The 144179-nt window shown below is 38.3% G+C and overlaps 2 protein-coding genes across 2 annotated transcripts; one reads left to right on the top strand and one right to left on the bottom strand.

Annotated features, from left to right (window-relative positions):
- Window positions 1-66424: 66424 nt before the first annotated feature.
- Window positions 66425-113635, bottom strand: C10H14orf39 (chromosome 10 C14orf39 homolog). Its single transcript, XM_070378510.1, has 17 exons — window positions 113587-113635; window positions 113432-113488; window positions 112289-112415; window positions 103607-103696; window positions 98108-98295; window positions 97940-97982; window positions 96063-96183; window positions 94932-95023; window positions 94210-94343; window positions 93334-93410; window positions 87389-87474; window positions 87245-87303; window positions 84007-84068; window positions 82675-82838; window positions 80796-80949; window positions 76532-76589; window positions 66425-66624 (listed from the first exon to the last, which is right to left on the bottom strand). Exons 1-17 carry the CDS (start codon window positions 113633-113635, stop codon window positions 66425-66427), a joined length of 1761 nt encoding a protein of 586 aa, XP_070234611.1.
- A 26266-nt stretch (window positions 113636-139901) lies between these two features.
- Window positions 139902-141783, top strand: SIX6 (SIX homeobox 6). The gene is made up of 2 exons (XM_005890685.3): window positions 139902-140551; window positions 141615-141783. Exons 1-2 carry the CDS (start codon window positions 139980-139982, stop codon window positions 141781-141783), a joined length of 741 nt encoding a protein of 246 aa, XP_005890747.1. The 5' UTR covers window positions 139902-139979.
- The last annotated feature ends 2396 nt before the right edge of the window (window positions 141784-144179 follow it).

The following is a 144179-nucleotide window of genomic DNA, read 5'->3' as shown; positions in this document are numbered from 1 at the left end:
GCGACCCCATGAATCGCAGCACGCCAGGCCTCCCTGTTCATCACCATCTCCCGGAGTTCACTCAAACTCACGTCCATCGAGTTGGTGATGCCATCCAGCCATCTCATTCTCTGTCATCCCCTTCTCCTCCTGCCCCCAATCCCTCCCAGCATCAGAGTCTTTTCCAATGAGTCAACTCTTCGAGTGAGGTGGTCAAAGTACTGGAGTTTAAGCTTTAGCATCATTCCTTCCAAGGAACATCCAGGGCTGATCTCCTTTAGAATGGACTGGTTGGATCTCCTTGCAATCCAAGGGATTGCAAGAGTCTTCTACAACACCACAGTTCAAAAGCATCAATTCTTCGGTGCTCAGCTTTCTTCACAGTCCAGCTCTCACATCCGTACATGACTACTGGAAAAACCATAGCCTTAGACTAGATGGACTTTTGTTGGCAAAGCAATGTCTCTGCTTTTCAATATGCTATCTAGGTTGGTCATAACTTTTCTTCCAAGGAGTGAGCGTCTTTTAATTTCATGGCTGCAGTCACCATCTGCAGTGATTTTGGCCCAAGAAAATAAAGTCTGACACTGTTTCCACTCTTTCCCCATCTATTTCCTATGAAGTGATGGAACCAGATGCCATGATCTTCATTTTCTGAATGTTGAGCTTTAAGCCAACTTTTTCACTCTCCACTTTCACTTTCATCAAGAGGCTTTTTAGTTCCTCTTCACTTTCTGCCATAAGGGTGGTGGCATCTGCATATCTGAGGTTATTGATATTTCTCCCAGCAATCTTGATTCCAGCTTGTGCTTCTTCCAGCCCAGCGTTTCTCATGATGTACTCTGCATATGAGTTAAATAAGCAGGGTGACAATATACAGCCTTGACGTACTCCTTTTCCTATTTGGAACCAGTCTGTTGTTCCATGTCCAGTTCTAACTGTTGCTTCCTGACCTGCATATAGGTTTCTCAAGAGGCAGGTAAGGTGGTCTGGTATTCCCATCTCTTTCAGAATTTTCCACAGTTTATTGTGATCCACATAGTCAAAGGCTTTGGCATAGTCAATAAAGCAGAAATAGATGTTTTTCTGGAACTCTCTTGCTTTTTCGATGATCCAGCGGATGTTGGCAGGTAGTTCCTCTGCCTTTTCTAAAACCAGCTTGAACATCTGGAAGTTCACAGTTCATGTATTGCTGAAGCCTGGCTTGGAGAATTTTAAGCATCACTTTACTAGCGTGTGAGATGAGCGCAATTGTTCGGTAGTTTGAGTATTCTTTGGCATTACCTTTCTTTGGGACTGGAATGAAAACTGACCTTTTCCAGTCCTGCGGCCACTGCTGAGTTTTCCAAATTTGCTGGCATATTGAGTGCAGCACTTTCACAGCATCATCTTTCAGGATTTGAAATAGCTCCACTGGAATTCCATCACCTCCACTAGCTTTGTTCGTAGTGATGCTTTCTAAGGCCCACTTGACTTCACATTCCAGGATGTCTGGCTCTAGGTCAGTGATCACACCATCGTGATTATCTGGGTCATGAAGATCTTTGTTGTACAGTTCTTCTGTGTATTCTTGCCAAGTCTTCTTAATATCTTCTGCTTCTGTTAGGTCCATACCATGTCTGTCCTTTATCAAGCCCATCACAGCTCAGTCTTAGGAGCCAGCAAATCCAGGGAGACTTCCCTTTAGGCTGGCATCGCCCATGGTGCCACTGCCAGCAGCCGGTGCCAGCAGGACTGAAGATGTGCTATGCCCCTATTCCATTGTTCTCATAAAGAGAGGAGAATCTACTTTTACTTTTGACCATGTGGGGCTGTCTGACAGCCAGCTGGCCTGAGCTCCTGGATACCATGAAGCGAGGGGTACCCTCTTTCTTTTGCCACCTAGCCAGGACTCTGCTGCCCCCAGCTTCTAGATTTCCACAGAGGTGCTGCCGGAGGGTCACCTTATTCTCACTCCAGTCACTGCTGTCAGTACTGTTTCAGATATGGGCAAAGCAGGAAACCCTCCTTGGCAGGCAGAAGGGGCCGTGGCCATCCTGAGACTGACAGAACCTTAAGGTGGGGTCTGCTCCCTAAGGCCAGAGATCCAAGTCATCACTCAAGGAAAGTGAGAAGAATGTGTCTAAGTTGTGCTCAGCTTGAGGGGGGAGGGGAAGGCATTCATTCCACAGGCTGCTTGAGCCTTAAAGTGCCTTCCTGTGTGCAGAGCCACACGTTTCTTAGCACGAGCTGCAAACAGAGTTGACTCCTACCACATTTCCTGCGAGCATTTCCTGTGACTTGGTTTTGATTACAGCTGTGTATTTCCAAACGCAGTTGGACAAAGATACAATCTTCTTCACGTAAATCTGAATACAAATAGCTGATCTGTGGGGACTCCTGGTTCCATGGATGTTTTGTGCTCTCTCGCACCTCCCTCTGTTCCCTCCAGCTGTCTTGCCCTTTTCTCTTTCCTTCCTCAGGCCATTGACTAAGTAATTCTTGTGTGTGTGTGTGTGTGTGTGTGTGTGTGTTAGTTGCTCAGTCGTGTCCGACTCTTTGTGACCCCATGGACTGCAGCCCGCCAGGCTTCTCTGTCCATGGAATTCTCCAGGCAATACTGGAGTGGGTAGCCATTCCCTTCTCTTATTCTTCTTTTTATTCTGAATTGGGTGCCCTTCTTCTGTTCTCACATAAACCCTTCAACTTTCCTTTCTTATGATTATGCTTAATAGTATTGCTGCTTTGCTTGTCTCTCTCCCCTGGAAGATTTCATTCTGTGAAAGTGGACATTATAACTATAAAAGCCCAGTACCTGCCCGATGCTCAACAGAGAGGTCATCAGCACTTGCTGACTGAATGTAGGAATGAGGGTAGCGTAGCTCCATGGTCCAGAAACTAACTGTGCCATGAAATAAAGAGGAGAGAAATAGCTATTGGGTGGGATGTTTTCTTTTGGTCAAAGCCATGTTCAGATGAACAAAATGACTAAATTGTGGTCCAGCCAATCAGATGTTTTAGACCATTTTAGGCAATGATTTGACTCACTTCAGTGCAATAATATCAAGGACAGAGAAACTGATGATGTAATCTTATTCCCCAGAATAGAAGATCTATCAGTCATTCAGACATGGCAATGATCCTGCTGTGATATCCAACGCCTGACACAGGGGACTTGAACTTGGGAAACTCCCAGTTTGCAACTTTGAATTAATAGTAAAGCTCCCCTTCCACTGGGTTTCCCTGGGAGCTCCGTTGGTAAGGAATCCGCCTGCAATGTGGGAGACTTGGGTTTGATCCCTGGATTGGGAAGATCCCCTGGAGAAGAGCATGGCAACCCACTCCAGTATTCTGGCCTGAATAATCTCATGGACCATATAGTCCATGGAGTCGAAAAGAGTTGGACACTACTGAGTGACTTTCACTTCACTTTCCCTTCCAATAACTTTGCCAATAGCCAAGCTGTTTGAGCAGAGGCCAATAAAACCGGTACATTTGTAAAAAAAGCAGGGTAGAGCAAAGGGTGGCAGAGAGAAGAGCAGGAGGTGGAGCCACAGCTCCTTCATTCCACCTACCTGAGTCTCAAGTCTCTAGAAAGGTCTCTAGAAAGAGGAACAGATGGAGTGAGCTCTTCCTGCTCTGCCAGCACTGACATCCATCACCACTCTGAGCAAAGTCCACTCCAGGCCAGCATTTGGCAGCACTGGTCATTGTACCTGAGCTTTCTGGGACATGGGGCTGCACAGTGGTGAACAGTCTGTATCTCAGAGAACTGTGATCTGGGACCATTCTCTGGCATACATCTCAGTTTCCTCATTTGTAAAATGGACATGATGACAATAGTATCAACTTTATCAGGTTGCTATGATTAAATGAGAGAAGTGTTTACACATGAAGTACCCAGGCACACGGCACGCTCTCAATAAATGTTCCTCATTGTTGCTTAGTGACTGGACATGGTTAAACACTTATGTATTCTTGCACTGTGAGTACTTGTGTGTTTAAGTTAAAGCAACAAATAGGGCTTCTATCATTAACAGATCATTGGGAATTCTTCTTCAGTAGGAAGTGTGATCAACTCCCATTATTTCTGTTTCAAGGGAGGATTTGTGGAGGTCATATAATTGCACTGCATTCTGAACTATCTCATAAGCTGTGGTGTTTGATGGTGGAAACTCAAATACCTATACATTATTTCTTTTAAAGAAAGGAAACCATGGTGATTATTTATTTGTAGCATTACAATGCCCTATAAAAGTAAGAAATCTTTTTGAAACTCATTTTTAAGAAGGAATGTTTTTCTTTGTCAATATACCTAGACATCTTATATGAGTGCAAACTTCCTGGCATATTTTCTAGCATTTACTGCTACTGCTGCTAAGTCACTTCAGTCGTGTCCGACTCTGTGCGACCCCATAGATGGCAGCCCACTAGGCTCCCCTGTCCCTGGGATTCTCCAGGCAAGAACACTGGAGTGGGTTGCCATTTCCTTCTCCAATGCATGAAAGTGAAAAGTGAAAGTGAAGTCGCTCAGTTGTGTCCGACTCTTAGCGACCCCATGGACTGCAGGCTACCAGGCTCCTCCATCCATAGAATTCTTCAGGCACTGGAGTGGGGTGCCACTGCCTTCTCCAAGCATTTACTAGTAGGTTACAAATATTTCTTTGCACATTCTCTGGGTAACACCCAGGAAATGGAAATGAGCAACATCTGTACTTAGCAAAATTCAGTCTTTCAGATTTTTAAAACAAATTTATTACCAAAATTCAGTCTTCCAGATTTTCAAAACAAATCTATAGTTGAGTCAAATAAGCAGATTTACTTTTAGTAGTTCACAGAAGTAGAATGCAAGAAAAACACTGGCTTTCTTATAGGAAGATTTATTCTTTTACAATTAATTTATAAGTGGGTTATATCATAGTGAACAATTCAATCATTTTCTAGGTTTATTGACTTGTAAATTCAGTGAGTGAGACTTAATCATGATCTTGAGAAATCTTTGGAGGAAAAGTCAGGTATTTAGAAAAGGGGAGAAAAGGTTTTTCATTTCTTAGTTATGAAAGAGAGAAATCTTCATTCTTTGTTGTCTACATTCTTGCTTTGTTGTCTGTTATCTGTTAGTCACAGAAGCTGCCACCCATCTCATCTAAACTCTAGAGGGCTCCATGTTAACTGCCAGGAAAATCACAAAGAGAACAAACTTCATAATATTTATTCCTAATTATGTTTATTTTTGGCAGGGTCACAAAGAGACTCAAAGGCCCAGAATAAACTATATGTAACGGGAAAAGATCCTTTTTCTACTTCTTCAGTTGATAAAGCTAAGAGGCTCTTTCAGAGGTTTTCTAGTCCAGCATAGGCACCAAAGTGGATTGGGCAAACATTACAGTTTTTAAAGATGTTGCAAAGACTATGAAGCAAGTCAATTTGCCTGTTTTTTGTTGTTGTTAGATTAAAACTGTAATTTTTTTATATTTAGGTTTGACAAACCTATTTGCCATATAATTTTAAAATAAAACCAAGAAAGCATTTTCTAAGTCAAAACAGCATGGCAAGTCCCGGTTTTAAGCATTCCCCAGCCCCCTGCCTTCCTCCCAGGATACAGAAGCAGGTCAGGGAAATGCTAACCAGCTCTGTCACTGATAGCACTGGGTCACTCTCACAGATTCCTACCTGATGAGATTTTCTAATATTAGTATTTGCTATTCAGTTTTAGCAATAAAAATGATTATCAACAACATTATTGGAAATTTTGACTACTAATGAAATTGTAGTTAAAGCTATAGAGTAGAAGTCTATGTCAATTTTTATTTATTTATTTTTGTTTCCATAAAAGCAAAATATAAACATACTATTATTACAATTTCCAACGATTAATGGCATTATTATTTTTGTATTACAGCCAAAACAGTACAATTTTCAGTGGTTTTAATCAGTTACTCTGCTTCTACTCTCTTTCCATAGGGACATAGGGACTCCTTCTTAGAGACAAGCAGGTCCAGTTGGCCACCGGAGGAAGCACACAGTTAATTCAGATGTAGCCTTTGTCTCCAAGGCAGCCAGCCACTCACCTTACCCTTCTCGTGCCTCAACTCTGCGCTCCAGCACACTTGACTATTCAAGAGAGGCAACTTTTCCTGCCCACACCATCTCCGCGTGTTGAAATCCTAGCCATCTGCACTGTTAATAGGCACACAGTAAGCATTGGTACCCCCCTGTGCCTGCTATGTGCCAGGCAGTGCCCTCAGCACACCATCCGGCATCATCTGATGTACTCCGCACCACGACCCAGGAAGTGGGTGGGACCACTGTGCCTTTACAGATGGAAATCTAAAGCACAGAAAAGTAAAACGACTTGGCCCAGGTCACACCGCTGGTGTGTGGGATGGCACCAGGACCACGTCCAAACCGCTTGACCACCTGGCGCTTTACGCCTTTTTGGAGAGCAGCTTCAGCCACAAAGCTTTGCCTAATTTCCCAGGCATTTTGATAGCTTACTCTTTAGAACTGGCGACTGGGGACTATTTTATGTGCATCTCTGCACCCTTGCAGCACCTCCCACACGCTCGCTCACTTAAGGGGAGCTCACTCATTTAAGGGGAGCTCACTATGTATTGATACTTGCTGGAGGAAATTTACATGGAGAAGGATGCATCACAAAACGTCAGGTCCTGACAGTAAATTCAATGGAAGTTCAGAGAAGAAACGTGGAGCAGCTGCCCACGGCTTCCGGTAGGGGGCGGGGCTCCGCGGGGCTTGGGAGAGGAGGGCTGGTTTGCATTCATCTGTGACGCAATGGCAACCCACTCCAGTACTCTTGCCTGGAAAAATCCCATGGATGGAGGAGCCTGGTGGGCTGCAGTCCATGGGATCGCGAAGAGTCGGACACGACTGAGCGACTTCACTTTCACTTTTCACTTTCATGCACTGGAGAAGGAAATGGCAACCCACTCCAGTGTTCTTGCCTGGAGAATCCCAGGGACGGCGGAGCCTGGTGGGCTGCCGTCTGTGGGGTTGCACAGAGTCGGACACGACTGAAGCGACTTAGTAGTAGTAGTAGTGACGTTGTGTTCCTGCCATTCATCTATATTGTTGTGTGTTGCTTCAGTCCATTCATTTTCAGTATTGTATAATATTCTGTGGTATGATTAGTATCGGGCTTCCCTGATAGCTCAGTTGGTAAAGAATCCACCTGCAATGCCGGAGACCTGGGTTCGATCTCTGGGTTGGGAACATCCCCTGCAGAAGGGAAGGGCTACCCACTCCAGTATTCCGGCCTGGAGAATCCCATGGACTGTATAATCCATGGGCTTGCAAAGAGTCGACATGACTGGGCAGCTTTCACTTTCATGACTAGTATCACAGTTTGTTTTTCTATGGATGAACATTTAGTTGTTTCCAGGGTTTGTTTTTTTTTAACCATTATGGATTTTGCTGCTATGAATTTTCTCCTACATGTTTCCTGGTGCATATATATCATTTTCTTTTGTGCATAAATCTAATGGCCAGGTGATATAGCATGAATATCTTAAATTTTTTAAGATAAGGCCAAATTATTTTCCCAAGTGGTTATGAAAATCTACACTCCCACCAGCAGTGTATTGAAGTTCCGTTTCTCCACATATTTGCAAACACTTGCTTTGATAGTACTTTTAAATTTTTTGCCAACTCGGGGAGTATAAAATATTACCTCCAGGTTTTTCCTTGTGGTGTTTTGACTTTTCCGCCCATCTTTGCCTTCATGGTTTGTGCAGTTAGTGAGTTGTTTAAAAAATCGTTCCTCATGCCATCTTCATTTTCTAAGAGCTTTCTACCTTGGCCTTTCACCCTGAAGTCTCTAATCCAGCTGGAATTTCCATTATAGATATGTGTTTGGGAGTTCTCCCTCTCTTTTTTTCTATGCGCCTTTCATGTTTGCTAAACTGTTAGGAATTGTGTTCAAACTCTGAGGAATTTTTTATTCAATTTCGTTTATGCTGGTAGAACCATTCAGGTTTTCCATTTTTTCTTGAGTCAGTTTTATGATTTATACTCCTTTTAAAGAATTCTTCCATTTCTCCTGTTTTCAAATGTATTTGCGACAGTTCCTATAGCCTCATAACTAAAAAAAAATTTCTGCAGCATCAGTAGCTGTGCTTCCTTTTCAGTTCTGGTTTCGCTTCTGTGTGCCCACTGTCTTTCACTTGATCAGTCCTTACTGAAGTTCATAATTTACGTCTTTTCAAATAGCCGATTTAAGACTTTGTTGATTCTCCTTGTTTTCTATTTCATAATTTATACTCTTTATTATTATTTCCTTTCTCTTCTTTCTCAATTTATCCTGTTATTCTTTTTCTAACTTCTAACTTCATCCTTCCCTCATTTCTAATGTTGAGTACTAGAAACTATGCATATTTCTATAACTATCAATTTAGCTTTATCCCACAAGTTTTTATATGTAATATTTTGTTGTCATTCCATTCTCAATATTTTCCCATTTTCATTATAATTTGTGTTTGATTTACAAACTACTTAAGTGTTTCTTTGTCATATTCTTTGATTAATATTTAATTAATTTAAATTTTAAAAATCAGATTCCTTTGGGACATACTAGGTCTTAAGGCAGAAGGTTATAATACAGATTAAATGAGAAATTTCAGAGGAAGCCCTATGTTACAAAGGGAAGCTTATGTGATTGGTTGTATCTTAGGTGAAGGGCAGGTATGTAAAAAGCTGGTGCATAACAAAATTTGAGCATAGAAAGATCATAAGAAAAAAGAGAACACTCCCAAATACATTACCTAAAGATCAAATTCCCCTAAAGTTTTATGCCACTGTATGCAGTTATTCAAATTCCCTTTGCTTTTTCAAACTACAGTTATAACTTCAGCATATCTGATTCTCTTAAACCCTTCAAACATCTAAAATGCAGACTTATACATCACAGTCAAAAAGAACTTTATAAACTTGTGAGTTAGACTTAGCAATTTTTTGGTTCACATTCCTTCAACTAATTCAAATATCTGAAAAATGTAAGCCACGCCACACAATGTTAGCAGAATACTTGCAAAAGTGCAATGAATATTTTAAAAAATCCTCCCCTAAGACTTTACATTTTTTCATTCACTATTATTCAGTAGTACAGAACTGTCTTCTTAAATTTACGGCATCTCTTTGCTACTCAGAGTAGGATCAACAGACCAGAAGCATCAACATCACCTAAGAATTGGTTAGAAATGCAGACTCTCAGGCCCACCTGGAACATCCTACATCAGAATCTTTAACAAGATCCCCAGATGACTGATGTGTATGTCTAAAGTTTAAGAAGCACTGCTGTTCAATACTTAGTACTATAAATAATACAAGTGTGGGCAAAGGTAATTAGTGATCACTCTGTATTGTGGTAAGGACTATTGATCTGAGAAACTCAAAATACCTGGATGGACCTTCTAAGACTAACCAGGAGCTGCTAGAATGAGCTCTCTCTATGCTCAAATTTTGTTATGCACCAACCTTCTCTATACCTGCCCTTCACCTGAAATACAACCAATCACATAAGCTTCCTTTCCTTGCAACAATTGGGCTTCTTCTGAAATTCGTCATTTAATCTGTATCGTAACCTCCTGCCTTAAGACCTAGTGTGTCCCAAAGGAATCCTGGACACGTTACTCAGACTGCAATTGTGCAGCCGTCCCTTTTCATGATTTTAAAATATCTTAACTGACCTCCATTCCAAGGCAACTTATTGTCATGAAGGAGACAGGGAACAGGCTGTAAGGAGGAAATGGTGGTGGAGCCAGGCCTAATGGAGAGCTGGGGTCTGCCAGGAGACAGAGGGAAGTTCCAGGTGGCCTCCAGTGGGGAATCCCCCTTTCCTGTTTCCATACCTCCACAGCCTGAAAACACAGGTGAAAATGGGCAGGCAGAAAGGAAAGCAGAAGCAAGAACTAAGGCTCCTTTGTTTGAGGTCAGAATGTTTACTTGCCAGAGTCAGCCGGTGTTGACACCTGATTTTCTGTGTCAGGCGAGCACATTTAGCTGCTGCCTGATGAGAACCATTAAGTCAGTAACAGATTGTATTTCCATTCCAGTGCCCTTTTCACCAGTACACAAGAAGTCAGTCACATGGCAAGGTCATTAAACTGTTGGTCCAATTGATTGGTCTAATTATCCTCACCTAAGGAAGAAAAATCGGTCACTGGGAATGAAAAGGCACTGGCTGTGAAACAGTATTTCTGGATTATAATCTTGCACTGGACTCTGACCCCACTGTGAAGGTTGGACCAAACTTCTCGTAATTTCTCTGGACCACAGATTACTTATTCATTGAGCAGGGGGATTCGTTCCAAAATGATTAGTTTTCCAAGTCAGAATTGCAATCAAGATTTCTTGGCTCCAAGGCCTGGTACATCCTGGAGTGCTGTGCTTCTTCTAGAATCTTCCCATATTATTTGTTAGAGTACTTATGTGTGACCCAGGGCTGTTCTCACAACTCTGGACTAGAAAACAGGACTCTTGGATCTTTTGGCTCAGCACTGAAGTTCTAATCCCTGTCTTACCACTACCACCCTTAGAAATCAACAGGAAGTGTTCCTGGAGAACCCACCATTCAATGTAGGGAGACTGACTTCTAGTGAATGAATGATACGAATGGGAGCCATAGACCTTGCTGCTTGTGTAGGAATCTCTATTAACCACTGGCCTTGGAGAAATTAATTAGTCTCCTTATGCCTCAGCTTCTGCATCTATAAAATGAGGCTCGCAATAGAAAATATCTCACAGGGTTGGTGGTGAGGATTAAATGAGACAATATATATAAGGAGTGCCTGGCACAAAGTAAGCACTCAATTATTATAAACTATAGGTGGCACTAGTGATAAAAACCTTGCCTGCCAATGCAGGAGACATGAGTCGCAGGTTGGATCCCTGGGTCAGAAAGAGCCCCAGGAGGACGGCATGGCAACCCACTCCAGGATTCTTGACTGGAGAATTCCATGGACAGAGGAGCCTTGTGGGCTACAGTCCATAGGGTCGCAGAGTCAGACGACTGAAGGGACATGCACACGTGCATGTTTAAGGAAACACTTGAGCTGAAAATAAAATTTCATGTTAAATATTCATTTTGGTACATAGGTTATCTTAACATCTTTTCAAAGCATATTTTCTATGCATTCAGTTGAAGAAAAAAATTACTTTTTGGAATTGTGGTATATATGTCACACAACATGAAGACTTGCAAAATCATTGATCTGGGTTTTCTTTACCTGAACTCATTGGCGTGAGAAGAAAACAACTAGAACATGGTTGACAACTGACTCTGCCTTTTTCTTTTAACAACAGTAGGACTTTTAATCCTGGCATTCAGGGTAATACCTGCCAATCACCTTTTTCCTAATTAAATTTACCTGGACTTTACTTTAAAGAAAATAATTCGTTCAGCCAAAAGTGGTTGCATATTTATGCTACAATTAGTCAAGAACTCCACAAATGAATCCCTCCCTTGAGCCTCTGTAAAGAAAGGAGAACGCAGTTGAGACCCTACAAGATTTCAGAGCAATTAAGCCTAGAAATGCAGGTGTTTGAAACACCTGTTCCCCCTTCCGCCCACGTCGACTGCCCCGGCCAGCCCTCATCAGTAGGTTAAAATAATTAACTTACCCTATTGGGAGAAAAGCCCAAGAACTGCTAAGGGCAAGAAGTCTCCTTTTCTCCCCTTTCTCAGTTTAAAAGAGAAAAACAAAAAAGTTCTTGGGTGGTCTGCAAGTAGGAGGGGAAAAAAACTTTCCTCTTCTAAAAAAGAAAAGGCAAAATCAAGTGACAAGGAAGACATTGTCTCCCTGAAGCTGACTTAGTGGTTGCTTACATTCAGAATTCTGTGTTTGTTTTGTGAGAGTGACTACAGAGCCACTCAGAAGCACAAAAAAGCCAATTTTAAGGGATATTTATGTGAAGAAATAAAGCAACTGGCGAGAATGTGATTTTGCCTGACCTGCCTTTTGTGAATACCTACAAATTTATATTAAATTTCAACAAGAGTCCCTCACAAGGATAAATTGTGGAAATTTTACTGGGGTTTTTAAAACCAGAATAATAGTCCATAGCTAGGAAATCAAGAAATTGGTAGGAAAAAAAAAAAGAGTTCAATGTGGCAATTTTAATCATTTCCATTTTATGCTCTGTATATTTCCATTTTTTCCCCTTGAGGGCCATGAAGACTAATTTTGAATAACTATAATTCAGCATAACTAGAAGAGATCACGAAGGTAATTTTGTTGTTATGATTACTGGTACTTTCTCTGTTCAAAGCACAAATTTTGGAACTTTTCAGGATTTTATTGAAATAGGTTTTTTTGAAAGAGGGAAGGATGATACAGGTTGGGGGGTCTTCTGAAGTTGGAAACTGGATCAGTATACCTGCAAATATATTAAGGCATTTATATATTTACATTTTTCTTGAGATGACTTAAGGTGACTGCAGTTAGATTTTGGACTTTAAAAGCTTTGTGACGATGCCCACATGAAATACAGATTGCAGGCAGTATGATGTTATTTCAACCCCTAATTCTGACCAATATATTTCTTTATATAATTCCTTACAGTTTTAAAGGCATATTCCCATTTGAGATACGTAAAGCAGGTCTCATAACACCTGTCAGAGAGGAGGAGATTAAGGGGTTGGATATAACCAACTGTCACATTGAAAGGAAAGGAGAGCTGCTCTGGTTATGGAGGGAACCTTAGGCAGCTGGCCAAGAAGAAACGACAAAACTGTGACGGCTGCCTCAGGCTTTCTGATGGCAAATCCAACGCTGTTTCCACCACCACCCAGGCCTGGTGATTTCTTCTCCCTTATAGCAAGGTGCTTTCACCAACCAGGGCTGAGGCTGTTTTTTGTGGCGAGCTCCGGAGAGCAGCAGTATGTTCAAATGACCAGCAGGTGGCGGAGTAAACCCTGTTCCCAACTATTCCAGTGATGTTTACGTTATTTGAAAATTAACGACTGAAAAAAATGATCAGTATCAGTTCAAATAAATTCAGTATTCAAGGTTTCATTCAAATAGCAGCAACAATTGTATTTAATATAAAGATTTGAGTCCACTGTCAAGCTAAACTCGGCTATGATGCGTGTTGAGTTTTTTTGTTTGTTTGTTTGTTTGTTTAAGAAAGCTGGATTCCAAACCTTTTTTATTTATTTGGTGGCACCGTGCAGCATGTGGGATCTTAGTGCCCCGACCAGGGATAGAACCCGAGCTCCTCACAGTGGAAGCTCGGAGTCCTAACCACAGGATGGCCTTTTTTTTTTTTTTCCACTTAGCAGTGTAACACAATTAATTGCAAAGCCACTTTTTAAAATTCCAATTCCCTCTTTTTCTCTCACTGTGCTACTGAATTGCAGAGAAGTGCAAGAAATCTTTGTAAAACTGCACAGCTCTGCCCAGGTCCACGAGTGTCTTCCTTTAGCGCTCCCTGTGGAGCCCTGGCTCCCCAACTTCTCCTAGCCTGGAGCCCTGGGAGGCTAGCCCAGGGCAGCCACTGACAGGGTTTACCTGACACTCCTGGCTGTACCCTGAGCTGTTCCACAGGCAGGTGACTGACGAAGCCTCTCCTCTCCTAGAGCCCTTTTCTCCTTCACAGTGTCTTACTTCATAATGCTATGATTTAAAGGATTTGTAAACCTCAAGTCCCCAGACTCCTTTGTTAAATACTCTTCAGATGTTTTCACACATGCTTGTGTGTGTGAAATAATGCACCAATAATAATTAAAAGGCATTTCTACCCAAACATTCTCATCCATTTTTACTTAAACAAAATCATGTGTAAGTATGGTACCCATACACATTTTCCTTTTCATACATACATGCATCTGTCTTTGCATCTGTGTGTACATTTTTGCTAGAGAAGGAAATGGCAACCCACTCCAGTATTCTTACCTGGGAAATCCCACGGACAGAGAAGCCTGGTGGGCTACAATCCATAGGGAGGCAAAAGAGTCAGGCAAGAAGACTTAGCAACTAAACAACAATAACAACATACATTTTTGCATACCTTTGTATAAGCATCAAATCTCATTATAGTGAATTTCACTGGATTATCTAACTCCCCATATTGTCTCGGATTTTGATACTTCAAATATGTTTTAGACAAATGAGAGAAATGCAGTTATAAATAATAGGAACTAAGTGATACCATCTAGTTCCTATCGCTTATAACTTAGAAATGTGATGATATTTTATCTTCAGTTTAATTTTTGATATGAGATTTGCCATATGTACATAGGTATCAATTAGTGAATTGATTAAAGGAAAACACTGAGGATATATAGGTTAATATCTATTTATATGTGCTTTGTCTTTTTTCCAGAAAAAGATTTCAAAAGACAAGAGAGTTCATATAGAATCACTAGGGGTTTTCAATATTTTATTTTAAGGATGAAAAGACATGAGGCCAAGAATGGTTAAGGGCTTTGCTCAAAGGCATAAAGCTAACTAGAGATTGAATTGGGACTGAAACAGGAGGTGTCCACCAAATGTTTGTGAATTAAATAAGATGGAGAATAATTCAGTGAAACTTTTGTTGTTGTTCAGTCGCTCAGTCATGTCTGACTCTTTGAGACCCCCATAGACTACAGCACACCAGGCTTCTCAGTCCTTCACTATCTCCTGGAGTTTGCTCAAACTCATGACCATTGAGTCTATAATACTATCTAACCATCTTATCCTCTGCTGCCCTCTTTTCCTTTTGCCATTAATCATGCCTAGCATCAGGGGCTTTTCCATAGAGTAGGCTCTTTGCATCAGGTGGCCGAAGTATTGGAACTCCAGCTTCAGCGCCAGTCCTTCCAATGAATATTCAAGGTTGATTTCCTTTAGGACTGACTGGTTTGATCTCTTTGCAGTCCAAGGGACTCTCAAGAGTCTTCTCTAGCACCACAGTTCCAAAGCGTCTGTTATTTGGCATTCACCAAATAACAGTGGTGGTCCAGCTTCTTTGTGGTCCAGCTCTCATATCCATACATGACTCCTGGAAAAACCATAGTTTTGATTATAAGGATGCTTTTTTTTGTCATAGCTTTCCTTCCAAGGTGCAAGAGACTTTTAATTTCATGGCTGCAGTCACCAACTGCAGTGATTTTGGAACCCCCAAAAAGAAAATCTGTCACTGCTTCCATTTTTTTCCCCTTCTATTTGCCACGAAGTAATGGGACCAGACGCCAAGATCTTCGTTTTTTAAATGTTGAGTTTCAAGCCACTTTTTCATTCTCCTCTTTCACTTTCATCAAGAGGTTTTTTAGTTGCTTTTCATTTTCTGCCATTAGAGCAGTGTCATCTGCATAGCTGAGGTTGTTGATGTTTCTTCCAGCAATCTGGATTCCAGCTTGTGATTCATCCATCCCAGCATTTTGCATGATGTACTCTGCATAGAAGTTAAATAAGCAGAGTGACACTATACAGCCTTATTGTACTATTTTCTCAATTTTGATCCAGTCCGTTGTTCCATGTCTGATTCTAACTGTTGCCTCTTGACCTGCATACAGGTTTGTCAGGAGATAAGTAAGGCGGTCTGTTATTCCCATCTCTTTAAGATTTTTCCACGATTTGTTGTGGTCCATATAATCAAAAGCTTTAGTGGAGTCAATGAAGCAGAAATAGTTTTTTTTTCTGAAATTTCCTTGCTTTCTCCATAATCCAATGAGTGTCGGCAATTTGATCTCTGTTTCCTCTGCTTTTTCTAAACCGGGCTTGTATATCTGGAAGTTTTCAGTTCATGTACTTTAACAAGCCTAGCTTGAAGTATTTTGAGCATAATCTTGCTAGTATGTGAAGTGAGCACAATTGTATGGTAATTTGAACATTTTTTGGCATTGCCCTTCTTTAGGATTGGAATGAAAAGTCACCTTTTCCTGTCCTGTGGCCACTGCTGAATTTTCCAAATTTGCTAACATATTGAGTGCAGCACTTTCACAGCCTCGTCTTTTAGGATTTGAAATAGCTCATTGAATAATCTATTAAATGATAAAAATTAAATATATAATACAAATGTTAAATATAAAATAATAATCATTAAATAATATGGATAATAATTCAGTGAAACTTTTAAGTTGTGTTAATGAATAGGCAGACAGCTGTTAAAGGGGTCAAGAAAGTAGAATGGTTATGGAGAATGGTGGAAATGTGTATGTTGATGGGACATGGCATTCTACAGCTGGCATGCATAGTCACTGAGGGTGGCAGTGGTTTCTGGATGTTTTAAAGCATTCTCCTTGGGAACTTGAGAGCAATACCTTCTTCCCAAATCCAGGGCATTTAGAAGAGTGGAATAGGGAGGGTTCAATGAGAGCTGGGGAAAGAACCCCTGCATTTCATCTCCTTTGTGTACCAAAGAGACAATTCTAGAGGAGGACTAAAATCCAATAATTATTTCATTTCTAATACACATATTTTTAACACATTTAACTGCTAAGATTTAATAAAATGTATTAATAACTGACCCTTCTAGAATTAATACCTTTTGTGCATTGATATGTATTTCAGCTGACCAAAAAAGGAGTAAATGCCCGTAGTGTGTATTAGATGTCTATTTGCTCTCTAAGTCAACCTAGTCACCGAGTGAAGAATGGGACCAATTTAACATATCCCAAATCCTGTCATCACACTGTTTCTTTTTAAATGAATTCAAGGGAATCAGGCAGTACAAAAGAATCCACCAGGAATGGAAAAAGTGTGTTGATGGTGATTTCAGAAGTCATTTTACTGTACCCTGAAATTGAAAATTCCATTTCAGAGCCATGTTAAACTCCTTCTGAGCCCAGTTCCCCATTGACAAGTATATACATAAACACACATACGCGTGCACACACACACTCATTTTACAAGGACCCTGAGCTGTCCTATCCAGGATTTTTAAAATTTCATAACAACGTTAAACCTACATAAAATCTGCTTTAAGAAGTGCACTTTTTGTTTGCTTTTCCAACATGACGTGTTTATTTTATAGATTGGGTGGAGAGCTGGAAGATTTTTTCCCCCTGCCTCATCCTAAAAGCCTAAGGATCGATGCCAATTGCATACTTATATATCAAGGCAACTTTTCCAGCTGTGCTCCCACTGTTTTCTATTGTGCTCACTACCATGTCCTTGGTGTCATTTTTCTGATTTGAGTGAAACCTATGCAAGACATTAATTGTGTCTCATGACTGGTCTTTGCTCTTCTTTTCAATCCTGCTATGTATGAATGCTCCAAGAGAAATACAACTGATAAACAAAACAGCGGTGTATTGCTCTGTACACTGTTCAGAAGGCAAAGTATATGAACAATTTCTATCTGCCAGTGTATTTCATGGCAGAAAGACACTCTTAAAAAGCCTATTGTGGGCTCTTTTTAAAAAGTCTATTGTTCTATTTCTACCACAATACACTTCAGGCCTGAATATTGGGATATTTTAGCCAGAAGGGTAATAATTATGATTTCTTTCCATTAAATTATTGCAGGATTTTGTGCAGCACTGTCCAATACTAACAATAAAAAGTACTGCTACTGCAGAACTGGGGAAATTGTAAAACAGAAACATACAAATGTTGCTAGGATTGTTTCTGAATAATTTACTAAACAATATTTTGGCCCATGTTACTTACAATCTGGATTCAAAATGATCAAAGGAGCAAGTAGTAGAATTTAAATTGCACTGAAAGTATTTTCTATATCATGGCATTAAAATGCTATTTTTGAAATTTGATAAGTGGCACTTTAATATGGAGATCATAAGAGAGAAACTACTAAATAATGTAAATATAATTTATTCAGAGAATCTTTATAATCTTCAGAGGCAAACCATGAATATCAGGACCAAACCCTTCAATCATTCATTATATAGAAATACTTTAAAAGTTACTTTTTTTCGGTTCAGCCAGAGGATATCAAAGATTATTAGAAATAAGTCCATTAGCTATTAATATCAGGTCTGACTAAATAAGAGTTTATCAGAGGGCTATTTCTGGGATAAAATACATATTATATAGCAGAGCAAAGTTTTAAGAATTACAGAAAACATTAAATCAAAGAGAAAATTTTGGGGTTTCAATATAATCTTTTAAAATGTACATGTTTCCATATGTCCACATGATTGCTAATCTCATGATGTTGACTATTGAAAGTATAATACTTATTTTTGTGCACCAACATGAATTTATTTTAACAGTATATTTCTTGAGGTTTAAGCGTGTTTTCTGCAGTTTTGCTCACTGGAAAAATCAAAAATTTGGAGTGGAAATAAAAATTCATCCTCAAAGATTATGTCGTTAAGGGGGAAAAAAATCTCTTGACAACTACTAATAATTAATTCTAGTAACACATTTATAGTACAAGAAAAAGTGAATATTTTGGGAGACCGATGGCCTGAAATTATACTTTCTTGTATTGAAAAAGGTTAATTAGGAATTGAGCTCAAAGTTAATTTTTTGAAGGTCAGCTGCTATGCCATTGGGTCCTGTGACCTTGTCTCAAGTAATCACAGCATTAACATACAAGTTATAGCTTTCCTTTCACTTGGTGACATAATCTCTTTAATTGGTGTCGGGAAGCCTACATGTGAAAGAACCGTGGAAAACACCTAGAGACTATAATTTTACTCTTTCCATTCACAGGGCAAAGAAACAAGCCTTAAGAATGTACTGGAGACTCATTACAATCCCTCGGCTGTCAACACAAAGCCCTCACATTTCAACCAAAAGTTTTAGGAATGATCAATTCTGTTTAGTTCTAACTTCAGCTGGTGAACTATTAACCTTTTCAGAAAAACTGGTGAATGCTAAATGTCAGATAATCTTCTATGAGAAAGCTAAGAGAGAGGATAATGTGGTTTAACTGATTAGACACAAATGTGAGAAGGTAATATTTGCAAAGTTATTAAGCATACTCTCTGAAAGAAACTATTGGAGTAAGACTTCTTAATTCTTACATTTTCACAGACCCTGACATGATTCTGTTTCATAAATTCTCTGTGGTTCATCATGTAGACTTGATATGGCCCATTTTCATTTGAGACTTTAAATTCACCTTTTATAGGGAACTGATGGGCATTGTTGTGATGCTATTTTCCCCAGTGGATTCTGCCTGGTAAAGAATAAGGCTACGGTGGAGTGGCCCTTGAAATGCCCACTAAGAAACTTTTGCAAGGATATGTTTTGGATAAAGGAAGAAGGGAATGCTGAAGTTTGCTAAGCCCATTAGCATTAGTTTGGCCACTGCTCACTGTAGCAAAGGGTAAAAATTAACTCTTTCCATTCAAGAAACTAGTCCTGGTTCGGATGAGTGAGGAGATATTCAAAACTACTTATTTCTATTGGAAAAATGGAACATAGTACCATGGGAAAGCTATTTAATCTTAGAAGCCTCTCTGCTGAAATGTAATGATGGAAGGGCTGATTCCGAAGTCTGAGCCAGTTCTACCACTGCTGCTGCTGCTGCTGCTAAGTCGCTTCAGTCGTGTCCGACTCTGTGCGACCCCAGAGACGGCAGCCCACCAGGCTCCCCCGTCCCTGGGATTCTCCAGGCAAGAACACTGGAATGGGTTGCCATTTCCTTCTCCAAAGCATGAAAGTGAAAAGGGAAAGTGAAGTCGCTCAGTCGTGTCCGACTCTTAGCGACCCCATGGACTGCAGCCTAGCAGGCTCCTCTGTCCATGGGATTTTCCAGGCAAGAGTACTGGAGTGGGGTGCCATTGCCTTCTCCGAGTTCTACCACAGAATATACCAAGTACCCCATCAAGGAAGACTTACAACTTTGCTTATGGAGGGGTATGGGGTTTGCTGTTAATGTGACTCTTGTCCTTACAGCACTGTTTCAATTTTGTCACCCTTAATGATCTTTTTACCTCTCGAGTTCTGACATGCTTTTTAAAAATTTAGTTAACCATCCAAGCAAGAAATGCTGTGCCTGGACTGATCTGTGCTCGGCTTTGGGTGTCATCAGCAACGTGGCATATACGGGGATGTGACATCCAGCAGAGATACGAAATCATTGTTTAGAACTGGTTCATCTTTGGTTTTGATATGGACACTGGACTTGCCCTCTTGTGCCTTGCTTAGATAAAACTGAATCCTGACAGTGTGGGAAGAGAAAATGGGGGGGTGGCCGGGTAAAAAGTGCAGAGAGGTGCTCATGTCTACAGGCACCACAGTACTGCCTTCTGACAACTAACCTCTAGACAATCACTATACTGTGCAGTCACGTGTCTTTAATCGTGTCTCTGTGCAGTTAATAAACTGGTCTCTTTGGATTCGTTTTGTGTTGTACATTATCTTCCATTTTTCAGCCCAGATGCACAGTGTGCATACCCCATCAATTCAGTCCATTTACTGAGACAGTAAAAAAAATACCAGTGGGTTTTTTTTTTTTTTTTTTAATATATCATAGGGCATGGCAACTTTCACTTTCAAGGATGGAAAGTCGGAAAAGTAACCTATTTTATTACTCTAATCTAGTCACTGATGCAGTTGTATTAATCAGTATAATAATGATGCCCAAATGTCAAGTATTTTCTGCTTTGTGTTACTCTGTGCCAACCTGTGCAGCCTCAGTAATATCAAGGACTCACAACCTCACTCTTCCCTGAAAACTGAACTATTATTTTTCTCCTCAACCATTCAATAAAACCAACAATCCTCTTTTCCCATCAGAGTTTTCAGCAAAATTTGGACTCTGTCATCTAACTTAAACAGTAACTTAAAATTCCTTTATTACCTGAGAGCTTGCCTTAGGAAGAGGAAATAAAAATCATCTGTATAAAAATAACCTATACTGGAAAAGAATATATATATTCATACACACATATCCAAATCACTTTGCGGTATACCGAAACTAATCTAATACTAACCGAAACTAATACAATATTGTAAATCAATTATACTTCAAAAAAAAGTTACCTGTGTCACTGAGAATCTAATTATCCCTGAGCAGCATCTAACAGTCTTTCCTCACTGCTCTCAAGAGAAGCCCTTAGCCTGGCACACAGGCTGCATGTGGTCTGGTCCTTGCATACCGCTCCACTTCCCGCCTCCTCCATAGTGAACTTCTCTCAGTCGCTCAGAGCACCATGCTCTTTCTCTTTTTAGACTCTCTTCAGAGGTTTCTCTCTGCCAAGAACTTCTCTTTCACTTGGGCCGCACATCTAACCATACATCCCCAGACATTTCACTTCCCTACGTTCTGGGCCGCGTAACGCTCTAAGTGTTCCCTCACACCCTGTGCCAGACTTCATCCTGTTGCCCTTCCCACCATGCTGTAGTTGTGTGATAGTCCTCCATTTCTGTTGAGTGCTGGGATTCTGTAGGTTTCATCTTTGGATTCCCAGCATCTAGAACAGCGCCTGGCACAGGTAGGTGCCTTATAAATGTTTGTTGAATGCATTTTGCCATAACAGAATTTTGTTAATGTGTAGGGAAATCATTTAATTGTTGTGAAAGTCATTTATTTTGTATCGGGTTGTCACTTTTTCCATATATTGGCCAACATGATATAATAAAAAGTCTTTGAATCCAGACATATTATATTAATGCTTGCTAATAATTTGAAAATAATTTCAGTATCATTTCAAAATTAATAAATTTAATGCTCGAGTTTTAAAACAATTGTGACTATGCTGGATCAGTCTTCACAAAGATCCCAACATAATCTTTTTATAGGAAATCAACTTAAACCACACACAGGTCACTTTAATGGTGTCCTCTAGATTAAGGAAATGAGCTGTTCTCTCCTCTCCTTGTCTCTGAGCCAGGTTAAGATTTTAATAGGTGTTTCAACCCACATATTTGAAATGGTGACCGAGTTTTGACCAGCACTGTATGATCTTTTTCCAGAGGGCACAATCAAGAAATCAGAATCCTCTCTACCATTTTTGTCTAGTCGCACAAACGAATGCACATGCAAAGCCTCTGTGCCTTCAGCAAAGGGAGCATTTGTGACAGCAACTCTGAATAGAAGTTTTCCTGTTTACCTTCTTATCACTTGTTTAAGTTCTAAGGAGAAGGACCTGGCCATTTTGTTATAGAATGGGCGTTTTCAATGCAAAGAAAAAGAAATCACAGTTTTGAGTTTTTACAATGTTTGCCCCTTTTCCCAGCAGGGATGTGTTTTGAGTGCCAGGAGACAAAAAGTGTGGCCTCAACAAGCAGAATTTTAAAAAGAACATCATTTTCATTATGTAGTCAATCTCAATTACAAGCAAATGTTTTCTCTGTGGAGACTCTTCTCCTTTCAGGGCATTATGTGAGCCTCTTTTGTGGATTGAGAGAAAGGATCAGTGGTCAATAGGGAGCAGAGTGCTGTGTACAGTGGATTTTTGTATCCCTCCGTCTCCTACATAATGCGTTTTGTCAGGAGAACAGCCTGCCATCCTGAGCAGATTTGCTGAATTAAAGAGCACAGCGGGGATAGGAAACTTGTTGCTAGGTGACTGACCGCCGCTGCTTGGCGGGTCTGGGCCGAAGGTGACTCTCTGCTTTTCTTCCACTACTTAATCTTGCCTTTTAATCTGCATCTATAATTAACTCTGTTAATGCCACACATCCATTTGTTTCTTTTTTACTGCGCTTCAGGCAACCAATTTATCATTATTTAGTCTTTACACTCAAACAACAAACTATTTTTTCTCCATTAGCGTCATATGAAGGGAAGCATAGTGCAAAGAAGGTGTAGACTCAGTAGATATTGCCTGTGATTACTCACTTCCTCTGAGGATTTTCAGAGACATTTTTTGCTAATCTGAATGGAAAATATATCCTTGAAGAAACACTCCTGTTTTCCATTATCTCTACAGCTTGATTGTGCCTAATTAATGGAGATGTTCTTGGTGACTTTAAGTTCCTCTCAGTGGTGACACATAATCAACCATCAAAAATTGCTTTCTTTCTCAGAGATTTACATGATTATTTCACCTGAAGCAAATGTGCTGCCTGTAATGTCTTTGCAAGATGTGTTCTCTGTACTCATTGTCAGCCACAAAGGCTGGACTTGGATGCAGACTAGGCGTGCAAAGAAGTAGGGAATTGGCAGACTCAATTCTGGTCAGGTGACGGCTATGTCCAGTGTCGGGGGGGTGCCATAGTAGATTCTAGCAGCAGCATCCAGAACTCAGCTTGGCTGATGTCAGTAGTTCAAGAGTGATGTTCTGTCCAGAGGGAGAACAAGGTGGCTTTAAGGAACCAGGTCTGTGGCATGATATTCAATGTTGTTCCAGACCAGATGGCCCCACACCTGGTTCTTTGACCCTCAAGAACGTTCTGTGGGCTAAGAAACAGTCTAAGAACACTTGCTCACACAATAGACCTTGACTTGCATTTCTACACCTGTAGAAACAGTTGGTATATTAGTTAAAACATCTGACCTAGAGACAGACTGCTTCGGTTCAAATCCCAGGTTTACCATTTACTTGTTATATGGCCTGAGACAACTTACTCAGTATGCTTTGGTTTCATCTCTAAAATAGTGATAATAATAGTACTTTCTGATTAGAGTTCTTATAGGATTAAACCACTTAACTCAGGTAAAGCAATTAGTGCTTATTGCCTATTTTTATTATTATACTGATAATATACTGAAACAACTATCTAATTTTTTTCCATGTCTTAATAAGATAAAAATGCATGCCTATGGTGAATAAAAAATTAAGACATGAAATTAATAATATCTTTTACTTAGAGTTTTCATAGCAGTTTAATCACATTTTCTCATTAATTTTCAAACTCCTCTAGTTTCACAAATTCTGATCTGTATACAGAGATAGGTTACCATACTAAAGACAGTTTAAATGCACATTTTCCATAAAAATATATTTGTGTGTACTATAAGGTTACACTATAGTTCAGATTTTTAAAAGTGTTCAATCTAACCCATGAAAATTAAAGAAATGCAGGTTATGCAGGCTTTTATGCCAGACATATTTGGAGAGCATTAGGCTGTAATTAGACTAACTGGGGCTAGTTGAAGGTCGTGATGGCTCTACTTCAGTGGTGCATAAAAGCATCGCGTGCACAGAGAATTAGGAAGCCAGAATGAGGACCATTAGGCTGTCATTTACTACATTTTCATTTGATCAATTTATGCTCTTTAATGTGATGGCCTGGTTTGCATCCTTTATGCAGGTGTTAATTCTCTGCCTTTGACTCTTTCTAAAACCTGTCTATGAAACACAGCTGCCTGCATGTGTGATAATAGATATGTGATTCTATGGTTGGGGGAAGTGGGCTCAGATCAGTGCTCCCTATCACCACCAAATACAATGGGGCAACGAGAAAACTTTTATTTCTGATATTCCGTTGTTAAGTTGCTCAGTCATGTCTGACTCTTTGCAGCTGCATGGACTTCTGGGACTTTGCAGCCCCAGAAGCATGCCAGGCTTCTGACAAAGGCCTGTATAGTCAAAGCTATGGTTTTTTAGTAATCAAGTACGGATGTGACACCTGGACCAGAAAGAAGGCTGAGCACCAAAGAATTGATGCTTTTGAACTGTGGTGTGCTGGGGAAGACTCTTGAGAGCCCCTTGGACAGCATGGAGATCAAACTAGTCAATCCTAATAGAAATCAACCATGAATATTCATTGGAAGGGCTGATGGTGAAGTTGAAGCTCCAATACTTTGGCCGCCTGATGCAAAGAGCCAACTCTATGGAAAAGACCCTGATGCTGGGAAAGACTGAGGGCAGGAGGAAGAAGCAGGTAACAGAGGATGAGATGGTTGGATAGCATCATCAACTCAATGGACATGAGTTTGAGTGGAGTGAGCTAAAAGTCTCAGTCTCTTATGAAGAACACCTGAACCTACATAACACATTGAACTTGACTTTATTTCAGGATATTGTTTCCTTATCTTTCCTATTGACCATCAATGATAAACTAATGTACAATAATAGTGTGAAGTAAGTGGCTCCTCTGAGCACTCCTATTATGATCTCACATATCTTAAAATTCTTCATAGATAATCCCATTTTATAAGTGAGAAAATGTAAGCCTGGTTGTTGACTTAGCTATTTAAGATGATTCAGTGAGTCTATAGCAGGAATGAAATGAAGCACAGACATATTTTCCTGTAGGCCCTGCTCCATGCTACCTGTCTGCTGGTTATTACTGATTCAAGTTTGGTGCAGATAGAACAATAAGTTGGTTTTCTTTTTGTTTTCCAGAAAGGCTAAGTGATGATCTTAATTGAACTTATTTCACATTTTGACACTGTTTTAAGATTATTCCTCTAAAAACAAATAATAAAATGCTCTTTAAAATTGCTATCAATTTGTGAGGCTCCATTGAAAAGCCAACTCATTAGAAAAGACCCTGATGCTGGAAAAGACTGAGGGAAAGAGGAGAAGGGGACAACAGAGGATGAGATGGTTGGATGGCATCACCAACTCAATGGACAGGAGCTTGAGCAAACTCTGGGAGATAGTGAAGGACAGCGAAATCTGGCATGCTGCAGTCCATGGGATCACAGAGTCGGAAATGACTTACCAACTGAACCAAAAATTGCATTTCTTAGTTTGCCAGATAAAGCATCCTTGGAGGCTGAAGCTCCATGAGGGCAGGGGTCATATCTTCTTGGTTCACCACTGTATTCCCAGAATTTAGCACAGAGCTCGGTACACAGTATGTCTTCATACTGTATGTGTTGAACAATAGGTTGGTGAGCAAATGAGTTAATAAAATAATATACTTAAAAGGAGAAACTGATGTCTTCCATTAGTTCCCTAGAAGTCATTCTTTCCTAGTAGTTTTCTTAAAGTGATTAAAATCTAACTCTTTAAAGTGAATTTGAAAGATTCACTTTAAACTTGCCTTTTAATTTTCCCATTTTCATCCCTTTTCTTCTCCTTTTAATAAATCCTTGGCTTTTCAGTGAACTGTGTAAAGATTTGATTGGTCCTTGGTTTATAATCATGGAGTAAAGTGAATCCAGCAATGATAACCCGTCCTTTTTTCTGTATCCATAATGAGATGGAATAAAATAAAAATATTTTTAGAGTCTTCATATCCACTGCTTTTTCCTTAAGAGAACTGCCTAAAAGTTTGAAATGTTTAAAACAGAAAAATTTAGTCTTGGACTTTCCTGCTGGTCCAGTAGTTAAGAATCCACCTGCCAAGGCGGTGGACTTGAGTTTGATTCCTGGTTGGGGAAGATCCCATGTGCTGCAGAGCGACTAAACCCGTGGAACACAACTACTGACCTAGTGCTCTGGAGCCCACAAGTCACACCTACTGAGCCTTCTTGCCACAACTATGGAAGCCCGGGCACCCCAGAACCTGTGCTCTGCAACGAGAGAAGCCACCTCAAAAAAGAAGTTGGTGCAGCGCAATGAGGAGTAGCCCCCGCTCACTGCAATAGAGAAAGCCTGTGCAAAATGATGACAATCCAGCACGGCCACATATGGATAAATAAATCTTTAAAAAGTATTCACTCTTACTGTTTAATATTTAGGTGGCTGTGACAATTAAAAATGGGCAAAAAGCTCAAATTTAAAATTTTTAAATGTAACAAACATTAGTATTTATGTATGGGGAGCCATTATTAAATTAAGTTTTTTGTGCTTATATAATTAGAGAAAATTATCAACAAATGAAGTTCATTAATAAACTCTGATATTTGGTGGCTGATTATCTGATTTTGCAGCAGAGAGTCTGCTCTTCATTTGGTTCCAAAAATTTGCCTTTCAGTTAATAAGTTCTGCTAATTGACGTAAGTATGCATAATGAAAGCATGCACTAAAATAGGATCATATTAATATTCCCTTTGCATCTGTTAAAAACCTAACACTAAATATTAATCATTTTTATGCAATAATCCTCTGCAGTTTTTCCCCCAGAAATTTGTAGATATTTATTTAATAAAATATCCCTATTTTGATATTTTCTCCATATTTTGTGTCTGATCTGATTTAATAAAATATCCCTATTTTGATATTTTCTCCATATTTTGTGTCTGTTTTGTGTTAACTTTATTACATTCAGTATGAATCCATGTCTAACAGGTAAAGATTATTTAGATACAAAAACTAGAAACAACAGGGAAGATGTTTTATCATTGTTTTCACTTCAGAAAGGAATACATCCTACAATTTGATTCATCTCATCTTATAGTATGAACTTCAGTTATTAGGATCTTGGTAAAAATCAATATAATTATCAAATTACTTGGAAATTATGTTTATCACTGAACAAATTGGATTAAGCAAGTGGTATACCAACTCAAAAGAATATCTGCAGCATTAGGGGCCTCATGCAGCTTTATCACAAACAGAATGATATACCTATTTGTTCTACAGCCTTTAGGCATCTAATTACATTAAAAGTTCAATTGCTCTTGCTAAATATGTCTCCTTGGGAAAGCATTTTTTGTCTTGTTTTGTTCGGGGTGGTAGGGGGCCCCACACCATGTGGCATGAGGAATCTTAGTTTCCCAACCAGAGTTTGAACCTGTGCCGTCTGCAGGGGAAACATGGAATCTTAGCCACTGGACCACCAGGGAAGTCAGGGAAAGTCATTTTTAAGAGAGAGAATTCTACTTGCTTTCCTTATGTGTGTGTGATGCTGTATGATAGCTAAGAGACTATACTAACTTTTAAAAAATTACTTCTAAGTCTTACAAAACCCTGCATGTTGATCATTAGGTTCAAATAAAGTCGTACCTTTTAAATTTAACTTTCTATTTTTTAATTATTCCTCAGAGTGCTGTGTTAAATGTTTTAGACAAAGTATAGTTATAATGAGACATCTATCATAATTTAGAGCAGATTGTGGTCCTGTGTAGACTCTGTACCATTCATTCATCCCTTCCCTGCCTCTCTCACAAATATCTACTGAGACTCTTCTATGTGCTAGGCATACTAAATGCTGAGATCTGCAATCTCACTATATATAGAAAAAGGGCCTCTTTAGTCATATTTTCCCCTGAGCATCTTATTTATCTTTTTTAATAACATATCTTCCAAAACATTTAAAACACTTAAAAAGTGATAATTCCATTTTTGAACATAATACATTGAATAATGAAATTTCTTGGGAGAGTGTCAAGTTTCAGGGTTTTTTTTTTAAGTAAGAAAATGAATATTTATTTAAAATGAGGAAATAAGTAACAGTAACATATAACATATAACATACCTTTCTAGACATCACTAAGTCTAGAAAATGTAAATTTTTGATTAATTGTCTGAAATATCTCTGGAATACATTTCCCCTGTATTTTTATAGGAAAATTGTGGGAAACTCCCCTCAAATTTCTCCAATATCAGCTATAAAAGATGTTTTTGCTGTTTGTAAGTTTCTTATAGGTTGAGGGTTACAAATAGAAATCTGATTAATTCTATTTTAAGTGGTTACTCTTAATAAATGTTCCTTTCCACTTGTGCCTCTACACTATGCATCTCACAACATGGCAGCTGCCTTCGTGCAAGAGGAAGTGTGTGCAAGTAAGAATATGAGAGAGAAAGCAGCTAGAGAGAATGCGCTCACAAGAGGAAGCCACAGTCTCTTTTGCAACTTAATCACAGAAGTGACATCCCATCACTATTCAATTGGAAGGAGTCCCTGGGCTCTGCCTACACTCAGGGGAAAGCAATTACACAGGACATGAATACCAGGAGGCAGCATCCTTGCAAGCTGCCAGTTACAGTGCCCAGGATGCCTTCATTTGGTGCTGTAGACTCTGGACTTACACTTGTCTGTCACATTGCTGGCTGAGCAGGCACAGTGGGCCATGGGAGCATATTGAAAGCCTTTCTAACACCATTCTGACATCTAGCAACGCCTTGCTTGCTACTGCTGCTAAGTCACTTCAGTCGTGTCTGACTCTGTGCGACCCCACAGACGGCAGCCCACCAGGCTCCCCTGTCCCTGGGATTCTCCAGGCAAGAACACTGGAGTGGGTTGCCATTGCCTTCTCAGAACAATGCCTTACGTAGACACATAAGTAACTGCAAGCTACCTAAATATATGCCATTAAACTCAAAGAAAATGTGCCCCCAACTCACTTTTCCCTTTTCTGGGTCTAAAATGTGCTGCCAGCTACTCCAAAGTACCTCACAAAAGTGGCCTTAGCTGCTTACAGTTAAAATGCCTCAGTTTTACAAATTTTACAAAAGCATAACTGTGTGACCACTATGTGAATACCAGAGGTACAGTCTTTAGCAGGCATCCTTTACTGAGCATGGAATGTCCTCAGAGTGTCTAGCAGAGGGCTAACCTTGCAGAGTTAGTATAAATACTTTTAAATGAGTGAACTACATGAGTCAGTAAGAAACAAATTTTAATCTTCAAGTATTTCACCATGTCAGTCATTAAGAACTTGGAAACCTAAATATTTCTTTAGATGTATCTCAAAGAAGTTACAACTTTGCCTTCTAAATTTCAGAATTTACCTATCTAGTTCAAATGTGAGACTTAAAAATTATATAGTGGCCTGTGGTCATCATCAAAAGTATGCACTACAAAGGCTGCACTATTGAACCCTTACATTTTGTCTTACAGCAAGCAGACTAACTTTTTCAAAACATAAATCAGTTCACGTCACTCTGATAGTCTCCACTCCAGTCCCTCAGTTCAAAAGTCTAATGACATAGTATTGTATTCTCAGAAAAATCCAAACACCTTCCCTAGGCCCCTGAGGGTCTACATGATACAGTCTTTGCTTACTTTACTGACTTCATTGCTTACCTTTCTTTCTCACTCATCCTTCTTGCTGTTCCTTGAACGCCCCACTTTTCTGATTCAGACCTTTGCCTTCTCTAGCTTCTTCCTCTAATTCCTCAGTTTTCTTCATACAACTTCTTACTTCCTGACATATTTTTACTGACTTTTTCTCGCCCACTGAATGTAAGATGTATAGCAGAGGGACACTGCTTTGTTATCTCCAATATTTCATGTCTAGAACTCAGGCATAGGGAACGCTCAAAAAGTTTTCTTGAAACAATAGAATATGACACTTTCCGATGTCAATACTAAATGAGTGAAATATAAGTAGCTTGTAGCTTTTTAAATTTATCCCTTACAACACTAATGGAAATTCAATGATATATTTATTTATTTTGTTGTGCTGTGTTGTGCTTAGTCACTCAGTCACTTCCGACTCTTTTCAACCTCATGGACTGTAGTTTGCCAGGCTTCTCTGTACATGGGGATTCTCCAGGCAAGAATACTGGAGTGGATTGCCATGCCCACCTCCAGGGATCTTCCTAACCCAGGGATCAAACTCAGGTGTCCTGCATTGCAGGCAGATTCTTTTTTTATTTTAATTAATTATTTTAATTGGAGGCTAATTACTTTATAGTATTGTAGTGGTTTTTGCCATACACTGACATGAATCAGCCATGGGTGTACATGTGTTCCCCATCCTGAACCCCCCTCCTACCTCCCTCCCCATCCCATCCCCCAGGGTCATCCCAATGCACCAACCCTGAGTATCCTGTCTCATGCATCAAACCTGGACTGGCGATCTATTTCACATATGGTAATATACATGTTTCAATGCTATTCTCTCAAATCATCCCACCCTTGCCTTCTCCCACAGAGTCCAAAAGACTGTTCTTTACATCTGTGTCTCTTTTGCTGTCTCACATATAGGGTCATCGTTACCATCTTTCTAAATTCCATATATATGTGTTAATATACTGTATTGGTGTTTTTCTTTCTGACTTACTTCACTCTGTATAATAGGCTCCAGTTTTAAACACCTCATTAGAACTGATTCAAATGCATTCTTTTTAATGGCTGAGTAATAGTCTATTGTGTATATGTACCAACAGCTTTCTTATCCATTCATCTGCCAATGGGCGTCTAGGTTGCTTCCATGTCCAAGCTATTGTAAACAGTGCTGCAGTGAACATTAGGGTACACGTGTCTCTTTCGATTCTGGTTTCCTCCGTGTATATGCCCAGCAGTGGGATTGCTGGGCCGTATGGCAGTTCTATTTCCAGTTTTTTAAGGAATCTCCACACTGTTCTCCAAAATGGCTGTACTAGTTTGCATTCCCACCAACAATGTAAGAGGGTTCCCTTTTCTCTGAACCCTCTCCAGCATTTATTGTTTGTAGACTCTTTGATAGCAGCCATTCTGACTGGCGTGAGATGGTATCTCATTGTGGTTTTGATTTGCATTTCTCTGATAATGAGTGATGTTTAGCATCTTTTCACGTGTTTGTTAGCCATCTGTATGTCTTCTTTGGAGAAATGTCTGTTTAGTTCTTTGGCCCATTTTTTGATTGGATCATTTATTTTTCTGGAATTGAGCTGCATGAGCTGTTTGTATATTTTTGAGATTAATTCTTTGTCAGTTGCTTCATCTGCTATTATTTTCTCCCATTCTGAAGGCTGCCTTTTCACCTTGCTTATAGTTACCTTTGTTGTGCAAAAGATTTTAAGTTTAATTAGGTCCCATTTGTTTATTTTTGCTTTTATTTCCATTACTCTGGGAGGTGGGTCATAGAGGATCTTGCAGGTGGATTCTTTACCATCTGAGTCACCAGGGAAGCCCAAGAATACTGGAGTGGGTAGCCTATCCTTTCTCCAGGGGATCTTCCCAACACAGGAATTGAACCAGGGTCTCCTACATTGCGGGTGGGTTCTTTACCAGCTGAGCTACCAGGGAAGTCCTTATTTTGTTGGGGGGGTCTTATTTTTGTCACTAGTCAAAAGTCAGTCAACATGTAGAGAATGGACATGTGGACTCAGCAGGGGAAGGAGAGGGTAGGATGAATTGTGAGAGTAGCATTGACATACATACATTATCATGTGTGAAATAGAAAACTAATGGGCGAGCAGCTGCAGAACACAGGGAGCTCAGCCTGGCACCCTGTGACAACCTAGAGGGGTGGGATGGTAGGATGGGGAGGTCTAAAGGGAGGGGAGATAGATACATATATAATTATGACTGATTCACATTGTTGTATGGCAGAAACCAACACAACATTGTAAAGCAATTATCCTCCAATTAAAAAATAAAGTCAGTCAACAAATATTTATTGAAAACCTACTGAGTCAGCCACTATTACAGTAACCAAGCTTAAGAAAAAATTATGGCTTAGGAAAAAAATCGGTGATTAACCTTAGAATCTGCATGCAATGCAGGATACCTGGGTTCAATCCCTGGGTTGGGAAGATCTCCTGGAGAAGGGAATGGCTACCCACTCCAGGATTCTTGCCTGGAGAATTCCAAGGACAGAGGAGCCTGCCGGCTACAGTTCATGGGGTCACAGAGTCGGACACGACTGTGTGACTAACACTTTCATTTTTAACCTAAGGATATGTGTTATTAGATTGGATTAGGTTTTAGGTATAACTCTAGTCTGACAGTTTAAAAAATATACAAAAGATGACTGACAGGAGAGAATGATTAGTTTTCCATTCTTTTTTCATAATTCTTCAAAGTATAATAGGAATCTAACTAGCAAATAATGACCCAGAAACAATATTTAAGTGGTTATTGGTCCTGAAGTGAAAGTGAAAAGAAAGTGAAGGGTCACTCAGTAATGTCCAATTCTTTGTGACCCCATGGTATGTAGCCTGCCAGGGATAAAATACCATCCATGGGATTTTTCTAGGCAAGAATACTGGAGTGAGTTGCCATTTCCTTCTCCAGGAGATCTTCCCGACCCAGGGATCAAACCAGGGTAAGGAAATATTAATTAGTTAATTATATTATGAAGAAATTTTAAAAAACACCTATTTCTCCAATTCTTTTATGTTGTTGGTCCTTCTGGATTAAAAATCATTTTTGTGGCTTTCCCTGGTGGCTCAGTGATGAAGAATCCATCCACCAATGCAAAAGACATGAGTGCAATCTCTCATCTGGGAAGATCCCACATGCCAGGGAACAACTACGCCACGTACCACAACTATTGAGCTTGTGTTCTAGAGACCAGGAACTGCAACGACTGAGCCCACGTGCACTCTAAAGCCCGTGCTCCGAAACAAGAGAAGTCAAGCAGTGAGAAGCCCATGTGCCGAAACTGGACAGTAGGCCCTGCTCTCTTCAACTAGAGAAAAGCCCACACAGCAATGAAGACCCAGCACGGCCAAAAATAAAAAAATAAAATTGTTTTTTATAAAAAGAAAAAAGATTGGGGTACAACAGTACATGAACCATGAACTTCCAGATGTTCAAGCTGGATTTAGAAAAGGAAGAGGAACCAGAGATCAAATTGCCAACATCTGTTGGATCATAGAAAAAGCAAGAGAGTGCCAGAAAAACATCTACTTCTGCTTTATTGACTATGCCAAAGCCTTTGACTGTGTGGATCACAACAAACTGGAAAATTCTTCAAGGTGGGAGAGATGGGAATACCAGACCACCTTACCTGCCTCTTGAGAAATTTGTATGCAGGTCAAGAAGCAACGGTTAGAACTGGACATGGAACAACAGACTGGTTCTAAATCAGGAAAGGGGTATGTCAAGGCTATATATTGTCACCCTGCTAATTTAACTTATATGCAGAGTACATCATGCGAAATGCTGGGCTGGATGAAGCACAGCTGGAATCAAGATTGCTGAGAGAAATATCAATAACTTCAGATATGCAAATAACACCACTCTTATGGCAGAAAGTGAAGAGGAACTAAAGAGCCTCTTGATGAAAGTGAAAGAGGAGAGTGAAAAAGCTGGCTTAAAGCTCAACATTCAAAAAACTAAGATCATGGCATCTGGTCCCATCACTCCATGGCAAATAGATGGGGAAACAATGAAAACAGTGACCGACTTTATTTTGGGGGGCTCCAAAATCACTGCAGATGGTGACTGCAGCCATGACATTAAAAGACACTTGCTCCTTGGAAGAAAAGCTATGACCAACCTAGACAGCATATTAAAAAGCAGAGACATTACTTTACCAACAAAGGTCTGTCTAGTCAAAGCTATGGTTTTTCCAGTAGTCATGTATGGATGTGAGAGTTGGACTATAAAGAAAGCTGAGTGCCGAAGAATTGATGCTTTTGAACTATGGTGTTGGAGAAGATTCTTGAGAGTCCCTTGGACTGCAAGGAGGTCAAACCAATTAATACTGACTCATTTGAAAAGACCCTGATGCTGGGAAAGATTGAAGGAGGAGAAGGAGATGACAGAGAATTAGATGCTAGGATGGCATCACTGACTCGATGGACATGAGTTTGGGCAAGCTCCAGGAGTTGGTGATGGATAGGGAAGCCTGGCATGCTGCGGTCCATGGGGTTGCAAAGAGTCAGACATGACTAAGCAACTGAACTGAGCTGATATAGTGAAAAGGGCTTCCCTGGTGGCTCAGACAGTAAAAGAATTGCCTGCAGTGTGGGAGACTGGAGTTTGATCCCTGGGTTGGGAAGATCCCCTGGAGAAGTGAATAGCAACCCACTCCAGTATTCTTGCCTGGAGAATCCCCATAGACAGAGGAGCCAGGTGAGCTACAGTCCATAGCGTCACGACTGAGTGACTAACACATACATACAGTGAAAGGCACCAATCCTAAAGTTAATTTTATAAACTAGTAAATGTTTACATCCAGGTAACCACCACCCTAATCTAGATAAAGAACATTTTCATTACTCCACAGAGTTCCCTTATGTTCCTTTCCCAGTTAATTCCCACCCACCATATAAACACTAAGCTTTTATCCTCATAGATTGAATTTCTTTGTTCTTAAGCATTATATAAACAGAATTATACAGTATATACTCTTTTGTGTAAGGCTTCTTTCACCAAAAACAACGTTTTTGAGATTTGTCGTGTTGTTCAGTTCATTCTTTTGCATTGCTGAGTAGTGGTCAACTATATGGCTACATTATAATTTGTTTATCCATTCACATTTGAGTTCCTTCTAGTTTGGGGCTTTTATGAATAACACTGCTATGAACATTAATGTTCAAATTTTTCTTTAGAGATGTTTTTGTCTCCCTTGGACAAATAGCTATGAGTGGAACTGAGTGGAACTGTTGAGTCATAGAGTAGACATATGCTTAATTAACCTTATGGGAAGCCGCTAAACTGTTTTCCAAAGTGACTCATCATTTTGCACTCCTACCATCAGTGTATGAGAGCTCTTGTTTCTCTACATTCTCACTAATATTTGGTGTTGTCAATCCAATAAATCTTTGTCTCTCATAAGCTCTCAACGATGTTCTCATATGGTTCTTCTAGAAGTTTATTGCTTAAGTTTTTACATTTAGGTCAGTGATATATCTCAAATTAATTTTGTGAAGTGGGGGTTGAGGTTCATTTTTTTCATGTATTTACCCCCTTGCTGTAGTACCACTTGTTGAAAAGACTTTCCCCTGTTGCAAGCCTTGCCGTCATTGAAAAACCAAGAGACTCACACGTGAGGGTCTATTTCCGGACCTTCTGTTCTGGTCTATTGAAATCTCATGGACAGAGGAGCCTGGAAGGCTACAGTCCATAGCATCGCAAAGCGTCGGACATGACTGAAGCAACTAGCATGCACACATTATATCTCTCTCTCTACTTATTCTGGTCTTCTAAAATTTCCCTGTAAAACATTTCTTAGTCTTCACTATTTAGGTCTTATAGTAAGTACTATAGTAATTTTTATTGAATTAAAGTCTCATCTTTCATTTACTACCAAAATGTGTTCTAAACTCTTTGAGCATTCCTCAGCACCTAGCCATAATCTTGTAATTCCACCTCCACTACCCTGTTGAAGCCACATATCCACAGCCATCAGTGGTCTCCTTACTACTTCCAAGTCCTTATTTTCTCTCAATAGATGTTGAAGCCATCTACAACCACCCCTTTGAAACTCCCAATGCACTTGACTTTTATTATCCTTTAACATCTCTTACTACCTAGTCTGACTCCTCTTTGCTTGTTTACTCCCTAACCATGAGTATGCCATAAGAGTCAGCACGCAACTCTGACTTCTGCTTGCAGCTACTACCTAATAGAACCAGTGATTTATAATCTAAATATAAATTGAACCATCTTCCAAGTATAGGATTTATATCTATATCTATATCTATCTATCTATCTATCTATATCCTATTCATGAGTGAGAAATTTTAAAATATTCTCAGCCCTATCACTTTCTCTAAGCATAAGTCATATATCTCCAAATACCTTCTCCACTCATGAGTCATTGATCACCATCTCAAGGTTAATATATGAAAATCTAAACTTACTATCTTTTCTCCTCTCTGTTATCATCAGCTCCTCCTCCTAAACTGACCATTCTTTTTGGTAAAACTGATTTAAAACCTAGAAATCATAATTGAGGCCTTCCAACTCTATTAGAGTCAATTAGTGAGAAGGTTTTTTCAGTGCTTTCCTTTTAATAGTCTTCATCTGTCCTTTTTTCCCATCTCCAGTCGTCCCATTGGACTTCACATAGAAACATATCAAAAATTACCTCAGACATCTTTTCTGACCATGACAGCATGAAACTAGGAATCAACCAGAGAAAAAGAAACGAGAAAAAAAACTATTACATGAAGACTAAACAACATGCTACTAAAAAAAATTTAAAAACCAGTGGGTCAATGAGAAAATCAAAAAGGAAACTTAAAATACCCTGAGACAAATGACAATGAAAACACAGTCAGACTTAATCTATGGGATTAGTAAAAGTAGTCCTTAGAGGGAAGTTCACAGTGATATAAACCTTCCTCAAAAAAATAAGAAAATTTCAAAATAAACAACCTACAACCTAAAAGCTCAACATTCGGAAAACGAAGATCATGGCATCATCTAGTCCCATCACTTCATGGGAAATAGATAGGGAAACAGTGGAAACAGTGTTAGACTTTATTTGTGGGGGGGGCTCCAAAATCACTGCAGATGGTGACTGCAGCCATGAAATTAAAACACTTACTCCTTGGAAGGAAAGTTATGACCAACCTAGATAGCATATTCAAAAGCAGAGACTACTTTGCCAACAAAGTTTCGTCTAGTCAAGGCTATGGTTTTTCCAGTGGTCATGTATGGATGTGAGAGTTGGACTGTGAAGAAGGCTGAGCACCGAGGAATTGATGCTTTTGAACTGTGGTGTTGGAGAAGACTCTTGAGAGTCCCTTGGACTGCAAGGAGATCCAACCAGTCCATTCTGAAGGAGATCAGTCCTGGGATTTCTTTGGAAGGAATGATGCTAAAGCTGAAACTCCAGTACTTTGGCCACCTCATGCGAAGAGTTGACTCATTGGAAAAGACCCTGATGCTGGGAGGGATTGGGGGCAGGAGGAGAAGGGGATGACAGAGGATGAGATGGCTGGATGGCATCACTGACTCGATGGAAGTGAGTTTGAGTGAACTCCAGGAGTTGGTGATGGACAGGGAGGCCTGGCGTGCTGTGATTCACAGGGTTGCAAACAGTTGGACACGACTGAGTGACTGAACTGAACTGAACAACCTAAAAGAATTTTAAAAAGAAGAACAAACAAAACTTAAAATCAACAGAGGGAAGGGAATAATAAAGATCAGAGAGGAAATAAATAAAATAGAGATTAAAAAGCAATAGAGAAAAATAAAAAAAAACAAGAGCTGGTTCTTTGAAAGGGTAAATAAAATTGACAAACGTCTGGCCAGATTTACCAGGAAGAAAAGAGAGAACCCAAATAAAATAAGAAATATAAAAGGAGAAGTACCAACCAATAATGCAGAAAAAAACTAAAAGAAAATACTGTGAACAATTATATGTCAACAAATCCAACAACCTAGAAGAAATGGATAAATTTCTGGAAATAAGATAGCCCACCAAAATTGAATCAAGAAGAAATAGATAATTTGAACAGACCAATCGTTAGAAGTGAAGTAGAATCTGTTAAAAAAAAAAATTCCCAACAAGCAAATGTCCAGGGTCTTCACAGGAGAGGGCTTCACAGGAGAGGGCTTCACAGGAGAATTCTACCAAACAGAAAAAGAAGAATTTTTACTGATCCTTCTCAAATTCTTCCAAAAGATTGAAGAGGAAGGGACACTCACAATGATACCAAAACCAGATAAAGACATCATCAAAAAAGAAAATTACAGGCCAATATCTTTGATAAATACAGATACAAATATTCTCAACAAAATAACAAACCAAATCTGCAACACAAAAAAGATCATACACCATGACCAAGTTAGATTCATCCCAGAGGGTGGTTCAACATATGCAAATCAGTGTGATATACCGCATCAACAAAAGAAAAGACAAAAACCACATGATCAGCTCAATAGATGCACAAAAAGCATTTGACAAAATGCAACATCCATTCATGATAAAAATTCTTACCAAAATGGGAGAGAACATATGTGAACATAATAAAAGCTATTATGACAAATCCACCAAAGGCATCCCTCCCTGCTCTAGGTCGGGGTGGAGACAAACTCTCCACAAAGCTATCCTTCCCTGGTCAGACTTAGTCTGTCCCTTAACGACGCAGGTGCCTTCAGCCTTCCTCACTCTACCATTAAGGCAGGGTGGAGATGCACCAGGGGCAGACCTGATGGCATCCCAAATTGATTTAGTTCCATACCACCAAGACCTTTGTTTGATTTGTCCTTTCCTCTGACACCATCCAGAGTGTAACAGAGTAGCTTTCCGGAACGTTTCCCGAGCTAGGACTACTAGGGGACACATCCATGTTGCATGTGCCTGAGCACATTTCTGAATAAATTCCTGACTGCAGTAGAAGCGGTGAGTTATAAAGGGATGAACAAAAAACCCAAGATGTCCCTTCTGAGCGTCACCATGCCAGTATATGTAATAGCAAAAGAGGCGGTGGAGGATTGGCCAGTGAGGAAAAAGTGATTTTTGTTCTCGAGCTACGAGGGCCATCTTCCAGTTCATTCCCTCAGATTCCACAGAAAGAATATCTAAGGAGTTGAGACAGAAGCCACTGGAGAGCTTTCTCTGTCCGCTAAGAGTTAGCACTACCAAAGGAAGAAGCCCATTGTACTTCCAATCTAGAATTCCCACCTATATTCTTAGAAACCTCATGCTCGCTAGCAGCACTTCCATCCATATCGTTTGGAGGCACAGCTAGGACACAGACTCACTTTTAAGACTCTAGCCCCATATGGAAGCAGCCACCCCATATGGAAGCAGCCAAGAGACAGACACTGCTGGAAATAGAGTTCCACCTTGTTCCTGAACATGCTGCTGGAGCTAGAGTTTCACCTCGTTCCCAAATGTGCTCCTAGCAAGGATGGGTGTTTCATGACTATTCCAAGTTTGGGGTCTAAGTAAAAGTACACAGTAATGGCATGGATCACAAGTACCTTGATAGTCTATGATCCGAGAGATTAGGTTAGTAGTTCGAATTCTCCACACAGTTACGAAACGGCCAAAGAAATCAACCCTTAAGAGTCTCTTGGACTGCAAGGAGATCAAACCAGTCACTCCTAAAGGAAATCAGTCCTGAATATTCATTGTAGGGACTGATGCTGAAGCTGAAGCTCCAATACTTTGGCCACCTGATGCAAAGAACTGACTCATTGGAAAAGATGCTGATGCTGGGAAAGATTGAAGGCAGGAGGAAAAGGGGACGACAGAAGATGAGGTGGTTGGATGGCATCACTGACTCGATGGACATGAGTTTGAGCAAGCTCCAGGAGTTGGTGATGGACAAGGAAGCCTGGCATGATGCAGTCCATGGGGTTGCAAGGAGTCAAACACAACTTAGCAACTGAACAACAATAGATCATTTATTAGTTGGACACGACTGAGTGACTGAACTGAATGACAAACCCACAGCAATACAATACTGAATGGTGAAAAGCTGAAAGCCTTTCTGCTAAAACATGGAACAAGACAAGAATGCCCATTTTCACCACTTCTATTCAACATAGTATTGGAAGTACTGGCCACAGAAACCAGAAAAGAAAAAGAAATAAAATGTATCCAATTGGAAGGGAAGGGTAAATTTAATTATATGCGGATGACATCATACTCTACATAGAAAACATTAAAAACTCCACACAAAAACTACTACAACTGATAAATGAATTCAGCAAGGTAACAGAATACAAGATTAACATAAAGAAATTGGTTGCATTTCTTTACACTAACAATTAAATATCAGAAATAAAATATAAAAAAAAAAACAACCTGTTAAAATCACACCAAAAAAATACTTAGGAATAAACTTGACCGAAGAGATGAAAGACATATATTGAGAACTATAAAACAGGAAAGAGATGGAAATACCAGACCACCTTACTTGTCTCCTGAGAAACCTGTATCCAAGTCACGAAGTATCAGTTAGAATCAGACTTGGAACAACAGACTGGTTCAAAATTGGAAAAGTTCATCAGGCTGTATATTGTCACCCTGCTTATTTAACGTTTAAGTAGAGTATATCATCGGAGAAGGCAATGGCAACCCACTCCAGTACTCTTACCTGGAAAATCCCATGGACAGAGGAGCCTGGTAGGCTGCAGTCCATGGGGTCGCTAAGAGTCAGGCATGACTGAGTGACTTCACTTTTACTTTTCACTTTCATGCATTGGAGAAGGAAATGGCAACCCACTCCAGTATTCTTGCCTGGAGAATCTCAGGGACAGAGGAGCCTAGTGGGCTGCCATCTATGGGGTCACACAGAGTCGGACACAATTGAAGTGACTTAGCAGCGGCAGAGTACATCATGTGAGATACCAGCCTGAATGAATCACAAGCTGGAATCAAGACTGCCAGGAGAAATACCAACCTCAGCTATGCAGATCACATCACTCTAATGGCAGAAAGTGAAAAGGAACTAAATAGTCTCTTGATGAGGGTGAAAGAGGAGAGTGAAAAAGCTCGCTTGAAACTCAACATTCAAAAAACTAAGATCATGGCATCCTGTCCCATCAAATAGATGGGGGAAAAGTGGAAACAGTGACAGATTTTCTTTTTTCGGGCTGCAAAATCACTGCAGATGATGACTGCAACCATGAAATTAAAAGATGCTTGCTCCTTGGAAGAAAGGCTATGACAAACCTAAACAAGATACTAAAAAGCAGAGACATTACTTTGCCAACAAAAGTCCCTAGAGTCAAAGCTATGGTTTTTCCAATAGTCATGTATGGGTGTGAGAGTTGGACAATAAAGAAGGCAGTGGGCCAAAGAATTGATGCTTTTGAATTGTGGTGCTGGAGAAAATGCTTAAGAGTCCCTTAGACAGCAAAGACATCAAACCAGTCAACCCTCAAAGAAATCAACCCTGAAATTTATTGGAAGGACTGATGGCTGAAGCTGAAGCTCTAATACTTTGGCCATCTGATGCAAAGAGCCGACTCTATGGAAAAGACCATGATGCTGGGAAAGATTGAGGGCAGGAGGAGAAGGAGGGGACAGAAGATGAGCTGGCTGGATGACATCATTAACTCAATCGGTATGAGTTTGAGCAACCTCTGAGAGATGGTGAAGGATGGGGAAGCCTAGTGTGCTGCAGTCCATAAGGTCGCAAAGAATCAGACATGATTTAGTGACTGAACAACAATAAAACAGGAAATTAAAGATGATTCAAAGAAATGAAAGGATATCCCATGCTCTTGGATTAGAAGAATTGATATTGTTAAAATGGGCATACTACCCAAAGCAATTTACAGATTTAATGCTATCCTTATCAAATTACCCATGACATTTTTCACAGAACTAGGACAAATAATTCTAAAATTCATATGTAACCATAAAAGACCCAGAATTGCCAAGACAATCCTTAAGAAAAAGAATGAAGCAGGAGGCATAACCTTTACAGACTTCAAACAACACTCAAAGCTACAGTAATCACAACAGTGTAGTTTTGGCACAAAAATAGATCAACAGAACAGAATAGAGAGCCCAGAAAAACACCCATGCACCTATGGTCAATTAATCTTTGACAAAGGAAGCAAGAATATACAATAGGAAAAAGATAGTCTTTTTAGCAAGTGGTGCTGGGAAAGATAGACAACTGCATGTAAATCAATAAGGTTAGACTACACCCTCACACCACACACAAAAATAAACCCAAAATGGCTTAAAGATAAGACATTACACCATAAAACTCCCAGAAGAGATTGTAGACAAAATATTCTCTAACATAAATCATACCAATTTTTTTTTAGGTCAGTTTCCCAAAGCAATAGAAGTAAAAGCAAAAATAAACAAATTGGAGCTAATCAAACTTACAAGCTTTTGCACAGCAAAGAAAACCATAAACAAAATGAAAAGACAGTCTACAGGCTGGGAGAAAATATCTGCAAATATGTGACCAAGAAGGGATTAATTTCCAGAACATACAAACAGCTCATAAAACTCAAAAACAGTCAGTCAGTCAGTTCAGTCGCTCAGTCGTGTCCGACTCTTTGTGACCCCATGAATCGCAGCACGCCAGGCCTCCCTGTCCACCACAAACTCCTGGAGTTCACTCAGACTCACGTCCATCAAGTCAGTGATGCCATCCAGCCATCTCATCCTCTGTTGTCCCCTTCTCCTCCTGCCCCCAATCCCTCCCAGCATCAGAGTCTTTTCCAATGAGTCAACTCTTCGCATGAGGTGGCCAAAGTACTGGAGTTTCAGCTTCAGCATCATTCTCTCCAAAGAAATCCCAGGGCTGATTTCCTTCAGAATGGACTGGTTGGATCTCTTTGCAGTCCAAGGGATTCTCAAGAGTCTTCTCCAACACACAGTTTAAAAGCATCAATTCCTCGGCGCTCAGCCTTCTTCACAGTCCAACTCTCACATCCATACATGACCACTGGAAAAACCACAGCCTTGACTAGACGGACCTTTGTTGGCAAAGTAATGTCTCTGCTTTTGAATATGCTATCTAGGTTGGTCATAACTTTCTTTCCAAGGAGTAAGCGTCTTTTAATTTCATGGCTGCAGTCACCATCTGCAGTGATTTTGGAGCCCAGAAAAATAAAGTCTGACACTGTTTCCACTGTTTCCCTATCTATTTCCCATGAAGTGATGGGACCGGATGCCATGATCTTCGTTTTCTGAATGTTGAGCTTTAAGCCAACTTTTTCACTCTCCTCTTTCACTTTCATCAAGAGGCTTTTGAGTTCCTCTTCACTTTCTGCCATAAGGGTGGTGTCATCTGCATATCTGAGGTTATTGATATTTCTCCCAGCAATCTTGATTCCAGCTTGTGTTTCTTCCAGCCCAGGGTTTCTCATGATGTACTCTGCATAGAAGTTAAATAAGCAGGGTGACAATATACAACCTTGACATACTCTTTTTCCTATTTGGAACTAGTCTGTTGTTCCATGCCCAGTTCTAACTGTTGCTTCCTGACCTGCATACAAATTTCTCAAGAGGCATATCAGGTGGTCTGGTATTCCCATCTCTTTCAGAATTTTCCACAGTTTACTGTGATCCACACAGTCAAAGGCTTTGGCATAGTCAGTAAAGCAGAAATAGATGTTTTTCTGGAACTCTCTTGCTTTTTCCATGACCCAGCACAACAAAACCACCCCAAACAAAAAATGTACAGAAGACATAAATAGACATTTCTCCAGAGAAGAAATACAGATGGCCAAAAGGAACATGAAAAGATGTTCAACATCACTAATTATTAGAGAAATGCAAATCAAAACTACAATGAGGCATCACCTCATACCAGCCAGAATGGCCATCATTAAAATGTCTACAAATAATAAATGCTGGACAGGGTGTGGAGAAAAGGGAACACTCCTACAGTGTTGGTGGGAATGTTAAGCTGATGTAGCCACTATGGAAAACAGTATGGAGGTTCCTCAAAACACTAAAAATAGAATTGCCATATGATCCAACAATCCCACTCCTGGACATATATCTGGACAAAACTTTAATTCAAATATATCAGATCAGATCAGTCGCATGCATCCTTATGTTCGCAGCAGCACTGTTCACAATAGCCAAGACATGGAAACAACCTAAATGTCCATTGACAGACGAATGGATAAAGAAGATGTGGTACATAGACACAATGGAATACTGCTGCTGCTGCTAAGTCGCTTCAGTCGTGTCTGACTCTGCGCAACCCCATAGACGGCAGCCCACCAGGTTCCCCCGTCCCTGGGATTCTCCAGGCAAGAACACTGGAGTGGGTTGCCATTTCCTTCTCCAGTGCATGAAAGTGGAAAGTGAAAGTGAAGTCGCTTAGTCGTGTCTGACACTTCATGACCCCATGGACTGTAGTTTACCAGGCTCCTCTGTCCATGGGGTTTTTCAGGCAACAGTACTGGAGTGGGTTGCCATTTCCTTCTCCAACAATGGGATACTACTCAGTCATAAAAAAGAATGAAATAATGACATTTGCAGCCACATGGATGCAACTAGAGATTATCATACTAAGTGAAATAAGTCAAAAAGAGAAAAAGCAAATACCTTATATCATTTACATGTGGAATCTAAAATATGAAACAAATGAACCTATCTATGAAATAGAAATGGAATCAGTGACATGGAGAATAAACTGGTTGTTGCTAAGAGGAAGAGGGGTGAGAGAAGTTTGAATTGGGAATTTGGGATTAGCAGATGAAAACTGGTATATATAGAATAGATGAACAAGGTCCCACTATACAGCACGTGGAACTATATTCAATATCCTGTGATAAACCAGAGTGGAAAAGAATATGGAAAAGAATACAGATATATATATATATACACACACACATGTACATATAGCCTATATACATATACATATAGGCTTCCCAGGTAGAGCTAGTGGTAAAGGACCTGCATGCCAATGCAGGAGACTTAAGAGACATGGGTTCAATATCTGGAATGGGAAGATTCCCTGGAAAAAGGGCATGGCAACCCACTCCAGTATCCTTGCCTGGAGAATCTCATGGACAGAGGAGCCTGATGGGCTACAGTTCAAGGTGCTGCAAAAGAGTTGGACATAACTGAAGCAACTTAGCACAGCATGCATGCATATATATACATATATATATATATAAAAATAAACTGAATAACTGAATCACTTTGTTGTACAGCAGAAATTAACAAAACATGGTAAGTTAACTATAATTAAAAAGAAGAAATATCAGTTATTACAGTAGTTTCCTAACTTACTTTCCTATTTCTTGTCTTTAATATCACTTTAAATTCAACCTTTACACCACTGATTAATCTTTTAAGATCATTGACTTTATCATATCACTTTCCTACTCAAATAGGAATCTTCAGTGATCACTTGCTTTTGAATTTAACACTTTCCTTCCACCTATATCAAAACCTTTGCCCAGGGATTTTTAGGTGTATTTTTTAAATGATAATTCTACTATGTCTCCCAGATTTATTTCCATAACACCACAAAATTGTTTTAACTATATTCTTTTAGTAAGTTTTCTCCTTTTTTTCAGAAGCATCTGATTTTCTCACCCATTAATTTTTTAAAATTAGCTTTAAAATGTTAGTTTGAAGAAAAACTTGTTGGAATTTTAGAATTCCATCCATTTTATAGGTTTACTTAGGGAGAATTGAGATCTTTATAGTATTTATTATTCCAGATTTCTATGTCTCTATTAAGTTTTATGCTTTTCTTCATGTTAGCCCACACATTTTTTTGCTTCTATTCCTAAATATTTAATGGATTTTGTAATTATTATGATCAAATTATTTCTTTCTTCCTCTCTCCCTCTTCTTTCTTTCTCTCTCTATTCTTCTTCCTTCTTTCCTTTCTCTTCCTACATTTCCTTTTTAACTTATTTAATTCAACTTACTGGATTTGATTATAGATAGATATAGAAACAAAGATATATAGATATGTGTATGCAGTTTGTTTTATTTCTCAAAATGAGTGGAAATTCACAAAAAGGAAAGGTATGATTTATAAAATTCAAGTGCTCCTTTCTTCCATATATAACCTAATCACGTGTTTCACATAAAACTACCAATAATATGATGTTCATATATCAAATAGATGATTATATGACAGATATTAATAAATTTATATTACATATAACATTGATATAATTGTGAAATTATATATTAAAATAAATATTGTTGCCTAGTCATTAAATTGTGTCTGACTCTTTTGGGAGTCAGACTGTAGCCCACCAGACTCCTCTGTCCATGGGATTTTCCAGGCAAGAATATTGGAGTGAGTTGCCATCTCCTTCTCCAGAGGATATTCCTGACTCAGGGATCAAACCTGTGTCTCCTGCATTGGCAGGTGGATTCTTTACCACTGAGCCACCTGGAGAGCCCCTAATAAATATTACATATATTAAATTTAGCAACTATGTATATCTTAATAGAATAGTGAGATGTGATATAGCAAAGGATACAACATTGTCTATTTTTTCATAAAAAAAGTTAAATAGCTCATTTTGGTAAACAATGATCAGACAGTTCTCAAGTTGCTAGGTTAATATTTACAAAATTTAATATTTATTAAATATATACTGTGTTAATATGAAAAAAGCATTATAAAAAATTTATCTCTAATTTCTTGGTAATAGCTGATCCACTATTTTATAAAATAACCCACTCTACAGCAGCTCTCATAGTTGACTCATAACAGAAAAAATTAACACATTTAAAGTAAACTACTTGCTTATAAGAGTAAGTCTAAACACATTTTGCATTATTTTCTTATGTGCTTATAGTATAGAATGCCTTATTCGTTTTTTATAAATCCATATTTATTAACATTATTATAAAAATACATGCATTTGCATCCAGTTTCGTATCTTAGCTTACAAAGATGTGGTAAGCATTGACCATCAGATGTCATCTCTCATATATTGATAGCCTAGAGAAAAGGTAACTCTATTTGAAATCCTGGAAACAATTGCTAAGCCTTCAGCATTCTCTTGTCAAAGTAATCATCATGACTAACAAGAAGCAATAAATGATAAACTAGGAATACAAATAATGGTTTTGCATTATGGCAGCACTTACAATTGATCTAGCTGCTCTGCTTATTCTTTGATCTTAATTCTAAAGTATCTATCATGAAACAATATCATTTCCTTTAAGAACTAAAGCAAAATATATATAAAGTCCTATGAAATTCCGAACAGTTGGATTGGTCCTGGTTTTACAATCAGGAAGAAACTGATCATGAAGCATGTTCAGTTATGTAAATTAAAGAATTTTTCCTCTTGTACAGCTTTTTTTTTTTGGTATTCCTCCTTATTCTTTACAGCAAAGAATACTCAGCTATGTTTATGGACAGGTGAAAATTCTTAAGAAGTAAAATAGCACTACTGTCTATCAACAGAGCTAGCGCATTGGGGTAAAATTTTGTAACCCTTGTTGTTTCAGGCCACCTGTGCCTTCCAGAAATATCTTTTCTCCTAATATAAAGAAAAGACTTGTTGCATAATCACAGTTTTTTGTTTTTATTTGGGGCAGAAGAGGCTGGTTCATTAATCAATAAAAAATATAATGACAATGTCTGGGGTTTATTTCCCCAGGTTTTATGGACCAATAAATTTTGGTTGTTTTCAAAAAGAACTTTAATTATTTAATCAAAACAAAAACTTATGGAGTATTATGTAAAAAGTCCTGTCCTGGAGACAGCATGTAATAAGACAGACTTCATCCATCGCCTTTTGGAACCTATAGTCTAGTGGCACATATTGACCAAATATTGAACATTATATAATTACATAAAGTATATAATTCTTTATATAATTAAAATTGTGATGTTATATGAAGGATGTATGCAAGATGTTATGGGAGGTATCCTCATAGTTTACAGGAAGGAGAGAAAGCATCTTCGAGGAGGAGACATGAATCAATGAGAATACTAGTAAGAAAGTCTGCTGTTCTAATCAACTCTGAAGCCAAATCTATGGTTTATTTTGTGTTTAAGTTAGTGTGACTTGGGTGTCTGTTTCTTACATCTGAGAATTCCAAGATTCTGTTTAAATACCAAATAAGATGGAAAATCAGTTTTGTTCAAGATACTTAGAGAAAAGGCCATAGCTATTAGAGTTTAGGCTGCTATTCTAAGTTAATTTCAGATTGCAATTCATTTCTCTCAGGTAATTTGTTTCAAGTTCATTCCCTAAAGAAAATGTAATAATTCAATGGTGATATATATCAGAGCTACACATTTTTTTGCTTAAAAAACAAAACAGAAAAAGTGAAAAAGTATACTTAAGATATAGCTAATTATCCATTGACATAAATACTTCAATTTTAAGTATTTATAAATAGCTTTAAAGAACACCTAAGAATACTTCTCAAATTATCATCTTCATATACAGTTACCAAATGTATATACTACCTGCTACAAAGCACTTCAGTAAACATTTATAGATCATAATCAGTCCTAAAGGAAATCAACCCTGAACACTCACTGGAAGGACTGATGCTGACGCTCCAGTACTTTGGCCACCTGATGTGAAGAGTCAACTCATTGTAAAAGACTCTGATGCTGGGGAAGACTGAGGGCAGCAGGAGAAGGAGGCGACAGAGGATGAGATGGTTGGATGGCATCACCAACTCAGTGGACATGTGTGTGCGTTAAGTTGCTTTAGGCATGTCTGACTCTTTGCAACCCTATAGACTGTAGCTTGCCAGGCTTCTCTGTCCATGGGGTCCTCCAGGCAAGAATACAGAAGTGGATTGCCAGGCCCTCCTCTTGAGGGTCTTCTCAACCCAAGGATCAAACCTGTGCCTCTTATGTCTCCTGCATTGGCTGGTAGAGGAGTTCAAGCAAACTTCAGAAGATAGTGAAGGACAGGGAAGCCTAGCATGCTGCAGTCCATGGGGTTACAAGGAGTCACACACAACCTTGCAACTGAACAACAATAGATCATTTATTAAGAACCAGGCCTTAGGGCTATAAAGATTAAAGACCAAGTCCTGCTCTCAAGCTCATATCTAGGATTATGAGAGAAGTTCTCAGGAAAAATTAAATTCTATAAAACAGTAGTGCTAGACACTGGTGATTGACTAGCATACTGGCAGAGTTAGCTTATGCCATTCACCTTTCTGCAACAAATATTTATTGAGCACCTACAAGGGATACAAACCACGCTAGATTATGTCTGAGGTAGCAGTGGCAAACAAATTAGATATAGTCAAGTGAGGGAAATAGGAAGCACTCAAGAATTACAAAAATAATTAAAGCATTACTGTGTTTGGGGATCCTTGCTGCTGCTGCTAAGTCGCTTCAGTTGTGTCCGACTCTGTGCGACCCCATAGATGGCAGCCCACCAGGTTCCCCCATCCCTGGGATTCTCCAGGCAAGAGTACTGGAGTGGGGTGCCATTGCCTTAGATACCCAAATAATCCTTGTCCTTGTGGAACTCAAGTCCTAAATTTACAAATAAATAACTGATAAGTGAATATTTTAATAGTTATTTTAACAGTATGAACAAAGCATTTTTGGAGTCTACAAGCTGAGATATGCTTACTGAAATTAGAGAATGTTTTGCAGAGATGTCTTTGAGCTAAGTTGTAGAGAATAAGTAGAAGTAGCATGCGTTCATGCTAAGTTGCTTCAGTCATGCCTGACTCTTTGCGACCCTATGGACTGTAGTCTGCCAGGCTCCTCTGTCCATGGGATTCTCCAGGCAACAATACTGGAGTGGGTTGCCATGCCCTATTCCAGGAGATCTTCCTACCCTGGGATTGAACCCACGTCTCCTGCAGCTCCTGCATTGCAGGTGGATGCTTTACTGCTGAGTCATTGTGGAAGTCCAAGTAGCATACAGGTGCTATTTTAATCGATGGAAACAAATAAGAAAATTTCCCCCATAAATTTCTGATCACAAAGAAGAAGATATACACTATTGTATTGATTTTGTTTTTGTAGGCATGGAATATTAATTACATTTCTGTTTTAAGCTATCTCTTAGTAAATGACTTGTGTAATGTTGAAATAAAAAAACATTCATATTACAGTCTTAACTATGCTTTTAATATCAGGTTAGTTTTGTGTACTCAGGTTCTTAAAGAGGTACTACTATAGTTGTGGAGGATTATTTTTTGTTTCACTTGGATAAAATACACTACTCTTTTCCCTCTCTTCTCTTCCTCTCATTCACCAAACTCTGGCCAGACTGAATTCCACCTCCAAGAAATGCCAAGTCTCTACCTCAGGACCTATGTCCTATAGCCATTACCTAGAACATTTAAAGTATGCAGGTTTTGTGTACTGGCTATCACTCTGACTCAGTTCAGTTCAGTTCAGTCGCTCAGTCATGTCCGACTCTTTGCAACCCCATGAATTGTAGCACACCAGGCCTCCCTGTCCATCAACAACTCCTGGAGTTCACTCAGACTCATGTCCATCGAGTCAGTGAGGCCATCCAGCCATCTCATCCTGTGTCGTCCCCTTTTCCTCCTGCCCCCAATCCCTCCCAGCATCAGAGTCTTTTCCAATGAGTCAACTCTTCGCATGAGGTGGCCAAAGTACTGGCGTTTCAGCTTTAGGATCATTCCTTCCAAGGAACACCCAGGGCTGATCTCCTTTAGGATGGACTGGTTGCATCTCCTTGCAGTCCAAGGGACTCTCAAGAGTCTCCAACACCACAGTTCAAAAGCATCAATTCTTCGGCGCTCAGCTTTCTTCACAGTCCAACTCTCACATCTGTACATGACCACTGGAAAAACCATAGCCTTGACTAGACAGACCTTTGTTGGCAAAGTAATGTCTCTGCTTTTGAATATGCTATCTAGGTTGGTCATAACTTTCCTTCCAAGGAGTAAGCGTCTTTTAACTTCATGGCTGCAGTCACCATCTGCAGTGATTTTGGAGCCCCCCAAAAAATAAAGTCTGACACTGTTTCCACTGTTTCTGCATCTATTTGCCATGAAGTGATGGGACCAGATGCCATGATCTTGGTTTTCTGAATGTTGAGTTTTAAGCCAACTTTTTCACTCTCCTCTTTCACTTTCATCAAGAGGCTTTTTAGTTCCTCTTCACTTTCTGCCATAAGGGTGGTGTCATCTGCATATCTGAGGTTATTGATATCCTACTGCATATCTGAGGTTATTGATATCCCACTCAGTAGACCAGAACAAACATTTCTTGAATTAATTATTATTAGGTTTGCACATTTTCACTATTGAAATCTTTTTATTTTCTATCCAGCAAGTACAGACACTAAGCAAGAGACAAATTCAGAGACAAATTCAAAAGATGTAGGCAATTATTAATTATAAAAAAGTCAATATATAATTCAAATATTTTAAAATTAGAATTATTTATGAAGGGCAAAAGAATAACATGAGATTAGGGAGTAAATCTTTTAATGTCACCCTTTTATTACACGTTAGAGGACAGAATTATCACTTCCTTGGCAGGAAAACAAGGGAACATTTCATGCAAAGATGGGCTCGATAAAGGACAGAAATGGTATGGACCTAACAGAAGCAGAAGATATTAAGAAGAGATGGCAAGAATACACAGAAAAACTACAAAAAAGATCTTCATGACCCAGATAATCACGATGGTGTGATCACTGACCTAGAGCCAGACATCCTGGAATGTGAAGTCAAGTGGGCCTTAGAAAGCATCACTAGGAACAAAGCTAGTGGAGGTGATGAAATTCCAGTGGAGCTATTTCAAATTCTGAAAGAGGATGCTGTGAAAATGCTGCACTCAATATGCCAGCAAATTTGGAAAAGTCAGCAGTGGCCACAGAACTGGAAAAGATCAGTTTTCATTCCAATCCCAAAGAAAGGCAATGCCAAAGAATGCTCAAACTCATTGAGCGCAATTGCACTCATCTCACATGCCAGTAAAGTAATGCTCAAAATTCTCCAAGCCAGGCTTCAGCAATATGTGAACCGTGAACTTCCTGGTGTTCAAGCTGGTTTTAGAAAAGGCAGAGGAACCAGAGATCAAATTGCCAACATCCGCTGGATCATGGAAAAAGCAAGAGAGTTCCAGAAAAACATCTATTTCTGCATTATTGACTATGCCAAAGCCTTTGACTGTGTGGATAACAATAAACTGTGGAAAATTCTGAAAGAGATGGAAATGCCAGACCACCTGATCTGCCTCTTGATAAATCTGTATGCAGGTCAGGAAGCAACAGTTAGAACTGGACATGGAACAACAGATTGGTTCCAAATAGGAAAAGGAGTCCATCAAGGCTGTATATTGTCACCATGCTTATTTAACTTACATGCAGAGTACATCATGAGAAATGCTGGGCTGGAAGAAACACAAGCTGGAATCAGGATTGCCGGGAGAAATATCAATAAGCTCAGATATGCAGATGACACCACCCTTATGGCAGAAAGTGAAGAGGAACTCAAAAGCCTCTTGATGAAAGTGAAAGTGGAGAGTGAAAAAGTTGGCTTAAAGCTCAACATTCAGAAAACGAAGATCATGGCATCTGGTCCCATCACTTCATGGCAAATAGATGGGGAAAGAGTGGAAACAGTGTCAGACTTTGTTTTTTGGGGCTCCAAAATCACTGCAGATGGTGACTGCAGCCATGAAATTAAAAGACGCTTACTCCTTGGAAGGAATGTTATGACCAACCTAGATAGCATATTCAAAAGCAGAGATATTACTTTGCCAACAAAGGTCTGTCTAGTCAAGGCTATGGTTTTTCCTGTGGTCATGTACAGATGTGAGAGTTGGACTGTGAAGAAGGCTGAGCACCGAAGAATTGATGCTTTTGAACTGTGGTGTTGGAGAAGACTCTTGAGAGTCCCTTGGACTGCAAGGAGATGCAACCAGTCCATCCTAAAGGAGATCAGCCCTGGGTGTTCCTTGGAAGGAATGATCCTAAAGCTGAAACTCCAGTACTTTGGCCACCTCATGCAAAGAGTTGACTCATTGGAAAAGACTCTGATGCTGGGAGGGATTGGGGGCAGGAGGAAAAGGGGATGACAGAGGATGAGATGGCTGGATGGCATCACTGACTCGATGGACGTGAGTCTGGGTGAACTCCAGGAGTTGTTGATGGACAGGTAGGCCTGGCGTGCTGCGATTCATGGGGTCGCAGAGTTGGACACGACTGAGCGACTGAACTGAACTGAAAAGTTAATTTAAAATATCTTTTGTCTCTATCATTTTATGTGTTTAGCATTTCTTAATACATGTTTTTAAGAACATCAAATTTCCTTATCACATTTTACATTATAATCTGTTATCTTCTACATCTAAACAAATTAGACCACCATTCTTCAAGCACTTACCATGAGCTAAACACCAAACCAAACACTTTAATATTCCCAACTCTATTTGAGTAGGATCATCAGCCCCATTTTAAAAATGAGGAAACTGAAGCAAACATGACAAATGGTTGCTCAGAGTCACACTTTGGCATGAATCTTTCAGTGTTTAAATCCAGAGAGGAACTCCAGGGTCCACACTCTCAGCCATAATGCAATACTGCATCCATAATTCCTCTGCTATACTCTCTGTGATTCATCAGTCTGGAGCTACAAATACATTGTGAGAAAACACTTTGTAAAACACACCAAAAAAAAATCTTAAAACATGAACTGATACTTTGGCAAAATAACCTAAAAAGTAGAGTAGTTTAAAGTTCTAAAAAGAGTATCATATTCATATTAAGTCAAAAAGGTACACTATTAAATAATGTTTTGAGAGACAAATTCTCAGAAGGATATTAACATCAGAATACAAAGTAATGTATCTAGAAGAACTGCTGAGCTGCACACAACCTGGGTGTGAGTCAGAGAATATTAGGACAGGCCTGTCCACCAGGGATATAGATTTGATTGCATGTGACTTGTGTCAGCTTTGGAGAAATCAAGAGTAAAATATAAAAGCAAGGCAATGGGAATGTTTCTAAATGAGCCATTCAGCCTCTAAGGCAAGTTATATGGCAGCAGTTGCAATTCAAAGGGAAAGCATCAACACGCAAGCCAGGTTTATACCTTGCTTGTTCATTCATTCCTTCAAATATCAGAAAAAAAATTTAAAACAGTAATAATACCACTTCAAAATTAACAATCTCTTCTCAGCTAGCAGTTATTAAAGCTCTAGTCAGTGACCTATTTAGATTCCTGAAATTATAGTACCTATTCATTCACAATGAATAAAAAATTAATATTTAAATTTTCCATTACCCACAAAGGATTATATAATCCTGTAATCAGTAAGATAATAGAAAGCTTAAAGCTGTGTCTGTGTGCACAGGCACATGTATATGTTGTTTAAATTTTCTATTGATTTTTTAAGACATTTTTAGAGCACTTTTAGGTTCATGGCAAAACTGAGCAAAAGGCAGAAAGATTTCCATACACTCCCTACCCCAACACATGCATGACCTCTTCCATTATCAACATCCACCACTAGAGTGGTACATTTATTTTAATCAATGAACCTACATTGATACATCTTTATCACCCAAAGTCCATAACTTAGATTAGGGTTCACTTTTTGTGTTGTACATTCTACTTGTTTGAGCAAAGTCATAATGGCGTGTGTCCATCATTGTATTATCATACAGAGTCTCTTCATGGTCCTAAAAATCCTGTGCTCTGCCTATTCATCCTTCCCTACCTCCAGACCCCACAGAACCACTAAGATTACTATCTCCACAGTTTTGCCTTTTCCAGAATGTATTACAGTTGGAATTGTATAGTACATAGTCTTTTCAGACTGACTTCTTTCACTTAGTAATACGCATTTAAGTTTCCTCCATATCTTTTCATAGCTTTTTAACACTGAATGATCTTCCATTGTCGTGATATACCACAGTTTACTTATCCATTCACCTACTCCTTACAGGACATCTTGGTTACTTCCAAGTTGTGGCAATTACAAATAATCCAAGAACAGGTTTTTGTGTGGACAGAATTTGTACCTTCTTGGGTAACTGCCAAGAAACACTACTGCTGGATCATATGGTAAGCGTATGCTTAGCTTTATAAGAAACTGCTAAACTAGCTTCCTAAATGGCTATCCCAGTTGGCATTCCCACCACAATGAATGAGTGCTCCTGTTGCTCCACATCTTGGTCAGTTGTCAATGTTCCGGATTTTGGCAATTTTGATAGGTGTACAGTGATACCATATTGTTTTAACTTGCATTGCTCTGATAACATACATTGTGGAGCATTTTTTTATATGCTATTTGCCAGCTGTACATCTTCTTGGTTAGGTGTCTGTTCAGATATTTTCAACTGAGTGGTTTGTTCTCTTTTTGTGCAGTTTTAAGAGTTCTTTGTATGTTTTGGATAATAGTATATCTTTCACAAATATTTTCTTGCAGTTTGTGGCTTGTCTTATTCTCTTGACAGTGTCTTTTGCAAAGCAGGAAGTTTTTACTTTAATGAAGTTCAGCATATCAATTATTTCTTTCATGGATTTCTTTCATGTATTCAGTATTGCACCTAAAAAGTCATCATCAAGAAATGGAGAAGATGGCAGAACAGGAAAGCCCTGAATACACCTTCTCCCACAAGCACAGGAAAATTACAATTACTTACACAGAAATTATTGATAAAACAACCTGAAGACTAGCAGAAAAGATTTCCCACAACTAAAGATAAAAGAAGGAACCACATGATAAATGAAACTAAGTTAGATCTTTGAAAAGATAAACAAAATTGATAAAACTTTATCCAGATTCATCAAATAGAGAGAGCCCAAATAAAATCAGAAAAGAAAGAGAGGTTACAAACAACACCACAGAAATTCAAAGAATCATAGGAGATTACCACATATAATTAAAAGCCAAGAAAATAGACAACCAAGATGAAATGGTTAAGTTCCTAGAAATGTACAACTTTTTTAAGACTAAGTCAGGAAAAAATAGAAAATATGAACAGACAAATTACCAGCAATGAAACTGAATCAATAACCAAAAATTCCCACCAAAGATCCAGGACCAGATAGCTTCAAAGGTAAATTTTACCAAACAGTAAAAGAATAGTTACCTCCTGTCCTTCTCATGCAATTTAAAAAAACTGAAGAGGAAGGAACTTATTCTATAAGGCCAGCATCAAACTGACACCAAAATCAGAGACACCACAAAAAGAGAAAACTGCAGGCAAACATTACTTATGAACATGGATACAAAATTACTCACAAAATATTAGCAAATTAAATTAAATAATACATGAAAAGATTATATACCATGATGAAGCAGGATTTATCCCCCAAATCATATAATCATCTCAGTAGATACAGAAAAAAATTTTAATCAGAATTCAACATCCATTTACAATTTTTAAAAACTCTCAAGAAAATGGGTGTACAGGGAATCATACCTCAACATTAAAGCCATACATGACAAGCTTACAGCCAACATCATTAGTTCGGTTCAGTCAGTTCAGTCGCTCAGTCATGTCCAACTCTTTGCAACCCCATGAATTGCAGCACGCCAGGCCTCCCTGTCCATCAACAACTCCTGGAGTTCACCCAAACTCATGTCCATCGAGTCAGTGAGGCCATCCAGCCATCTCATCCTCTGTCGTCCCCTTCTCCTCCTGCCCCAAATCCCTCCCAGCATCAGAGTCTTTTCCAATGAGTCAACTCTTTGCATGAGGTGGCCAAAGTATTGGAGTTTCAGCTTTAGCATCATTCCTTCCAAAGAACACCCAGGGCTGATCTCCTGTAGAATGGACTGGTTGGATCTCCTTGCAGTCCAAGGGACTCTCAAGAGTCTTCTCCAACACCACAGTTCAAAAGCATCAATTCTTCGGTGCTCAGCTTTCTTCACAGTCCAACTCACATCCATACGTGACCACAGGAAAAACCATAGCCTTGACTAGATGGACCTTTGTTGGCAAAGTAATGTTTCTGCTTTTGAATATGCTATCTAGGTTGGTAATAATATTCCTTCCAAGGAGTAAGCATTTTTTAATTTCATGGCTGCAGTCACCATCTGCAGTGATTTTGGAGCCCAGAAAAATAAAGTCTGATACTGTTTCCCCATCTATTTCCCATGAAGTAATGGGACCAGATGCCCTGATCTTCGTTTTCTGAATGTTGAGCTTTAAGCCAACTTTTTCACTCTCCTCTTTCACTTTCATCAAGAGGCTTTTTAGTTCCTCTTCACTTTCTGCCATAAGGGTGATGTCATCTGCATATCTGAGGTTATTGATATTTCTCCTGGCAATCTTGATTCCAGCTTGTGCTTCTTCCAGCCCAGCATTTCTCATGATGTACTCTGCATATAAGTTAAATAAATAGGGTGACAATATACAGCCTTGACGTACTCCTTTTCCTATTTGGAACCAGTCTGTTGTTCCATGTCCAGTTCTAGCTGTTGCTTCCTGACCTGCATACAGGTTTCTCAAGAGGCAGGTCAGGTGGTCTAGTATTCCCATCTCTTTAAGAATTTTCCACAGTTTATTGTTATCCACACAGTAAAAGGCTTTGGCATAATCAATAAAGCAGAAATAGATGTTTTTCTGGAACTCTCTTACTTTTTCCATGATCCAGCTGATATTGGCCAACATCATACTCAATGGTAAAAAGCTGAAAGCATTTCCTCTAAGATCAGAAACAAAACAAAATGTCCCCTTTCACCACTTTTATTCAACATAGCATTGGAAGTTCTAGCCACAGAATTAGACAAAAAAAATAGGGATGAAAATTGGAAAAGAAGAAGTAAAGCTGTTACTATGTGTGATGACATGATACCGTACATAGAATATCCTAAATACACCACCAAAAAACTCAAAGAACTCATAAATGAAGTCAGTAAAGTTGAAGGATACAAAATTAATATATAGAAATCTGTTGCTCAATATCACCAAAATCATTTCTATACACTAACAACAAACTATCAGAAAGAGAAATTAAGAAAATAATTCTATTTGGAAGAATAGAATTGGAAGAAACATGGATTGGAAGAAACCATACTGTAATGATCATACTTTCCAAAGCAATCCACAAATTCAGTGCAATATCTATAAAAATTCCACTGGCATTTTTCACAGAACTAGAATAAATAATTTCAAAATTTGCATGGAAACACAAAAAACCCCAAATAGCCAAAATAATCTTGAGAAAGAACAAAGCTATAGGTATCATGTTCCCTGTTTCAAACTATCCTACAGAGTTGCAGTAATAAAGACAATTCAATACTGGCACAAAAACAGTCACATAAATCAATGGAACTTAATAGAGAGGTCAGGAATAAACCCATACTGGTCAAATTAATCTACAACAAAGGAGGCAAGAAGACACAATAGGAGAAAATATAGCCTCTTCAATAAATGGTATTGGGAAGACAGGACAGCTACATGTAAAAGAATCAGCTTAGACATTACATCATACACAAAAATAAACTCATAATGAATTAAAGACTTAAATATGAGACCTGAAACCATAAAACTTCCAGAAAAAAAAGCGTAGGCAGAACTCTCTTTGATACTGGACTAGCAATACTTAGGATCTCTCAGGCAAGATAAACAAAAGCAATAATAAACAAATGGAACTACTAAAAAACTTTGCATAATGAAGAAAACCATAAAGCAAAAAAGGCAACCTATAAAATTGATATTTGCAATGATACATCAGTAAGCTTCCACAAGCTTCTTATCCTTATCCATCAGAGGATAGACAGAATGAAAATCACAATCACAGAAAACTAACCAAGATCACATGGATCACAGCCTTGTCTAACTCAATGAAACTATGAGCCATGTCACGTAGAGCCACTGAAAACGGACGGGTCATGGTGGCGAGTTCTGACAAAACGTGGTCCACTGGAGAAGGGAAAGGCAAACCACTTCAGTATTCTTGCCTTGAGAACACCATGAACACTATAAAAAGGTAAAAAGATATGACACTGAAAGTGAACTCCCCAGGTTGGTAGGTGCCCAATACACTACTGGAGAAGAATGGGGATATAGTTCCAGAAAGAAGAGGCTATGCCAAAGCAAAAGTTGTGGATGTGACTGGTGATGGAAGTAAAGTTCAAAGCTGTAAAGAACAACATTGCAAAGGAACCTGGAATGTTAGGTCCATGAATCAAGGTAAATTGGAAATAGTCAAACAGGTGATGGCAAGAGTGAACATCGACATTTTAGGAATCAGTGAATTAAAATGGACGGGAATGGGCAAATTTAATTCAGATGACCATTACATCTACTACTGTGGGCAAGAATCCATTAGAAGAAATGGAGTAGCCCTCATGGTCAACAAAAGAGTCCAAAGCACTGTACTTGGGTGCAGTCTCAAAAATGACAGAATTATTTCTGTTCATTTCCAAGGCAAACCATTTAGTATCACAGTAATCCAAGTCTATGCCCCAACCACTAATGCCGAAGAACTGAAGTTGAACAGTTCTATGATGACTTACAAGACCTTCTAGAACTAACACCTAGAAAAGATGTCCTTTTCATCATACAGGACTGGAATGCAAAAGTAGGAAGTCAAGAGATACCTGCAGTAACAGGCAAGTTTGGCCTTGGAGTACAAAATGAAGCAGAGCAAAGGCTAACAGTTTTGCCAAGAGAACACACTGGTCATAGCAAACACCCTCTTCGAACAACATAAGAGACAACTCCATACATGAACATCACCAGATGGTCAATACCAAAATCAGATTGATTATATTCTTTGTGGCTGAAGATGGAGAAGCTCTATACAGTTAGCAAAAACAAGACTGGGAGCTGACTGTGGCTCAGATCATGAACTTATTGCCAATTCAGACTTAAATTGAAGAAAGTAGGGAAAATCACTAGACCATTTAGGTATGACCTAAGTCGAATCCCTTACGATTATACAGTGGATGTGACAAATAGATTCAAGGGATTAGATCTGATAGATAGAGTGCCTGAAAAACTATGGACAGAGGTTCATAATATTGTACGGGAGGCCATGATCAAAATTATACCCAAGAAAAAGAAATGCAAAAAGGCAAAATAGTTGTCTGAGAAGGCTTTACAAATAGCTGAGAAAAGAAGAGAAGTGAAAGGCAAATGAGAAAGGAAAAGATATATCCATCTGAATGCAGAGTTCCAAAGAATAGCAAGGAGAGATAAGAAAGTTTTCCTAAGTGATCAATGCAAAGAAATACAGGAAAATGATAGAATGGGAAAGACCAGAGATCTCTTCAAGAAAATTATGATACCAAGGAAACATTTCATGCAAAGATGAGCACAATAAAGGACAGAAATGGTATGGCCCTAACAGCAGCAGAAAATATTAAGAAGAGGTGGCAAGAATACACAGAAGAACTATTTAAAAAAGATCTTCATGACCCAGATAACCACAATGGTGTGATCACTCACCTAGAGCCGGACATCCTGGAGTATGAAGTCAAATAGGCCTTAGGAAGCATCACTACAAATGAAGTTAATGGAGGTGATGGAATTCCAGCTGAGTTATCCCAAGTCCTAAAAGATGATGCTGTGAATGTGCTGCACTTAATATGCCAGCAAATTGGGAAAACCCAGCAGTGATCACAAGACTGGACAAGATGTTTTCATTCCAATCCCAAAGTAAGGCAACGCCAAAGAATGTTCAAACTACCGTACAATTGCACCATTTGGATGCTAACAAAGTAACGCTCAAAATTCTCCAAGCTACGCTTCAACAGTGTGTGAACCGAGAACTTCCAGATGTTCAAGTTAGATTTAGAAAAGACAGAGGAGCCAGAGATCAAATTGCCAACATTCATTGGAAAATGGAAAAAACAAAGAGAATTCCAGAAAAACATCTATTTCTGCTTCATTGACTATGCTAAAGCCCTTGACTGTGTGGTTCACAACAAATTGGGTAAAATTCTTCAAGAAATGGGAATACCAAACCACCTTACCCGCCTCTTGAGAAATCTGTATGCAGGTCAAGAAGCAACATTTAAAACTGGCCATGGAACAACAGACTGGTTCCAAATTGGGAAAGGAAAACATCAAGGCTGTATACTGTCACTCTGCTTATTTAACTTTTAAGCAGATTACATCATGTGAAATGCCAGGCTGGATGAAGCACAAGCTGGAATCAAGATTGCCAGGAGAAATATCAATAAGATATGCAGATGACACCACCCTTATGGCAGAAAACAAAGAGGAACTACAGAACCTCTTGATGAACGTGAAAGAGGAGAGTGAAAAAGTTGGCTTAAAATGCAACATTCATAAAACTAAGACCATGGCATCTGGTCCCATCACTTCATGGCAAATAGATGGAGAAACAATGGGAACAGTGACAGATTTTATTTTCTTGGGCTCCAAAATCACTGCAGGTGGTGACTGCAGCCATGAAATTAAAAGACACTTGCTCTTTTTAAGAAAAGCTATGACCAACCTGAGTTGAGTTAGTTGCACAGTCTCCTAACTGTGCAATTCCTAACAGTCCAATTCTTTGCAATCCCATGGACTGTAGCTTGTCTGTCCATGGGATTCCCCAGGCAAGAATAGTGGAGTGGGTTGCCATTTCCTTTTCCAGGACATCTTCCTGTTCCAGGAATTGAATCTGGGCCTCCTGCATTACGGGCAGATTCTTTACCTGAGCTACCAGGGAAGCCCAACCTAGACAGCATATTAAAAGGTGGAGACATTACTCTGTGGACAAAGGTCCATCTAGTCAAAGCTATGGCTTTTCCAGTAGTCATGTGTGGATGTGAGAGTTGGACCATAAAGAAAGCTGAGTGCTGAAGAATTGATGCTTTTGAACTGTGGTGTTGGAGAAGACTCTTGAGAGTCCCTTGGACTGCAAGGAGATTAAACCAGTCAGTCCTAAAGGAAATCAACGCTGAATATTTATTGGAAGGACTGATGCTGAAGCTCCAATACTTTGGCCACCTGATGCAATGAACTGACTCATTGGAAAAGACCCTGATGCTGGGAAGGGTTGAAGGCTAGAGGAGAACAGGATGACGGAGGATGAGATGGTTGGATGGCATCACCAACTTGATGGATAAGAGTTTGAGCAAGCTCCAGGAGTTGGTAATGGGCAGGGAAGCCTGACGTGCTGCAGTCCATGGGGTCACAAAGAGTCAGACACAATTGAGCAATTGAACTGAACTGAACAGAATGATACATCTGACCTGGGGTTAGTATCAAATATATATAAAGAATTCATACATCTCAATATAAAAAAATACAATTTAAAAATGGACAGAGGATCTTTTTTCCCCAAGGAAGATATAAAGATCGTCAAGAGACACATGAAAATATGCTCAATATCATTAAAGTCATCACAGAGAGGCAAATCAAAACCACAATGAAACATCACATTACACACTTTGCAATGGGTATTATCAGAAAGACAAGAAATAACAAGTGTTAGCAAGGATGTGGAGAGAAAGGAACTCTTGTGCATTGTTGGTGAAACTGCACATTCGTATAGCCTCCATGGAAAACAATAAGGAGGTTAATGAAAAGATTAAAATAGAACTACCATATAATCCAGCAATTCCACCTTTAGGTATACATCCAAAGATAATGAAAACACCCCAATATTCATTGCAGCACCATTTGTAATAGTTAAGATATGGAAGCAACCTAAGGTACCACTGATAAACAGATAAGAAAGATGTGGAACACACAATGGTCCCGTGTGTGTGTGTGTGTGTGTGTGTGTGTGTATACATATACATACACAATGGAACATAACTCCAGAGAATTAAATCTGGCCCTTTGCAACAACATGAGTGAACCTAGGGGGCAATATGTTAAGTGAAAGAAGTCAGTCAGACATAGAATGAAAATACTGTATGATTTCACTTGTATGTGGAATCTATAAAACAAAACAATATAGAAACAGATATAAAGAAAACAAACTGGTGACTGCCAGAAAGGAGAATGAGTGGGCAAAATAGGTGAAGGGGATCAAAGGATACAAATTTACAGTTATAAAATAAGTCACAGAGATGAGATATAACATACAACATAGGAATATAGTTAATAATACTGTAATAACTTTGTATGATGACTAGTGGTTACTAGACTTATCATGGTGATCAACTCATAATGTACATAGACATCAAAACTATGTTGTATACCTGAAATGCATATAGTATTGTAGGTCAATTATACTTCAACTTTTTTTTAATTGAGTTTTAAAACTTAATAAAAGAGAAAAATAAAGATGTTCCCAGACATAAAAGGCCTCAGAAGGTTTACTACTCAAGAATCATCTTGGGAAACACTCTTGGAAGACATACTTGAGCATAAAAATAAATGTACCCAGGAATATACTATGAATATGGTAAGTAAAGGAGAATACATGTCATCAAGTCCTAAAATTTGCTATTATATAAATAAAGAAGCAAAACAAAAACCACATAATATGGGACTAATTACTTCTCAATATCTAGTTTCCTCTTCTTTCTTAGTAATAAAACCCCAGGTAATGTGCTCACCTAAAAGCACACATTTCTCAACTTCATTCTGGCCAAAGAGACAAAAGTCACAATATCATATGAGACTATTAGAGGGAGTATGTGCAGAGATTGAATTTGTTACAACATTGCTTTTGTTTTATGTTTTGGATTTTTATGGCCACAAGGCATGTGAATCTTCGTTCCTGACCAGGGATTGAACTCTCACCCCTTGCACTGGGGAGACGAAGTCTTAACAACTGGACTTCCAGGGCAGACCCAGTCATAGTTTTTACTAGCCTTTTCTTAGCAATTAAGAGCAAATATAAAGATGATCTGAACACCACCAAAACACCTTGACCTAACTAATAAGACTACTACATTACACCCAACAACTGCCAAATATACACTTTTTTCAAATACGTATAATTTGTTTACAAAGAAACTACATGATGGCTCAGATGGTAAAGAATCCACCTGCAATGCAGGAGACCTGAGTTTGATCCCTGAGTTGGGGAGATCCCCTGGAGGAGGGCATGGCAACTCACTCCATTATTCTTGCCTGGAGAATCCCCATGGATAGAGGAGCCTGGCGGGCTACAGTCCATGGGGTTGCAAAGAGTCAGACAGTCTGAGTGACTAAGCACATATACATGGGGCTACAGAAGACCCAGATTTAAAAGAATAGAAATCATATGTTAAATAATCCCAATGCAATCATATTAAGTACCAGTAAAAATAAAATATTTACATAACTTCAAATATTTTGAAATTAAATGCACTTCTAAATAATTCATAGGTCAAAGAAGTTGAAAGATATATTTAACAAATAGTTTGGGAAAATGATTATACTACCCACAGCAATCTACAGATTCAATGCAATCCCTATCAAATTACCAACGGCATTTTTCACATAACCAAAAAAAATTTTTACAATTTGTATACACTTACTCTTTAATTTCCTCCACACAATTTAATTTATGATTGCATTTTTCTTTTTTTTTAGACTCCAAGAAATTTTTATTTTTATTTTTTTAAGGGTTTGAACATTTTTATTTACTTTTTTTATGCATCTGGATTTTAAAAAGTGATTACAGGTTTTTCTATTAAGTGGTAGTTTTATTTGTTTTGTTTTTAATTTATTTATTTTAATTGGAGGCTAATTACTTTACAATATTGTATTGGTTTTGCCATACATCAACATGAATCCGCCACGGGTGTACACATGTTCCCCATCCTGAACCCCCCTCCCACCTCCCTCCCCATACCATCCCTCTGGATAGAAAGTCCTCACTGCCTCCTTTACAAATTCAGATCAATCCTATAAATCCAACAAGCATTTAATGAAATTGTACTAAACACTAGCTAGTAAAATTATGCAATAAAAAATGTAAAACTAAAAATAGGCAACCTTCTATGGAAGAATTTTATAATCTACATACCTTTAAAATCCTAATTCACGTCCTACCTCTTCAATGAATTCTTCCCAGGCTTTCCAGTCCATGATGACAGAATTAGAAAAGAAAGGTTTCTTGAGCCCTCAATCTCTTCCCTTGCAGAGACCAAGTTATAAGCTATAGAATGTGATTATTAACTATTTTATTTTAATATGCTATATTGATTCCTACACTTGTCTCAACTAAATTTTAAGTTCCATAAGTATAAGGACTTAGGAACTTCCCTGGTGGTCTAGTGGTTAAGAATCTGCTTTCCAATGCAGGGGACACAGTTCGATTCCTGGTCAGGGAACTATGATCCCACATACAGCGGGGAGACAGCCTGTGCACTCTGGAGCCTGAGCAGCAGAACTAGAGTGAAGTACAAGAGCTGTAACAAAGATCCCACATGCTCAACTAAGCCAAATAAATAAATATTTTTAAAAATTTAAATACTATATCCTTAGCAATTTTATGTGTCCTCAAAATGTCACACACAGTGTAGATACTTTAAAAACATTTATTTTACCTTTACATGGTAAATCTAACCATACTTGTTTGCTAGACATTTCTCTATTTAAGAGTAAAAATAAACCATGCCATCAGTGTGTTGCTCAAAGCTAAAACCAGTTTTGAACCTCTAAGTAACAAGGCAGTTACAACATTTTTATCCTTCCTCATATATAGTTAGTGTCTTTATTATGTCAAAACCACCAATTAATTAAATCATACACAATAAAATTAATAGTTGATATAAAAAGAAAAATTCCAGCTTTTTAACTGAAATTTTCATCATTCAACCAGCTGTTGAAGATTTTTAAAACAGTCCAAAGTTTCCTTAAATTCTTTCTACCCTTAGTAATACCATCCTTTTGACTTCTAAAAAGATTGGGAAGGTTTAGTTACTACAATTGTGATATATATAGACATCCTGAAGAAGTGAGATTGATTTTCACCCAAAATTTGGTTTGGATATTGAGACTGGTGACACCACACACTCCAAAAAGGTATGACAAGGCTTATTACTTACAGAATAACATTTTCTGGGGAGAACAGACCCGATCTGAAAACCTAGTCTGAAAATGGCAGAGAAAGGAGATACTAGCTTTGGGTTTTTACAGCAGTTAGGGATAGGCCACGACAAAAGTTCCTATACATGGTTTTGAACATTCCACTGATGGCAAAGGAGGAAACTCCTGGGCTTTCTAACCAGCTTGACCAGATGTGGGGCAGGAGGGGAAGAAAACAGGTGAGGCTCAAAATCTTTCAGCAGTCACAGATCAAATTATGAAGTCAGACTCTTTATTACTTCATAACTCAATACAATTAATTTTAAACAGCACAGGTACAAAGATATTGAGTAATTTATACAATTTCATCAAAATTTATTCTTAAGCTATATAAATGATTGACAAGCAAATATTATTAATAATACAAAACATAAAGGTGAATTTTTTGTTTGAAGACAGGAATCAAAGTTTTAAATGTTCTTCAAAAAGGTTTAAGCAAAAATAAATATTAACAGTATCACCATTAATGCAACCACTCAACTTTCATAAATTACTCTAGCCATTCACATTTAATTTTCTTCTAGTAAAGATACCATCTTAAAATAATGAGTAATATTTAAATTTTTGTTGTATTATAAAAAATAACATTTTATTCAATATCAATAGTATAAATTCTTCAAGATCATTATAAAGTATCACTCTCTTTACTGTAGCAGTGAAGCATAGTTTCTCAAAGAATATAGCTTGCAAAACCAAAACCAAAATAAATAATGATAGTAATGCTGCAAATAAAAATAAATGTAGATGACCCAGGCTTAATTTCCTTCAATATTAAATCAATATAATCAAATAATGTTACTATGGTAACCCATTATTTCTTTAATCAACAAAAGAAAGTGGTCTTCATAGTTTAAGTAACAACATAAATTTAGGCCCTAGATAATTGCAGAGCAGTAAAATAATTCAATAAATCAGTAACTAGTTCAAAAAAAAGTAAATTGTGTGGTATTTTGTGAGGAAGATGAAAACCCTTTTACAGAAGAAAGTCCTGAGTTTTGATCCTGTTCAAGTGAAAATGGAAAACTAAAATCATCTCTTCCAGCTCCAAATGTATGAGTTGAAGAGTCTGATGGAAAAGAAAAAGTAAAGGCATCTTCTCTTTCTGGTTTCCCAAATAAGTTTCCTGAGGAAGATAAATATTACAAAGTCATGCAATTTATGTTACATAACTCTACAACCTACCAAATTTCAGTACAGAGCATACAATAAATAGGGTAACATTAAATCAGATATTTAATTGTTTTCCTCTTATGTGCAAAGCTTTGTCTTTTGTACTATGGAAGGTTAAACAGCTTCAAACTTAAACCCTACTTTGATGCAATTTTAATTCAAGTATATAAAGAGTGTTGTGTTAGTCACTCAGTTGTGTCTGACTCTTTGTGACCCCATGGACTGCAGCCCGCCAGGTTCCTGTGTCCCTGGGATTCTCCAGGCAAGAATACTGGAGTGGGTTGCCATTTCCTTCTCTAGAGGAATCTTCTCAATCCAAGGATTGAACTTGGGTCTCCTGAATTGAATTCTTTCCCATCTGAGCCACCATGAAAGCTAGTGTATAAGGTAGAAAAAGGAATAAAAAATCTCAGATGGAGAGAATAGCACAGAGGAACAGAAACAGATGTGCATAAGAAATATAAGGGAAACAGAAATCAATTCAACTTACCAGAAGCATTGAGAAATAAGAGAGAGTTATTAAAATGGAATTAACAAAGATGAGCTTGAAAATGAATGAATATCCAACTACCGAATCTGTACTTTATTTGGTAGATAAGATGAAACCATTAAAAGTTTTCAAGCAAAGATATGAAACGATTTGAACTACTTTATAAGAATTTCTCAAGAGATAATAAGAAAGACTGGAATAGGAAAATGTTTAGAAATGGGGCTAAACAGGAAAGAGATGATAAATGCTTGGCATTACCTAAAATCATAGAAAAAGAATGGAGGAAGATCCAGTGATCTGAAACATACTATATAATTCAGGTTTATTCAATTGTTATTTATTGAGTAACTACAATATACTTTTCATGACATTGTTTAAGGAAATTGACAGAACAATGAAAAGAGTTTTATAGTTTTATAAGGAACTTTTGAAATCAACTTCATAAAGAATTATTTAGTTAATGATTCCAAGAACTGCCATTAAAGAAAAATATTGTTTTTCATTCAGTATATTAAGACTATAATTGTAAAATAAAATTTCAATATCTTAATTATAACTTTAATTACTATTTAACAATTTAAAATGTATAGCAATCCAAAGACTTATTTGAAATAAGTCTTTTAAAGGATCTATATTTTTTCCACAGAGAACCAATTCAATTAATACATTAAGCAAAACAATTCACTTTGTGTCATTTTGAAATTTCATATATTTTCAAATATCTCAGTTACTTTACCCTAAGTAAAGTTGATCCAACCAGCAATAGGTTGGGTGGGTGGATGGATGAACAGAGGGATGGACAGATGGATAGACTGATCTTGAGTTCTTCCTCTTTCCCTTTCTCACTTCATTTTTCCACTGTCTTTGGTATACATATGTAAGACTTAAACAAAAGAAAATAGCTATAACATAGCTAAAGATCCAGGAAGAACTAAAAATCTTAAATCTCCCTTTAAAAAAATGAGTCTGACATTATTTTAATTTCAGAAGAAAAGAAGTTCATATGAAGTATTCATAAAACTATGATCACTATAAATAAAATAATAGATTACTATTCAAGATTACTGTGTAGTCCAGGTGCTGGGGAGAATTCAAAGGTGAATAAAACAGAGTCCTGCCCTCAAAGAACCTATGATTAGAAAAGATTTTGTATATATTCATAAGTAATTACAGCATAATAATAGTACAGGTACGAAAATGTATTTAAAAAAGAGAATCAGAAAAGTAAAGGGGAGAGCTTTTTCAAAATAGAAAATAACTTTTATTTCGATATAACTAAAAATTCAGAAAAATGTCTTAAAATTTATAATTTGTGATAGGATGCACAGCAGTCTCATATCTAGAAATAATCTAATTAAATATGGCTACTTTGCTTTTCTCTGGAGAAGGAAATGGCAACCCACTCCAGTATTCTTGCCTGAGAAATCTCATGGGCAGAGGCACCTGGCGGGCAACAGTCCATGGGTTGCAAAAAAGTTGGACATAACTTGGCAACTAAACAACAAAACTCTGCTTTTACCATGTTTTAAAAATGACTAATGGAAAGTCAATTCCAACTGCTGCCTGTCTTGTCGATCTGGGAAGTTTTCATAAACTAAGTAACTCAGTCTTCAGATAATATCTTCTTTACTTACTGTTAGACAATCAGGGGAGAAGGCAAGGGCACCCCACTCCAGTACTCTTGCCTGGAAAATCCCATGGATGGAGGAGCCTGGTAGGCTATAGTCCATGGAGTCGCTAAGAGTCAGACACAACTGAGCAACTTCACTTTCACTTTTCACTTTCATGCATTGGAGAAGGAAATGGCAACCCACTCCAGTGTTCTTGCCTGGAGAATCCCAGGGACGGCGGAGCCTGGTGGGCTGCCGTCTATGGGGTCGCACAGAGTTGGACATGACTGAAGTGACTTAGCAGCAGCAGCAGCAGCAGCCAACCAGGGCCCCAAGTTTTATAGTTTAGAGAATATTATTCATCCAGTTCCTTTTAGGGAGACACTTTTTTTGGAATGGAATGTCAAAGGGGAAATAAAAGGTTTTATGGAAGAGCCTTGGTCTTGAAAAGATGGTTAGAAAGAGATGGAAGTTGAGGATTTCAGGAAGAAAAAGTAGGTAAGAAAGTGTGGGCAGATTAGGGACGCAGTGAGTTCTTCAGTATAGCCAAAGCATAAATTATTTTAATAGGAGAAAAGGCTTAGGTTAGAAAACTGGGAGCATAATTTTCTACTCTAGGGGATACATTAAAGGTATTTAACCAGGGCAATGAGATGGTCAATACTGTGCATAAGGAAGAGTAACTGGGGTATGATCTATAAGTAACTTAAAAGGATAAAAAGATCAATTACAATGTTACTGAAATAGCCCAAGTGAATGATAATAAGAGTCCTAAATTTAATTATTTCCATATAATGAAAATAGAAAAGAAAAGTATTTCAAAGAGAGAACTGACACAACTTGATGACCTGTTGAATGTAGTCACAGGCACAGAAAAAAGTTACAATTATGACTGATGTTCTGAGTCTTAGCAACTAGAAAATGGAGATACCATCAGGTACATCAGAAAGAGAACCAGTTTGATTTCAGATATGCTGAGTTTTAAATGTCAACAGACATTTTAGATATAAAGAGATATCGATTATATAATTACAAATAAAGTCCTATCAGATAACTTGTGAATTTTACCAAATACTTAAAGAAGTATTTATCAATCTTTATCAAGCTCTTCAAAAAAAATCAGAGAAGATGGAACATTTCAAACACATTTTACAAGGCTAGCTTACCTTCATACCGAAGCCAGAGAAGGATACTACCATAAAAAAAAAAACTACAGACTAATACCTCTGATGAATACAGATGCAAAAATTCTCACCAAAATACTTGCAAATCAAATTAACCAAATACTTGCAAAACAAAGGATCACTCATCATGCTCAAGTGGGATTTATACCTAGGATGCAAGGATGGTTTGATGTATGCAAATCAATCATTGTGATATATCACATTAATAGAATGAAAGGAAAAATCAAATGACCATCTCAGTAGCTGCACAGATAACATTTGACAAATTCAACCCATTCATGATAAAATTCTTAAAACATTAGGTATAGAACAAATGCACCTTAACATAATAAACATAATAAAGGCCATTATACAATAAATCCACAGCTAACATCATACACAATAATAAAAGACTGAAAGCTTTTCCTCTACAATCAGGAACAAGACAAGGGTGTTTACTCTCAACACTCCCATTCAACATGTATTAAGAGTCCTTGTCAGAGCATTTAGGCAAGACAAAGAAATAAAGGCCTCGAAATTGGAAATGAAGAGACAAAACTGTCTCAATGGAACAGAACTGAGAGCCCAGAAATAAACCTAAGCATATAAAACTAATATTTGATAAAGAAGCCAAGAATACTCAATGGAGAAAAGAAGATAGCCTCTTCAATAAACAGTGCTGGGAAAATAGGATATTCATATGAAAAAGAATTAAAGTAGACCTCTTATACTACTCACAAATATTAACTCAAAACATAGTAAAGACTTAAAATTTAAAACTGGATACTATGAAACTCCTAGAAGAAAATAAATGAAAAAGATCCCTGACTTGAGTCTTTGCAATAATATTTTGGATATAACACCTAAAAGCACAAGCAAAAGAAAAAACTTCTGCACAACAAAAGAAACAATCAACAATGTGAAGAGACAACTTACAAAATTGTAAAATATATTTGTAAACTATATAGCCAATAAAGGGTTAACATCCAAACTATATAAAGAACTCATACAACTCAACAGCAAACAAATAAGTAATTCAATTAAAAATGGACAAACAGTCTGAATGGGTATTTTTCCTAAGAAGATATACAAATGGCCAGCAAGAACATGAAAAGATGTTCAATGTCACTAGTCACTAGGGAAATGCAAGTTAAAAATGCAATGAAATATCATCTCATACCTGTCAGAATGGCCAAGAAATAACAAATGTTGGTGAGGATGTACAGAAAAGGGAACCCTTGTGCACTGTTGTTGGGTTTATATACTGCTAAAGCTACTATGGAAAACAGTACAGAAGTTCCTAAAAAAAAAATTAAAATAGAACTACTATATGATCCAGCAATTCTACTTCTGGGAATATATCCAAAAGAAATAAAGCACTAACTTGGAAAAATTTCTGCACCTCCATGTTCATAGCAGCATTATTTACAACAGCTAGGACATGGAAATAACCTAAGTGTACACTGATGAATGAATGGATAAAGAAGTCATCAGATATCTAAAAATGCATATAGACATATCAGCCATAAAAAAGGAAATATTCAGCCACAAAAAAAGGAAAAAAATCCTGTCATTTATAACAACATGGGTGGACCTTGAGGGCATTATGCTAAGTGAAATAAGTTAGACACTATATAATTTCATTTATAAGTGGAATCTAAAAAATTGGAAAAGAAAGAAAACCAGACTCACAGAAAAAGAGATCAGATTAATGGTTACCAGAGGTGATGATGTAAAAAAGTACAAACTTCCAGTTATAAGATAAATAAGTACTAGGGATAGAATGACGTGATGCCATAGTTAACATTATCGTGCTATATATATGAAAATTCTTAAGGGAGTAAATCCTAAAAGTTCTCATGGTGAAGAAAAAAATTTTATTTTTATTTTATCTAATTTGATGATGGATGCTAACTAAACTTACTGTGGGATACCATTTCATAATATACATACATCAAATCATTATGTCACACATCTTAAATTTTTATTTAAGTGGTATATGACAATTTTATCTCAATAAAACTTAGGGGAGGCTAAAAAAGTAAGGTATAGGAGTTTAAGAGAATTGGAAGAAGTTAGGAGGGAAGATATGAATTTGGTCATCACCTGTATTAAAATATTTGAAAATGCTAAAGTGAATGAGTGTCAAATGAATGAAAAAGTCAAAGGGGAGAATGTAAATAGATTTAATATTTTAGATAGTAGGCATTTAAAGCATGTCTACAATTGGTAGATTCATTCTGGTATTGTGGTATTTAATAACTATTTATGACAATTCCAAAACATACGTCTCACCTCACTGAATTTCAGATTCAAATACAAAACTTCCCATTTACTTTCACTTAATGTCTACTATAGACTTTTCAATGATAACACTTCTAAAATTAAACTCCTGTCAATCTCAAGGGCTTCCCTAGTGGCTCAGACAGTAAAGAGTCTGCCTGCAATGCGGGAGACCCGGGTTTGATCCCTCGGTTGGCAAGATCCCCTGGAGAAGGAAACGGCAACCCACTCCAGTATTCTTACCTGGAGAATTCCATGAATGGAGGAGCCTGGGGGGCTATAGTCCATGGGGTCACAAAGAGTTGGACATGACTGAGCACCTAACACTGTATAAGACAGTGGCAATCTCAAATTAACTTTTATAGCCTTCCATATTTCAATAGATGTTAATTCTATTCTTATAATTATTCATATCAAAATCTTGGCATCATCCATCTTCCTCTTAATCTTTACATCCAGTCCATAAGTAAATCCTTAACAACTCTTATCTTCAGAAAACTATATAACTAAAATCTCTATAACTATATAACTAAACTAAAACTAAACTAAAAACTAAATAACTATAAAATTTTAATAACTAAATCTGTCCTCTTCTCATCATTTCCACTGACTTCAATCTTACCATTATCAGTTTTCACCTGTATTATTTCAATAGCTTCCTAATAAATCTCCCTGATTTCCCCCAAGCTTCCATAAGGTCTGTTTCTCCATAAAGCAGCCAAGCAATTATTTAGGACCTAATTAAACTTAAAAGCTTTTGCACAGTGAAGGAAACTATAAGCAAGGTGAGAGACAGCCTTCAGAATGAGAGAAAATAATAGCAAACAAAGCAACTGACAAAGAATTAATCTCACAAATATACAAGCAACTCCTACAGCTCAACTCCAGAAAAATAAGCGACCCAATCAAAAAATGGGCCAAAGAACTAAACCAACATTTCTCCAAAGAAGACATACAGATGGCTAACAAACACATGAAAAGATGCTCAACATCACTCATTATCAGAGAAATGCAAACCAAAGCCACAATGAGGTACCATCTCATGCCGGTCAGAATGGTTGCTGTCAAAATGTCTACAAACAATAAATGCTAGAAAGAGTATGGAGAAAAAGGAACCCTCTTACACTGTTGGTGGGAATGCAAACTAGTACAGCCACTATGGAGAACAGTGTGGAGATTCCTTAAAAAACTGGAAATGGAACTGCCATACGCCCCAGCAATCCCACTGCTGGGCATATACACCGAAAGAGACACGAGTAACCCAATTTCACTGCAGCACTGTTTACAATAGCCGGGACATGGAAGCAACCTAGATGTCCATTGGCAGACGAATGGATAAGAAAACTGTGGTACATATACACAATGGAATATCACTCAGCTCTTAAAAAGAATGCATTTGAATCAGTTCTAAAGAGGTGGATGAAACTGGAGCCTATTATACAGAGCGAAGTAAGTCAGAAAGAAAAACACCAATACAGTATATTAACACATATATATGGAATTTAGAAACATGGTAACGATGACCCTATATGCGAGACAGCAAAAGAGACAAAGATGTAAAGAACAGACTTTTGGACTCTGTGGGAGAAGGAGAGGGTGGGATGATTTGAGAGAATAGTATTGAAACATGTATATTACCATATGTGAAATAGATCGCCAGTCCAGGTTTGATGCATGAGACAGGGTGCTCAGGGCTGGTGTACTGGGATGTCCCTGGGGGATGGGATGGGGAGGGAAGAGGGAGGGAGGGTCAGGATGGGGAACACCTGTACACCCATGGCTGATTCATGTGAATATATGGCAAAAACCACCACAATATTGTAAAGTAATTAGCCTCCAATTAAAAGAAAAAAAACCTGTCAGATCATTTTAGTCCTTGCTGAACTCTTTAATAACTTCCCATCTCAAACAGAAACCCCACCCCTCAAAGTCCTTAAATGGTCTAAGGGGCTAGTATGGTGTGTTCTCCCTCCAACCTCTCTGATTCAATTTCCTACCGGTTTTTCCTTATTTTATCCTAATCATATAAATTTAGCTGCTGTTCAATGAACATGCTGAGCACAGTCCTATCTCAAGATCTCTGCACCCTGTGCCTAGAACGTGCACCTCCTTCAGGTCTCTGCTCAAATGTTGCCTTTTAGTGATGCCTTCTCTGATTCTCTCATAACATAGCAACTATCTTCCCAATCCAAATTCTCCCTATTTCCCTTACTCTGCTTAACTTTTCTTCATAATGCTTATCCCTACAAGTGATTAGAGTTAACATCAAGCCCATGCTGATCTAGGCCCACCTGGAAGAATGAATTTGGAGTCTGACTCCTCATAGCACTGTTTTGTTAGAAAATACAGAATTATGGTAAATGTAGAATGATGTGTCTGCCTAGTCTACTGGATGGGATGATACCTGAATTAGAGGAGCTGTGAGTTTATACAAAGTCTTTGGGCCTCATGACTGCTGCTGCTGCTGCTAAGTCACTTCAGTCACGTTCAACTCTGTGCAACCCCACAGACGGCAGCCTACCAGGCTCCCCCGTCCCTGGGATTCTTCAGGCAAGAACACTGGAGTGGGTTGCCATTTCCTTCTCCAATGCATGAAAGTGAAAAGTGAAAATGAAGTCGCTCAGTCGTGACTGACTCTTAATGACCCTGTGGACTGCAGCCTACCAGGCTCCTCCGTCCATGGGATTTTCCAGGCAAGAGTACTGGAGTGGGGTGCCATTGCCTTCTCCGGGCCTCATGACTAGAATAGTATTAAAAGACAGGTGGGAAACTGAGCCTGCTGCTTTTGTGTGTCAAGATGACTTACCTGTGCCATTCCTCTTATTCATAGTGGCTTTACATGTCCCTTGTGGATGAGGTAGCAAAAGAAAGTTTATTATCATTTTGGTAGCTAGTGAGTCTCTTAATGAGACAAAGGTGCTGTACATGCTATTATCATCTATCCCATATCTTTCTATAAAGCTAATTAAACCTAAGACTAAAATTTGTGACACATGAGTCTGGCTGCCAATTTAAACCCATATCAACTGTTTTTAGTGCATTACCTGACATATAAAGGTTGTCTATTTTCAGCTTCTCCCACTAGAACATAAATAAACCCTATGAGAACTTTGCATTTTTGTCCATTATTCTATACAACCAGAAGCAGTATCTGATATCAAGTATGCTGCTGTGCTGTGCTATGCTTAGTTACTCAGTCATGTCCAACTCCCTGGACTGTATGGACTGCAGCCCTTCAGGCTCCTTTGTCCATGGGAACTCTCCAGGCAAGAATACTGGAGTGGGTTGCCATGCCCTCTTCCAGGGATATCAACTATACTATATATGTAATATACATATATATTTATATGTTGAATAAATGAATTAATAAAGAGATAAAAGAAGAAAGAAAATGTAATAAAAAGTAAGCTCCGGCAAGATAAGAAGAAATCCATGGACTTCCCTGACAATCCAGTGGTTAAGACTCTGTCTTCCAATGCAGGGAGCTTGGGTTTGATCTCTGCTAGGGGAACTAAGGTCCCACATGCTTCAGGCTATAGCCAAAAATGTTTTTAAAAAGAAGAAATACAGAAACTCCAGAAGGAAGACAAGAATATTCAACTATATCAAATGCTGTGAAGAGACTCAAATGATAATACATATAAAATACTCATAATGTTTGATAATTGGTAGGTTATTAATACCAATTAATGTGAGAGTTGGACCATAAAGAAAGCTGAGCACCAAAGAATTGATGCTTTTACATGTGGGGTTAGAGAAGATGCTTGAGAGGCCCCTGGACTGCAAGGAGATCAACCCAGTCACTCCTGAAGGAAATCAGTCCTGAATATTCATTGGAAGGACTGATGCTAAAGCTGAAGCTCCAATACTTGGGCCACCTGATGTGAAGAACTGACTCACTGGAAAAGACCCTGATGCTGGGAAAGATTGAAGGCAGGAGAAGAAGGAGGCAACAGAGGATGAGATGGTTGGATGGCATCACCAACTCGATGGACATGAGTTTGAGCAAGCTCTGGGAGGTGGTGATGGACAGGGAAGCCTGGTGTGCTGCAGTCCATGGGGTCACAAAGAGTTGGACATGACTGAGCGACTGAGCTGACTGAACTGAAGTTATTAATAAATATTGGAAAAAGCAAGTTTTGGTAAAGTGAGAGAAGTGAGAGAAGAAGATAAATTGCTAAAAATAATAATTAGTGAGTGGTGCAGAAGTACCATTAGTTTTTAAAGAATATTAACTAAGTGTCTAAGAAAATCAGAGACAAGCTAAACACAAATGGTTAAAGTTTTATATATAGCAAACTTCAAATCACTTACCAATTTCTTGTTGTGATGAGAGAGGATTTAAATTTCCTGAAGAATAATGTTCACCAAACTGAAAAATAATTTCCATTAAATATTACTCATGAAATCAGCAGAACAGTAGGCATAGCATTTATATTAGACTCTGAAGCCTAGTTCTTCTAATAAGCATAATTAGAGTAGACAAAGTGGCAACATTCTATATAGAATATGACTGCAATTAAAAAGAGGTCTATTTTTAAAACTATCATTGACATATTAAAATAAGGCTTATTGATTTGACTCTGGCAATATATAAAATATTAACAGGCAATACATATTGTACCAAGGATAGTTCCTACTTTGGAATGTTAATATAACCTAAAATTCTAATTAACTTTGTTTTATTCTAAAGGCCTTTTACAAATCGGTTGTATTATATAATAAAATAATACAGTTTGATAGCTTCATGTCAGTTCAAATAAACTTTTGGTGCCAAAAGAATCTGTTTTATTTATAAAATGGGCTTTTCAAAAACTATGATCATTAAATATAGTTTTCTGTTCTCTTTTTTCCCCTCTTAACATTACATTATGAGCATTCTTCCATGTAACTATTCTTCTAAAACTTTATTCCTTTTATGTCATTTTAATATTCCTCTATATGGACATAACATATAGTTTCAATCATTCTTCTGTTTAAACATTTAGACTGTTCCTTTTTTCTAATATAAATAACACTTGAATAAATATTATTATGCACAGATTTATATACTTTGACAATTAATAAGGAAAGCAGTTTTTCCCAGAGATTTTTTTTTTTTAAGTCACTTGAATTTCTTTGTCAGTGAATTACTTAGTCACCAAATGGACTTTGTCCATATCTCTATTGGGGCAGTAATTTTCTTGCTGGTACATATAAGCTCTTTACATAATAAAGATCTTAATTCTTTGTCATATTATTGCAAATATTTTATATCACATTATTGCTTTGCCTTTAAAACTTTTTGACATATAAAAATTTTGTATGTAACCAAACCAAAACCATTTTTATTTTCTTTTGCCTCTTCTTCTACTGTTTCATGTTTAGAGAATCCTTCTTCTTCCTAAGCTCTGGTAAATATTCACCTATATTTCTTCTGAAATATTTTATAGTTAACATTTTAAAATTTAATGCATCTATAGCATCTTGGAGAGGGAAATGGCAACCCACTCCAGTATTCTTGCCTGGAGAATCCCATGGACAGAGGAGCCTTGAGGGCTACAGTCCATGGGGTTGCCAAGAGTCGGACATGACTGAGTGACTAAGCACATAGAATCTACTTGCGCACGTGTACAACAAACACCTAATTTATCCCTCCTAATTTGTGGCCCTATTCATACCACAGTCTAAATTCTTTTGTTTCAAGACACTGTCCATGCCATGGATCAATTAATCAATCCTTGTACCATTATCACACTATTTTGATTGCTCAAAGGTTTATGGGATATTTTAATATGTAGAAACTGAAGTTTCCCCTTACCAGTCTTCTATTTCAGAAAACTGTCTTATCATTAAAATAAGTAGGAGCCATAATAATATTCTCTCTTTCATTTCTCCTGCTGCTGCTGCTGCTGCTAAGTCACTTCAGTTGTGTCCGACTCTGTGCGACCCCATAGACAGAAGCCCACCAGTCTCCCCCGTCTCTGGGATTCTCCAGGCAAGAACACTGGAGTGGGTTGCCATTTCCTTCTCCAATGCATGAAAGTGAAAAGTGAAAGGGAAGTTGCTCAGTCGTGTCCGACTCTTAGCGACCCCATGGACTGCAGCCCACCAGGCTCCTCCATCCATGGGATTTTCCAGGCAAGAGTACTGGAGTGGGTTGCCATTGCTTTTATTCCTAATATAGGTAAATTGTCTAATCTTTTTCTTTATCAATCTAGGAAGTTTATAAATTCTATTAGTTTTTTTCAAAGAACCAACTTTAGCTTTGCTAATATTCTCTATTGTTTGTTTTCTATTTCAGTGACTTCTTATCTTTCTTATTTTTAATTGTACTTACTTTGGGTTTACCTTCTTTTTTTAGCTTTTCAAGGTAGAACTTTAGGTCACTGATGACAGACCTTTCTTGTTTTCTATTAATTATTTAAAGTTATTTTGTTCTGGTTTTGGCAGGAACCCACAGATTTTTATATGCTGAATGTTCATAATTCATTTAAAAATCTTTTCTAATTTATTCTTCGATCCATGGCATAATATTCAGGAATTTCCTAATATCTTATTGATTTCTAATTTAATTTCACTGAGATCAGAGAAAATATTCTACATGATTTATATCCTTTTCAATTTATTAAGAACCATTTAATAGCCCAGAATATGATATATCTATCATGGTGAATGTACCATCACCACTTGAAAAGAATAAATATGTTGCAGTTGTTGGATGTAGAATTCTACAAATGTCAATTAGGTCAAGGGGGTTGATGGGGTTGTTTGGATTTTATGTAAGATATTTCTTGATTGTGTCATCTAATTCTATCAATTGCTTAGAAAGGGGTGTTAAAACTCTCTAACTAAACTTGTTTTCATCTATTTCTTTAATTCTGTCAGTTTTTGTTTCTACGTGCACATGGAGAAGAAAAGACCAACTAATTACCTGAAAATTTTTCCACATTGAGAATATGTGAAGCTTGTTTAGAACTATAAAGCCAAACTAATTTTTAAACTGCCTTTAACTGCACTTCAAATCCTGAGATTCTGTTTTTACAAACAGAATCAATGTGAGACACTTGAAGTTAAAAGCATAAAGACAATGGGGGAACTTTTTTAAACTATCAATACTCAGAATCTTTTAAAAACCACCTCTGCAAGTGGTGGTGGAAAAGTTGGACAGCTGCATAAATCAACAAACTTAGAACACATCTTCACACCATACACAAAAATAAACTCAAAATGACTTAAAGACTTAAATATAAAACAAAACATCATAAAACTCCCAGAAGAGAACACAGGCAAAACAGTCTCTGACATAAATTGCACCTATGTCTTCTTGTCTCCCAAGGCAAAGGAAATAAAAACAAAAATAAACAAATGGGAGCTAATCAAAATTACAAGGTTTTGCACAGCAAAGAAAACCATAAACAAAATGAAAAGACAGCCTACATACTGGGAGAAAATATGTGCAAATGATACAACCAACAAGGCTTTACTTCTAAAACATACAGCTCATATAGCTCAACAACAAAAAAACAAACAACCCAACCAAAAAAATGGGCAGAAGACCTAAACAGACATTTCTCCTAAGAATACACACAGTTGGCCAACAGGCACATGCAAAAAGATGCTTAATATCATTAATTATTAGGGAAATGCAAGTCAAAACTATAATGAGCAATTATCTCACACCAGTCAGAATGGTCATCATTAAAAAGTCTACAAATAACAAATGCTAGAGAGGCTGTGGAGAAAAGGGAACCTCTTACACTGCTGGTGGGACTGTAAACTGATGTAGCCACAATGGAAAACAGTACAAAGATTTCACAAAAAAACAAATATAAAGTTGCCATATAATCTAGCAGTCTCACTCCTAGGCATATACCCAGACAAAACTGTAATTCAAAAAGATATATATACCCCTGTGTTCATAGTAGCACAACTTCCAATAGTCAAGATATGAAAATAGCCTAAATTTCCATTCACAGATGAATTGATAAAGGTGTGTTATATGTTATATATACAATGGAATATTACTCAGCCATTAAAAAGAATGAAACGATGCCATTTGCAGCAACATGGATGGACCTAGAGATTATCATACTAAGGGAAATAAGTCAGAAAGAGAAATCCAAATACCATATGATATCACTTATATGTGGAATCTAAAAATACAATATAAATCAATGTATCTACAAAATAAAAACAGACACAGATACAGAGAACAGACTTGCAGTTGCCAAGGGTAGACTGGAAGGGGAGGGAAGGATTGGGAGTTTGGGATTAGCAGAGGCAAACTTTTATATACAGTATGGATAAACAAGGTCTGACTGTATAGCATAGGGAACTATATTCAATATCCTGGGACAAAACATAATGGAAAAGAATATGAAAAAGAATACATATGTATAACTGAATCACTTTGTATAGCAAAAATTAACAGCAGAAATTATATAACATTGTAAATCAGTTATACTTCAATAAAATTTTTTAAAAATAAATTGTCTCTGTTTTGTACTCTGCTTCAAGAAATTTTGATATTAAAGAATTAAACTTTTTGAGGTCCTAGTGAACAATTTTTAGAAATAAAATGAGCTTCTCATATTACCTGATGTGATGAGATTTCTGAATCAAATACAGAAGAATCAAATAAATTCAATCCAGGGGATCGAGAAGTATAACTCATTAAAAAAGAAAATCCAGGGGAGTCCTTTTGTGTTTGACTCTCAGTAGCTGTATTTCTATTTCTGATACAGAGAAATAAGAAAATCATCAAATAGTTAAATACATATTATCAAATATTGCAGACTGGTAAGCACCACAGGCACTATGCCATAAAGGTAAGAATTAGCATAGCAGGAAAAAGGAGGAAGTAGTTATTGAAGTGTCAAACCTATGGAGAAGAAAACCTATGGTTTGGGTGGAGAATAATATTAAACAAAGTATAATAATCAATTATGAAATGATAATAAAGAATTCTTTCTAAGCATATACTGTCAGGCTCTATTCTATGTATTTCCATCATCATTAATTTACTTATTCCTTAAACAACCCTTTGAGATAGCTACCATTACTATCACCTCATTTCACAGAAGAGGATTTTGCAGCATAGAAAGACTAAATGATTTGCTTGAAAGAACATAAGTGCCAGAGTTGGGATCTGAATGTAGCAACACAGACTCAAAGTCCAAGTTCTTAAACTTGATGCTAAACTGTCTCCAAGATCTTGAAAGCAGTCACAAAATTTTAGTCTTAATGAAAAGCCAGCCATGACAGATTGTTTCATAAGGGAGTTAAGTTATAAAATGATTTGGGAAAAAAAGTTAGACAAGTCAGTATACAACACAGTGGTTAAAACCATGAATTCTGGAGGCAGAACTGCCTGGGTTTAAATCTCAACTCTTATCACTGATGAGTTGCAGCATCTGTGATTTTGTTTCTTCATCTATAAAATAAGGATAATAATGTACTTACATCTCACAAAGCTGTTGTGAATATGAAAGGAGCAATACTTATAAAATGCTTACACTCAAATTCAAATTCTGCTAAGCCACTTCAATCGTGTCCGACTCGGTGCGACCCCATAGACAGCAGCCCAACAGTGCTATTAAGTGTTAAATAATAGAAGTCTGAAGATACCTCCATAACTATCTCCATGACTGTTAATGAGTCATTTTACAGATTGGTTTTCTCATCCATAAAGAGAGGTTTTAGTATACGATCGCAACACCCTTTAACAGTTCCCAGATTTGAAGATAAATTCCATTTTGAACATCCTGTTTTTGAGTCAACAACATGACATTTATACATAAAAATCTTACTAGCAATTTAAAATACAGAGTAGAACACAAGAGAGAGATTCCTGATGAAGTGAAATCTATTTGACACATATTTTAGAAGAATCCCAGGATTCAGCATCAAAGAAAAGACTGAACTAAACAAAAAGCTTAAATATAGCATTAGTTTTTTGGCTGTAAACTACAAATCTGTGGTTTCCAAAGTTAAATAATGATGTTAGAGACATTTATGTCAACCAAAGTTACTTAAATAATGGCAGTTTTTGTTTAAGACACTACGACATTAAGGCAAAATGACTGCTGGAATATTATTCAGTGGTGTCCACAATCTACCAAATGTGATAGTAACTTTTTAGCTTGACAATTTAATATTTTCCATACATCTTTATTCTTCTGAAAATCTTAAATATTATAATATTAAACTTGATAGGTACTCAGGATCCATGTTACCTTCAGCTAAACATTTCAGGGAAAAATGGGGAAAAGTGTCTATGAAATGAGATGGCAGAGTGGTAGGTATATGACAGTTCATTATACTAATCTCTCTCCTTTTTATATTTGAAATATTCCATAATAGAAAACTTTTTAAAGTTAGAGGTATTAAGCATTTTACTATTCCTATCAATTATTTACATAATTCAAAATATATAGATTCTTTCATTATAATAATTAAAAAATCTTACATTTCAATTGAGGGTTTTAGGTAATTTCCCCACAGAATCAGGTGCTTTCACATCTTCAGGAGTTCTTAAAAATAAAGGAATTTCAGGAGTTCGTGGAAAAATCCCAGCCCTTTCTTCTACTTCATCACTATTACTTTCTATTGGCTTCCCAAAATGTTCTGCATATGTAATCTGCAAAGTCAAAGTAACAGTAAGCTATAAAAAGGAATATTATTGCATTAATAAACTAATATATGTAAAAATATGTGAGGTTAAAAACATCAGTATTAACATATGTTATCAATTCATAAACAAAATAAGTGAAATAAGAATCATTAGTGAAAGTGATACTAAAATATATCTGTCAGCAAACAGGAGAATAATTATTTTCAATTTTCTAATTTTTTTCTTCCCAGCTCTATCTCACCTATCTCTACCTGAAAAATTAACTCACAACCAGGATATATTTAGATTGATGAAGGAAAATGGTTAGAAATAATTTTCCTTTCAAAATTTCCACATTGTGCTCTGGGTCAAGATTTGTATACCCCTTTGAAAGAAAAGGGCAATCTTTTTTCTCATTGGTTATGTTCTTTACATTTTTTGCCCTTATAAATTCATTATACTAGTTTCCCTACAAAATTGAGAACTTGAATACTAACTCCCCTTTATATCATTTGGTAAACTAGGAATATGATTTCTCAAATGTTTGTTACCAAATCCTATTTGGAAACAATTTATTTGGGTCCCTCCAGCAAAAAAATTTAAGTGTGCTTTTTACCTGTATTTCTTTATAGTAGAATACTACTGTTGTTTCTCTTGTTTTATCCCTTAATGGCAAGCCACTCCAGTGTTCTTGCCTGGAGAATCCCAGGGACAGGGGAGCCTGGTGGGCTGCTGTCTCTGGGGTCGACAGAGTCGGACACGACTGAAGCGACTTAGCAGCAGCAGCAGCAGCAGCAGCTATAGTACATTGCCTACACCTACAATCACTAAAGCTATCTACTATTAAAAAATACTTTGAAGATATTTTTGTGGCAGCCTTGACTAATAATTCAATTTTACCAAATAAAATTTCCTTATTCAGTTATAATTTAGTTGTTGTGGTATCAATATATATAGTCAATTATTAATGACAATTTTTTAAATATTTCATGTAAACTTTTTGTGGTTTCACTTTTAAATCTATAACTCCTCCAAGGAATAGAATCTGTAACATCACAGCAACTTGATTTCTAAGTTAATAACATCCAGACCTCACATAAATAAGCTTTGTTAGCCCAAATGTGAAATTAAAATGAAAACAATATTTAAATTAGAATATTCTACTTAGAAATTAAAAACAAAACATTTGACTTACTTGTGAAGCACATTTTGATTCTGGCAATTGTCTTATTGTCCCTTTATCTCCACACTCAGCATCTGTTTGTTATATGAGAACAAACTACTTTTTCCTTTTGAAATTTAATTGTAAATAAAATAAATTAAACCATATGAAACTGCCAATATTTAACTGTTCTTGGTCAATAAAAATAGAAATTTTAGATACTTCAATCTAATACATAAAAATAATAGAATAAAACCTACATGAACAGTTTAACAAACAAAATTATAAAGAGAACACCCCATGTAACTGCTACCTTGATAAAGAAATAGAACATTATGAGTTCTCCAAAAGGCCCCATATTCCCCATAGCCTCCTTCTCAATGGTAAATACTATTCTGACTTCTGTGATAATCATTACCCTGATTTATCAGTTTATCACTTAAGCAATATACTTTTTCCTGTTTTAAATGTTATATGATGAAATAATAATGTATGTGCTCTTTGTCATGCTTTTTTGGTTTAGTACACTCTCATGAGATTCATCTATATTGTTGCATATAGACATAGTTTGCTTACTTTTATAGGTGTAAAGTATTCTAATATACAAACACAACACAATGTAACACAGTACTATCCATTCAACTACAGATGGACATTTGGGGCGTTTCTGTTTTGAGGCTATTACAAACAATGATTTTAACACTCTTCTACATATATACTTGTATGTATGTACTTATATTTCTCTAGGTACATACCTAGGAGTGGAATTACAAAATACAGGGTATGTGTATCTTCCATTTTACCAGATGTTAAACTATTCTCCAATTTTAGTTTTGAAACTATTCACCAATTTTTGTTGTGGCAACTGGCCATCCTGAGCTACCCTAGGGAATTATTCAATTTCATAGGAAAAAATTATGACCTCCAATTATAACTTAGTTATATGCCAATAAGTTATTTATAAATGACATATTAAAAGTTTCTACCAATAATTATGAGAGTTTTAATTGCATTCTCATCAACACTGAACATTGTCAGATCTTCCAAATTTTGCTAATCTGATGGGGGTATAATGATATCTCATTTTGGGTTTATTTTTCAGTTTCCTGATTTGCTGAACATTTTTTTAATATGTTTATCTGCCACAAAAGTTTTTCTATTTGAAGTGCCTATTCATAATTATTTTGCACGTTTCTAATTGGGTTGTCTGCAGTTTTCCTCTTGGTTTGTAGAAGGTTTTACACATTTTTGGAAACTAGTCCTTTGATAGTTTTATTAAAAATATATTCTCTTGCCTCCCATTCTTTTTAGTGTTTTTTGATGAATAGAAATTCTTAATTTTAATATAACCAAATTTATCAATACTTCTTTTATGATTGGGTTTTTTCATTTTTTTAAGGAAATTCTTTCTTATCTTGAACAGAAGTTTCCCTATTTGGTCATCTGAAAGCTTTATAGGTTTGCCTCTTGCATTAATCATACTACTACTTTCACCATATATTAACTTCTTCAAAAGATAGGCTTGGAGATTGTTGAAGAGAATCTCCTTACCTTCTTGAGTGTGGAGCCTCACCATATAGGCTCAATGGCAGCTAGGACTATGCCAGATACATACATTTCCCCATGTATCTGTATTAGGGGGTATATTGTTCCTAGAGATTATCCATTCTTCCCTGTCTAACACTGTCAGCTTAGCACATACAGAGGATTATGCTGCTGTTGCTGCTAAGTCACTTCAGTCATGTCCAACTCTGTGCAACCCCACAGACAGCAGCCCACCAGGCTCCCCCGTCCCTGGGATTCTCCAGGCAAGAACACTGGAACGGGTTGCCATTTCCTTCTCCAATGCATGAAAGTGAAAAGTGAAGTTGCTCAGTCGTGTCTGACTCTTAGCGACCTCATGGACTGTAGCCCACCAGGCTCCTCCATCCATGGGATTTTCCAGGCAAGAGTACTGGAGTGGGGTGCCATTGCCTTCTCTGACAGAGGATTATAAACAGGTGAAATATATCACCTGGATAGATAAGTCATAATCCTTTTTTCCAGAAGAAAGTGTAAGGAATATCCATTAAGTATATTGTCTTGGTTGAATCCTATATTGAGAGTGAGGAACAGGCTTATAGTATATTATATGACCATTCAGAATATGCATATATTTACCACCCGAATGAGTCATTTTTTAAAATTTCAAAATAAGTCAAGAAGAGAGAAAGACTTTTATATAGCCTAATTGCTACTTATTACCGGGCAACTATCAGTCAGTCAGTTCAGTCGCTAAGTTGTGTCTGACTCTTTACGACTCCATGGACTGCAGCATGCCAGGCTTCCCTGTCCATCACCAACTCCCGAAGCTTGCTCAGACTCATGTCCGTCAAGTTGGTGATGCCATCCAACCAGCTCATCCTCTGTTGTCTCCTTCTTCTCCTACCTTCAATCTTTCCCAGCATCAGGGTCTTTTCCAATGAGTCAGTTCTTCGCATCAGGGGCAACTATATATATATTTGTATGTGTGTGTCTCTATGATATATTATATATTTTATATATACATATATATGTATGCATACAGTATATATATATAGACATAGATAATAGATAGATAGATACACACACATAGAGAATGAGTCTGTGTCAAAGGTGCATCAAAGTTCTAAGAGCTACTTGATTCTAGGATAATAAGTTTATACATATATATCCTGTGACCTTTCTATGATTTATTCAAAGAAAATAATCTAAGATAGCAAAATATTTATATAAAAGAATATAGTAGCATCATTTGTAACAGCAAAAAATCTGGAAATAACAAAAATATTCAGTGTGAGCTAAATAAACTAAATAAATTAAAGCATACCCATGCAAAGACATATTATAAGTCATCTCAAATAAAATATATTTAATGGCATGGAAAAATATCTTCAAGGGCATATCAAGTGGAAAGAAAAAGACCCAAAGTAATATACATAGTATGCTTCAAATTTGAAGGAACAAACAAAAAGAAAAAAAAACACATATGCATAGAAAAAAAATACAATAGTGTATGTAGTATCAGTTATATCTGGGTGGTTGGTATTTTTGCTTCTTTTATATTTTTCTCCATTTTCCAAATTTTCTACAATAAGTGTATTTGTTTTATATTTAAAACATATTTTAAAACCAGGCATGCACGGTGAGTTAGCCAGAGATGCAAATAATCCAAATAATTTATTTGACTAGTATAAAAATCTGATATAACTTGTTACTCCCATTTCTTAGGAATAATATAAATGGCAAATACCTGTATCTCTCTTTTCCAACCATTGATTGCAATTTGATTGTTTCTGTGGGGTTACTAATCTAAAATACAATAAACAACATTTTTATATTATTTACTGAGTTGAGCATTTCAGAAAATAAGTCAATTTCTTATTTTAAAGGTTACCTGAACTGCATAACATTTTGTGAATTTTTAAAAGCCGTAACATGTGTACATTTTGGATGGTTATTCACAGCAGAGTCATTCAATACCTGAACAAAAGAATTAAGCATTAGAATTGACTATACAAAACAATAAAATGTTTTGCTTGCCATGGCTACTCAGGGCTCTCAAAGAACACTGTCATCCACCTCATCATCACTATTATTATCAACACTGACGAGTACAAACATTAAATGAAACCACTGCATACAAAACATTAAGTCAAACACTGGGAAACAGAAAGGCTTAAGAGTCTCAAGGAATTCGATGTTTTTGAAAAGTATACTTACTATGCCTGATAGTATACATACATTTAAGGTAAACTTAAAATTTTGTCTTCCTTATTCTTGATTAATAAAGGGAATCTTAATTCTTAATCTAATTAATTTATGTTCAGTTCAGTTCAGTCGCTTAGTCGTGTCTGACTCCTTGCAACCCCACAGACTGCAGCACACCAGGCCTCAATGTCCGTAATCAACTCCTGGAGTTTACTCAAACTCATATGTCCATTGAGTCGGTGATGCCATCCAACCATCTCATCCTCTGTCGTCCCCTTCTACTCCCGCCTTCAATCTTTCCCAGCATCAAGGTCTTTTCCAATGAGTCAGTTCTTCGCATCAGGTGGTCAAAGTATTGGAGTTTCAGCTTCAGCATCAGTCCTTCCAATGAATATTCAGGACTGATCTCCTTTAGGATAGACTGGTTTGATCTCTTTGCAGTCCAAGGGATTCTCAAGAGTCTTCTCCAACACCACAGTTCAAAAGCATCAATTCTTCTGCACTCAGCCCTCTTTATAGTCCAACTCTCACATCCATACATGACTACTGGAAAAACCATAGCTTTGACTAGATGGACCTTTGTTGGCAAAGTAATGTCTCTGCTTTTTAATATGCTGGCTAGATTGGTCATAAATTTTCTTCCAAAGAGCAAGCATCCTTTAATTTCACGGCTGCAGTCACCATCTGCAGTGATTTTGGAGCCCCCAAAATAAAGTCTGTCACTGTTGCCACTGTTTCCCCATCTATTTGCCATGAAGTGATTGGACCAGATGCCATGATCTTAGTTTTCTGAATGTTGAGTTGTAAGCCAACTTTTTCACTTTTCTCTTTCACTTTCGTCATGAAGTTCTTTAGTTCTTCTTCACTTTCTGTCATAAGGGTGGCGTCTTCTGTATATCTGAGGTTATTGATATTTTCCCCAGTAATCTTGATTCCAGCTTGTGCTTCATCCAGCCCATCGTTTCTCATGATGTATTCTGCATAGAAGTTAAATAAGCAGGGTGACAATATACAGCCTTGATGTACTCCTTTCCCAATTTGGAACCAGTCTGTTGTTCCATGTCCAGCTCTAACTGTTGCTTCCTGACCTGCATACAGATGTCTCAAGAGGCAGGTCAGGTGGTCTAGTATTCCCATCTCTTTAAGAATTTTCCACCATTTATTGTGATACACACAGTCAAAGGCTTTGGCATAGTCAATAAAGCAGATGTTTTTCTGGAACTCTCTTGCTTTTTCAATAATCCAACGGATGTTGGCAATTTGATCTCTGGTTCCTCTGCCTTTTCTAAATCCAGCTTGAGCATCTGGAAGTTCATGGTTCACGTGTTGCTAAAGCCTCGCTTGGAGAATTTTGAGCATTACTTTACTAGCGTGTGAGATGAGTGCAATTGTGAGGTAGTTTGAGCATTCTTTGGCATTGCCTTTCTTTGGGATTGGAATGAAAACTGACCTTTTCCAGTCCTGTGGCCACTGCTGAGTTTTCCCAATTCGATGGCATATTGAGTGCAGCACTTTCACAGCATCATCTTTCAGGATTTGAAATAGCTCAACTGGAATTCCATCACCTCCACTAGCTTTGTTTTGTAGTGATGCTTCCTAAGGCCCATTTGACTTCGCATTCCAGGATGTCTGGCTCTAGGTGAGTGATCACACCATCACGACTATCTGGGTCGTGAAGATCTTTTTTGAATAGTTCTTCTGTGTATTCTTGCCAAGTCTTCTTAATATCTTCTGCTTCTGTTAGGTCCATACCATTTCTGTCCTTTATTGTGCCCATCTTTGCATGAAATGTTCCCTTGGTATCTCTAATTTTCTTGAAGAGATCTCTAGTCTTTCCCATTCTATTGTTTTCCTCTATATCTTTGCACTGATCACTGAGGAAGGCTTTCTTATCTCTCCTTGCTATTCTTTGGAACTCTGCATTCAAATGGTATAGTTCTAGAAGGTCTTGTAAGTCTTCATAGAATTGTTCAACTTCAGCTTCTTCAGCATTACTGGTCGGGGCTTAGGCTTGTATTACCATGATATTGAATGGTTTGCCTTGTAAATGAACAGAGATCATTCTGTCGTTTTTTAGATTGCATCTAAGTACTGTTGTAGTACTTGGATGCAGTATTTGGATGCAATTAATTGATGCTTTTGAACTGTGCTGTTGGAGAAGACTCTTGAGAGTCCCTTGGACTGCAAGGAGATTCAACCAGTCCATTCTAAAGGAGATCAGTCCTGGGTGTTCTTTTGAAGGACTGATGCTAAAGCTGAAACTCCAATACTTTGGCCACCTCATGCGAAGAGTTGACTCATTGGAAAAGACTCTGATGCTGGGAAGGATTGGGAGCAGGAGGAGAAGGGGACGACAGAGGATAAGATAGCTGGATGGTATAACCGACTCGATTGGTCTTAATTCTGTCATTTTTATTTTGCTTTTGTTGTTGTTGTTCAGTTGCTCAGTTGTGTCCAACTCTTTGCGACTCCATGCTTTTCTGTCCTTCACCATCTCCCAGAGCTTGCTCAGATTCGTGCCCATTGAGTCAGTGATGCCATCCAACCATCTTATCTTCTGTCATCCCCTACTCCTCCTGCCTTCTATCTTTCCCAGGATCAGGGTCTGATTTACAATGAGTTGGCTCTTCACATCAGGTAGTCAAAGTATTGGAGCTTCAGCTTCAGCATCAGTCCTTCTGATGAATATTCAGAGTTGATACCCTGTAGGACTGAGTGGTTTGATCTCCTTACTGTCCAAGGGACTCTCAAAGAGTCTTCTCCAACACCACAGTTCAAAAGCACCAATTCTTTGGCGTTCAGCCTTGTTTATGGTCCAACTCTCACATCCATAATGACTACTGGAAAAACCATAGCTTTGACTACACGGACCTCTGTAGGCAAAGTAATGTCTCTGTTTTTTAATACACTGTCTAGGTTTGTCATAGCTTTTATTCTAAGAAGCAAGTGTCTTTTAATTTTGTGCATGCAGTCACCATCTGCAGTGATTTTGGAGCCCAAGAAAATAAAGTCTGTCACTGTTTCCACTGTTTCCCCATCTTTTTGCCATGAATTGATGGGACCAGATGCCATGATCTTTGTTTGCCTCTCAGACGACATTTGACAATATCTGGAGATACTTTTGATTGTCATAAATTGCAGCTGAGGTGCTACTGGACTCTAGTGGATCACCTGTACAACCCCACAATAAAGAACTAATTATCTGATCTAAATGTCAACAGTGTCACTATTGAGAAACTCTGATCTAAGGTTTGACAGAATTCACCTGAAAAATTGAGTCTGAAGTGTTCTGAAGGGCATGTGTGGTAGAGGGAAAAGGGAGGGAAATAAGGGAGAAAAGAAGGAAATAGGCATTTATTTACATTTCAGTTTCATTTACATTTCTGTTTCTTGTAAGTTATTGATCTATTCATGTTTTTTTCAGTCTAGCAATTTATATTGTCCAAAAAATTTTCCATCTCACCTAAATTTTCAAGTTTGTTGGTATATAATTTTACATAGTATCATCTTAGGACTTTGAAAAGATTTCTTTCATAGATGTATTGATATACACTTTTCCCCCACTTTATACTTTTTTTTATGATGGGGGACTTCTTTTTTCTGTACACTTGCTGAAACTTATTAGCGTTTGGCTATATTAATTAACCTAATTTCTAAATTTCATAAATTTCTGCTTTTCTCTGTTAATTCCTACTTTTTTGCATTATTTTATTTTTATATTTTAAGTTAAGCTTTTCATACTTTAAGTTCAACATTTCAGATTAATACTTAATGTTTGGCTGATTTTAATCTTCCTTATTTTCTAATATGCTTGTTTTCAAACATAAACTTCTCTCTGATTTCACAGGTTTGGGATTATAGTATGCTTTTAAATAATTTTTAAATTCTATTTTGATTTCTTCTATAGCCCAAAAGTAATTCAAAAGCATGTGAATTATGGCAGAATAATTCACATGTGAAGAAGAACTAAAGAGTCTCTTGATGAAAGTGAAAGTGGAGAGTGAAAAAGTTGGCTTAAAACTCAACATTCAGAAAACTAAGACCATGGCATCCGGTCCCATCACTTCATGGCAAATAGATGGGGAAACAGTGGAAACAGTGGTTGACTTTATTTTGGGGGGCTCCAAAATCACTGCAGATGGTGATTGCAGCCATGAAACTAAAAGATGCTTACTCCTTGGAAGGAAAGTTATGACCAACCTAGATAGCATATTGAAAAGCAGAGACATTACTTTGTCAACAAAGGTCCATATAGTCAAGGCTATGGTTTTTCCAGTGGTCATGTACGGATATGAGAGTTGGACTATAAAGAAAGCTGAGTGCAGAAGAATTGATGCTTTTGAACTGTGGTGTTGGAGAAGACTCTTGAGAGTCCCTTGGACTGCAAGGAGATCCAACCAGTCCATCCTAAAGAAGATCAGTCCTGGGTGTTCATTGGAAGGAATGATGCTGAAGCTGAAACTTCAATACTTTGGCCACCTGAGTCAAAGAGCTGACTCACTGGAAAAGACCCTGATGCTGGGAAAGGTTGAGGGCAGGAGGAAAAGGGGACGACAGAGGATGAGATGGTTGGATGGTTTGGGTGGACTCTGGGAGTTAGTGATGGACAGGGAGGCTTGGTGTGCTGCAGTTCATGGGGTCGCAAAGAGTCGGACATGACTGAGCGACTGAACTGAATTTCTTTTTACTCAACCAAATAGTTTTTTGAGGAGAAGGCTATGTTTTTGTTTAACTTGTTTAACTTTTTTGATGTTGTGGTTAGTAAAGATAGCAGCTTTTTAGAATGGAGGACATATCCTTTTTGTTTTTAAAAATAGTCAATTTTGGTGAATACTGCAAACAAAATTTAACTGAATTATGTGTATATTGGGCACAAAGCTTACTATTTGTGTTAGATCCTCTACATCCTTACTTATTTTTCATCTACTTGATTCATTCTTGTTGGGAGAAACTGCTAGTTTTTCTATCTTCTTCAAAATCGACATTTCCTTTATGTTCTGATTTAAAAAGCAAACAAACAAAAAGCCCATCATGTTTGTCAACCTCTCTGCAGATAGAGGTAACCATGTTATAAAGTTCTTGTCAATGAAACATTAACATAAATTATTTAAGGAGCTTCCATGAAATATCCTTAAAAATGAGGCTGACTCAACAAGACTTTTTTCCCCTTTTTCTTTCCTCCCTAGGAGGAAGATATGATAGCAAGTTGTAATGGTTATTCTGACCATGAAATAACTTTGAGGTAAAAGTTTAGCATAAGGATAGCAGGAAAAGAAAACACCAGTGGAACTCAAGAAATGATGACATTATGGAGATGGTGCCACAATTTCCCTCTTCAATCTAATTCCTTGAGAAATGTCTTTTAGATTTTGGTCTATTGGGTACAGTGATTGATATTTTCAAATATCTTTTATTTTTAGAAGTAAAGGACACGGCTACAGTATATGCTCAGGCTACCATACAAAACTCTTTAAGTTTTTCATATCCTGAGATTGTACTAATGGCTAGTTTAATATATTTTATAACACACACACACACACACACACAAACACACACAGCCTAAATGCAGTATATTCACTATACCATTTAACGCAAGCATTTCATTTATACTATTAAAAAAGAAATACCTACATGTGCATCATTTTCTTTTTGCTTGAAGTCAATATTGGCAAGCTTTGACTGACTCACAGAACTTTCTTCTTTTTTATCTAGATTATTAAATTGTACAACTTCAAATCAATTCCAGAAATAGAATCAAATGTCATGTCCAACATTTAACCTCACCTTGTAATTTAAAAAATCAAGTTACAAAATATTTAATTTAAAGTAAAGAATTATGAAATTATTACATAATCTTAATTCTTCAATATATAGTAGCTATTATAATAACCATGTATATAAAATGAAAAACAGCTGATTAAAAAGAAATAAGTAAATTTTTTAAATTAAATTTTAAAAAGTAGCTGACAAAACTACATCTTTATAATGTGGAACCAAAGAACAAACAGTGGTGATGTAAATGACTGGGGAATAAAACAGCTAGTGTAGTTAACCTAGGACAATGTAGTTAATCTATCCATCAAATAAAACATGATTTAAATGTCTCAGTGACTAAGTCACAGTATCATTACCACAAGTCTCACCACCATGGGGTCACAAAGAGTCAGACACAACTGAGTGACTTTAATCATACATACTGATAATACAACTTCTCAAATGAAAAATATACAATTATTCATCCTCTTCTGATAGCTGGAAACCAGACTAAAACTCTTTTTTAAAATAAATCATGAGTGATTTCTCTCTCAAAAAGAAAAATATTATGTATAGAAGGCACATCTTGCTTGCTCTCAGAAAGAACCAAAGTGGCACTTTATGAGTCTATAAGTCTCCAGTATTGTTAGCTCTTGCTTACACTAAGTGATAACTAAAATTGCTCCTTTCTATTTCTTCTTTTATATGTTCTCAAACAAAACTAAGTTTTTGAATAATAAACAGATACTGTACCTATAATTCTTGGTTCTGAAGAATGCATCTTTATTGGTTTTATTAATTTCTGAGATTCATATGGAAGAAATAATTGACTGTTTTGAAGGGTTTTGTTCAACATAAGTACAGGTTGTGGATCTTTTTCAAAAATTCTAAAGATAAGAGTGAATAATATTAAATATTAGCTAAGGAAAAATTAGCATATTTTAAAATTAGAAGAGCTACTTTGATATTATATAGCTAAAACTCCTCAAATTGTATACAATATGTAATCAATTTTAAATGTAGAATATCTGTTCACATAAAGAAAGGGAGGGATTGGGGGCAAGAGAAGGAGACGACAGAGGATGAGATGGCTGGATGGCATCACTGACTCGATGGACATGAGTCTGAGTGAACTCTGGGAGTTGGTGATGGACAGGGAGGCCTGGCGTGCTGCGATTCATGGGGTTGCAAAGAGTCGGACATGACTGAGCGACTGATCTGATCTGATCTGAAAGAAAGTCCTATTTTAAAGTTTACCTATACCATTCTCTCGGGGCTTCCCTGGTGGCTAAAATGGTAAAGAATCTGCCTGCAATACAGGAGACCCTGCTTGGGAAGATCCACTGGAGAAAGGAATGGCTACTCTCTCCAGTATTCTTGCCTAGAGAATCCCATAGACAAAAGAGCCTGGCGGGCTCCAGTCCATGGTGTCACAAAGAGTCCGACATAACTTAGTGGCTAAACCCCCACCATACCTTTCTTTCAATTCCTTTCTCTTTTCTACGTTTTTATTTTTTTCTTCTAGAGTTTCTGGAAGATTCTTCATTTCATAATGTCTTGCAATCTGCTAAAAAGAAAAATGACAAAGCAAAACAAAATAAATACCTGCGAAGCATTAAGAAACATTTGGTTATCTTAACTAATGAATATGATTTTTTTCTACATAATCACAAGATTTATATTTTGGGTAGTACTAACAATCTTTTAGTGAAAGTTACTAAAACAGTCAAAATTAACAATAAATCATACTCCTTTTATTTTTCCTTACAACTCCATTAGGAAACCTAGATTTCAATCAACTTTCATTCTTTTTAAAAAGGACAATCAGAAGCAATGTAAACGTTGATTCCCTACATAGAGATGTCCAATAGTTACTATATATTTTAAAGAAAGTGACACCCACTTTCTTCTTACTAAAATGATATTACTGTTATGTGGAACCTCATGCTTACGGATGATAAATATACCATCTTTAACACAATTTTCATAAAATTTAGAAAATTAGCCATTCAACTTTTTCTCAAAATTTGGAAGTGACTTTGGTGGCTCTCATACTCATCAATTAAAGCCACATTTCAATAGATAACACTAAAAATATATTCAAGAAAATATCATGTATCATCAGTCTTAAAGGCTAAAAACTAGTTCTGTCCTAGCTTTATAAAGACTTTAGTCATAAATTTTCTACGTTAAGTTTTTTAAATCATTTAATAACTTGTTTTCCTTTATGAGAGCACTGCTGTAAGCTCTGTTAATGCCTTTAAATATCTATTATTAAGCTCCAACTTGCTCTTTATCTTCTTTTCTTAGCACTCAAAGAAAGTTAAACTATTTCCCAAAACTCAGAGTTGAATATCAGTTCAGTTCAGTTGCTGAGTCGGTGATGCCATCCAGCCATCTCATCCTCTGTCGTCCCCTTTTCCTCCTGCCCCCAATCCCTCCCAGCAAATATACTCAATACCTAAAAACATTTTGGCTCCAAAGGTAATCTGAGGCAAATAAATTATTGAGTTGCTTTAGAAATAGCTCTTCTTAGGCTGTCATCTAACATACCATTACACTTATACATTAACACACATATTAGAAACATGTAACAAAATTAATACCTGGTTTAAATAATTAATTTCTATTTCCATGTCATCTACTTCTTTCTTCAAGTCACATGATCTTTTGGAAAACTGGTTAGCATGTTTAAGAATATCTTGTGTTTTATATCTCAAATTAACCCTTTTATGTTAAGGAACTATGTAATATAAATAACTTTCACATTTATAATATAAGTACTATATAAAAATAATTAGTATTATATAAAATTAATTATATATATATCATATACACAATATGAATAACAGTATCTGAAAACAGCAGAAAGACTAGTACAAACATCTGGCAAACTGTCAATTTACTGTTTGTCTACATTATATACTTAGCTTAAAAATAACATTTCATCAAAATACATGTTAGGATTTTTTCTTTCAGTTAAATTTTTTCACAGGGCAGTTTTTACTTTTATTTTTAACCCGTTTATCATGTCATTCGGCATGATGAACATAATCAAGTCCAAACTTAACTGCTTCAGTTTCTGTAATTTATTTGTTCCAAGATCAACATTATAAATCCACTCAGTCTTCCTCTTCTTGCTCTTTATGGTCCATCTGTGCACCAGGAGAACTCAAAAGAGAGCTATATCTTCTGTTTGAACTTTCTGCTTGAACTAGATTTACACTCAATTTGAAGTAGAGAATCTCTCAACTGCTAACAAACATTCTGCATGAGTAGTAGTTTCTACAATTTCCTAAGTTACTCTGTAATCCATTAGGAAAATTTTTAAATGTTTAATGCTAATGAACAAGAACTCCAGAGAAAATCTTTGCCAGACCTTTCCTATTTCACTAAAATTTAGGATTTATATGCTAGAGTATAAAATTTCAAATGAACATTATTTATAACACTATGCTATTATCATAATATCAATTTAAATTTTTTAGATACATTTAACTCCTAATCTTCAACTCTCCCCACCTTCATCACCTCTTCATGTCTATCAAATAATGTCTCACTCATTTCTACAATCCAAGTCCCTAAACCCCTGCTGTGCCTTCTGCATCTACCACCAACCTCTGCCTCTTCCCACTGAAAGTTAAAACACTCACAGTTTAGCAGAGGAAATGGACATGCAAACAAGTAATTCTAATGCAGTGGCAATGTATTAGATCAGCAGCAAATGAACAACTAAGTATAGAATAAGCTAAAACCCAAACATGAAGAGAGCAAACAGCAAACAGCAAAGGAGTTAAAAGGATGATTTAGGATGAAGCAGAATGAAGCAAGGTAGAATGCAGGGATAAAGAAGACTTAGTGCAAACAGTGGAGTTATAATCTGATAGGAAAGCATATGAAGGATTGTGGAGGTTGGAAGAGGATTAAAGTTCCAAGTTCATCATGGGAGAAGATCTCCTTGACAAAGAGATGAGACTTAGACCAATTAAAAATTACTTAAGCATCTAATACAATGCCACTGTATTAGAATTACTTGTTTACATGTTTGTTTCCTTACCAAACTGTGAGCTCATTATAAGAAAGCTCTGTATCTTCTTGAGTACTTCCTGCCACAAAGTAGATACCCAGTGAATTGTGACTCACCTCCTTACCACCTTCCATCCTAATAGAAATAATCAACTGATTTAATTGAAACTCTTTGGTAAAACAAAGCAAAATAACTTTTTCATTGGTTGGGTTGCTAAGTTAAGCCACTTAAAGACAAGTACATATACCACTTCATTTGCATTAAAATTTCTTGCTTCTGATGACATGCACATATATGAAAACTAATTCCAGATGACCTTTAAAGTAATCTCTTAATTTTTTAATTAAACAAAAAACCAAATCAATGTAATAGTCACAAGGAAACACAGTAACAGCTAGAATACAGAAATAATACTTATCAAATAAAAATTCTAAGTAGAAATACTACTGTGGATACATATGTAGTGTCCAACTGGTAAGTGATGGAAAGGGAGAAGGCACTGCAAAACAAAACCATATTTTAGATTGATTTATTATATTATTTTCACTACAAGGGTAATGTTATTAAAACAGTATGTATCAAAAATATGTATGTATCAAACAGTATGTATAAAAAAATTAATACCTAAAAATTCCATAAAAATAGTTTCATTCACTTTCAGTTGTTCAGTACTTGCCAACACTCTGTTTTGAATTTCTTCATATTCTCTTTTCTTCTCATAATATTCACGTGAGAGGGGTGTTTCTGAGTATTTTAGTTGGTATTGCTTTAAAACATCTTTATACTGACATATATAACCATGGTACATTTTTCTGTTAAAAGAAATGGTATCAATATAACAAAAGTACATCTAAAAACTTTCTAAAATCACTTGTTAAAAACTACTAAATTAAGCATAAAAGACAAGTTAAAAATCTACTTATTTTTGCTTCACTCAATACTGTCTGCCCTTTAAACTTTTCTTAACTCTATTAAACTTTCCAATTCTCTACTCTTTTTCTTCACTACCTGAGTTACTCACTCCTTAATCCTCTTCAATTAAAATTCTACTTCCACCATTCTAATGAATCCACCCTTCCCAAGGTTACCAATGATCTAATTTGTCCAACTTAGTGATCTCTTTTCACTTCTCATCCTACATGACAATGCAGAACCTAGTTCTTTTGATTACTTCTTGAATCTCTATTCTCCCTGAGTTCTAAATCTCTATTCTTCCCAGTTTAGCTACCTTTATAACTATGCCTTTAAATATCCTTAAGTTTTCTAAGCTAAAATTATCACTTTCTATGTGGCAGAACTTTGGGTTCACAATCATTCTTGCATATTCCACAACTGTTTTATAAGAAAATTTCAGCACTGTTTGGAGGAACTCCTCCAGTACAGTTCAGGTAGAGGTGAATGATCATCTCTTCAAGAACCAGTCTTGAGTGAGACGGTCAATTCTTGTAAAAAAGGTATTAACTCTTCCTTCTTACCTGAACTTTGCTTAATCTACAAGACAAGTCAGTTACTATGATCTATGGGCCAAATCTAACCTGCTACCTGTTTTTGTACAGTTTATCAGCTAAGAACAATTTTTACATTTTTAAATTATTTTTAAAAATCAAAATAATAATAATAATACTTCATGAAAGTTAAAGTGAAGTCACTCAGTTGTGTCCGGCTCTTTGCGACCCCATGGACTGTAGCCTACCAGGCTCCTCTGTCCATGGGATTTTCCAGGCAATAGTATTGGAGTGGGCTGCCATTTCCTTCTCCAAAATACTTCATGACAGATCAAAATTAATGAAAATCAAGCTGCAAATGTCCATAAATAAAGTTTTATTAGAACACAATACTTACATATTGCCTACAGTTGCTCTTATACCAAAATACCAGACTGGAGTAGCTGTGACAAAGACTTTAACATTTAAAAAGCCTAGAACATTTACTATCGGGACCTTTACCAAAAAAAGTTTGCCAGTCCTCACAACATTGAACATGTTCAATCCAGGTTCACTGCAAAACCATATTCTTGAGAGAAGAAAAAGATGGCAGAGTAGAGGGACAGGGAGCTCATCTCTTCCCACAAACACAACAGAACTACATCTACAGGTAGGATGATTCTTATAGAATACCTACTTAAAGCTTGCAGAAGATCTCAATTAAAGCTACAAGGAAGACTACCATGTAACCACTGCTCCTGAAGGAGGACTGAAATCTGAGCCAATTATCTGCACTCCCACTTTGGCATGGGGTGAGGCTTGGGCAGGTTCTCATGCAGGTGGATTTGTGAGCACACTTATATGCCTCATCCCTTCATAGATCATAGCCTTGTTGTGGCAAAGGACTGGCATAACTCAATGGAGCTATCAGCCATGCTGTTCAGGGCCACCCAAGATAGACGCATCACAGTGAAGACTTCTGACAAAATGTGTTCCACAGGAAATGGCAAACCACTCCAGTATTCCTCCTGCGAGAACCCCATGAACAGTATGAAGAGACAAAAAGATATGACATCAGAAGCTGAGTCCCCCAGGTTGGAAGATGTCCAATATGTAACTGGGGAAGAACAATGAACCATTACTAATAGCTCCAGAAATAATGAAGTGGTTGGGCCAAAGCAGAATTAGCACTCAGTTGTGGATGTGACTGATGGGGAAAGTAAACCTCGACACTGTAAAGAACAATAATTGCACAGGAACCTGGAATGTTAGCTCCACAAATTAAGGTAAATAGGCTGTGGTCAAACAGGAGATGGCAGGCGTGAACACCACAGTTTAGGAGTCAGCAAACTAAAAAGGACTGGAATGGGTGAATTTAATTCAGATGAAATGATCTCCTTTAGGATGGACTGGTTGAATCTCCTTGCAGTCCAAGGGATTCTCAAGAGTCTTCTCCAACACCACAGTTCAAAAGCATCAGTTCTTCTGTGCTCAGCCCTCTTTATAGTCCAACTCTCACATCCATACATGACTACTGGAAAAACCATAGCTTTGACTAGATAGACCTTTGTTGGCAAAGTAATGTCTCTGCTTTTTAATATGCTGGCTAGATTGGTCATAAATTTTCTTCCAAGGAGCAAATGTCCTTTAATTTCACGGCTGCAGTCACTATCTGCAGTGATTTTGGAGCCCCCAAAAATAAAGTCAGCCACTGTTTCCACTGTTTCCCCATCTATTTGCCATGAAGTAATTGGACCAGATGCCATGATCTTAGTTTTCTGAATGTTGAGTTGTAAGCCAACTTTTTCACTCTCCACTTTCACTTTCATCAAGAGGCTTTTTAGTTCCTCTTCACTTTCTGCCATAAGGGTGGTGGCATCTGCATATCTGAGGTTATTGATATTTCTCCCAGCAATCTTGATTCCAGCTTGTGCTTCATCCAGCCCATCGTTTCTCATAATGTACTCTGCATAGGAGTTAAATAAGCAGGGTGACAATATACAGCCTTGATGTACTCCTTTCCCAATTTGGAACCAGTCTGTTGTTCCATGTCCAGCTCTAACTGTTGCTTCCTGACCTGCATACAGATGTCTCAAGAGGCAGGTCAGGTGGTCTAGTATTCCCATCTCTTTAAGAATTTTCCACCGTTTATTGTGATACACACAGTCAAAGGCTTTGGCATAGTCAATAAAGCAGAAGTAGATGTTTTTCTGGAACTCTCTTGCTTTTTCAATAATCCAACGGATGTTGGCAATTTGATCTCTGGTTCCTCTGCCTTTTCTAAATCCAGCTTGAGCATCTGGAAGTTCATGGTTCACGTGTTGCTAAAGCCTCGCTTGGAGAATTTTGAGCATTACTTTACTAGCGTGTGAGATGAGTGCAATTGTGCGGTAGTTTGAGCATTCTTTGGCATTGCCTTTCTTTGGGATTGGAATGAAAACTGACCTTTTCCAGTCCTGTGGCCACTGCTGAGTTTTCCCAATTCGATGGCATATTGAGTGCAGCACTTTCACAGCATCATCTTTCAGGATTTGAAATAGCTCAACTGGAATTCCATCACCTCCACTAGCTTTGTTTGTAGTGATGCTTCCTAAGGCCCATTTGACTTCGCATTCCAGGATGTCTGGCTCTAGGTGAGTGATCATACCATCACGACTATCTGGGTTGTGAAGATCTTTTTTGAATAGTTCTTCTGTGTATTCTTGCCAAGTCTTCTTAATATCTTCTGCTTCTGTTAGGTCCATACCATTTCTGTCCTTTATTGTGCCCATCTTTGCATGAAATGTTCCCTTGGTATCTCTAATTTTCTTGAAGAGATGTCTAGTCTTCCCATTTCTATTGTTTTCCTCTATATCTTTGCACTGATCACTGAGGAAGGCTTTCTTATCTCTTCTTGCTATTCTTTGGAACTCTGCATTCAAATGCGTATATCTTTCCTTTTCTCCTTTGCTTTTCACAGCTATTTGTAAGGCCTCCTCAGACAGCCATTTTGCTTTTTGCATTTCTTTTTCTCGGAAATGGTCTTGATCCCTGTCTCCTGTACAATGTTATGAACCTCCATCCATAGTTCTTCAGGCACTCTGTCAGATCTAATCCCTTGAATCTATTTCTCACTTCTATATAATTGTAAGGGATTTGATTTAGGTCATACCTAAATGGTCTAGTGATTTTCCCTTTCTTCAATTTTAGTCTGAATTTGGCAATAAGGAGTTCATGATCTGAGCCACAGTCAGCTCCCAGTCTTGTTTTTGCTGACTGTATTGAGCTTCTCCATCTTTGGCTTCAAAGAATATAATCAATCTGATTTCAGTATTGACCATCTGGTGATGTCCACGTGTAGAATCTTCTCTTGTGTTCTTGGGAGAGGGTGTTTGCTATGACCAATGTATTCTCTTGGCAAAACTGGAAGGTGTTATATGTCTTCACAGAACCAGTCAACTTCAGCTTCTTCAGCATTAGTGGCTGGGTCAGTACTTGGGCCAGTACTTGAGTACTGAAATGCAGTACTTGGGTGTAATCTCAAAAACAACAGAATGATCTCCATTCATTTCCATGGCAAACCATTCAACATCACAGTAATCCAAGTCTATGCCCCAACCACTAAGGCTGAAGAAGCTGAAGTTGACCAGTTCTGTAAAGACATACAACACCTTCTAGAACTAACACCAAAAATAGATGTCCTTTTCATCACAGAGGATTGGAATGCACAATTAGGAAGTCAAGAGATACCTGTAGTAACAGGCAAGTTTGGCCCTGCAATACAAAATGAAGTAGGGCGAAGGCTAACAGAGTTTTGTCAAGAGAACACACTAGTCATAGCAAACACTCTCTTCCAGCAACACAACAGACAATTCTTCACATGGATATCACCAAATGGTCAATGCCAAAATTGATTATATTCTTTGCAGTCGACGATGGAGAAACTCTATACAGTCAGCAAAAAGAAGACCTGGAGTTGACTGTGGCTCAGATCATGAGCTCCTTACTGAAAAATTCAGACCTAAATTGAAGAAAATAAGGAAAACCACTAGGTCATACATCAATTATACCTCAATAAAGCTGGGGGGGGGTGGAAATAGTAAAAAAAAATAAAATAAAAATTAAAAATAAAATTGATACTGTTCTTATCCAATTATGTTAAAAATAAAAACATTTAATTTTTTTTAATTAAGTGAAATTATTATATAATGTGTTCCAAGTTCCTCACTTTGTTTCATTATATTCACTAACTACATTTAATTCCCCAAACCAAGTGATTTAACACATAATAAACCCATACAAATATTAATATTTCTCCATCAGAATATAATATCCCACTAACCAACTGAAAAACACAAATTTTATATAAAAATACCCTTTTAAAGCCAATATTCCAATTTTCTCATAAGCTAACTTTATAAGAGGCTACTCCTTAAGGTGTTTGACCATAGCAACTCAGTCATAAAAAACATTAATTGAAGCACTCTGCTTTATATTCCTACTGATAGTTACTATGCTAAGGACACGTTTAAATATATCCAAGGTTAGAAAGAGCTTTATAACAAATAGGTAGGCCAACAATGACAACCAAAGAGTCCAAAACAGTGGATTTACTTTTAAAAAATTTTGTGTACATTTTTCAATTAATATTTTTACAAATAATGTCTTATTAAAACTAACTTATAGAATTGATAAGCTTAAATTAATATTTATACTGTACTTGTCTTTTTCAATAGTTTCTTGATAAATAATAAATTGCTCCTGCATGTAGTCTTCATGTTTATGAAATACATCACATGTTGGCTTCCAGCTATGGAAAAAAAAATACTATAATTAGCATCTAAGAATAATAAATTGAAGAAATGATAAAAATGAATGTAACCACTTAAACAATCTTTCCTTTCATGGAGAAAATAAGCTTACATCAAGAAAAACATTCCCATTTCCCATCATCACCACTATGACCATACATGCAATTGTATACATGTTTGAATGTCAACATCCACTAATTTTCACATAAAGTTTGTTTGGGAACCATGACTAGGGAAGGAACAAATTTGACATGCCTGGATTGTGTATTGCAATGACATCTCCGGAATATACTCTGCAACACTCTATGTTGTATAGAGTGTTGGCATCAGGCTATCTTTCTCATCATACTTATAAGATCTTGGTTAAGAAATTCTATTGGAGTAAATATTTATAGAGTTGTTGCTGTTCAGTTGCTAAATCATAACCAACTCTTTGTTGGTTATGAACCAACCCCATGAACTGCAGCATTCCAGGCTCCCCTTATTTTACCATCTCCCAGAGTTTGCTCAAATTCATTTCCACTGAGTCAGTGATGCTATCTAACCATCTCATCCTATGCCACTCCCTTCTCCTTTTGCTTTCAATCTTTCCCAGCATCAGGGTCTTTTCCATGAGTTGGCTCTTTGCATCAGGTGGTCAAAGTATTGGATCTTCAGCTCCAGCATCAGTCCCTCTGATGAATATTCAGGGTCAATTTCCTTTGGGATTGATGGGTTTGATCTCCTTGCAATCCATGCAACTTTCAAGAGTCTTCTCCAACACAATTTGAAAGCATCAATTCTTTGGTGCTCAGTCTTCTTTACAGACCAACTCACATCCGTACATGACGACTGAAAAACGGACTCTACAGATCTTTGTAGATAAAGTGATGTCTCCGTTTTTTAATATACTGTTTCTGTTTGTTATAGCTTGCCTTTCAATGAGCAAGTGTCTTTTAATTTCATGGCAGCACCTGTCACTGTCTGCAGTGACTTTGGAGCCCAAGAAAAGAAAATCTGTCACTGCTTCCACTTTTCCCCTTGTATTTGCCATGAAGAGATGGGACCAGGTGCCCTGATCTTAGATTTTTGAATGCTGAGTTTTAAGCCAACTTTTTCACTCTCCTCTTTCACCCTCATCAAGAGACTCTTTCAGTTAAGTTCAGTTCAGTCGCTCAGTCATGTCCGACTCTTTGCGACCCGATAAATCACAGTACGCCAGGCCTCCCTGTCCATCACTAACTCCCAGAGTTCACTCAAACTCATGTCCATCAAGTCGGTGATACCATCCAGCCATCTCATCCTCTGTCGTCCCCTTCTCCTCCTGCCCCCAATCCCTCCCAGCATCAGAGTCTTTTCCAATGAGTCAGTTCTTCACATGAGGTGGCCAAAGTATTGGAGTTTCAGCTTTAGCATCAGCACTCCCAATGAACACCCAGGACTGATCTCCTTTAGAATGGACTGGTTGGATCTCCTTGCAGTCCAAGGGACTCTCAAGAGTCTTCTCCAACACCACAGTTCAAAAGTATCAATTCTTCGGCACTCAGCTTTCTTCACAGTCCAACTCTCACATCCATACGTGACTACTGGAAAAACCATAGTCTTGACTAGACGGGCCTTTGCTGGCAAAGTAATGTCTCTGCTTTTGAATATGCTATCTAGGTTGGTCATAATTTTCCTTCCAAGGAGTAAAGTGAAAGAAAGTGAAGTTGCTCAGTTGTGTCCGACTCTTTGTGACCCCATGGACTGTAGCCTATCAGGCTCCTCTGTCCATGGGATTTTCCAGGCAAGAGTGCTGGAGTGGATTGCCATTTCCTTCTCCAGGGGATCTTCCCGACCCAGGAATCAAACCCAGGTCTCCCGCATTGCAGGCAGACGTTTTACCATCTGAGCCACCAGGGAAGCCCCAAGGAGTAAGTGTCTTTTAATTTCATGGCTACAGTACCCCTACCATAGTTTGCCCTCAGGCCAAACTACGGGGAGGGAACACAGCCCCACCCATCAGCAGAAAATTGGATTAAACATCTACTGAGCATGGCCGTGCCCATCAGAGCAAGACCTGTTTGCCCCAGAGCCAGTAACTCTAATCAAGGAGCTTCTACAATGGCACCCCACTCCAGTACTCTTGCCTGGAAAATCCCATGGATGGAGGAACCTGGTGGGCTGCAGTCCCTGGGGTCGCTAAGAGTCAGACACGACTGAGCGACTTCACTTTCACTTTTCACTTTCATGCACTGGAGAAGGAAATGGCAACCCGCTCCAGTGTTCTTGCCTGGAGAATCTCAGGGACAGGGGAGCCTGGTGGACTTCCGTCTATGGGGTCGCACAGTCAGACACTACTGAAGCGACTTAGCAGCAGCACAAGCCTTTTATCCTTATCTACCAGAGGGCAGATAGAATGAAAACCACAATCACAGAAAACTAATCAAACTGATCACATGGATCACAGCCTTGTCTAACTCAATGAAACTATGAGCCATGCCATGTAGGGCCACCCAAGACAGACTGGTCATGGTGGAGAGTTCAGTCCACTGGAGAAGGAAATGGCAAACCACTTCAGCATTCTTACCTTGAGAACCCTATGAACAGTATGAAAAGGCATAAAATATGACACTGAAAGATGAACTTCCCAGGTCAGTAGGTGCCCAATATGCTACTGGAGAGGAGTGAAGAAATAGCTCCAAAAAGAATGAAGAGACTGAGCCAAAGTGGAAACAATGCCCAGTTGTGGATGTGTCTGGTGGTGAAAATAAAGTCTGAAGCTATAAAGAATAATACTGCATAGGAACCTGGAATGTTAGGACCATGAATCAAGTTAAATTGGAAGTGATCAAGCAAGAGATGGCAAGAATGAATGTCAACATTTTAGGAATCAGTGAACTAAAACGAACTGGAATGGGTGAATTCAATTCAGATGACCATTACATCTACTACTGTAGGCAAGAATCCCCTAGGAAGAATGGAGTAGCCCTCATAGTTAACAAGAGAGTCCACAATGCAGTACTTGGGTGCAATCTCAAAAACGACAGAATGATCTCTGTTCGTTTCCAAGGCAAACCATTTAATATCACGGTAATCCAAATCTATGCCCCGACCAGTAACGCTGAAGAAGCTGAAGTTGAACAGTTCTATGACGGCCTACAAGAACTTCTAGGACTAACATCCAAAAAAATATGTCCTTTTCATTATAGGGGACTGGAATGCAAAAGTAGGAAGTCAAGAAGTAACAGGCAAGTTTGGCCTTGGAGTACAAAATGAAGCAGAGCAAAGGCTAACAGAGTTTTGCCAAGAGAATGCACTGGTCATAGTAAACACCCTCTTCCAACAACATAAAAGACGACTACACATGGACTTCACCAGATGATCGATACTGAAATCAGACTGATTATGTTCTTTGCAGCCAAAGATGGAGAAGCTCTATACAGTTAGCAAAAACAAGACCAGGAGTTGACTATGGCTCAGATCATGAACTTCTTATTGCCAAATTCAGACTTAAATTGAAGAAAGTGGGAAAAACCACTAGCCATAATTCAGGTATGGCCTAAATCAAATCCCTTACACTTATACAGTGGAAGTGAAAAATAGATTCAAGGGATTAGATTTGATAGAGAGAATGTCTGAAGAACTATGGATGGAGGTTCAGAACATTGTACAGGAGGTGGTGATCAAGACCATCCCCAAGAAAAAGAAATGCAAAAAGGCAAAATGGTTGTCTGAGGAGGCCCTACAAATAGCTGAGAAAAGAAGAGAAGTGAAAGACAAAGGAGAAAGGCAAAGATATATCCATCTGAATGCAGAGTTTCGAGGAAAAGCAAGGAGAGTTAAGAAAGCTTTCCTAAGTGATCAATGCAAAGAAAGAGGAAAACAATAGAATGGGAAAGACTAGCGATCTCTTCGAGAAAATTAGAGATACCAAGGGAATACTTCATGCAAAGAGGGGCACAATAAAGGAGAGAGATGGTATGGACCTAACAGAAGCAGAAGACATTAAGAAGACTTGGCAAGAATACACAGAAGAACTATTCAAAAAAGATCTTAATGACCCAGATAACCACGATGGCGTGATCACTCACCTAGAGCCAGACATCCTGGAATGTGAAGTCAAGTGGGCCTTAGGAAGCATCACTACAAACAAAGCTAATGGAGGTGTTGGAAATTCCAGTTGAATTCCTCAAAGATGATGCTGTGAATGTTGCACTCAATATGCCAGCAAACTTGGAAAACTCAGCAGTGGCCACAGGACTGGAAAAGATCAGTTTTCATTCCAATCCCAAAGAAAGGCAATGACAAAAATGTTCAAACTACTGCATAATTGCACTCATCTCACACACTAGCAAAGTAATGCTCAAAATTCTCCAAGCAAGGCTTCAATAGTATGTGAACTGGGAACTTTCTGATTCAGAAAAGGCAGAGGAACCAGAGATCAAACTGCCAACATCCATTGGATTATCTAAAAAGCAAGAGAGTTCCAGAAAAACATCTGCTTCATTGACTGTGCTAAAATCCTTTGCTGTGTAGATCACAACAAACTGTGGAAAATTCTTAAAGAGATGGGAATATCTGATCACCTTACCTGCCTCCTGCAAAACCTGTATGCAAGTCAAGAAGCATCAGTTAGAACTGGACATGGAACAATGGACTGGTTTAAAATTGGGTATGTAGTACATCAAGGCTGTATATTATCACCATGTTTATTTAACTTATATGCAGATTACTTCACTGGGAATGCCGAGCTGGATGAAACACAAGTTGGAATCAAGATTGCAGGGAGAAATATCAATAACCTCAGATATGTGATAACACCACCCTTATGACAGAAACCAAAGAACTAAAGAGCCTCTTGAAAGTGAAAGAGGAGAGTGAAAAAGCTGGCTTAAAACTCAACATCCAAAAAATGAAGATCACGGCATCTGGTCCTATTACTTCATGGCAAATAGATGGGGAAACAATGAAAACAGTGACAGACTTTATTTTGGGGGGCTCCAAAATCACTGCAGATGGTGACTGCAGCCATGAAATTAAAAGACACTTGCTCCTTGGAAAAAAAACTATGACTAACCTAGACAGCATATTAAAAAGCAGAGACATTACTTTGCCAACAAAGGTCCGTCTAGTCAAGGCTATGATTTTTCCAGTGGTCATGTATGGATATGAGAGTTGGACCATAAAGAAGGCTGAGCATTGAAGAATTGATGCCTCAACTGTGGTGTTGGAGAAGACTCTTGAAAGTCCCTTGGACAGAAAGGAGATCAACCAGTCAATCCTAAAAACAAATCAATCCAGAATATTCACTGGAAGAACTGAGGCTGAAGCTCCAACACTTTGGCCACCTGATGTGAAGAGTTGACTCTTGGGAAGCTGGGAAAGACTGAAGGCAGGAGGAGAAGGGGATAACAAAGGACAAGATGGTTGACGGCATCACTAACTCAATGGACATAAGTTTGAACAAGCTCCAGGAGATGGTGAAGGACAGGGAAGCCTGGAATGCTACAGTCCATGGGATTGCAAAGAGTCAGACACGACTGAGTGACTGAACAACAACAACAACATATTCCTACATTGTGTGAGCAAGGTGATTTTCTTATTTCCTGGCCAATACCAGGTATTAACCTTCTTTAAATTTCTGTAAAACTTAAAGGCAAAATAATGTACAATAATATATAATATTATTGCTTTAATTTGGATGTCTTTGATCGTTAGTAAGATTGAGCATTTGTTCACACGTTCATTAGACATACATTTCTTCACTTTGGTATTTACTTATTTACTGTCTTTGCCCATTTTTTCTAATGGGGCTTTGGCTCTTTATTACTAATTTCTACAAGCACTTTATATTTTTAAAATTAACCCTTCTTTGATGTTTTTCTACTTTATCTTTTTGCTTTTTGTATCAATTTGAGGTGTTTTTCTTTTTAATTTCTATGTATATTTACCATTTTTTCCCAGTGTGATTTCTACCTTTGATGACATAGAAAGATCTTCTCTCAAAGATTATAGTCACCTATATTGTCTTCTCATACTTTCATGAATTCATATTTCACATTTAAATCACTTAGCCACAAGCTGAAATCATGAACTAGAGGTATTTGTGCATTAAAATCAACAGATCCTACTAACTGTCCTCAGAACCCAGCAGAGAATAATCTTGTATAAAGTACATCTTGAACACAGTAGGTTCTAAGGAGAAACTACCAGTAATTTTCCAGAACCCACTGCAGCTAATTGAGGGAAACCACGGGCAGGTCATGGTGGAGAGGTCTGACAGAATGTGGTCCACTGGAGAAGGGCATGGCAAACCACTTCAGTATTCTTGCCTTGAGAACCCCATGAACAGTATGAAAAGGCAAAATGATAGGATACTGAAAGAGGAACTCCCCAGGTCAGTAGGTGCCCAGTATGCTACTGGAGATAAGTGGAGAAGTAACTCCAGAAAGAATGAAGGGATGGAGCCAAAGCAAAAACAATACCCAGATGGGAGGGATTGGGGGCAGGAGGAGAAGGGGACGACGGAGGCTGAGATGGCTGGGTGGCATCACCGACTCAATGGAAGTGAGTTTGAGTGAACTCCGGGAGTTGGTGATGGACAGGGAGGCCTGGCGTGCTGCAATTCATGGGGTCGCAAAGAGTCAGACACGACTGAGCGACTGAACTGAACTGAACTGGTAAAACCTACTGCAGTATACCTCAAAGAAAAAGTTGAACAGTACATAGTGTTTTGTTAATGATACTGCCAAAAAAAAAATTTAAACATTGATAATTTCAGTGTTAGCAAGGTTGTGAGGAATAGAAACTCTCATATATTGTTGGTGAAAGTATAAGTTAGTATAATTTTTTTGGAGAGAAGTTTAGAATTATTTATCAAATATTTAAACATGCATACTCTCTGATCTAGCAATGCCATTTCCAGGAGTTCATTCTATAGCAGCAGTTCTAGAAATATGGAAGGAGACCTGTATATATTGCTTATAATAGGAAATAACTGTAAATAACCAAAATGTGTATTAATAGGAGAATGATTAAGTAACTTAGGATGCATCAATACTATAAAATACTATGGAGCTGTTAAAAAAAGAATGAAATCTATACACAATCATCACATGTATAGTACCATTTACATTACATATTGTTAAATTTTAAAAACAAGTTGAAAAATCAGAACAGTATGATTGCATTTTTGAGACAAGCAAAGTCAGAAATACAGGTAGATATATAAATAAGCATACGTAGTAATGGTGTTGAATGTATATTTTAAAAGGTCTGAAAGGGTGCTCACTGTTAAGAGTGATTACCTATAAGAAAGAGGACAGGGTCGGGGTGGGGACTACAGACAGGGAGAGACTTTTTACTCCATATATTTGTATACTCTTTGAATTTTTATACTAGGCATGTGTCACTTTTATTTAAAACGACTATGAAAAAGTAATAAGGGAAACCAAAAAGCTTATGAAATTTTAAAATAACAAAACATTTTAAAACAGGTATGATTCTTTAGTACTTAATACAAAGACAGTGGCCCACATAAAATTAAATACAGAAAGCTAACACACTTTATTTTTGTAAGTACCTGATCATACAATTAGGTTCCATTAACAAGTCTTAGTAAAAAAAAAAACAACAAGTCTTTGCTTCAAAATGTTTGTCTTAAATAATATTAATAGATATAAATATTAGAATAGGATGTGAGACTATACTGAAAGAATTAAGATACTAAATAGTTTTATTTTGAAAAGCTACTAATTTTGGGCTAGTTCCCTTAGACAAAAAGATCTTGAAAATTCAAAGATGAAAATTATTTTAGATCCATTTATCTAATAGGAATTTTCTATACTGAGTCTAGATTATTCAAAATATTATATTTATACTAACTGGATTTGAACTAGAGAGATCTTAGGGCTTTCCTGATAGCTCAGTTGGTAAAGAATCCGCCTGCATTGCAAGAGACCCCACTTCAATTGCTAGGTGAGAAAGATCCTCTGGAAAAGAGATAGGCTACCTACTCCAGTATTCTTGGGCTTCCTTTGTGGCTCAGCTGGTAAAGAATCTGCCTGCAATGCACGAAACCTGAGTTCAATCTCTGGGCTGGGAAGATCCCCTGGAGAAGGGAATGGCTACTCACTCCAGTATTCTGGTCTGGAGAATTCCATGGACTGTATAGTCCATGAAGTCACAAACAGTCAGACATGACTGAGTGACTTTCACCTCACTTACAACACTTACTTCTTTCTTTTGAACCTTCTGTTTTCCCTTTTACATTGTCTTGTAACAAGGAAATTTGAAGACCTGATTCATCATTTTCCTAATATTGGTGAAGTGAAGTCGCTCAGTCGTGTCCGACTCTTTGCGACCCCATGGACACCAGGCTCCTCCGTCCATGGGATTTTCTAGGCAAGAGTACTGGAGTGAGTTGCCATTTCCTTCTCCAGGGAATCTTCCGGACCCAGAAATCGAACCCAGGTTTCCCACATTGTAGACAGACGCTTTACCGTCTGAGCTACCAGGGAAGTCCAATATAAAATACCTCTTTCAAGCAACAGTGTCTTCAACTATGAACTCAATACTCCTGAATAAGAGAATCTAATGACAATTATTGAAAGTTTCTTTAAAATACTCACTTACTACAGTTGTCTTTGATCTCTTTACTATGTTTACAGTAATGACCAATTTCCTCATCTGTCGTATTTATAGTTTCATGTATCTTACAAACAGTAGCTTTGTATTCTTTAATATCTTCAAAGCATTCTAGAAAACAGAAATATTTATTTTCTTAAGGAGAAATTATAAATTAAAAATAAACAAATACAGTAGGAAAAAAGATATGGCAACTGACCTAAAAAAGGAGAACCAAAGAATGGACAGGAAGTGAAGCTTGAGATGGGAAGGGCCCTAAAGAGCACAGGACCAGTCAGGCTTGGTCCTAGACCCAGAAGCTAAGAAGTCGTGTTTGAGATTGAAGAGAAATGTCCCCCGTTCCATCTCTAATGTAAGAGGGCTAGATTAAGAAATGTCTAAGATCAATGGTATCTTATGATGTTATGAGTTCATGTAAACATTTATTCACATGATACTAACTTAAGAGTTGTTTTTGACAAATGTGAAATTTCTATTAATCAATTCCAAGTCATTATTTAATATATCTTCAATTCACTTATTTCTTTGTCACTAGTGAGTAAACACAAGATAAAAATAAAATGTAATTTCTTTAAAAAATTAAAACAAATTCTTAATTCCCTATTCTCTTTTGTTACAGAAAAGATAAACAAATTTATTAAACCTTTCAGAACTATTAGAAATAATGATTGTAGCTTCTTTTGATAGTTTTTATGTAGGATCTTAAAACACTACATTTATATAATTTGCTTTATCATTCTACTCATAATATTAATTTTAATAATTAGCAATCCTGAAAATGTGGCATCCATTAATCCTGGCCACTGACTTTTGATGATTTCTAAAAATATTTAAAATTTTTTACTCAAATGTTTGAAATAATCTGTATTGAAGAAAAAATATTTTCAATTTTATGTAATTATGAGTGATTTCTACTTAAAATTCCTAAACACAAAATAATTAAATGCTGAATACAGAATACCGACATGTACTATTGAAAAACTAGCTAGGGTAAATAGCTTATTATTATTCACTAGATAGAAGGGGGAGCTCTAATGCCAACTATAAATTACCCTAAACCAAGCAACTGCATAACATCTTATATTCTATAAAAAAGTAAAACATCTTTGTCATGCAAAACTACTTACTGTTAATTCGCTGAACTATATCTTCTTTAGTACTTATATCTTGTTCATACTGGAAAACTAAAATAAATAATTTTTTTGTAACTTCATTTCATTGTTCAAATGTCAAATAATAATACAAATTGTTACCTACTTCTTTATTTTCATTTTATACCTACCAAATTCTAGCAAAAGTCTGTCCAGACTGACAAATAGGCTGTCATTCATCTTGGACACTTTGCTAAAAAGAAAAATAATAATAATAAGGAAGGATTTTCTAAAAACCTTTTGACAGAGTATTATTACAGAAAAATATGGATGGAAGAGACACCTTCATCTCGGTACTGGGCAGGCATTTAAAAAATGAATGTCGTTATATATATTAAAATAAATATATACAATTATACATAGTAAATTGAATGTCGTTGCATTACTAAAAGTTCACAATTGTTTATACATGGTAGTGCCATAAGTCACTGAATAATCTGGAGTCCACAGACACCCAGATTTCTCCAAAGGACATGCTCTTTACAATAAACGGTCATCTCTGAATGTCCTTTCTCGGCGTGAGTACTACGTGTAGCAAAATTCTGAAATTCCTTCACCAACAGCTAGGTAAAACCTACAGGAACCGTGCAATTTGACACTTGCGAATTTACCACCAAGAATCTAAAAGTGGAGGTATTTACTGGACTACCAAGTCGCGTTAAAACAAACAAACAAACAAACAAACGCCTGAGGCGGGGTTTGGACCACTCTTCACCACAGAGTCGAAGAGCTACTACTCTTCCCGCGCGTTCTTAAGCGGGGAGTTTGCTCGCCGACTCCCTTCAGAGACTACTCGCTTCTTTTCACCCGAGACTGTCCCCGACACTCCAGCCTCCCGGCGACCCCCGAAGCCTCGAGCTGCAGTGCGGCAGAAAGCGAGGCCACGGGCCGGGAAAGCCCCCAGAACGCAACCTCCAGTCACACTCCGGGGACAGGGCCCTCCGGCCTCACAAACCCTTCATGGCCGCCTGCCCTCGGAATAACCGCCATCCACAGTTCTTCCCCATGCACCTCACAGTGACCCCCTCTGGGACCCGAACGCCCACCCTTCCTTCCCGGATCCCACACTCTACTCTGGGTGGCGAGAGCCGAGGACGCGACAGCAGATCGCCACACAGACCGGTCCGAGCCCCGCCTCTACCTTGCTCGGCCCCACCCAGCCGCGCGAAGCCCACCGCCGGAGCTCCAGATCGCGCTGAAAAGCAAGGTCCGACTCCCCGCGAGACCGGCGCGGCTGCGCTCACGCCTCCCTCCCCCGCGAAGCGAGAATCAAGCATCCCGCCGCCCGAGACCTGCTGGGATCAGAAGCCCTAGACCCAGGCTAGGAAACCCGTCGGGAGCTGTTGTTTTCTTTCCCTAAGACTAGCCATTCCTTTTGTGAAATAACAGTTTAAAATGCATTTCGGAGAAGAGCAATAAAATTGACATTAACCTTAACATGACAACAAAAACCACTCGAATCAATCGTCAAAATTCAATTTCGCATTCAGGATTCAAAACTCGCTGAAAAGCAAGTCTAAGAATTCAAATACATTTTCATTTAACAAACATTTTGAGAGTGGTATTTGTTTAGTTTCAAATAAAATGTACATTAATATTTTCTTTCCAAAATGCTGTCTTTGTAATTTATACTCTTAGACCTTGCATATCTAAGGTGAAATAAAGAATTCACTTTATAACTTATAACTTATTTATGGTTTATAACTTGTTCACAATGATTTAGACAAATAGTCCCCCCAAACTGCCTTCATTATTTGTATTGTTGTTTAGCCACGAAGTACTCCTTTGCGATCCCATAGACTGTAGCCTGCCAGGCTCCTTAGCCAATGGGATTATTCCCGGTGAAAATGATGTAAATAATTTTCTCAATTCCCTACACCTAAATTGTTTCACAGATTATTAAAATGAAAAAGATACTTTCAGAGATTTTTCTTAAGTACTTCAGATCATATATGCAATAACCAGTTTTATTATAATGTGATATAATGCTGTGCTTATTAGTATCAATGATAGTGAGTCATCAAGGCTAATTTAATGTAAATTTGATGACATAAGAGATTTAGAAGCTTTGTTCTTATACTTGTTTATATTTATTAGTTATCCCTTTTTAGGAAAGTATGAGACAATGGACATAAAGGCTAAATTATCATTAGTCTTGCTGGCACTGCATTGCTATGACTGCTAAGAAAACTTGACAGATAAAAAAAGCTGATCCACTTCAATTTAATAGTAGATTTTCTTATGTAAAATTGTGGAGACCTAGAAAAACCACCTTATTGAGATCTGGAAATCAATTTACTTACACTCACATCTATGTATATCCTTATAAAATATACTCTCATAAAAATACACCTGAGTTCTACCAACTCCACTACCCCTTATTCCATTCCAGAAATTCCTTCTGGAAAAGCATTAAAGATGAAGATATTCCATCTACTGAAGAGTTTTAAATAATAAATTTTATTCTCCCCTCTAAATCTCAATGAAATATAATGTTCTGTTTGAAAATTTATAGAATGTTGATGCACGTAAACATTTTCCCTGACAAATCGTTAAAATTCTCCCTATTATTAGCACCTTCCCCTCTTGCGCCATGCAAATCAGAATCTAAAGAAATTCTTAATTTAAAACTGCTGCCTCTTAAAATTACACTGTACTACTCTTACTTTGCTAAATTTATCAATTAAAAACATGTCTCTTGCTTACAATTCCTTTCCACTCCTTTCCTCATTGATTTTCAACCCAACCACTATACCCTAACACATTTAACTGCTTTTTCAGATAATAAAAAAAATTTAGTCCAAATATAATGGTATGTTCTCAGTCTTACCCTTCCCTTCTTTTTTCCTCTTTCCTGTACTTGGTCCCATTAACATTTTCTGTAACCCTAACCCTGACTTCTAAGACACTATACTTTCTTAAAAGAATTACTTTCCCATTTCTCTTAGCTGCCCCTCTGATTTTGGCTTCTACTTCTTTCCCTCTCACCATCACTTCCCAACTACAGACTCTTATCTTTGCTTTTTCTTTAACTCTACCCCTCTTCTATATGTTTGTTGGATTATTCATTCAAAATGTGCTTAAAACACCCAAATCTGTATTTCCAGCTGTATCCTATTATCTATGCATGTGTGCATGCCTGCGAAGTCAATTCAGTCATGTCTGACTCTTTGCGATCCCATGGACTATAGCCCACCAGGCTCCTCTGTCCATGGAATTCTCCAGGCAAGAATCCAAGAGTGGGTTGTCATGCCCTTCTCCAGGGGGATCTTCCCAACCCAGGGATCCAACCTGCATCTCTTACATCTCCTGCATTGGCAGAAAGGTTCTTTATCACTAGCCCACTTCTTGTACACATCCAGTCAACTCTGTAAATAGTCTTTGTAGTTAGACAGAGATTCAACTTCTGGTTCTGTCATTTGTGAAGTCAAACCTTTGGGCAAGTTTCTAACCAAAGCTTCAGCTTCCTCAAATGTAAAGTAAGAATTAATAATTCTACATCTTGGCTTCTAGAATACAGTATTTACTTTCTTTTTTCTCCTACGTCTAATAATTTCTCTATCTCCTCTTTCAGATTCATCTTCTTCTACTCAGTCACTAAATTCTTGAGGCTCAATCCTAGCCCTTTTCTCTCATCCTGTTCTCTTATGTTTAAGTACTCTCATCTCTGTCTATAGTTTGTTGTTTAGTCACTAAGTTGTGTCCAACTTTTCTGTGACCCTATGTACTATATAGCCCGCTAGGCCCCTCTGTCCATGGGACTTCCCAGGCAAGAATATTGGAGTGGGTTGCCATTTCCTTCTCCAGAGGATCTTCCTGACCCAGGAATTGAACCCACACCTCCTGAATACAGGCAGATTCTTTACCATCAGAGCCACCAGAGAAGCCATCTATAGCTTACCACTATATATATGACTCACAAACAAGTATCTCTGGCATAGACTTCTAGTATTAATTCAAGTATTTAGTGGCCAAAAAAAAAAAAAAACAGAAGTTGATTCTGGCTGATTTAAGTAAAAATCAAATTTGTTAAAAAGGATATTGTGTAACACAAAATAGCTAAAGAACCCCATAATAGCTAAAGAACCAAGCTCTAGCAAGGAAACAGCATAGCAAGGAACAGTGCCCAAATTCACACTTCAGAATGAGTGGTCCAGAAACCACAACCACAAATATCAAGATCTGCAACTGACATCATTACTACCAGCACAAGATGGTTTAGTACCACAGCCATCCTATAAATTTGATCTTATTTCAACTGCCACCATTTCCAGGAGGGGATTCTTCCTAGGGCATAATTCTTTGTGTCACGTTTTCCCAATCCAGAATTTTGGATGAGTACATTTGATAAAAAAAACCTAGGTTCATGTTAACTTTTTGTCCTTTCAGACTGTTAAGGTAAGAACTTCTCCAAGCATAAGAAATGGATTTAAATGCTGGGGAATCAAAAATAATAGAAACTTTCCATAATACTTAACCTCTGAGTTCCAGATCCATCAATCTAACTGCCTACATAAGTCAAAACACAACTCATGTTTCCCCCAACTAATCCTGAACCTTTAAAATTATCTCTCTTTTCATGAATGGGGCCAGTATCCAGCAGTACGTACCAGAAACCTAGACATTATCCTAGATAATCTTCCTCTCCGATCATTTCCCATATCTCAGTTCAGTTCAGTTCAGTCGCTCAGTCATGTCCGACTCTTTGCAACCCCATGAATTGCGGCACGCCAGGCCTCCCTGTCCATCACCAACTCCCGGAGTTCACCCAAACTCATGTGCATCAAGTCGGTGATGCCATCCAGCCATCTCGTCCTTTGTCATCCTCTTCTCCTCCTGCCCCCAGTCCCTCCTAGCATCAGGGTCTTTTCCAATGAGTCAACTCTTCGCATGAGGTGGCCAAAGTATTGGAGTTTCAGCTTCAACATCAGTCCTTCCAATGAACATCCAGGACTGGTCTCCTTTAAAATGGTCTGGTTGGATCTCCTTGCAGTCCAAGAGACTCTCAAGAGTCTTCTCCAACACCACAGTTCAAAAGCATCAATTCTTCGGCACTCAGCTTTCTTCACAGTCCAACTCTCACATCCATACACGACCACTGGAAATACCATAGCCTTGACTAGACGAACCTTTGTTGGCAAAGTAATGTCTCTGCTTTTGAATATGCTATCTAGGTTGGTCATAACTTTCCTTCCAAGGAGTAAGCATCTTTTAATTTCATGGCTGCAATCACCGTCTGCAGTGGTAATCCACCACAAATCCTTTTAAATATCTTTCAAGTCCATCCATTTGTCTCCATCTCAACTGTTACCATGTTAGGCTAAGTCACCATCATTCTCTCATTTAGATTATTGTAATAGCTTCCAAACTGGTTTTGCTGCATATCTACTCTAGCTTTCTTGTCCATTAATCATACATCCTTCAACAGAGTAATTCTTGATTGCAAATTTTATATTCTTTCTGACTCTGTCTCTGTCTCTCATACACACACCTTAAAACACATCAATGGCTTTCTATTCTAATAATAAAGGGCATGATTCTTCTCATGGCTTACAAGGCCCTTTATGATCCTGTCCCTATCTCTGCTTCTTCATATAATACCAACTTTATCTTCCTCCTGAAATCCAGCCTTCACACCCTTTTTTCAGTTCTTAACATGCTCCTTTCCATTACAAAGACAATGCACTAGCTGGCTCCTAACCTCCTACTCATTTTTCAAATTTTAGCTAAAGCATCACAGCCTCAGCAACACCAATTATCGACTGTCAAAGTTCATATATTTATCCTTAATAGCCTTTAACATGCTTATAATTCTAAATTATTTGTGTAATTATTGTATAAATATCTATCTCACCCACCATACTGTAGACTCCATGAAAATAGTCCCCCTCTTTCCCCTCCCCTCAACACAAACACCTTGGCAGCCACAATGAATAGGTTACAGCAGTGTTTTGTTATAATGGCTATAATCCCAATTCAATTCACAAGCAATTCCAAGGGAATAAAGCCACTTCATTCTAAGAACAGTTCTTATAGGGAAACTAGTCATAAAAAAGGGAGTGAAACAATGTGAATCTGCTAACACAAATTCATTTACATGAATGGCAGTCAGGTCAGTGGAGAAAACAACAGGATTAAAGTGTGCCAGGATTTTCAAATATGTATGGTTAAATTTATATTTTAATATTAAAACATCTCCTTTGTAACATAAAAATGTCTCTGATACATAAAAATATCTTCTTTGTTTTCTCGGTTGATTCCCTGTGTTGAAATTAGTTGACTTTCCTGACCGAGTTAGATCTATACTTTCATCAACTCCTTGATTTATCAAGTCAATAAAATGCAGGTATTTGTTTGACAACTCTGCTGACCTTTATTGATAGTTATTCTAATGTTAGTGGGTTTCCAAATATGTGCAAACCATATTAGGCAAAAAAAAAAAAAAAAATCAGCCTTTTTTGTTCTTGTAGATGCCATTTAATGTTAATCTGACTAGGGACTTCCCTGGTGGTCCAGGGGTTAAGAATCTGCCTTCCAATGCAGGGGGACACAGGTACAATTCCTGATCTGGAAACTAAATCCCACATTCTGTAGGGCAACTAAGTCCATGTGCCGCAACTACGCACCAGGTGCCACAACTACTGAAACCTGCGTTCCCTACAGCCTGTGTTTCACAACAAAAGTCACTACAAGGAGAAGCCTGTGCACCCAACTAGAGAGTAGCCCCCACTTGCTGCAACTAAAGAAAGCCCTTGTGCCACAACAAAGACCCAGTGCAGCCAAAAATAAATACATATTAATCTGACTCATTCCTTGTTTTACTGTTCATGTACCTTTGATTTTATTTTTGGTGCAAGCCTATTTCCCTCAAATATGTCTACTTACTTCTAAAATCTTATTAAGTGGGATTTTAATTTACTCTTTAATATTCTATCGTTTATGTCACATAATTCTTTAATTGTATTTCTTTTTTGCTCACTATTTTATCCCCAGCACTTGGCGTAGTGCATGATACCTGATGGAAACTCAACAGATACTTAATGAATAAATGAATGAATGTTAAATGCTCAAAAAATGGTTACATCATTTCACATCTGGATTACTGTAACAGGCTGGGGATCACCTTTCCACTTTGATTTACTGCATACTCTTCCTATTCCATCCTGTAACAATACTGATTTTCTTACATCTATTTCATCATGATTCTCATGTAATTTAAAAGAAAAGAATGACTATATATTACTCTGCTTCAAATTGGAATGCCTTTGCACTATTTGAAAATCTTCTATAATTTGACCTCAACTTTATTTCTCAACAAAATTGCTATTTTAAGTAGTTCCCTCACTGATTCATGAAGAAGTGAAGTGAAGTGAAAGTCGCTCAGTTGTGTCCGACTATTTGCGACTCCATGGACTATACAGGCCTTGGAGTTCTCCAGGCAAGAATACTGGAGTGGGCAGCCTTTGGCTTCTCCAGGGGATCTTCCCAACCCAGGGATTGAACCCAGGTCTCCTGCATTGCAGGCAGATTCTTTACCAGCTGAGCTATGAGGGAAGCCCACATAAAGACACTATGTCTATTTAAGTCTCCATGTGTTTGTAGTCAATGTTCCTCCCAACTGGAAAGTTTGTTCTCTATGATCCAATCAAGATCTACCCATTCTTCAGAGTTCAAGTCCCAAGAAAGCCTTCCCTGACTATTATAGATATTCCTCTTCTCTGAAGTCTATGGCATTTTCTCTGAACTATATGGCACTTTGGGTACTACTTAGTTGCACAGTGTGCTAAACACTGGCTTTATAAAGATGAAGAAAATCCTGGCTCTCAGAAACCTCACCACTTGACAATGGAAACAGATAATGATGGCTATGACTACTATCATAGAGATACACATATGTGATTGGATAATAGTTTAAGGATATTAAATTAGTGGTTTCAATGAACTAATTCAAACTCAGTCAGCAACTCTGTACCAGTCAGAATACAGTTAGAACAAAATCACCCCAGATGATTCATGTGATAAGACTTTAGTGAAGAGACTACTTATAGATGTATGGGCACAGGGCAAAGTGTATGATCTTTCACTTACGAAGGTAAACGTCTAGAAGCCCAGATTCTAGCAACATGTGGCTGCACCATGGGGGCCAATCCATACTGTAAAACCATCCATTCCAAAGCAGAGACTAGAAAGGATCCAAAGGAAACCATGTGTATCTGAAGCCCTATCTACCCCAAAATGAAGTCATATTTACTCCATTACCCATATATTAAAATGTCATTTTAGAGAGGAAGACAGAGGAACTCTAAAAGATTTAGCATATGTCTGAAACAGACTGAATTATCTAAGAGAAACTTTTAAACTGGCAGTAACTAAGATATTTGTCAAAAGTTTAAAGTTGTCCCCCTGACTGCCCCTGGTATCCAGCAGGGCAGAAGCTCGCAAGAAAGATTTGCTTCTCAGGATATCCGGTCCTCAGACAACAGAACTCCTCGTTTATAACAGGAATCAGTAACATTATGTATCTCGCTTCCACAGGGCTCTGATCTCAGGAATGGACATGTGACGAGGCCAGGAATTGCCTGGCCCATCACAGCACTCCATCTCTGAGGCCAGTCATTCCTTAACTGGTACGTGTAGAATAACAGAAGGAAATTGTCTCTCTCAGCTGGTGAACTCCAGAAGCCTTGTAAGGGTGGAGCAGCTGATAACTTTCTTACCATATGGAAAAACCTGCCCTAAATGAAGGCAACACAGGTGAACACAGAAACAAGATAGAGAAGAGTGAGCTAATCAGTTCGTAAGTCAAGAAATTCTCTTTTAATTCAAGACAGCCTAAGTTGGGTTTATATCACCTGCACCTATTCAGTTTTTTTAAAGAAAGTAGAGAAGTGGAGATGATGAAATTTTGTGTCACTACACATGCTATTTGAAATTTTACTTGCATCAAATTTGCAAGCATCGAAATCAATTAAATTTTTTGTTTAGTCTTCAACAATTGATTATAATCATACCATATTTAGTTTGTTTCACATTTGATCCACGATTTCTTATATAGATCTTGTTTTCCCCAGTTTCTAAGTGTACTTTTTATCCCCTGTACACAGAAGAATCGTATGTCTTCTTTACCGTATCACTAAATCCCTCAGGCTCCTTACTAATTTTTTTAATGTACTAGCATAATTTCTAAGACCTGAGTAAGCATAAATTCTCCACTTTGAAAGATCTATACCTTCCCAGGCTAATTACTCAATTTCATTAAAGACTTTTTCTTAGACTTTAGTCTGGGTGCATTCACAGGAGTAGGGGGAAGATAGGAAAGGCCAATTATCATGACCCTGTCCTAGACAATTCCTCAAGCTCTAACCTCATTTTCTGCTCCTCTTCCCCTTCCAATTATCTATATCTACCAATTCAGAGGGACTCAACGGAAAAACTTTTTCATTCATTTTAAACAATAGTAAATGTTAATTATTGTACTATGCTGTAGCACAATGATGCCTTTAAAATCTATATACAGTTGTATAGGACTTAAGACCTTTATAATAATAACTTCAAGCCACGATGCTCTTTCAATTCTCATGTCTGTTTTTCCGACATGAGGAAAGTATAAACTTTTATTGAAGGACACAAGAGAACAATTGAATAAATGAGAGCCAGTCTATGTACTTGAATAGGAACACTGAACACTGTAAAGATGCAATTTATCCCAAATTAATCTATTCATGTAAGGCAACTTGTTGGAGAAGGTCATCAAGAGGACATGACTGCAAGTTGACCCATGAGCTAGACCCAGGCAAATGAAGCTCCTCACTCCTCCTATGTCCTTGGAATGGAAACTCTGCTTCCCAGTCCCAGAGTGGGAGTCATTTTCAAGGATGTAGCCTTAAGAGAGTTAGGTGTTGTTGAGATCATCTGGACTATATATGTAACTAAACCCAGTTAAGGCCTCTATTATAAACTCTTAAGATTTGGTCAGTTGGTTCAGAGACCTACTCAACTTGCAGTCACCCCAGACAAGACTTATAACCAAGTTCCCTTGCTTATTAAACCTACCAGCTCCCAATCTGGAGAAGTCTACCTCTTTCTTTGTTCTCTCTTTGCTCTCTGTGTTCAGAGAAGCAGTTTGCAAACCAACAACTGGTGAGCCAGCCAGGAGATGGAATAAACAGGCCTTGAGAAAGAATCATCTGGGAGAGAAATCCTGAGTTGGCCATGACCTCCATGTAAGAAGAGGTGGCCCATATGTCAGATGCATGTGGACCACCCCATGAGTATGAAAACACCCCCAGAACATGGCTGCTTTAATGAGCTTGTTTGAGAAAGTACACATAAGAACTTAAGAGAAACAAATGGTTGCCATAGCAGGCTGGCCTCTATGGTGGGCAGTTCAGCTGACCACCAATACCCAACTAGAGATTTAACTTGAGTCAGAAAGCTCAATGAAGAGCTGAAGTTAGAATAACTGTCTACTACTCTGCTAGTTTCAGGGGTGGCAGACAATTTTGGAAGAGCAGAATAGTAAGTTGGAGACCTTAGAACGCTATTTTGGAAAGCTAGGAGATTACAAACTGCCATGGATGAAGGTCCATGCACTTGTGATAAAGCCTGATTAGGACACTATGAGGTAGAATCTCTGGGAAAGTGAGGAGAGTAAAGAGGAGGATGTTGTAGTAATTGACAATGAAGTGGGCAGAATAGACCCATGGCATCCAAACTTTAATACAATGGAATATTTTTAACAGTAATTACCCTAGACTTTGAAAACAGAAAAAATATACCCCAAAACCCTTAGGGGAAAATGTGCATTCGTTTTCTGTCCCTTGAAGTTGTAAATTTTATCTAAAATGTAAACACCTCAGGAGATAACTATAATATTAATAAAATAGTGCCCAGAGACAACAGAGGATGAGATGGCTGGAAGGCATCACTGACTCGATGGACGTGAGTCTGAGTGAACTCCGGGAGTTGGTGATGGACAGGGAGGCCTGGCATGCTGCAATTCATGGGGTTGCAAAGAGTCGGACATGACTGAGCGACTGAACTGAACTGAACTGAACAGAAAAAAATGAGGGCAAGTGACTATTTAAAATACAGATGACCATGGATGCTCCCTTGCTCAAAATCTAGCCCACAGCTTCCATAAGAATACAAATTATAATAGTCTTCTCTACAAATATTAATAAAAAGCTTTAACACTTAACTTGTTCTATCTACCAGAAATACATTTGGATTCGACTGCTTATAAATTAGTGAGTTTTATATTGTGGTTCCTGATTCTTGGCTAAAGTTTTGGAATGAAAGTTATGGGGTCTCTGTGTCTGTCTGTATGTTGATGTATGTCTATGTATATATGTTGTGTATGTGTGACATTTTTCTACCTCTAGAGTGTTTTGCCAAAATAAATCTGTAAAAGAGCTGTATTTAATTGGTCTCAAGAAAAATAAGCTTTACTATCAATAGTGTACTTATGTAAAAATGAAACAATTTTTTTCATTTGCTAAAAGGACAAAGTTGTTTTGGACTATTGGTCTGTTCTCAGTGGGACTATGAAAAGATTTCTTTACCTTTTAAATAATCTGCCTAGAAAAAGAGATTCTGTGTTTTATCAGAACAATTTCCTGTGCTTCATATTGTTTTTATCAGGCTTTAATTACTTAGGAAAACTTAGTCTTCTCTATTAAAAGAGCTATTTTGTATTTTTTTTACAGCTATGTAACTTTATGTATTTGCCTTTGAGGTCTTTAATTATCATTTGGTTAACCAGATAAGTAAGTACTGTTTCATGGTGACTTATGGTCCTACTCAATCAAGTGTTTTAAAGCTTTTAATACTCTGGACAAACTTACCCAAATCAAATTCTAAACAAAGTCCTGCTGACCTTGAACTAACTGGAATTTTCTAGAGGGCCCTGGAACATCTCAAAGATATGTTATCTCATCTTAAAGAGAATTAAATTAATTGGGCTTATTGGATATATCAAATTACATGGGAAACACTGCCAAATAAGAAGTGATGCTAAACTTTTTGTATTTTTTATATATTTTTAATATGTTATTCATCCCTGCAAAAGTGCTTCATCTTCAAAGTTTTAAGGAAAAGACTGACAAGTACAGGTTTCTGATAATTAAGATCAATTTGTGTTCAGAAGGAAGGGATAAAAATAGACCTTCTAAATGCTTCCTTAAGGCTACCTACTCAGCCCCACAATATGTTGCAGGATGCCAGCCCAAGATATGTCTCCTTCTCCACTACAGTAAAATGGGCCCATTACATTGGTGATATTATGTTAATGTGTGAAGAGTTGCCACTGCTGCAGGAGACTTTGTAGACTTTGCTAGAACTAGAACATCTGTGAGGTACAGGATGGGTGGTGAACCCATAGAAAATTCAAGGCCCAGGCACTGCCATAACATTTGGGGGAGTAATTTGGTTGGGTAAGATGTGCATTATCCTAGTAGCTGTGATTGATAAAGTGAAAGCCTATCCAACCCCTAAGAACATGAAAGGTGCAAGCTTTTATAGAAATTTGGAGGTCTGGGTTTTATTCCTTACCTGGCAAAATGCCTCCATCCTTTGTACTGTCTGGTAAGAAAGGGCACGTATGGGATTGGGAATGAGAGCAACAATCTACCTTTGAAAAGACAAAAATACTAGTGAAGCAGACTAAAGCTCTGGGCATCTCCGATGCAGAGTTGCCATTTGAGTTAGATGTATCTGCAGCCCTGGAAGCTTTGGGTTGGGTGCTGCAGCAGACACAGCAGAATGAGAAAGTATCCCTAGAATTTTGGCCCCAGCTCTGAAAGTGGGCAGAAACCCAATATACCCACCCCACCCCCAACACACACATACAGCAACAGCTCCTGATAATGTATACAGTTATCCTCAGGGTAGAGCCTTCCATGAAAGAACAGCATATCATGATAAGAACTTCCCTCCCTATCAAAGGGTAGAAGGAGAGTATGTTCCATCAACCACCTTCTGTTATGGCTCAGACTCCCACTTTGACTAAGCGGCATGTCTATATGTAGCAGAAGAGCACCCTGTCTGCCAGCCCACTATCTCTAGAAATACAGGTGCTACTAAGTCCTGTAGAATATGAAGATGCTCTGAATGCCTCCATTCCTATTCCTGTGGCAGCCCCTGCAGTCTGTAGAGAGGGAGTAGAGGAAATTCCTGATGATATCTGAAATACAGATGGCTGAAAACAAAAACAAACCATAGCAGCCAGTGAGACAAACTCAGAGCAGTTTGGCTGGTGATCACTCATAAACTCTGATCACTAATCCTTTGCACTGACAGTTGGGCTGTTATAAAAGCATTAATCCCTATGACTTGGACAATGGAAAGCTAAGGAGTGGATTATTGTGTAAAAGTCCTTGTAGGGTCAGGATACGTGGAAAGACTTTTGGGTTAACCTGGAAAAGCTCCAGGCAATCATTTCTGTCTTCCACATGCTGGTTCACAAGACACTGACACATCCGGGCAACCAGGAAGATGATGCCCTAGCTCAAGTACAAGCCCTAGCAACTGACCCTTCAATATATATGGCAGATTGGTTGCACAGAAAGAGTGACCACCTTCCATAGCATATGGGTGGCATGGCATACTGTCAAGGTGTGCTGGATAGACCTTGAAATACAGTGACTTGGTTAATGCAGTAACATGTCTTTTGTGTTCTAAACACCACCCAAGGAAATTACCAAAGGACTCTAGGGCCATGTACTGAAGTTCCCAACCAGTGAGGAATTGGCAATTGATTGTATTTGCCCCCTCCCTCCAAGTGAGGGTTCTAAATATGACTTGGTTTGTGTGAACACTGCATCTGGCCTAACTGAAAGTTTCCCCTGCTATGGCTCAAATCAGGCTGCTACCATTAGGGGATTAGAGAAGCTGAGTGCCATGTACAGATACCTTCATTAAATAGACAGTAATTGGAGGTCACATTTCAAAGGTTATGATATACAAGACTGGGTAAAAGAACATGACATTGAATGGAAGATTAATCTCCCCTATGATCAGCAAACAGCTGGGTTCATAGAAAGGAAAGATGGATATCAAAGAAGCAAATTAAAACAGTATCAGGTAAAACCACCTTGACTTTAACACTTTTGAATGATCAACCAATAGGGTCTGTTGTCCCAGGCACTCCTGCAGAGATACTCAATATTATAAAGATATGGAAGTTGCAGGAAACAGACATTGCCTGACTTTCACCATGGATCAATCTACTGTGCTGCTGAAAACACTGAAGCCCCTATCTTGCCTGGGAAAAGCATCATCTACTATAATTTGCAATGGTATGTCTCACCTGGATGGCCAGATAGTTACCAAACAAGCCACCTCTATGCTAGTGAAACCCCTTGCTGGCCACTCAAGGAACTCTTTCTTTGGAAAAGAGTGGCTGTGTAAGATCATAAGAACCAGTCACAAGGGGTGGAGTGTTGGAGGAGGTCACTGAGAGGACATGACTACCAGCTGACCCAGGAGCTAAACCCAATCAGAGGCTCCTCAACTCTTTTCTGTCTTTGGAATGAATGCTCTGCCCACCATTTCCACAGTGGGAGCTGTTTTCATGGATGTAGCCTTAAGAGAGTAAGGTGGTGTTGAGACCATCTGGACCGAATACATGACTGAACCCAGTTAAGACCTCTATATAAACTTTAAGATTTGGCAGGCAGATGCAGAGATCTACCCGTCCTGTGGTTAACCAAGCCAAGTCTTACATAAGTAAGTTCCCTTGCTTATTAAACCTGCCACCTACCAGTTTGCAGTGATCTACCTCTTTCTTCAGTCTCTCCCTGCCTCCAAATATGGGGCCAGTTAGCAAAACAACACAATTCCATGAAAACGCCACTGGAAGCTGAGGTTGTGATAAAGACTTGACAAAACTGATCTTACATTCAGAAATGGCCTAAGAATTTTTCTTTAAAAATACTGAAGAATAACTTACCTTATCAAATATTAAAATGTATCTGAACTATAGTAGTGGAACCACAGGAATAAATAGACATATCAATGAAAGAGAACAGAAAGCCTAAAAGAATACTTCTGTATATATAGAAATTTAATACATGATAAAAGTGGCATTTCAAGTCTGTGGGAAAAGAATTATCAATTGATAAATAACAGCAGGATTCAGAGGTGGTAAAACTAAACTCTGGGAAATATACAACAGAGGCACTTTTCAATCCAAGAACTCTCTTAGAGCCCTGGTTTTAATCTCTAGATAGTCTCCAGATCACTTCATTATCTCCAACTCAAATCTCTACTCATTCTTAAAGGCCCAAGTCAAGAGCCTTCCTTTCCTGTATGGTGATATATTCATTCCTAACTTCTTCCAGTCTTGCAAATCTTGGCACCTTAGGCAACCCCACCTGTAATATTCTGAAAACAAGCATAGTCTAGATACACCCAGGCCAAGCTAGACTGCCAGAGAAAGAAGAGAACCCCAGCTATCAAAAGACAAACTCAGGTCTGGAATGGAAGGAGGTTACCAGGACATTCTGAGGCCTGAGGTGAATTAGCTGAGAAGCAAGAGAAGGAGGAAGAAAAATCACAGAGAAAAATTTATACTCTTATTGAAGAAAGAAAAGGCTAAAAAGATAATGGGGGCAGGTATAAAAGGGGTTGCATTTATACTTTTTTTGGTCTAGGGAAGGAAGGGAGAATGGATGGATGGAAAAAAGGGAGGAAAGGAGGGAAGAAGGAAGGGAGGGAAGGAGGAAGAAGGAAGAATTAGAAAATGATTTGAAAGGGGGAGGGAAAACCCTGTAAGAGTCCAAATTGACATGAGACCACAAAACAAATCCAGATGGATTAAATTTTTTTAATTTTTTAATCTAGAAAGAATAGGAGAGGAAAATACAGGTTATTTCTATAACTTGGAAGGGAGACTGTACTAAGTATAACACCTGAGACAGAACCAGATTTGATAGATCTGACTATGTGAAAATTATAAAAACTATAGGGCAAACAACACCATAAAGTTAAAAAATAAGTGAAAAAGCAGGAAGAAATATTTATATGTAATTTATGACAGGAAAAAATGTATCCTTAATGTTGGAAGAAATATACAAACGAGTAAAAAGAACAAACATCCCAAATCAAGGATATAATTGGGAAATTCTCAAAAGAAGAAATATAAATGACCAATAAATATATAAAACTGCATAATCGTATTAATAATAAAAGAAACAGCTATTTTGAAAAAGTGAGAAACCATTTTTCACCTATCAATCTGCCAAAGATTTAAAAGATTAATGGCCAGAGTGTAGGGGAAAATGGCACTCACATCATATGGATAGAAAAAAAAATGATAAAAATCCTTTTGGATGACAATTTGGAAACAACAATTTTTAAATATATAAAATCTTCAATTCATTCATCTTACTTCTAAGAATTTGAAGGAAAAAATGGACAATACATAAAGATGGTCATTGCTTCACTGTTTATAATGGTGAAAAACTGGAATCAATTTAAACAAATATCAATAGGGACTGGTTAAATAAGTTACGGTATGTATGCTGTGGAATACAATACAGCCATTCAAAATGATAACATATATTTACTATCAGGAAAAATGTTCATAAAATGTTATCATGAAAAGAAGGCTATAAAACAGTATGAATAATATGACAGCATTTCTATCAAAAGAAAAAAAATCTGTATCTCTGTATATATGAAAAAAAGTCTATAAGGATATGCACTGAGCACTAATAGTGATTTATGTTTGGAATAAAGATATTACAGAAATCTTTCACTTTTTACTGTATAAGTATATGGATATTTATTGCAATGAGCATATATTGATTTATGAAGAGAAAAAAAACACAAAGGGTACTTCTAGTAGGGGAAAAAATTAGCACATCAGATGAGGAAAATACATGAGAAAAACAACTAAATATCAACAAATGAACCATAACAGAGGGATAGAATGGAGAGGAATACATGTGTCTGTATGTGTGTGTAATAATTGCTAAATAAGTATTCTTAAAATATAACAGACACACTACAAGGAAAACTCTTAAGTACTACACCATTTCAAAAAAACTTCCAGGTTGGGGTAACAGAGAAAGAAGAAAGTGAGGAAGTTAAAATACTCTCAAAATCTAATCCTATCTGGATGGTGAGAACAATCGGGAAAGTAATGCCATGGTAGGAAGAACAGAGCATCTTGATGCGGAAGATATTAAGTGTCCTGTTTATAGGCAATAATAGAGTCATACGTAACAATTAAGAGAGCAAGAAAAAGGAAAGATAACAATTGATGAACCAGAAAATACTGTAGAACTTCTAAATTATTATTTCAACTCACTGAAATGAAGAAAAATAAACTGCAAATTTATTCTTATATCTATGAATAATACTTCAGTGTAGTACCATAACATGTTTTCACACTATACTAAACACATGCAGAGAGGGTTGGAATCTTCTCTTTTATCTTATCCCATGAGATAAATCTACTATTTTTGTTGTTCATTTCATTTAATGGCTTAAGGGAAGGTTTAAAAGCAAAGTTCAATATGAAAACGAAATTAATAAAAATTCGCTGCTTAGGATTTTGTCAGTCTTGACACTGTATAATGTTGAGGTGAAAGTCTAAAAATTTTTTTTTTTAAAGGCAAAAAGGGTTATTTTTCTACTTGCAGATTCACTACTTAAAACTTGTTCTCGTCTCTTAATTTAGTTTCAAGAAACATTTGAGATTAGCATATTTGTCATATAAGGGGATGTGGTGGGCTGAAAAAAAAAACCCTCAAAGATATATTTATCTCCTAATGCCTAGAATATGTGAATATCACCTTTTATGGCAAAATATGTGATTAAGTTGAGAATCTTCAGAGGAGCTTATAATCCTGGATTATAAGGTAGGCCCTAAATGCAGCCACATGCACATATAAAATATAAGCAGAGGGAATTTTTACAGAGAGAGCAAGGGCAAGAGGAGAGGTAAGGGAAGGGATGAGAAGAGAGGAGGAAGTGCAGAAGGAGGCAGAGATCAAAGAGATGCAGCCACAAGCCGAGGAATGCCAGAAGCCACCAGAAACTGAAAGAGGCAAGACATGGATTCTCCCCTAGAATCTCTGAAATAAGCACTGTACTTGATTTAGACTTGTGGCCTCCAGAACTGCAAGAGAATAAAGTTCTGTTGTTTTAAGCCACTCAGTTTGTGGTAACTTGTTATGGCATCCACAGGAAACTATTAAGGTTAATATCAGGGTAATTTCATGTAAGCTATCTATTGACTTCTTTAGACTAATTTACTGCAAGAAACAGTGAGTAATCTACAGGAAGGTATATTTCAAAGGAATCTATTGTTTGGAAAGTTTCAAGAGACCTAAGCAGAACACCAAAGGATGACCAAAGCAGAGACCAAAGACAAGATGGAAAGTGAGACATCACCAATATAGAGGGTCAAAATAATAGATTAAATGGATGTTTTTCCACAAGTGGGAAACACGTAGAAATTTACTATGAGCCAAGCACTATGCAAGGAATGGCTATTCATAATCTCATTTAATCCCTACAACTATTCTATATGATAAGTATTATACAGTTCATCCAATAAGGAAACTGGGACCTAAAACCATGTGGTTAGTACAATGATTTAAAATTTCAGGAGTCCTTGTTGTTTCTACTATTTTATCTTTCATAAAGTTTAGCTTAAGAAGCATCACTTCCCTAAAACATCATTATAGTAACACTATGCCCCTTTTTTTCAATATTCAGAAAACGAAGATCATGGCATCTGGTCCCATCACTTCATGGGAAATAGATGGGGAAACAGTGGAAACAGTGTCAGACTTTATTTTTGGGGGCTCCAAAATCACTGCAGATGGTGATTGCAGCCATGAAATTAAAAGACGCTTACTCCTTGGAGGGAAATTTATGACCAACCTAGATAGCATATTGAAAAGCAGAGACATTACTTTGCCAACAAAGGTCCGTCTAATCAAGGCTATGGTTTTTCCAGTAGTCATGTATGGATGTGAGAGTTGGACTGTGAAGAAAGCTGAGCACAGAAGAATTGATGCTTTTGAACTGTGGTGTTGGAGAAGACTCTTGAGAGTCCCTTGGACTACAAGGAGACCCAACCAGTCCATTCTAAAGGAGATCAGTCCTGGGTGTTCTTTGGAAGGAATGGCGCTAAAGCTGAAACTCCAGTACTTTGGCCACCTCATGCGAAGAGTTGACTCATTGGAAAAGACTGATGCTGGGAGGGATTGGGGGCAGGAGGAAAAGGGGATGACAGAGGATGAGATGGCTGGATGGCATCACTGACTCGATGGACGTGAGTTTGAGTGAACTCCGGGAGTTGGTGATGGACAGGGAGGCCTGGCGTGCTGCAATTCATGGGGTCACAAAGAGTCAGACACGACTGAGCAGCTGAACTGAACTGATGCCCTTTTTGTCTTATAAAACCACTCCTATCCCCTATCAACTTTTAGAAATGAACACTGTCTTTGTCAACCTCACAATTTAACAAGGCTTAGTTTAGTGAAAAGGTATTTGGCAATGGAGACTTGGGGAGCAGAATGAAGGAGTTATGGAGTCAGAACAAACAGAAAAAGAGAAAGTAAACATGAATTATTAAATGCAGAGAATGATAATCATTGGGAAATATGAAACTTCTGAGTCCATAAAAGGACAGACAAGGATAAAAAGATGGTCAAGCAGAAAGGAGATGAGGGGGTAGAAAGAAAATTTAACTAAACAAAGATTAAAATTAAATATTAAATTTCAAAAAAATCAGTTCAGCCTCAAATTTTAATTGCTGTAAAGACAGATTCTCTTACATTAATTTCACGAAAACCTAGGAATAATAGGGAAAGTAAAAACAGATAAAATACAAAACAAAAAAAAGAGAAGACTAAAATTCCATAGTTTGAAGGAACTAAATCTACTGTTAAAGGACATATGCACACATTTTTCTGTCTCTTAATTTTTTCCAAATCTACTCTCACTATCTGGCTATATAATTCCCTGCCAGAGCTTTGCAGCTGGTCCCCACTGGGGCTTAAGCAGACTCCTCTCTGTGTTTCCATTTAAAAATCTTTATTTCAATAGGTGGGCCTAGAGCATCTGCACTTCCAAAATTACCACACAACTGATCCAAAATGATTGAAACAAAATTGGTTTCAAAAATTGCCTTAGGCTGAAAAGAAGATGAAGGCTAACATTTCAGACCTAAAGAAACATTTATCACAATTCTGTGGTCTGTAATAGACTTCTGTGGTCGTAATAGAAATGTTGACAGCTTGTTAATTATAGAAATGCTAGGGCGCATCACTGTTATTCTTTTGAAAGACCTGACAAAAGAGTTTGGAGGGGTTTTTTTTTGTTGTTGTTACTTAAACCAAGCCTTATAGCACCTCAAGTCCAATCTCTACTCCCCAAGAGGCAGGATTCAGTTCCATTTTCCTGCTAGTATACAGTGTGATGACTCAGAGAAAGGTCTTCAATAAACCCAGACTCCAACATTCCTGTCCCACAAGGAAGATAATTGAAATCCCAGAATCACATTTGAGATTCAAGGCCTTTTTAGGGTTTGCAAGGGTACACTATTTGACAAGACCCAGAACTGTTTCAATCTCTCTGAGATCCATGAACTAGAATGCATCAAACTTTGAGAGTCACAGCACCAGGAAATAGCATAGAACTGTACACATGGCAGCCACCAATAAATACTCACATGATTCAGGTCCTCATCCTCAAACTCAACAGGATTTAGCCCACCTTCCTTGGGTAGGGAGAGCAAAGTATGTGATAAATAGAGGATTAAATCTGTGTTTTAAACACACCTCTGTCACTGTCTAGCTGTATAATGAAAGTAATCATTTAAACTCTTTGGTCTTCATATTTTATTCACTTGTAAAATGCAGAGGGACTGAGCAAAAGCTTTAATCATTGCTGTCTGTCCCACCAATTACTAAAAGAACACAGATTCCAACATGGTAGAAACCAAACCCCACTTTCTCCAGAAATATTTCTAAATTTATAAGTATTCAGTCACCATAAGTATCATTTATTATAAATGTTTAAAAGAAACAAAATTACAGTAAGTCTTTAGGAATAGATTTTATTGGTGTGGCCTAGACTTAAAGTGAAATAAAAAGGGCACCAACACCTTTAAAAGTGCTTCAACTCCAGAATAAACAGAATTTTAGCAGGTTTTGTTTGTCAGTGCCCTGATTATTTTGAGTTTCTTTGAAGCAGGGTTTCTTAACAGTGACACTATTTTTTTGTTGGTGGGAGAGGGCCATGCTATTCACTGTAAGATGTTTAGCAATATCTCTGGCCTCCACACATTAGATTCCACTTGTGACAACTAAAAATGTCTTCAGACATTGCCAAATGTCCCCTGGAAGGAGGGAGTATAATTGCCCTCCTGAGATTTGCTACACTGAAGGGTAGCAAAATATGCAAGTTATATGCCATAAAAATTATATTTTTAATGTAATTCTTTCAAAGTATTTTCTGCTAATGAACTGGATTAACTCAGAGAATTCAAAGTATTTATTGGAGGCTAATGCTCCTTTTTGATTTTACACTGCTTGGAAGGGAAATTATTATTTATTACACATATAATACATGCAATTAATACATATACATTACATATAATACACACAATTTAATGTGAATAATGTTTGACTCATGCCAGAAGACATAAACTGATTTACACTCTTTCACTTCATTGAATTGTAAAGTATCTATGTGTATTTTAAAAAGATACTTTGATCTTGGATTAGAAAATGGTCAAAAATAACCTGCTGGTAAAAAAAATAAAATAAAATAGAAAGCTCTAGTAGAGAATTACAAATTAATTAATTATTCTTTCAGTCATTCAACTAATGTTCCATCACTGATAATAAAGTGTTTATAAATGACACGCTAGTTACATTTTTAAGAATAAATCTTTCACATAAGAATCCACTGATACATAGCCCTAAGTAAGCTAATGCTGTGGTGTGGTTAACCCCAAGATTTAGACTTACCCTCACAGAAGCAGAAAAGTGAGAAAAGTGAATTTAAAACCATAGCTTAAATAAGTAGTCTAACTTCTAATATACTCTCTGGCTTAGATACAAATTATCATCCAAACACCTAGGAGCAATCACAAACTGGAGGTCAACACAGAGTTGCATTGTCAGCTTAACATTTTAAAAAACCATTACTGATAATTAATCAATACTTTTAAATGGTACATTTTCCCACATTTAAACTTATAAATATTTCCTTCACTTAACAACACAAGAAATTATGCATCATTTAAAAAATAGATGGGGAATAATTATGGAAATAACAAAAATAGCCCAATCTCTTAAAATTAGATAAACATTTTTTATTGAAATACTTTTTTGTCAGTTAATTTTACAGCACCAGGAAATCGACAAAACATTTCTCAAATGGTGTTTTTTCTTAGGAATAAAAAGAGGCATCTCTGTTCTTTGTTACAGGTGTAAACAGGAAGGACAGGAATGCATGAAAGATAGATTTCCTAACTTATTAGGATAGTTGGTACTTTAGAACTAGGATACTAAATTAATTTCATAATCTGGAGATCTGGACCACCAAATACATAAACCAACATATATCTATATGTTTATGGTATCATCTGAAAATCGGAATACTAAGTGCATAAATAGATGAGTGTGAAATTTTAATACTGTAACTTCAAAGACAGTAAACTGCCTTTTTAATCTTAGATTTTTTTTTTTTTCCATTATTCTCATCTATCTGCAACACATGGCTTTGAGGCTCAGGAAAGGGAAACAAAGACCTCTCCCCCCAAAGTCAAAATGGACATACACAAAAGGCTGGGACCTCATTGTCAGCCTGTCTGTGACTCTCATATGCAGCACAAAAGTCTTTATCAAGGAATTCAGATGCATTGTTACTATATCTGTAAAATCCCTGACTATGTGAATTGTATAGGAAAGAAAACAAAGACGTCATTTATTTTACAGCTTGATTTATGAAAAGTCAAAAATAAAAAAAAGACAAAACAAGACAAGAGAGTAGAAACTAGACATAAGAATGTATTGATCTCTACACACTGGTCTCCACTGGTAAATCTTTCAGCAGAGTGTAACCTGGGCTCCAAGTGTCCCTCTCCTCTAGAGAGCAAAATCATAGAAGGGGCAAAACAATGGGAGACGGATAAGTGCAAGAAGTCCCAGACTGAATTCTGGAGATTTCTGGTATGAACCTCACAGCTCCCTGGAGGCACTTTGCCCTGTTGCCTCGGAACTGAACAATTAGACACAGAATTTTCCCCGGGGGTGGGAGCAGGGCATTGTCTTCTACATGCTTTTTCCAAATTTTTCTCTATAAAGTAAGTCTCGAGTTTGCAGAAAGAATAGCCATCTAGGGATTTCCGGCGAGAATCCAAGGCCTTTCGAATCTACTACTAACTGCAAACCAACCACAGAAAGCTGCAAACCTGCCCAGATGGGCCCAAAGACTGCTGCTACTCCTTCCAAGTTTCCCGGTCAAGCACACAATAAAAATGGGTAGTGAGTTGCCTGCAAGGTTGGCGGTAAGTCCCCAAATTGGTAAAACTCTTTCCCTCCGCAAAATTAAGAAAAGATCCAGTCTTCACCTAGCAAACCCGGGAAAGTGCGCTTCAATCGTGGAGTGGGGTCATCCTCCTCACAGCGGAGTTATTTCTAAGGGAATCCTTGCAGCTTCTCTCATTTTCAGGATGAGAGCTCACAAATTCCTTCCGTTTGTCCCTTCCCAGAATGTAGCTGATGCACGAATACGCGATCGCAGTGTGCCCTAAAGAAGTTTATTTCCCTTGAGTTAATAAAATTAAGCGAAGTCCCCTGCGATGGTGAATAGGATGTCCAGACCGTAGACCCGGACCTCCAAACTCTTCTGAGAACTCGCGCGCCCCGGCGCCCAGACGTCGCGGCAGGCGGGGTTCGGACTCCGCGGCTGCAGCCAGCGCCCTTTTCCCGACCCTCCACCGTGGCCAACCTGGGCTTTCGGTCCCATTCGCTCGAGAGCCCCAGATGAGCAGAAGCCAGAGGGGACATCTGGAAATAAACGTTCCCATTTTCTGGATAGGGCACCCAGGCTCCGAAAATTACAAGACTTGCTCACAAAGACTTAGGGTAAGAAGCCGGAATTCATCACTTTCAAATTTTGCAGCAAAAATGCTTGCGGAGGCGCGGTCCCCTGGGGCACCCACAACTTCTGCTAGCCTTCAGCGGCTAGGTATAGAGGTTGGGGCTCCCCTCTGGGCTCCAGAGCTGCAAGGTCCCGCGCACCTTCCGCTTCTTCTGCACGCGGAGGGCGATCTAAAAGCGATCGGCTAAGGAGAGCCCAGAGGCGAGACACCCCGAGAGCGAAAATTAGGAAACCTCTGCAAATTGGAACGAGGGAGAGTGCTTTTCTTTGCAGTCCAGGAGTGCCAGGAAATAGCCCTCCTGGGGTTCCGCTTCACCCCGACACCGCCTGCCGGGTTTTCTACACGGCGCACTGTTGGCCCTTGTTTACAATATTCCTCACTAAAAGCTGTCCTTGCGGCGGATTCGGAAGTCTCCTCAAGCTAGAGAAGATTCGTGCTTTGACATTATCCTCATCACCCTCTCTATTTTGCCCCTGCCCTGTCGGATTCTATGAAAATAAGCTCTTAGAAAAGAAAGTCTTTCCATTGAGGCGGCTGGCAATCTCACAGAAATGATGTAAATGGTTGCAGAGCTTTTTTTCTTCCCCTTTGCAATTTTTTTTTTTTTTTTTTTTTTTTTGAGTGAACTGTGAAGATCTGTGAAAATAATATCAGGGTTTTCCGTCAGAACGAGCTTTGCCCTGCACTCAGGCGTAGCATGATCTGACCCGACACCTCCAACCATCTGTGCTATCTATCTGCCTTCTGATTTACCAAAGCTGTACAAGCCGCATACAAATTGTACTTGATACTAAAGAAAAGACAGCCGGGCCCAGTCCAGTTCGGCAGTGAACATTCCCATCTGATTCCTTTCTAAGGATGGCCCTCCAAAGACGGTTTTTCTTGGCATTTTGTCGGATTCCCCTCTCCCAATTATTTTCTTCAAACTAAACAAACCCCTATTAAAAGCCAGATGAGATGGTAGTTACTTTTGACCTACTTCTCAGAAAACGGTATGATGAAGATGTCAACTGGGAATCAATAAAGTTATCAATTCAACTGCTGGCCCCAAGCCGCCAAGAAGGCCCTTCCTCTCTTGAGGAGGGATCAGTGCTCAGCGGCTTAAGAAGCACTTTCTGCACCCCCTTCTCTATTAGTGTGGTTCCCTCTTCTCTATTTCACTTTTACTGAATTATGGGCCCAAAGGCCAAGTTTAGATTTTCTATCCCCAGCTCAAGAGTTAAATATTCTAACAGAGGGTATGGCAAAATTAGCCTGCAAGAAGAGCAAATCAATACTTTTTAAAAAGGTCTTTGAAATAAGCTTTTAAGTTGCTGTCCTGACCTACCAGTGACTTCTCACTCTAGATGTGGCTATGCTGCAATTTGTTCAAGTCCATTAAACTGGGGAGAAAAACTGAAAAGTATAAACTTGGGGTGTGCAGCGCCCCTTTTGTTGCGAGTGCTTCACTTCATGGTCAGCGCCTGGGTTATCAGAAGTAAGAGTGTCCTAGCTCGGATTTTAAATGATTTTAGGAGGCTTTTGAAGGTGATGGGGGTAGAGTCCAAACTGACGTCTCCTACAGGTCCCAGGTCGGTTCGTTCTGCTTCAGATTCGGTTCCCACTCGACTGCTTTGGCAGCTGGAAAGGCATGCCGAGATGGGTACAGGCAAGAAAAAGGGATGATCCACTTCCCCACCCTCCCTTTTCGTGCCCCCTTCAAGGTTTCCTGTTTCGTTACAACTAAATTTAGTGAGTTCTCTCAGAGGATTTCGTTTTGGCCCAGTCCTCTTTGTCCTCTGGAGGCCTCTTGACCCAGGCAGCGCCTCGCCCCAAAGTGGATTTCTGCAACATCACCGCCTCTTGCGGGGGGTGGGGGTGGGGGGTTGCAGGGAAGAGAGAGGAGCAGGGCTGGGGGTGGTAGCGAAAGGCTGCGGCTCGACTCTCGCCTGTCTTTCTCTCCCATCCTCTGGCCCGTCTTTTCCTCCTCCAAGTTCTGCAAAATACTGCGAAGTCCACCGGAGAACGGCGGGCGCTGTCGAGAGCAGGGAGGTGCTGAAATGGCCTGGGCGCTCCGGTCGCAGTCTTGATTGGCAGAGCCGGCCAGTGACTGACAGGGGGTCTCCATGGCGCCCGCGCCGCCAATCCGCCCACCCCAGTAGCGGCGCCGGCTAGCTGGCCTGCGTGCCCCAACGGAGCCGAGCCGAACCGGAGCTGCGGAGTCGGCACCTCCTCCAATCCCTCCCGCTCGCTTGCTCCCTGCGGTTGCGCCGCTGCCCTGGCCGTGCATCCCGGTTGCCCCGAGCCGCTTTCACCAAGGAGAGCCTGGCGCACCCGGCCGGGTCCGCGGGCATCTGCTGCGTGTCCCGCTCCGGACTCAGCGCCTCCGCTGTCGCCGGCGCTGCCTCGATGTTCCAGCTGCCTATTTTGAATTTCAGTCCCCAGCAAGTGGCCGGGGTATGCGAGACTCTAGAGGAGAGTGGCGACGTGGAGCGCCTGGGTCGCTTCCTCTGGTCGCTGCCTGTGGCCCCTGCGGCCTGCGAGGCGCTCAACAAGAATGAATCTGTGCTGCGCGCACGAGCCATCGTGGCCTTTCACGGTGGCAACTACCGCGAGCTCTACCATATCCTGGAAAACCACAAGTTCACCAAGGAGTCTCACGCCAAACTGCAGGCGCTGTGGCTCGAAGCTCATTACCAGGAGGCTGAGAAGCTGCGTGGACGGCCCTTGGGGCCGGTGGATAAGTACCGCGTGAGGAAGAAGTTCCCGCTGCCGCGCACCATCTGGGACGGCGAACAGAAGACACACTGCTTCAAGGAGCGCACGCGGCACCTTCTGCGGGAATGGTACCTGCAGGACCCCTACCCCAACCCAAGCAAAAAGCGTGAGCTCGCCCAGGCAACCGGACTGACCCCTACGCAGGTGGGCAACTGGTTCAAAAACCGCCGGCAAAGGGATCGGGCAGCTGCAGCCAAAAACAGGTCGGTACCTATAGACCTCCGAGCCTTGAACTCACCGGGGTGGGAGCCGGTGACCGCACCCTCGGCGCGCTTACCGAAGGCCTGGAGACTTGGATTCCGCAGGAAATGGGATGGGATGGAGGTCTTCGGTGTGAGCTCACTGCGTTCTGGGATCCTGGGTGGGGGTTTCCTTCCGGGCTCTGGATTCCCCACCCTTTCTGTCTGGTTTTCGACGCCTGGGGGTCGCTCCTGAAGCTGGTTCCAGTCACCATTCCAAGGCTACAATGAGAGGGAGAAAGAAATAAAAATTAAAACCCCAGAAACAACTAGAGATCGCAAGGCCCAAGGTTAATTCTTGTCAGCCTAGGCTGAAGCTCCTATTATTTATTAGGTGAAGCCTGGCTTGTTAGCAGTGAGGCAGTTTAGTATTGTCATTTTAAAGTCCAAAGGCATCCTTCTCTAACACTTTGAAATTTCTAACTTACGTTTGAAGAAGTGCAAAGTCGAGTTCTGCTCTTCCTATGGGTGGGCAGCTCTGTCTCAAACAGCAAACTACTTGGCAGAGGTTTTTCATTCCCTAGTGTGTGGATCTCAAATACTTTGGCCAAGAACCCAACCTCTTCTCCCAGGCCCAAACCCTCCTGGGAACCATCAGGCTGCCCTTTCTGCCTCTAGTTTGGGGCAGACTTGGCCTCCGGGGTACTGGCACAGAGGTGGGCCCAAGGCAGACACAAGCTGGGAAAGGGGCTCCTGGCCCAGAGTCTCATCTGTCCTTGTCACTGACGTCTCATTTATCCTGACAGTATTGTAAATCTCCCAAAGGTGACCAACAACCAGGAATGACCTTGTGAGCACAGCATCCCAAAGAGTGGGAGACAGGGAGCCAAGAAAGGACTAAGAAGGACGATGGAGCAACCACAAGGCTCCCAGAGCAGTGGCCAAAGGCCTCCTGCCCAGCCTCTGCCCGGGTCAGAGGGAGAGGGGCTGACTGCTGGGCTTAAAGGATGTGGACCAAGGGGTGGGAGTGGGCGGGAGGTCGGTGGCTAGTTTTGCGCAGTGACCAGTTTCTTTTCCTTCCCGGTAGACTTCAGCAGCAGGTCCTGTCGCAGGGGTCCGGCAGGACGCTAAGGGCCGAGGAAGAGGGCACGCCCGAGGTGCTGGGTGCCGCCGCCAGCCCGGCCGCCAGCCTGTCCAGCAAGGCAGCCACTTCGGCCATCTCCATCACTTCCAGCGACAGCGAGTGTGACATCTGAGTTGCCCACCAATTATATTAAGAAACAGAATTCGGCGTATAAAAAAAAAAAAAAACGAGACAAATCAATGAAAGAGAGAGAAAAAGGATGAGAGACCAAGCAACCCAGCGAATCCAGGTGGCCAGGGACCCGCGGGCTTGGTTGCCATGTCCGCCCTATGCCTGACCTGCTCCACCGGCGCCATCCGGCCGCTACCACAGGGGCCCGCGGTGAGGCCCGACCCAATTACACGTCCTCTTGCTTTGCTTTTTCCCAAGGATTTTGCTGCAAAGATGCCTCCAGAACCTGAACTGCACGCTGAGCGCCTCCCCTGAATCTCCCGTGGGTATTTCACCGTGAAAGGACGCTATTATATATGTATAACTTTTGCTTTAAAGTTTTTTTTTAAACAAAACATATATATGTTGTTTATTTACTTATTTAAGAGACTGCGTGGTAGGTTTCTCTGTATGGAGAGAATTTGCTGTTTCAAAGGGCGCAGGGTGGAGCCAATCGGTTGTGTGAAGAAGTCAAACAATAAAAACCTGGTGAGCAACCTTTCTTAAGGGAGCTGCTCTCAGATTCCTAAAAAGAAAACTGAGAGATCATTCTCTTCACCAGGCAGGGATCCTTGTGCAATGGTCTCAGGAAGTCTTCTCTATGTCTTTTGCCTTTTCTAATGTTTCCTGCTATATTTTTAAAACAGTCCAAGGTAGGTCCATAACCACTTCCTTGTCAAATTGTATGCATGTGTGTATGTATGTATGTAAATATGCATGTATGTGTGATATATTTAAACCTAGAAATTGGCAACATAATTACCCCCTGTAAGGCAACTCCCTATGTTCCCAGAACAAGTAACTAACTATGGCTTGTCCACTTGATAGTCACTCAGCTTTCAAGAACAGTATCAAAAGCCAAACTCGACTTAAAAGTGAATTCTATTTTATGAAACAAGATTATTCCAACAGAGGCTCTGCAATGAGAAAGGTTTTCCATCTCCTTTGAGGCCCCACCCATACAAAAAAAAAACCCAAAAAACGGTAGGTACCCATAATCATACAAGTGAGCATTTACTGCATTTGGGCTTGAACTTGCATTAAAATAAAGACAAAAGAAGACAGGAGAGGTTGTAATAACTAGACTAGCATCTTCTCAACACAGAAACAGGTTTAATCAAATGCATTATTTTCAACAAAAGGCATACTGAGATGGGGGAAAGGATGTAATCATGTCACATAGTGAGGTCAAATAGAAGACTGCAGAGAAAGCACTGGCAATTTAAAAAATCTAATCGTTGTATTAAACATGAAACAAGTCATTTAGAGCCTCATTGTCCTGTAATGGCCTCAATTAAAAATATCAAATATTGTCAGGATTAAATTTGCCCTTTCAAAGTGTGTAGGCACACAGACACACACACACCAAAACAATAACAAAAAAAACACCTACTGTCCTTACACTAAAAAAGTAAATGCTATCCAGGGAGACTCTAAGCTTTTCCCTAGTGAAATGGATTGCATATTATAAAATTTGACATTGATCTTTAAAATCACTTGAGCTGAACTTCCTCGTGGAGCACCCTCCCCCCACATCCGCCACTGGACTTCTTTCAGTTTGCTTCAGTGTCTTCAGCAGATGCTCTTTGGTTCCAAAACCTGATAATTTATTTGGGTAGAAGTGCCGATGTGCAAATCAAATAAAAATAAGTGAAGTCACCAAAGACAAAATGCAATCAAATGGCAAAATATGTGGGGAAAGCCCAGGACATGAATAAGGACTGATTTTTGGTTTCTAAATCACTTAAACAGATTTGACCTCATTTGGGCTTTATAAATAGTTCTCTTTGTATACAGGGGCCCTTATCCAGAGACTTGTTGACAATCAAAACTCTCTTGCGTAAGAGCTCCAAAAGAAGGAGTGGGGAAGCCTTTGTGATCAAGCTGGTGTTCTTCTAGAAAGCAGGCAAATACCCTTCTGTGTGTCCTGAAAGGCTAGGATGGTAGAGCTTCCTCAAGGCTCTGTTTTCTTTTCTAGAGCCCCTGGAACTTCCTAGAATGCAAAGGAGAGGGGCCAGGACTCCAAAAAGGCAAGGGAGGTGTGTAGACCACAAAATTTAAGGAGGCATTCATGCTCAAGGTCAAGCAAGTGCACAGCATCTGGGAGTAAGTACCTCCTTAAATTTTGCATTGCAGGTGCCTCCTTCGCCTCACCCTAGTTCTGAATCCTCACTTCAGTGAAAAATCTAGAGATGTCTAATCTTGTTTCCCAGTCAGATACCATCCTAACTACAGAGCTGTCCACACCAGCATTTGGAGAAAATAGTTGGCAAATTTTCTGTCTTAAGCTGATGCTTCCAAGTCTAAGAGGGAAGGGAAAGGACTAATTAGTGTGATGATATTTAGGAATTTAAGAGT

Source organism: Bos mutus, chromosome 10, assembly GCF_027580195.1.
Source record: "Bos mutus isolate GX-2022 chromosome 10, NWIPB_WYAK_1.1, whole genome shotgun sequence".
Classification (NCBI taxonomy): Eukaryota; Metazoa; Chordata; class Mammalia; order Artiodactyla; family Bovidae; genus Bos; species Bos mutus.
This window is presented reverse-complemented; position numbering and strand designations above follow the sequence as displayed.

Bases quoted from the DNA above. Each gene is read 5' to 3' on its own strand.
- C10H14orf39 (XM_070378510.1), bottom strand. From the start codon at position 113,635: ATGAATGACAGCCTATTTGTCAGTCTGGACAGACTTTTGCTAGAATTT. The intron at 82,839-84,006 runs GTAAGTCAAATG...TTGACTTTGCAG, and splicing joins AATCAAAATGTGCTTCACAA to ATTACATATGCAGAACATTT. The intron at 80,950-82,674 runs TTGAAATGTAAG...GATGATTTTCTT, and splicing joins AAATTACCTAAAACCCTCAA to ATTTCTCTGTATCAGAAATA.
- SIX6 (XM_005890685.3), top strand. From the start codon at position 139,980: ATGTTCCAGCTGCCTATTTTGAATTTCAGTCCCCAGCAAGTGGCCGGG. The intron at 140,552-141,614 runs GTCGGTACCTAT...CCTTCCCGGTAG, and splicing joins GCAGCTGCAGCCAAAAACAG to ACTTCAGCAGCAGGTCCTGT.